Consider the following 144179-nt stretch of genomic DNA (forward strand, 5'->3'; position numbering starts at 1 on the left):
TTAATTGGTCTCTACATTGGCTCTTTATGGATTTAACCATACTGTAGATCGTCCATTTTAGGCTTATAGTTCCTAAGGAAGGAATCACACCTATTGTAGTAACACTGCTGTGCCTGAATGTTTATGCCCTCAAATATATATGTTGCAGCTCAATGCCCAGGTGGGTGATATAGCATGGTGGGCCATTGAGAGATGAGTCAGTCTTGGATGTGAAACCCTCACAAATGGGGTTGACATGCTTATAAGACAGGATGGGTGAGCTTTTTCTATCCTTCTCCCATGTACAGACACAGAAGATATCATCCATAAACCTGAAGAGAAATTTCTCAACAGTTATCCACCCTGTGAGCAATGTGACCTTGGACTTCTCATTCTTCAGAGCAGTAAGATATAAATTTGCTTTGTTAGACACTAGAGTCAGTATATTTTTATAGCAATCTAAGTAGTCAATGAAAGGTTTCTTATCCCTGTACTGGCTCTTTCTAGAACCCTGAGCATTGGTTTCCAATTTCCAATAGCTCAAATATTCCACTCATTGAATATTTTAACATGTCAAGACATGCTTTTGCAGCCCCACTACTTGGGTTGAGTACCATACAAATAATGTTACTCATTTCATTTAGTTCTCTTCATTTACAGCCAAGAAGAAATGGGCTTTAGAATTTCACAACCCTATGACTGAACCTCTTTTTTTTTTGTTTTGTTTTTTTATTAGAATTTTTTTTATTACGTATTTTCCTCAATTACATTTCCAATGCTATCCCTCTTGATAAGTTCACTTCCTATCCAACCTTAATGCTCCATTCCTAAAATGGAGAGAAACCTTCTAGTGGGTTGTGGCAGAAGAAATGAAGTAACAACTTCCGGTGGGGCTTAAGGAGTCTTGAAAACACCCCTTAGATGTTCCTGGAATGACCAGTCTCTTTCTCACACGTTTTTATCTTTCAAATTCAACACCAGATGAAACTTCTCTCTCTTTATTTTACTTGGAACGGATCACATCCCATGTCACATGACTAGAGTGGAGTACTTAAGAACAGAACAAAGCTCCTATTTAGGAGACTTAGGGTGCCTTTTGATGTCCACAAGGCCTTTCTGCTGTCCCCTCTCTTCCTAATGAAATCCACTTTTCTTCAAGCCCTGGCATTTGAGTTGAGTCAGCCATGGCGTCATTTTTTGTTTTAATTACGGGTATTGTAACAATATTTTCCCTGCTGATTTTCTTTGCAAATACATGTTATTTCAGTTACATTATACTTTGAATAGCCTTTCTGAATGGGAGCCAGAAAACCTAACCATCATTGTCAATATGGTTTCTATGGAAAAATGGAACCCTCTATTCCACACAGCCTTCTAAAGCATGAATGTAAAGAACACAGACTACTTGTGAGTTGAAAGTGGTCTCTTGGCTTTATTTATTGAAAACAAGTTCATATTAGTTGTAATTCTTTTGTGCTGGTGTATGAGATGGGCAAGGAGAGGCCCGGAGGAATTAGGCTTGCAGAACAGGGCATACAGCAGATCAGGGCTCAGGTGTCCTATCAACACATTTGCTACTATTCTTTCATTGACCGATAGCTTTGTGAATGAGTGCCCAGTGGAAAGGACCATGCACTTGGAATACAAGTACCAGCCTAGTTCCAACATAAAATGGCAAATCTGCCTGGCTCCTAAGAATGTCCCTTACTCCCCTCCCCCTTCAATTACTCCCTTTGCATCTCTGTTCTGGAGTAGTGTGCTTACAGGCAACTTCATAAGGAGGCCATAGAGGCTGCAAGGCTGTGGATGAGGGAAATGAATGATTAATACATCTCCCATCAGGCCACTTCACTGGATGTTTTAATGCAAAGCTAAGTCATTTTTCTGTTTTCAATAGATATTTTCCAAAGGCCTGCCACATGATTGTGCTAGGCACTGTATGACACAGCAGTGAATGAGCACAAAGCTCTCTGCTTTCGGGGCTGGAGGAAACATTTATGCAAATCAGCCCCCAAAATGTAATAAATGTTATCACAGGAGCAGATTGTACCCAAGGGAACTTGTTGACTGATGTGGCTTGGACTAGGGCACAGTCAGAATCTCTCCTTCTGATGTCAGAGTTTTCACGGAAATCTAGTCCTCTGTGCCCCACAGTATGAGATAGATCTTGTGTTCTGTAAATAAGATATAAACATGACCTTCAACATGATTGTGATTGAAGAGGAAGGGGTGGATATGTCAGCCAGGGCTTGCTGGAGATCACACCATCTCCCAGGTTTATTTCTGGTATTACATATATTTCTTTTGACCAGTTGTGGCTCTTCTTTGGGAGTAGCTAATCTGGCACTGGATGCTATAGGCTGACTTTACTCAGAAGTCAGGCCTTAGCAAACTGGCTGACTTAGAGGGGCTCATTTAAAGGGTATTCTTCTAAGTCATTTCATCTTTTTGTTGTCCAGGTGGTCAGAGTCTTTGTAAGGCTGTCTCTGGCTTCTAAACAAAACACTGAAAAGCACCAAGTGTGTGTGTGTGTGTGTGTGCATCTGTGTGGACAGCTACATGTGCAGTTGGATGTATATACATGTCCACATGCTTGTGAAGGCTGGACTCTTCTTTTATTCCTTTATACCTCATTCACGGAGGACATTTTTTCAACTGAATCCAAATCTGGCAATATGAGGTTAGTTTAGCTAGACAGCTTGCTCCACAGATCTTGTCTTTTCATTCCGAGTGCTAGAATTATAGATAGTCTACCACACCCGCCTAGCCTTTACAGAGGTCCGGGGATCCAAACTCTGGTCCTTACACTGATTTAGAGAGCACTTTCTTTGCTGAGCCATTGTCCTAGCACAGCACTGTTCAAATTGTTGCTTGCAGAGTATTTCTAGTCACACACTTTTCAAAGTGAGTCCTGGGGCCAAGCCTGGAGCTAGTGGTTGAGCTAACAAAAAGATTCAAATAAGGAATCTGTGAGCTATTGTGTACCATGATACCGTGAGCTTCCACAGGCATTACTACAGTATGAGAAATGTTTTTAAGGAGAGTCCCTTGATACCTAAGATGGGAGAAGAGCTAACATGGGGGAAATAGAAATGGCTTTTTATCAGAGACTCTTTTCTAACTGATACCAATGTCGGCTAAAACAGAGATGGGAACCGGGACTCTGGGCACGCTCGTGATGGGTCTCAGCGGTGTGAGACGGTGGGGTTTACAACAGACTGGCTGGGAAACTCAATTCTCACCTTGTGTTTTCCAACTATTTCCCAGAGAATGACTCCATGTTCTCCTGTTTCCATATGAACTGCACATTTTGAAACACTTGGCCCTTCTATGATTCGTTCTATTTCTTTTTTGTTCTATATGTGTGTGTGTGAATGCATGTACCATAATAGGTGGGAAGAAATCAGAAACGACTTATGGGAGTCAGACTTATCCTATGTGTGTCCAGAGATGGAACTCTGGCTATCCGGTTTAATACCAGGCACCATCACCCACTGGGTCATCCAGCCAGCTCTGATTTACAACATTTATGGATAGAAAACAGAAAAACTATGAAAAGGGCAGTTAGAATAAAATGCAAGCCTAACTCATGATAAAAGTGTTAGTTTGATAGAACAGGCAGATATTTCCTTAATTTGATAAAAAAAAAAAGCTACTTCTAGCTCTAAGCTAAGATTATGTGTAATGGTGTAAGATAGCAAAACATTCATATTAAAGTCAGTAACAAGATAAGAATGTCTACTCATAGAGATATTCCAAAAGGTAATTAAATAAGAAATAGAAATAAACACGATAAATATTGGGGTAAAGGTGGTGATGTTATTAGTAATTACAGGTTGTATGAATTTAATACCAGGACAAGCCAAGAGAACCAACTTCAAACTGTTACAGATTCTAAGAGAATTTAGTAAGCAGCCTCACAAAAAACAATGTTCAGGTAATGGAAGTCTTCATACACAAATAATCAGGCAGAGTTTAAAAATATAGCAGGAAAACATTGTTATAATGGCAACCAAAATAATGATAACATAAGAATTTAAAAGAAGAGAAAAGGTATGTTTGGAAGAGTCTATATAGATAGGTGATGAGAAGGATTAGCTCATTAGGATTGAAGATCCAGCAACAATAGTGCCTGGAAGATACTGTGTCAGTAACAATACAGGATACACAGGGAATTTCTATTCTAACCTGACATTTGAATCCCTGACATGAGATGTCAAAGTTCAGGACCCTACCTGATCTTCTGTGCTTCCCTTCTTTCTTGCTAGAGGTTCATTTAAAATAAAAGAATTAAAATAAAGTCTTTAGCAAATTTTAGAGGAACCATGCAGTTATTCAGAAAACAAGAAATACTAATTTCTAAATCATCTCTAATCTAAAATAAATTGCAAAAGAAACACATATGTACCAGAATGATATCCAAATAATTCATAGGAATTACCAATTTTTATAATTAATCACACCAGAGTAAGAAAAGTGTTTAATTGTGTGATACAAAACTCAGTAATTCAGCAAAGAGGAAGGGAGAGGAGGAATAGGAGGAAAATGAGGAAAGTCAAAAGAAAATGAATGATTGCAATTCAGACTATGTATAAAATTTCTTCATGGAAAACATTTAATGAATAAATTAGGAAATAGATGACTTAAGACAGAAGGTTTGCAACACATCATATATACTATGTCTGCCCAAACACCAATAAGGGAACAGATCTAGTAGTCCAAATGAAATATGAGAGAAAAATATGGAGACTAAAAGGGTATAAAAATGAACTCTAGTAAACTACATTGATTCTCATACATAAGAAAACTCAGTTACATCATAATAAGATACTTATATTGACTAAATTACAAAATTTGATGCAACTTGTTAGGCAGGTGTATTGTTTTTGTTGTTACTGTAACAAGACACCGGAGACAACCAAGTTGAAAAGAAGGAAGGCTTTATTTCACTCATGTTTCAGACGTTTCAGTCTGTCTGGGCTCTGCTGATTCAGGAGCCACATTGAAGCAGAGCATCACAGCTACAAGAACATGTGGCAGAGACTACTCAGTCATGGCAGACAAGATGGAGAGAGACGGAGAGAGGAGTCCAGGACAAGATACAGTACCTGAGAATATGCCCCTAGTCACCTGACCCACTTCTCAAGCTAGGCCTCAATGTCCTGAACCTCCCAAAATAATGCCACCAATCAGAACCGCAACTGTGAGCATGTGAGAGTCATCGCGTATTCAAATCACAACGGCAAGTTTTGAGTGACAGGGATTCCTAACACATTGTTAGTGGGAATATAAACCAGATATTCTTTATCCACAGTAAGTGCACATATCCTTTGGCTCATTAATTCTAGTTTTAGAATATGTTCTGCAGCTGCATTTGTGCTGATGCAGAACATTATTCGCATCCAGCTATTAAACATGTCGTTACATGTACTAAAAGAGATATCCATCAATCTGTGCTGGTAAATAACGGAGATCATGCTACAGTGGAATGATGAGTCTTCATTCAGAAAAGTATAGAGCATCCCAGGGACAGACTGAGGAGTATCTCTGTAACTTCGGGAATATGCAAGATAGAATATGCAGTATGGAATAAATAAATAAATATGCATTTGTGTGAGAAGAGGCTCATTTTCTAAATATACAGATCACCTATAGAAGAATTCACACACACACAGCTTATAGGAGATGCTTTGGGATAGGGGAAGCTAGGCTAGGGTATATTTTATATGTTTTGAAATAATAAATGGATCTAAAATTACAAGCGCATGCATGCGCACATGCATGCGCACATGCACGCGCGCGCACACACACACACACAAAGTATATGAGCACACTTCTTAATGACCGTGATACAAGATGGCTGCTTATTTTGCGAGAATCAGTATATTTGACCTTAAGAACCAGTTGGAGGTATTCTCCATGAAAAAAGAAGCAATGAAAGCAGGAAGATATAGGTGGTTGCTAAAATGCAAAGTTACCAGGATAAGAATTAAGCACTTGAGTAGGAGATAAAACAGCACAGAATGACCTTGCATGAAACAGAAATAACAACACAAGATGAAGGGCGGGATGTTCTGGTCTAAAAACAAGGAAACAGATGAGCTGCACCTTGTACTTTAGTGACTCTAAGGCCTATAATAAGCAAGGTTTACAGTAATGCTTCCTTTGGTGGGACTGTCCCACTGATTGCAGACCATCTATATCATGTCTGCCCTGTCCTCTAATTGTCAGTGGCCCAGTAACAGCCTTCAGTTATGATAGCTCAGTTCACCCATTAAAAGACCCTGATGAGAAGCAATGTGTTCTTTCCCAGCAAAAAGGCTCAGAGCAGCATACATATAACATGCATTGTGGTTTCTTACATGCCTAGGGCTTCTATTGTTTCAGAAGTGCTGCTTGATAGAGCTGGCTATGAAGAGAGATCCTTGGATAGCCTTCATATTCAGATCAATTCCTACCACATAAAGGTTCAAGGGCAGAGAAAAATGGAACAAGGCATGGATAAAAGGGAATGCAGGCATCAGGATGAGATTTGTTCTTGCCAAGAAGTGGGAAGAATATAGCAGGGGAAGTTTAGGAGCACATGTCATTGGAGGGCTGGCACATTTCCTGTGTAGCCTAGTGCTGAATCCACTAGACAGCTGGCCTACCTGACCACTGGGCAATGATTGCTGAACATGCAGAAGAGGCTTTTAGAGAAGACTAAGTTTGGTAGGGAGGGATTTCTGGTCAGAAGGCTGCCTGATTAGAAAGGTTGCCACCAGAAGTCAATAGAAGACAGAATGAATTTTTGCCCCTTAAATTGAACAGCTATCTTGTTGGCTAAGGGGTCCTGCTTCCTCTGCAGGATGAATATTCCCCCCTTCCTTTTTCTACCAGGGGAAAAAGTTTGAGCATCTTGGGATTCTCCTGAGCTCCTGCATGGAAAATCAGACATCCTACCCCACAAAATTATGATCAAGCAGTCAGTTTCATAGTGGGAATGCCATGACTCCCTCTGTTGTGCAACTTGCTTCTTGGGCTCAGTCAGGCTGGCTGCTGGCTGTAGTTGACCAGTAAGCTATGAATTATTCTGTCAGGTGTCTCTGCACTGATCTCTCTAATTTCTTGGTGATTTTGAGGGTCTCCTCTTGATTCTCCTTCAACTTCCTTGAGTTGAATTGACTCATGACCCCTGGCTCTTGAGTGCACTCATGTGGTAGGCACTCTATTGCAGAGGGGGTATGGTAAAGTGGCATCTCTCAGAGTATCACATGGTCAATAGAAACAGTTATTTGCTTGACATGCCCATGGATTGAGCCTTAGCTATCCCACTGCCTTCTTTCCTCCGCTCTTCTCCTGACTACGCACATATTCTTTTTTTTCTACTCAGCTAAGGATGGAAGAGTTTCCCAGGTACCTTGACGAATCAACATTCAGTAACAGACAAAGCAAGTGCTTACTCAGTTTTTACTAGAGGCAAAGCTCCACTCCAAGATGGAGTTGGGGTTTTGTGAAGTTTGGGCTGCCATAATAAAACTCCATAGACTGAGAATCTTTAAAACAGAGATTTTTTTTTCTCATCATTTTGTATTTTGGCAGTCTTGAGATCAGAGTGATAATATGGCGGTGTTCTGGTAAGGGTTGTCTTCTTGGTTTATAGATACAACTGGTGTATCTACTAATATCTCAGTTTTACTAATGACATAAAGAGCTATAGGAAGGTTGAGAACTATGGTTGTGTTTACACATCTGGGCAGCTGCAACACTCAAGTTTGAATATACATAGATTTGAGGCTTACTAAGTGCTTCAAATCCCATCTTATGCTCTTCAGATCCAGTCTCATCCAGTGTCCCCTGGTCCTCAGTTGTACTATGGAGAGCAATGTACCCCAGTAGCCCATGTGTTAAGGCTTGACCTCCAGTGAACTACTATTGGGAGGTGGTAAACACGTGAAGGGGTCTTACAGTCATTGGAGTTTTGTCCTTGAATTAGACAATGGGAATCATTTCTTCTTTTCCCCTTTCTCTTCTTTGTTCTCAACCATGAGGTGAATGAGCCTCCTCTAAACATTCCCACCATGATTTACTATCTCAGCCAAAGCAATAGGGTCTGGACTGAAGGCTCCAAAAGGCAGAGCCAAAATAACTGTTTTCCTTGAAAGTCAATTACCTCAGGGATTCTTTATAGAATTAGAAAGCTGACAGACTGTCATCACTCACTGGAAGGAAGAAAAGACTACTGCTTACTCCAGTAAGCTAATAACTCTGGATTCCATGGCCTCTTCTGAGCAGCCACAACTGTCTTACATGGGCCATAAGGGGAGGGGGTTGCTGGTGGCTGCAGAGTCTCTCAGCCTCCTCTCATGGACCCTGTCATGAGAATGTGGTACTTTCAGTGGCATTTTAATACTTTATGGGGGTCCTAGTTATTAATTCTGGAGCACCCTGGACATTCTCATCCACTGCACTGTTACTTCTGCACGGGGGAGAGAGAGGGTGGGGGGAGAGAGAGCACTTGCTAGAAGTTAAGCCCTGAGAACTGTCTCTATTTACTGAGGTAATGGAGACAGGAGAGCAAGTCAAGTTGACGAGATTCAGCAAATTCAATTACATGTCATCTCTCTGCTCAAAGCTCCTAAATATCCCATTACCTGCACTGTAAAGTCTGAACTGGTAATCTGGCTTCACCCTATTTTCCCAAAGTGCTTCCGGCTTTCGCCCAGAGTGTAGTTTTCAGACCAGCCTAGAAGCCCTCGCTGCACAGTCACCCCCAATTCACTGTTCCCTGTCTCTACCTAGGGCTTCACACACACAAGATCATAGGTCTAAGATGCTTCCCAGGCCACACATTACTACCCCAGAGGCACAAATCATCATCCTAGGTGGGCTATGAGTCAGTTTACCAAGCATCTCTATCATCCCTATTATGATTAGTTCCTAATTTGCAACTGAGCATGGTAAGGGCCCTGGTTATCAAGCGTGTGGGCTGTTAGTAGATGCAGAGCCTCTGACTCCAGACTCTGTGTTCCTTCTCTGGGTCTCTGGAGAGGAAAAATGAAGAAGAGAATGGGAAAGAATGGGAAGCAGGGAACAGGGGAGGGAGGATTATGGTAATCTCTGCTTTTTTTTTTTTTGGTGGGCTTGCAGAGCTTGAATTGAATTGGCAGAGCATGGGAGAGGTGAGCTAATCAGCCTCTGAATGCCCTTCATGAATGTAGGCGCCATGGCTCTTTGGGTCACTGGGTCATGCGATGACCAGAAAGCAGTGAATGGAATCTCTTAGGCTCACCATCCAATGAAGATAAATGCTTGTTGGACAATCATTATTATTAAACAGTTGCCAGCCATCTGCATCACTAGTTTGGGGTTTCCCAGGCCCAACAAGAACTATATTAGCAATAAGAAATATACACAGTGCTAATCACTTTCCATGAGTTACCTCAACTTTCCAACAGCCAACAAGGTTGTTGTTAACAGTACCATACTTTACCCAGAGAGACAGCTCCATTAATCTTCCTTGCCATCCATTCTTTAATGACCTAGCTAAAAAGCACAGCTGTTTGTGCAGATGTGTTCATAGTCTGTCTCTGGCATTGTAAATGGAAGGATGGCAACAGTGGACTAGTTATGGTAAGTGCTGCACAAAAGTACTTCTATTTAGTTTTGGAGTGTAACCCTTAGGCCTACCTTTTGAAACAGTGACAGATGACTAGGGAGACATTCTAGATTCAAACCATTTCTGAAGACATAATACAAATCCCTGGTGGTGGGGCGATCACTGATTCTCCTTCCTCAGCCTCCCATACTGAAGATGGTCCAAAATACTTCTCAGCATCAATACCCCCTCTCCCTGCCTCTCTCCTTTCCTCATTCTGTTTTAGGGTAGTTGGGTATATTATCCCCTTTTCATGTGTATTAAAAGTCATACTGAATATGTTTTAGGTTGCAAATAAGGCTTTACTTTACTGTTTTTAAGTTTTTATCTACAGGTTAAAATAATGCTGTCCTTATCCTTATATGTTCCAATATTATTAGTGCTTACAGCCTCTGCACTGGGTATTAGTAGCATGTGCTAAGCCTTCAGAGGTTTGGCCTTCATAAACATGCTCTGCAGGACTTGGGGTTGTGTGAGAAATGCCTCCTACCAGCTTGCAAAAGCTGACTGCTACAGTTTCAGAAATCCGGTGAGTAGGTTATTTTAAAGAAGGCTGTTACTAAAAATAAGATTATATAAATTTGCCATTAGATAAAATGCATTAAAAACAAAGGTAATAAACATAATAGAGCCATTAAATATTTACCAGAACACCACTAGAAATACTATTAGCTTTGTTTTTATAGATGAAGGAACTGGGGTTTTTCAATAAAGCACACACCAAGCAGCTGAACACGGACAAGTTGAGAGGCAGATGAGGGTCAGTTATCTCAAAGACGCTCCCATGAGGTAGCTGCTCTCTCCACTTGTTGCTGCGTATTATATTTTGTTTCCATATAGCTCCTGGGGGTGGGGGATTGACGCAGGTTTCTTAGTTATTCAGCATGGTTTGAGTCTGTCTGGTATGTTCCCCATAGGCTGGTACATGGAGTACTCGGTCTTAGTTGGTGATTCTATTTTGAAGGTTATGGAGCCTTGAGGAAGTGGGGTCTGGCAGGTGAAAGTATGTATTAGGAGAAGGATTCTTAGGTCCTTTTCACCCCTAGTTCTGGCTTTTCTACTCATCACAGTACAAAGAGTCTCTTTCACATAGCTGGCTACCATGACTGTATCATATCCTCTCACAAGGATGAATTGAAATATCTCTGAAGCAGGGAGTTAAAACAAACTGGCTCCCATCAACACTTTGCTGAGGGAAATGCATAATTAACCCCAACAGTCTCATTCTGGCCAGTGGGGAAAGCTGCACACCATCAGCCGCAGAGGAATTGTGGTTTAGTGGGTTACACAGCTTGTGATATGAAAAGTATGGCTAGAGGTCAGAGTTCACCAGCCACTATGTCAGGAGAGAGCACAATGGAATTATTTATTCCTGGTTGTAAGTGTCTATTCATTTCTCCTGACATCTCTGCCTCCTAGTGGACAAAAACATCCCAGAGAAGTTTGGAGTCGCAAAGCATCATTTTCACAGAGGATGCTCAGCACCGAGGACAAAGAGCAAACTCCAACTCTCTGGTAAAGAACAACAATAAATGAGTTCTATCTCCAGGGGCCGAGGAAATGCAGAGAAGGAGAAGAGGAGGTGCTTGACTTGTCTTCACTGAAAAGCTCCAGATCCATAAATATATCCACGGGGATGCAGGACAAAACATAATGTATAAAAGATTGAATAGAAGATATATTATGCTATTGCATAGCAATCCTGTCTGCAGGAATTTATAGCTTCGATATATTCCCCATTAAAAGTGGTTCAGCTAGCTGGTAGAGAAGCTCAATTCATCTTGCATCTGTTGCAAGCCATCAATATTATGGTTTGCCCATTTAAACTGGAAATGGGACCAAATATTTGGGCTATTTACAATAAAAAATATGAAAATCTTTGTATTGGTGTTCATCTCCTAAGTTCTCTGGTTTAATCAGGTGTCTGTTTACATAGGCTCAGAGAAAATTTCTCACCTGTGAAATTGCTAGGAGATGGGAGAAACTGGAATGAGGAGAAATACAGGGTTTCAGGTTTCTGTTCCCAAAGAGGTGGGTACATGTTCCTGCCACAGTGAATTCAGCTCTGCAGAAGGTCCTTTAGACACTACAGGCCAAGACAAGAAGGGTATTTGTATCTGCAAGGGTTTGTGTGCTTAGGATAATGAGAGATGGGCAGGCTAAGAGTCAGAGAAAGGAATGCATATAAACAAACAGCTATCTCCAAGTGTGGTCAGCTGGTGCTGACAGTCTCCAAACATTGGGGTTGTGTTCATAGGAAAACAGCAGTTCTGGGGAGCTCTACCTGCAGCAGTGTTGGTAGCAGCACTAGGTAATCATATTGCCAGAATTCCAATGTGTTCTATTTATTGATGCTCAATGGATTCACTGCTATTGTCTCAAAGCAAACTTAAAATTAATGTAGAAGATTGGTAATCATTGCACAGGGTGTCCCGTGCCTCCTGTGCCTTAACTGTGTTTCCCAGCTCAACTTTCTCCACCTGCACTCTCTCTGAATCTTCTAGTCTGAGAATTGCCCTAGATCACCTACTTAGTTTTCACTCCCCTTGATTGATTTCATTTGGCCATACTCTCGGGTCTAGGGTCCTGGCTTTGAGTTCTTGGATTCCAGTGCATGCCCAGCCTTTCCATAGAAAGCTTAGTTATGTATAGCCCACAGTAGCCATTTTAACACTTCATCAGGGTAGAGGTGGAGTGCACACTAAGATTTTCTTGCATTTGTGCCTTGGTATGATTTGTCCAATAATGCTTCCCTTTTTCATCCTGGGTTTGTCCCCATTTATAGTAGCGCTCTGTTCATATCAGTGGAACTTTCTTCATAAGCCTTCATCTTGTCATTTCAGATATTCCCTTTGAAACAACTCCCCTCCCCTGGTGCCACCACATCTGGGCAGATCTCAGTGCCAACAGCCTCCTGTCAGACGTCTTTAGGCAGAGACCCCTCTGTGGCCCAGGGTTCTGCACTGTAGCCTGTAGTTCTTACAGCCCCGAGCTGGCAGTGTGGGGAGAGGTCACTCAGTTCAGCATTGGTGGGGCTTGCATCCTCCTCCTTGAGACACTCAGAGTGTCAGTCTGCCCTTTCTGCATGCAGCAAGGTCTTTCAGGGCTATTTTTAAAAGCCTACCGCACTTACTATCTGTGCCACTTACTATCATTTGGGTGGTTAATCATTGCTGTCTGAAAGCGTCACTTCCTGACAGAGTGGTTGGTGTACAGAGGAGGGCTGTGGTCCAGTGGAAAGGCAGGACAGCCAGCCAGCCTGGGCAGGACTGACTTGGGCCGTTATGACCAGAGCTCTGGACAAAGGGAAAGAGCAAACTAAGCACATATTTCCTGTTGCAAGGCCCTGTGTGTGCAGAGAGTGTGTATGCCCAGGAGTTGGGTTTTATCACTGGTTTTGAAGCTTATGGTTTAAGACAGGTCCCTTGGCCTCTCTGTACCCTTCTCCACACTTACAGAGAGAGCCATGACATGAGAGGCAGACATGGAATGCTGGCTCATGTGTTTCTCCAGGAGGAAACAGGATTAAAAATATACCCTTATTTCTTATTATTCCTGTTCCTGTGTCACCAAGCTTTTCCTTTTAGTTCAAGTTTCTCAAATGAAAAGCTAAACTTTCTCTTTCCCTTGGACTCCAGCAACAGGGCACGTTTCCTTTTCCCCAGGGTCCGCCAGCTTTTGCAGGACTGAAAAGTTACTAAGATAGTCCTGTGAAGATCCCCCTCTCCAGGGTAGAGGACCAATAAGAGGCCTCATCTCCATCACAGGTCTAAGCCCAAATGTAGTGCAGATTCTGGCCTGCTGTGACTTGTTGCCTTAATTGGCCAAAACCTAGAATATGAGTCAATATTCCTCTAGACTCAATGCATATTAACCTGGCAGGATAGCTTCATGGGTTAAGTAAACAGTCTTAACCAATTTTATTAAATGGTGGCCATTATTTAACACAAGGACACACTGATTGTAGAGTCTGCTTCCTGAAAGAAATCTGGAGTACTCATGTTCTAAGTGTAAATAGCTACCCTTCTTTATTTTCTAGGGCTGGTTCCATTGCACGGTATGTAATTTATTATTTTATGCATAATAAATAGGTAGCATTTATTAAGTGATTCTATGTGCTAGGCATTTTCCAGAAGACAATACTGAAGCACAGAAAGGGCATGCCACTGCCTTCCCACGGCTAGTCTGCAGAGAAGTGGAGTTTTAATCAAGTCTGCATGGGTGGGCTCCGGGGGTGGGTCTCTTAATTATTCTGTTGTACCACATACCATGAATTAAAGACCTTAGTTTTCAAAAGAGCTTCTTGAAGCTGCCTAGAATCTTCAAGGTTTTGTGTGTGTGTGTGTGTGTGTGTGTGTGTGTGTGTGTGTGTGTGTGCGTGTGCTCGCAAGAGAAAGACAAAGAGAGACAGAGACAAAGACAGAGACACACAGAGATGGAGAGACAGACACACAGAGAGAGACAGAGAAGACAGAGAGAGACACACACAAAGGCAGAGAGAGAGAAAGAGAGAGAGAGAGAGAGAGAGAGAGAGAGAGAGAACACCAGAATTGGAATTCAGCTCTCAGAAACTCCAAAGCACCAGCCAGCCCCACCCCTCTCAGCCTGTAGTTGCCTTAGTAAATAGTAGGAATCACTTGATGTGGCCCCTCCATTTTCCTTGACTGACCAAGCAAGGGCTACCTACATCTTTTAACTCAGGGACTGCAAGAGTCTCCTTTCTAGATGACTGGACAAAGGCAAGTGGGATGAATTTTCATTTTTCAAATGAACCTCTCCCATCCTCTGACCATCTTCCTGTCCCCCCTCCCATGCCGATGGAAATGAACTAGAAACTTAGTTTTCAGAAACCACACATGGCATATTTTCTCCTCATAAACTGGTTATCAGCTGTTCCAGCCAGTCAGAGATTAAGTATTTACTGCATTTTTCTTCAGCAACTTCCCTCAAGAAAACCAGTACTAGAGTCCAATCCCCAAGCTTGGCCCATCTGGGGGTAGCCAAGCAACTGATGGAGGGGAAATGCAGAAAATGAAGATTAATCAGCTCACACAGCCCAGCAGTGCAGGGAGGGCTAATCCAGCAAAGAAAGTGGATGCCATTAGCTCCTCTGACAGCTTGTAGGGATCTTTAAGGTTGGTGTAGGCTTTAATAAATTGTTCCTTGCACAGCACAAATATGTCCATATATCTAGGTTCACAGGCATCTATACATTGAGAGGCAACATGAGCATGACTATAAAACCATAGGTCAAGTTGGTGATGGGACTAGACGATGTAGCTGCACCTATATGTACATATATACTGGGTATGATGATTTGAATATGCGTGGCTCAGGGAGTAGCACTATTAAGAGGTGTGTCCTTGTTGGAGGAAGTGTGTTGGGGCTGGGGGTTGGCATTGAGACCCTCCTCCTAGCCACATGGAATCCAGTCTTCTCTTGTTTGCCTTCAGCACAAGATGTAGCACTCTCAGCTCCTTTGACAGCCTTCATGGATACTGCCTTGCTTTCTGCCTTGATGATAATGAACTGAATCTCTGAACCTGTAAGCCAATCCCTAATAAATGTTGTCCCTTATAAGAGTTGTTTTGGTCATGGTGTCTCTTCACAGTAGTAAAACCCTAAGTAAGACAGAGGTTGTCACTGTCTTACTTATCCCAGTAGTGGGCTATTGCTGTGATAGGCCTGACCAGGCTTTTGTTTGGAAGAATGTAGATCTTGGGACTTTGTAAAGCAGTCGAATGCTTTAAGTGGGGCTTAATGGGCCATATTAGTAGAAGCATGAAAGACAGTCTTCCTAAGTATGTTTTGAACTCTGGGGACCTAGCTCAAGAGGTTTCAGAGAAGAAGACTTTTAGTATGTGGCCTTTAGACTGGTTTTGTGATATTTTGGTGAGGAATGTGGCTGCTTTATGCCATTGTCTAATCTGCCTGAGGATAAGGTGAAGAGATTTAGATTAATTGCTTTGACAAAGGAAGTCTCAAAACAGCCTGGTATAAATTCTGTTGTGTAGTTACTAAAGTTAACTCTTATAAAGAACATTTTAAAGAAAAGTAGTAAGCATAGAAATGAAAAACACAAAATGTATGGGTTCAAAGAGTAAAGAGGCACCAGGAAGTAGGGTGAAGCTAAATTTTGTATTCAAGGACATTAAATGGAATTAAGGGCATAGTGAACTTGGGGCAAGATCCTACCCAGCTAAACTTATGCTTTTGCAGCTGAAGAAGGGATAGTTATAGCTAAGAATTAATATGATCTTGTTGTTTTCATTTGGACTTTTAATCTGGAATGAAGTACAACCCAGAAATGAAGGACACACCTGTGATCCAGATCTTGGGTCTAGAAGACACAGGTTTTTGATCCAGATATTGAAGAATCATGGATATGAGAAGCTTTGAACCAGGAATGGTGGTACACACCTTTAATCCCAGAAGACAGAGGCATCACATTTCTGAGTTCAGGAGACAAAGGCATGCAGATCTCTGAGTTCAATTCTACAGAGCAACTTCCAGGACATCCAAGTTTAGGCAGTGAAGGAGTTGGGAAGCAGAAAGCTGGTGATAATGTAATCGAACAAGAGGGCATGTTCCAGCTGTAGCAAGCAGAAGAACTTGGCAGCTTTGGCCACATGGCTCTTGCTTTAGAGTTAGGAGGAGAAGGAGATTACTTAGGCAGTTGATGTTGGTTTAGTTGGAACTAAGAAATTAGTGGTGTCCAGCGTCACTGAGGCGAAGTCTTCTGGGAAGTGATTTTCTGAGAACACAAAGAAGCTGTTTCCAGAGATAGCCAAGTTGTACCTTATACTGCAACTGTAAAAGTTACTCATGTGGTACTAGTTTTGAAGGTATGAAGGGGTCAATGGGAGCAACTGAAGCTTGACACTGTGAGAGGCCAGGGAAGGCCATTGGTGAAGGAAGATGAAGCCTCAATTGTAGTTGTTGAAGGCCCAGAACTAAAAGGGTCATGGAAGGAAGTTGTAGCTTGGCATCACGAAGAGAGACTGAGAGAAGCTACTGGTGAAGCTTAGTTGCAGCAGAAGACTCCAGTGTATTGGAGATACCAGTACAATTGGATGACCACCAGGAACAGCAGCCCCAGTAGAGTGGAGTTAACCAGAGCTATTACAAACAGCAGAGCTGCAGAAGTGACCCAAGCTCTTTTGAGAAGCCAAGAAGATCATGTGTGAATCCCAGACACTGGAACAGGAAGCTGTAACACTGAAGTTGCCTTGGAGACTCCAAGATGTTTGAGATGTCAGAGCTGTGGGTTATCTGCTGAGGAAAGCTGCTAATAGGGATTGGAACCAGCCCAGGAGAAAGAAGTTTGCCTCAGTCAACAAAGATGAAGGAGTTGGAGATCTGAAGAGTGCCTTGACATCAGATATGGGAATGCTGAGTTTGGAGTCTGTCCAACTAGCTTTCGGTCTTGCTTTGGTCTATTATTTCCTCACCATGACATTTTTTGAATGTTAATGTATATCTTGCATTATGTTGGAGGTATGTGATTTGCTTTTAAAATTTGATTTCATAAAGGATTACAGTTTAGAGATTGCATGACTCTCAGAAGAGACTTTTAACTTTGGACTTTTAACATTTCTCAGACTGTTGTAGATTATGGGACTTTTGAAATTAAACTAAATGTATTTTGCATTGTGCTATGCCTAGGTATGGTACCCATAGACTCATGGGTTTGAACAAGCCTATGTGGGTCAGGGAGTAGAATGTAGTGGTTTGAATATGCTTGGTCTAGAAAGTGGAACTATTAGAAGATATGGCCCTGTTGGAAGAAGTGGGAAAAGTGTATCACTGGGGGTGGGGGGATGGCTTTGAGGTCCTACCCCCTAGTCACATGGAAGCCAGTCTTCTCCTGTTTGGCTTCAGAACAAGATATAGAACTCTCATCTCCTTCTCCAGCACTATGCCTGCCTGGATGCTGCCTTGCTTCCTGCCTTGACAATGAACTGAAATTATGAACCTATAAGCCAATCCCAATTAAATGTTGTCCCTTATAGGAGTTGCCTTGGTCATGGTATCTCTTTACAGCAGTAATACCCTATCTAAGACACTGGTGCATGTAACTCTGTATGCAATGATTGGATCTCACTTATCTTTGCTGCTGTGAAATTCCTGTGCTTTGATCCTCTTGCGGCTTTGCAAGAGGTAGAGATGGGCTGTTGACTTCATGTAGAATCATGACTGGGGGCATAAAGAAATCTTTGTTCTTCACTCTGAATCTGTTTTGACCTCTGATCCCTTATACAGTGACAAGATTCAAAGAGAAACTTTTAAAGAGGATTGTCTTATTTTTCTGAAGCACAATAAAACCACCCAGTCTTAGTCATTCCTGATGACTAGTCACACAGGAATGTAGTGCCAATCTAATACTGACTTAAGAAACTATAGTCTTCTTCCTGCCCCTTCCCTTCTGCTGATATTACTCAGACTTCAGACACTCTTCTTACTCCTTTCCTTCAGTTCATATATGAGTTACTTCCTCATGAATAACTCAGTTTAAGAATTTTGATGTCAGTGGCTAACCCCTCTAGCTCTACTGATATTTCTTTCTTGAATTTTTGGCCTCCATTGTCTCAAATTTCCAATGCATTGGCCAATAGAGTTTTGTTGTAGTTGCTGTAGTTGTTGTTTTTCTTACTGACAACCCAAAAGGAATAGTTATTGAGAGAAGGGAGAAAGAGTTACATAGGAGGAAAACCTACGGAAACTACTTAGCCAGATGGGCAAATTCAAGGTCAACAGTGGTAAAGTCATATGAGGAGTGAATCCATTAAGGAATGGAAGTGATCATCATGATTGCCCTTCCTCAAACTCATAACTACCTTTTGATCATGAGAGAAGCAGCAGACAAATCACAATTGAATGGTGTTATATAAATATCTGACCAGTATTCATGGACACTGTCAAGGTTATAAAAGGCAAAAACATTGCAGGGAATGGTAACAATCAAGAATCGCTTGAGGGAGCATGTAAGTACAATTTCATTTTCTACTTGAACTCTAAATCAGAAGATGTAGAGGGAGAGGAGGGTGAGGAGGAAGAGAAAGATGAGGAGAAGAAAGAGGGGAGTAGGAAGCAAAGAAAGAGGAGGAAGAGAAGAAGAAAGGATAAAGATGGGAAGGAAAAGGAGGAGGGGAGGAAGAGGAGAAGAAAGAGGAAAAAGAGGAGAAGGAGGAGAGGGAGAAGAAGTACAGGGAGAGGAGGAGAAGGAGGAAGAGGAGAAGAAAAAGGAGGGGGAGAAAGAGGTGAAGGAGAAGAAGGAGGGGAGGAGGAGAAAAAGAGGAGAAAGAAGAGGAGGAAGAGGAGAAGGAGGAAGAGAAAGAGAAAGGAGGAGGAGGAGAATGAGGAGGAGGAGGAAGAGGAGGAGAATGAGAAGGAGGAGGAGGAGAAGTAGGAGGAGGAGCAGGAGGAGAATTAGAAGAAGGAGGAAAATGAGGAGGAGAATTATGAGGAGGAGGAGGAGGAGGAGGAGGAGGAGGAAAATGAGGAGGAGAAGGAGGAGGAGGAGGAGGAGGAAAATGAGGAGGAGGAGGAGGAAGAAGAGAATGAGAAGGAGGAGGAAGAGGAGGAGGAGGAGGAGAATGAGGAGGAGGAGGAGGAGGAGAATGAGGAGGAGGAGGAGAATGAGGAGGAGGAGAGGAGGAAGAGGAGGAGGAGAGGAGGAAGAGGAGGAGAGGAGGAGGAGGAGAGGAGGAGGAGGAGAGGCATTTGTTACCAACTAATAGAATCTGAACCCAATAGGGACTTCATTAGTAATAGTAAATCAATGTTGGCTTGTTAATTAGGTCTAATGTACTGTAAGTCTTAATAATAGAACTGGATATGGGGATGAGAATTTTGTATTATCTTTCTAAAACTTAAAAATCTTATAAGTTCTATGAAAAGTGAAAAAACAGTGTACATAAAAATTTAGGTAGAAGAGAGAGAGAGAGAGACAGAGAGAGACAGAGAGTCAAAGATAGAGAGACAGATAGAGAAAGAGAGAGACAGAGACAGAGATTGTGATCCAGGTAATGTGTGCTGGGTCATTTTACTGATTGCTCAAACACTCTTGAAGATTTGTTTTCTTTTCATAGATGGACCAAAAGAAGCAAAGAAATTGTGATTTAGTCATGCTCTTAATGTGAGGTAAATGTCAGGATTTTATCTCAAATCTTTATGATTTTAAAACCAGGCTTTTAAGCTGGAGGAGTAGCACATGCCTGTAGTCCAAGCTTTCACAACAATGGAGGCAGGAAGAGAGCAAGTTTGAGGTCAAATCAGGCTACACAGAAAGTTCTGAGCCATTATGGAATACATTGTGGAAACTTGACAAAACAAAACAAAAAACAAACAACAAACAAACAGACAAACAAAGAACAACAACAAACTCCAAGGACTAGAATTATGTATATCTCAGTGGTAGAACACTTTACTAGCATTCCCAGGCTATTACTTTGACACCTACCAGTGAAGACCGATAGATGGATGGATGGATGGATGGATGGATGGATGGATGGATGGATGGATGGATGGATGGATGGACAGATGACAGATAATATAGGTGCAAATAGATACTATATGAATAGGTACTGATAGCATGATAGATTCTTCCCTAGTCTGTGCCCCATGTAGCATTTCTCTTGACAGCAGAAGTCAGGCCTCAGACTTTCCCCAACACTCTCATTACTCTTCCACATTATAAGACACTTAATCTGTGCTTAGTTAATACTGCTGATTAAATTAGCTGAAATACATAAAAGCCCTGATCTTTTCATCCTCAAGGGGATGATTGTTTGTGTATTTAAAACAATGGCAACCAGAGGCATCTTTTCATAGCAAAGCTCTTGATCGTGGATTCACTTCATACCTCCACATCCTGGGTGTCTGTGTCTCCTAATTTCATATGTTGATAGCTGATCTCCAGCACTACAGAAGCTGGGCCTTCAGGAAGGTACATTGGTCAGGACTTTTGTTGCTGGGACAAACATCTGAAGTGCTCTATAGTAGGAAGATGCATTTTCCCCCCAAATTTCTGAGGTTTACATCTGCACTTCCTTGGTTCCATGATTGTGGACCTATGTTTAAGCATCTTGGCAACAGATGCAGTGGGGCAAATCTGCTCACTTTTTAAAATTGGAAAGTAGAGAGAAAAAGAAAGGAATCCAGGGACTGCTATAAACCTTTTTAAAAAATATCCTCATTCTGCCACTTCTTCCAAGCAGGCTTTACTTCCTAGTTCTATCTTTTTCTAGCAATGTCAAATGCCAGATGGATAACAGTCAGAAATCAGTGCTGATGAGAAATGAGCCCTCATTGGATGTTGACTCTGTCTTACTCCAGTGTTGGCCTTCAGAACTGGGAGAAGCACATTCCTACTGTTTACAAGCTATCCAGATTACAATATTTTCAAAATCTCTGTTCAGATTCTACAGTTTAAAATTGTATTCATTGTTGCACTGCTCTTTGCCTTTGTCACGGTCTTAATTCTGTGAGAGATACCATGTTCACGCCAACTGTTATAAAATAAAACATTTAATTAGGGGCTTGTTTGCAGGTTTAGAGGTATAGTTCATTAGACTCATGGCAGGGAGCATGGTGGCACACAGACAGGCATTGGAGTAGTATCTGAGAACTTTATATTCTGATCCACTGGAAGAAAGGGAAACTGAGCCTGGGAAAAGCTTGCTTTTGAAACCTCAAAGTCCACCCTCAGTGACATACTTTCTTCAACAAGGCCATGTCCTTATATTCTTCTAATCCTGTTAAAGAGTGTCACTCCCTGGTGACTAAACGTTCAAATATATGAGCCTGTGGGCCCATTCTTATTCAAACCACTACCCTCTCAGATTGTTTTGTGAATTTGTGGCAGCCATTCCAGTGTATCTAGGGCTTTCTGAGGCAGACCCAGTGTTTCTTTTCTATTCTCTTCGAAGTCCTAGGGCAGATCACTGCACATAACATGAATTCTTTAATATGTTAGCTTCATGGTAATCCATGGAGAGAAAATGTATATCCAAAGATTATCCTGACAACACTTTATATATGGTGCAATGCAGACTCAAGGCAGTCAGAGCAGATATTAGTTTTTCCCTTTCCTTCCCTCCCCTTTTCTCTATTCTCTTCCCTTCCATTCCCTTCTTTGCTTAGTTAATGTTCTACAAATGGAGGTTTCTGGATGCCAAGCTGTGCTGTGATGGCATCGTCTCCTTGCCAGGCATCACTTAACAATCATTCTTTCCACTGAGCACTTGATAATAATTGTTGGGGAACTGGCAACTAGAGCATTAACTCCAGAAGAAAAGACTCTGGATGGAGAGTAGGGTAGGGTTGGACATATTGCAGAAGGAGTGTATGGGTGGCATGGCTGGGTTGGAAGCTGGACTTGGTCTGAGACTTGGGAATAGATGTGGAAGGTTATTCCCAATGCAGAGTGCAAGGGAAGCTGCAGAGAAGGGGGCTATTGGCAATAATGCTCAGGGGGAGAAATAACTGGAGAGAGAGGCATTGTAATTATGTAGAGAAGAAGGAAGCAGGATGAGATGAGTGTGTACTTGTGCAGATGGGGAGGAGAGAAGACAGAGGAGGAGCAAGTGGAAGAGAGCCAGTAGGTTACTTTGAAAGGCACACATTCTAGAAATGGCTTTGGCTATTTGGTCAAACTCATATAGTACCATCTTATCAAATCTGCACACATGCTGACTTCCATATTCAGAGCCATTGCAGTGGGTAGCTTATTCTCCTGGCTCTGTTACTTACCTCTGCCCCAGAGCCAGCCAAAGTACTCAATATGGGCCTCCTTATGAGAAAACATCTCTCTTGCTCCTCCCTACTCCCATATTCTCCCAGAGCATTGAACTTCAGTGAATGGCTGAGATGTGCTTTTCTTGTTCCAAGGACTGCCAGAGGCTCAGAAGCAGCAAGAGGCAGCGTGAATAAATGTAAGATGCAAAAAGTAGACTGGAAATATCTGGAGAGATCATGGGGGAGGAGCCATGCACACTAGGACTATTTACATGCGTAGCCATGGGGGCATGAGAAGAATAATGCTGATCACTGCTTTGCTGAATGCCTTCTTTCTATGGCTACTCAAGCTCACAAAGGGAAAGGCCTGGAGAATCACCCAATCTTTTACATTTAGAGTTCTTCAGTGCCACCACTGGGGAGGAGGAGACTTGGAACATAAGCCTATGGCTACCAACTCCAGTAGTTAACTAGACCTTAGTGCTCTAGCATAAAGTATTCAGAATTTCCCCTTCTTCCTATCTTTCGTTGATGGCACCCTGTTTTAACAACCTGAGACAGAGGTGATTGTATAGCCTTCATGGTGGGGAAGGTAATGATGATGATGAGAAAGTGGGCTGCCATTTCTTGAGGACTTGCCATGTGATAACTGTGTTGTGAATAGGAATTCAAAATCCTACACACCAAAAAGCCAGATCTCATGGTAAAATATGCATGGTATCCACATAGGAAGGCTGAAGTGGCAAATCTGTCTTTGCCCTTTTCTGTTTCATGAATGCCTTTCTCTGTTATATGTACCCCTCAAGCCTGGATGTTCTTGGCACCACAACAAAGAGACATGCTTTCCTAGGGACACCTGAGAATGACTTCCAGAACCATTGTCCTATTGGCTCTGCAAGGCAGCTTACCTCTCACCCTGGTTGGAGACCAGGTTCAACCTTCTTAGCTAGAAGAAAAATACCTTAACCTAGCCTATGCTTTTAGTCCAAGGCTGGAAGGATAAAGGAGAATAATCAAGAAACTTGCCGAATGCCCAAGTCTATCAACACCACTGGCCACAGAATCAGATTAAAGGACCAATTTCCCAGGTTCTAAGGAGGTGTTTCCCTCATCTTTGCTCCCTGATGGAAGGCTATGAAATACTTCCCTCTTGCCCACCTTCCCCAGAAGTCTAGATTATATTCAGGTACCCACTCATAGTCACCTGTCATACAATTTAGGTCAGCAGTCTCACCCTGTACTGAGTGGATGATAGGTTTTGGTGAGGCATCATTTCCGTACCTCATGTGTGTGTGTGTGTGTGTGTGTGTGTGTGTGTGTGTGTGTGTGTGTGTGTGTTTGTACATGTGCATGCACCTGTGTCTGTGTGAAGCATCTCCAGCTAGTGAAATGTATGGGGCTGGAAAGACATAGGGAATATTTATAGAAATTTAAAAGATGGAATTTCTGCATCTCTTAGTGATATTTGGAGACCTAGTGTCCTGTGAACCTAGTGGGAGTCAGCCTAGAGAAGATGCCCATTTCTTGAGCATTCAGAATGAGGAAGAACATAACACAATACACACACACACACACACACACACACACACACACACACACACAGAACCTGATCTTCATGAGTTTGTGAGGTCAATAGAGAGGGTTTCATGCTACATGAGACTGCAAAATGTGAACATGTGGAGTCACATCTTGCTTGATGTTGGCACACGGACATCCTAGCTGATCAATAGCTTTTGAATTGTGTTCATCACATTCCTGTCAAGTCCACCACCCTCTAGGGGAGAAGGCAGATGTGAAATGGAGGCATAGTGACACTTACCCAAACCTCTTCTCTGTAACGTTTACAAGCATCTCTGATTTGTGTTTTCAGGTCAAGGATTCTGTCTTCCCAAGCCAAGAGCTTGAGAAACATTGTGAACTGAAGAATTTAAATCACCCTGCTTCCTTTGGGAAGGCTAAAACGCAAAATATGTGGTGTTCTGCCTGTGTCCTCCTAAGACCACCTAGTATTTCCTTCTCCTTGCCCCAGTTTCAGAGCCTAGAATATCATATGTGAGACTTTATGGCACTGTTGATAGTTCTGTATATTATGGCTTCAAATCTAGATGCCTGACATCATGGATTAAGATAACTTGTCAGCAAAGAAGAACGAAATAGGGATCCATCTCCATTAGGGGACTGTGGTCTAAGAGGATTGTTGAGGTCTCCTGTAGCTGAGCATTGATTCTGCAAAAAGTAACAGTGTTGAAGTGAGAAAAAATACCTAGAGTAGAGCTCAGAGGTCACGTAGTCCAACTCTTACTCTTAGGTAAAAGTAGAAAACATCTGACAGACTCTACAGCTTAGAACCATGCCAAACTGACCTTACATTTACCACAAACCACCTTCCCTTTCTGCCTCCTTGCCTCTTTTCATGTTTTCTCCCTACTGTGGAATGGATGTTCAGATTTTTCCTTTTCAGATTTGGGAGGAAAATTGACAGAGATGCCCTTCTGGTTCTGACTTCTGTATAGGGCTGGGCACTTATTGCCTCTGCTCAATGAATGGTTCTTTTGCTTTTCTTACCTGAAAGGCTTTTCATTCATCCTGGAGGTATTGAGTACAGGCTTTAGAAGCCAGTACTCTCTGCTTGCTACTTCAGTAACCTTGGCATTTTTCTCTTCATGGTCTATGACTCTCAAGAGCTAGGGATGAGTCAGGAATCCTCATATCCTCATATCAACAGTCATGTTCCTGGATCAGAGAGTTCCCTGAGTCACAATAAAAACATTTTTAAACCCATTCTATAGAGAAAGAAAGAAGTTATAATGGTGTGGCTTTTATTTTGTCTTTTTAAAATAATATTTCATTAATTCCTTGATAACTACATACAATGTATTATGGCCATATTCACAGCTCCCAATTCACATTATACCATTTCTTCACCCTCAATTCCATATGCACCCACCTTTGTGTTTTCTGCCCCCCCCCCAATTGAGTTTAGTTTGTGTTTCCCAGGTACTCTTGGAATTTGGGCCTGCCCTGGAGAGTGGACCACATCATTAAAGAAAAATGACTCTCCCTTTTCTATCAGCTATCAAATATCAATAGTGGCTCAGCTAATGGTGGGATTTCATGGCCCTTTCGCCTACTCCATGCTGGGATTTTGAGCTTTCAAAAGTCTTCTGCATGTTGTCATGATCGCTGTGATTTCTTAAGGGCAACTGCCCTGTTGCATCTGGAAAATATTGTTTCCTTAAAGAAAGATTTGGCAGATTCAACAGGACATGAAGAAGAGAAAAACAAGAAAGAAAAAAGCTTGGGACAGGAAAGGCAAATCTCAGAATCCTGTTTCTAAAAGAGCCTATCACTTGGAAAAAACCACTGCGCATCCCTACAGCCACAACTTCCATTAAAGAGCAACTGTTGCATGTTTGTTCCAAGGCCGTGCTATGGGAATGGTCCAGCAATAGATTGAGAGAAACAAAGCAGGCATGAGAGGCAAGTGGACATCTAAGACAATATTGCTATATGAGGGTCAGGTGAAGGTGAGGTAGACCAATTGCAATCGGGACAGACAGAAAGATCTTTTATAGCTGGCCCCCAAATTCCTCTCTTGAGAGGAATACAATTTAAACCTCAACTCTAAGCCAAGTGTTCTTACTGCTCTAAGGTATTCTCACCCAGGAACAGAGCCAAGACTTAATCTTCTGAAGGGATGAAACCCAAAGAGCCAAGCTGTAGGCACTCAACCTCTAGTACCTCCACGAATTTGGGGTTGGGTGTGAGGTCCTAGTCACTTAGTAGGGATTCATACAATGATCGACAATGCCAAGACCTAGAAGCGTGCAAAGGCTTACTAGAGCCCCAAAGAAACTGATGGGGACAAAGAAGTAGAGGTTGACAATAATGTGACATGAGAATCCATGTAGAGTCCAGAGGCAGGATCTGCTGTGGAGATCTGGGTAGGAGATTGCTGATAGATTTGAGGGAGAGCCTATGTTGTGGCTTTGATCATGATCTGTTTCCAACAGTGACTATGAAGGAATGCCTCTCTTAGGGGCCTGCATCATGACTTGTTCTGGGATACTGGGTTAAGAATGAATTTGTATCAGAGATCCTGAGTAGAAGAGAAAAGCTGCAGAACCAGGAGCTCCAGAAGAACCCATGGAGGAGCAGCCTCTTCTCTCATAGAATCACGGCCAGGCCATCAGCAGAGGGGCAGCCCTAGAGACCAAGCATGTACTTTTCTTTTTGAACCCAGGTGTGCTTAAGCCTCCTGTGTAGAACTCTTTTGCATGTTTCCTTAGGATTTCCTGTTTAACTCCATGCCAGTCTCTCTTGTAAGAGAAGCTGGATCTAGCCCTGTGTCTTTTGTGGTCTCTATATCTGGCTGTTCTGTGTCTGTTCCCCTACTGCTCCCCACCCCCAGCACACACTGTCTTTTCTCCTGAGCTGAAGATGCAGCTTTTGAAACTGGTTCTAAGATTCTCCTGCTGCAAGGTTCACAAGCACAGACTCCAATGCTCTGAAAAACGAGCTTGCCATTCCTCTGCAAATCTGTGTCTCAGGCTGGATATTTTTACTCAGCAAATGTCACTATCATCCACCCAGGCACCAAAATGAGTAACCCAGGACTCTTCCATCCCATCCTTATTCCCTCTGTACCTCCCTTCTTCCTCTTAGCTTAGCCCTGTCATGGACTCACTTCAAAGACCCACTAATTCCACCCCTTAAACACAGCACTGTTTCCTACCCATTCCTTACCTTATTTCTGGCCACCTCAACTAGATAATGACTACAAGCCACTCCCAAAAGTCTTTTCTAGTTCTGTCTTGTACAGCTCCCCAGTCACAATTTTATCTCATCTCCTCCTGTGTTGAAAAAATAAAATAAAACCAAACCTAGCCATACTCTTAGGGCATCTACCATCAGCATCCCACCCTTAACATAATGTACCAGGTCCCAAGTTTTTCTTTAGTTATCTCTCCTTATTCTTTTATAATCAACCCCTTTTTAGCCATCTGGTAGGATACATGACTGGAAAAGTGCCTTACAGTCTAAGCTCCTTACCTATGCATATTTTACTCCCCTTTATGGTTATTACTCAGCTTTCAGAAGCTCCCTGGGGTGTGGCTGCATGGGTGAGCCTCCCCAGACTCTCTAGAAGAGTTGAATGCCTCCTGTTTTCTATGATCAGACAACTGGAAGCATGAATTTTACTGTTTCTTGTTCAATCTGTCTAATGACTGGCTTCCAGGCTGTGCCTAGTTAGCCCTGCATCTTGGGGTTTAGCAGTGTGCCTGGAATATGGGAGGTTACTTATCAAAAGCACAGGGATGAATAAATAAGTTCATTGGCATATTCTATTTGGTTGCTTTGGCTGTCTTGGGGAGCAGCTTAGAGGATTTCTAGAGGTCCCACAGGCTAAGCACATGTCTCTTCTCTTCTCTCTGCTGTGTCTGCCCCTGGGCCTCCTACAGCACCTCCTCAGCAGGTTAACACAGAGCTTCTCCCTCCATCTAGATGCGGCTCTGGGGACAAGGAAAAGCCCCAGAGTCCTGCATCTCAGCAAAAGAGGTTATAAAACTCCACCAAGAGAAAAGATTGGTTTGTTGCTTCCAGACAAGAATTAATAGGTGCAACTCATAATCCTGTCTAGAGGGAGATGAAGGGGGAAAGAGCAAGAGAAAACATAATGGCCAAATCCCCCCATCTTGCTGCCTGAGCGCCTCTCCGGTGTTTGAAGTTCAATGCATAGAAAATGAGCAACGAGACTCATAGGAGTCAGCACTTTTGGGGGAACCTGGCAGTAGGCAGCCTCCAAGAAAGCTCCAGCTGCCTCCTGCTAGAGGCAGAAGAAGAAGATAAAAAGAGGCAGATCCAAGCCATTTTAATTCCACTCACTGGGCAGGAAGCCAGGCAGGGTATTCTGTACCCTCTGGCATTTCAGACCACAGCAAGAAGGAAGACAGCTTCTTGGACATGCTGCAGAGGCCGTAGAATGTAGTGAGATTACTAGGTGATAAGCACTTTCATTATGCTGTGATGAACCAGAGCCTGAGATGGCAGATCATAGCTTCTCTGGGATCATACTAAGGCTAGTATGGACTTGAGATAGCACCCTCCCACCTTCTCTCAACAACTTGGAAGTGACCTCCTCCTGTAGGCCCATGAAAAAGTATTTGCCTACTGCTCTGGGGGCATTTCATAGAGCTTTATCTGGTTAGATAGAGAGTAACCATCCCAAAGACCAGAGGTCTCACTTGATCAAAGGCCCTACCTAGACTGCTGTTGGTATCTGTTTCAGTAATGGTCTTCTTTCTTCCCCAGCAACTGTGGTTCACTTATGCTTAGCACTGACCTGACTACCAGGGAATGGTCAGGACACGAGTGTGTCAATATCTCCAACATTCACTGAGTGTTGACTATGAGCATGCACTTTGCATGTGATATCTTACTTAATCTTCCTAGCAAGACACAGCAGACACTAGTTCTTACTGCACTAGGATTCCAGAGTCCCTTTCTCATCAAAATTATGGTAAAAAGCTACAGAGTTAGGTATTGTCTTCCCTCCTGTATGATCCCAGAGAAGGACCTGTATTGGGAAGAGACAGAGGAGAGAAGTCCTGAGGGCCAGAAGAGTGAATAGAAATAAGTAGCAATGGAGGCTGGGGAACTTGGGGGACCACTAGAAAGTCTCAGACACCAGGGATGTGAGAGGCTCTCAGGACCCAGTGGGATGACACTAGCCATTCAAACCCACTTAGAAGGGCAAACAAAAGCATCACAGGTCCTAAATTTAATTTTCAGTTTTCTAAATGTGAGATTCTTTTTAGATATCCAAGTAAAAAATGTTATATACACTTGATTGGTAGTCTACCTTACAGGAGGTGGGGGAGAGTTCTGTGCCAAAAATCTTAGCTTTGGAGTCATAAACCCCACATCAGAGCAGACATAACAGAATCCAAATAGCTAAGTAACATTGTGAGGGCTGCTGATAAGTGGGATTAGGTGAAACGTGAGTCTTCATCCTTTCTGCATTATTACCTAGAGAAACTCCTAGGAGAGTTGGACCCATAGCCTTTTTTATACATCAAGTTCTACACCAATCTGCTACAGCAGCTGGAAGCCCAGATGACAGCTACAGCCCCTAGGTGAAGAGGCCTGTCTCACATGAAAGTTCAGGTATCACCAAGAGCCACTGCTTAATAAACTGTCACTGCCTATTGTTGCCTCGTTTGAGTTTAGCCAGTTAAAGGCAGGCATTGCAAAGAAAGGAGGTAAGGCAGAGCCAGAATAGGAGTAGCAGGAGAGGTTGACCTGAATCACAAGCTTAAGAATGCAAGAAGCTGGAAGAAAAATTACGATATGGTACTTACATGTAAGAATGCAGAGGTTGGGAAAAATGATACCAGAAACCCCAGACAGCCAAAGCAACCAAATAGAATTTCCAAGTTATACCTGTGAAAATAGTCTTCTCCGGGTGAACATCCAAGATTAGTTTGCATGTATCTGTGTGATGGTGGATAGAGAATGTGTATGTGCAATATGCATGAGATATGTGAGTAGCTTGCCCTTACAGCGCTGTAGTTCTGGTCCTGGTGGCAGGGCATTGGAGAGCAGGTCCATGCATGTGTATGGGGGTGCTGACCCTCCCCCTTGCAGGCTGCTGCAGCATTGAGTGCAGGAGAGCTCACCCTGATAGTGCAGGTGCAGGCGAGCTGGCAGGCTGACCAACCCAGCTAGCACCCAGGCCCAGATTCAGGACTTCTGAGTTGGTCCACCCCAACATCTACCTCATCTATGAACTACTGGAGTGTGTGCAAAGGCTGGTCTCATAGATCCAACACTGCAGAATCTTCACAACACAGGGCATCTACAGGATATTCAAGAGGAGTCCCAGTGAGAATCCAGTATTGATGGTGTAGCAGAATCTAGGGGCCTCAAACCAGACCAATGACTCATCGCAATGAACATTTGCAAATAAAGATGTGTGGTCAAAGGTTATACTTTGGGTAACTCTGTGACATGCTATAGCTTCCAGGACAAGAATTTTTTTTGTATACTTTGTTTTGTTTATTTTTTGTTTTTCTATTTTCTTTGGGTCGGTGGAGGTTGTAAGGGCACAGGGTGAATACAGAGAGAAAAGGAGATGTGTGAGATTGGGGTGCATGGTGTGAAATACAATCAATAAAAAGTTTAAAAAGACATAAGTGCAGGTGTGTGTGTGCATGTGTGTGTGTGTGTGTGTGTGTGTTTGTATGTGTGTGCGCAGCTAAGTGATTGTGTCAGGTACTATGATGTATGCCTGTACATGACTATGTGTGTGAGCATATGGGTATGCCTATATATGACAGTATGATTGGTCTCAAGTTATGATTATGTAAGTCAGACAATGTAGACTATGTTTGTGGATATATGTGTATATCTCCCCCCCCCACACGTGTGAGTTTGTGGCAGTGCAAGTTTATTGGTGTGAATGTGGGATGTAAGAATATAAATAAGTGGATATATGTGTGTGTGCATGCGTGTGTGTGTGTGTGTGTGTTTGTGTAGTATGAGCATATGAGTATACAGAGAAGCAAAGGCATGAATGTGTATGATTGTGTGTGAGTGAACATGTGAGCACGTGTGTGTGACCATACATATATGTAAACATGTGAGATAGTGTGCATCTGACCACACATAAGACAGCACTGAGCACGAAGCTATCCACTGCCTCTCACCAACCTGATTTTAGATAATGCCCCCTGGAACTGGGTGAAAGATTGCTGGCTTCATTGTTGTTTCAAAGATGTATGCCTTGCCTTCCTTCTTAAGCACTTCACCTCCCTTGCAGGACTACTCCCCTCATCCCTGAGAGTGAAGCAGAGAAGTCACAGAGAGATATCAAAGCCTGCCCTGGGAGCCTGGATCCCTCCTTCTTTCCCTCCTCCTGTGCCTCTGCAGCCCCTCCCTCCCACTTTCTCTCTTTATTCTGATCACTAACCTTTTCTTCAAAGGCTGCTTTCTGGAAGAGGAATTGTGCACACTTTGTCTCAAACATGCTGTTTTTTCTGTTAACAACAGCCCTGCACCAAAAGAGATCAAAAGGGGGGCAGGGAGTAAAGGAAAAGGATTCCGCCCCCAGAGTTCATAATTTAACCCTCCCCCACCCAAGAAAGAGGGTTCTGGGAGAAATAGGGTATCACTCATCTTCTCTGGGGCTCAAGCTGCTGTGGTTTCTTATTGTTTTTTTTGTATATTTATTTATATTCCAATTGCTCCCCATTCTCCTCTCACAGGATCCCTCCCCCTATCCTTCTTCCCCTTATCCTCTGAGAGGGTGGAGCTATGAACTATGTTCATAGCTACTATGATTTTTATTTCCTATTCTAGCTGTCAACCTATGCTTGCCAGGACTTTTGGTGACCCTATCTGAGGTGAAGGAGGAGTGGGCTCTGCCATCCTGGGTTCTCAGCTCCCAGCCCTGCCAACTTTGTAGTCTCTGATACGCTCAGAGTTGTATTTTGTTTTTTAAACTCTGCTGTCAGGTCTGGTTATATTGCTGGAAGTGTTTATTTTCCCTTTTCCACTCCTGTTTTCCCACGGAATCCCCTTGCAGCTTGAAGGCCAAAAGCAGAATATACCTGGGTGAAAGAATAAATTTGACAATGTGATTCCCAACCCTGGGAGAGAGAGAGCCTGAGACACTGGAATGGTGGGAGTTGTGGATTCCTGGCTGGTAATGGCTGGTGATCATCAAGCCCTGGTGAAACATGCCCCTGGGAAGGTCTTTGGGGGTCTTAGTGCACAAAATTGGCCTTAGCCAGAAAGCCTTCTGTCAGTATGCAAGGGTAACTCTGTAGTTCCCTTTGAAGTCTTGACTTACATCAGATCCCCAAATGCTATTGGATATGTAAGCTGATCAATCAATAGAGCCAAAAGAAACAAATCATCAATTTTGATAACTCTACTACTTCTAAGGCACTGTGAAGTTTATGTATATATCTCCTGTGTCTTAGTCCATTCAGCCACTATAACAAAACACCCCAGATTGAGCAATTGACAAACAATCTACTATTCAGATCTCCAAAGCCTGCAAGTTCCAAGATCGCAACGCTAGGAGATTGGTTAGGAGATTGGTTAAGATAGGTTAACGCTAGGACATTGGTTAAGACTAAACCTTGTATGTGGGTTTACATGACATAAAGGGTATCCTTATGAAGACATGAGTCTAATTCATGAGCCTTCATAACCAAATTACCCCCCCCCCCAGAAAAGTTCACTTATTGATACTATCTCACTGTGCATTAAATTTCAGTACATGAGTTTTTGAGATTACAGTGAGCAGACATTACTGTCAAAGTATTATGCTCTAGCTAAGGAAGGGAAGTCAAAAGAGGAGATCATGGGGAAGGGGAAGAAAGCCCGGGATGGTGTGACTGCACCTGGTGTGAACATAGCTCCTGAGAGGGCATGCAGTCAAATGAACAGACAGAAGTTCAAAGCTGTTAGAACAACACACCCTGGACAGGTATGGGTTAAAGAGTAGACAAGGTGTGGGTAGAGAAATCCACTGGAGAGGCATCCTTGATCTGGGTACATGCAAAGTGTCACACAGATGAACAGAATTATCTAAGTCATAGGGAACTCTACATGCAAATGATACTTTAATGAAGTACACAGAGGTTGTATAATGGAGCACAGTATATAGGAAATTGTGAGTCTTATCTCATAAAACTTGGCTCCCAACTGGGCTGTTCCCCTCTGTGTTACACGTTTTGTGAATCTCAGAGAGTTCTGTTCATCCCAACACCCCATAAACACAGAGTGTGCTTTCTCTGCGCTAAATGAATGTGGAACACACTAAACACAATGCATGGCACCTTCCTTCACTGTTGGTTTTTAACTGGAGCTTAGGCTAATACAAGATGGGGCAGGAGGTATAGAACTCTCCACAGAGCTCCTGTCCCTGCTCACACACAGCCTCCCCATCATGAACACCACCCACCATAGTTTGATATTCATTGCACCTGATCAACCATGGTGACACCACTATCATTCAAAGTTCATGTTTTAACTTAGAATTTATGCTTTTTCTTCTATGAGCTAGAAAATATGTGTATTGACGTGTACCCACTCCTATGTCCCATGGAGTATTATAGTATATTATCAGACAGGTGTTTTTTCACTGCCCTAGGAAACCAACATTTCTCCCATTTATACAACTTCTGATTTTTCTTTCTCCCTGTCTCTATCCTACTCTCCCTTCCTACCTGATTCCCTCTTTTTTTCCATTATTTTCTGTTGTCAAAGTTCTTTCTCTTTTAAAGAATGGCATAGTTAGAATTATATAGTTTGTAGCCTTTTTAGATTGATGCCTTCTACTGTATAACATTCACTTAAAACTTCTCCCATGGCTTTTTGTGGCTTGACAGCATATATTTTTAACACTAAAATCATGGTTTATCAATTCAATCAAAGACACCGTGGTTGAGTCCATGTTTTGGCATCTAGAAATAATGCTGTAATTACTATCAACATCCATGTGCATATTTTGTGTGGACATATGCATTTAACCGCTTGGGGTAGAAGATGCATGCTTGTTGATGATTTAGTAAAGGTATATTTCATTTTATAAGGACTTTTATTTTTCAAAGTGGCTGTGCTGGATAGCTTTTGGCTATAATCATGCCACCTTTAACCAGATGGCTCTAGGGTGTATAGGAAAGTAAGCTGAGCCAGCTGAAAAAAAAAATTCCAGGAAGTGATGTTACTCAACAGTCCCTGCTTCCGTTGAGGCTTCCACATTCTTGCCTTCTTCCTGCTCTGGCTTCGCCAAGTTGGATTTGCTCATGGTGTTTTATCACAGCAACAGACAGTTGACAAGGGCAGTGGCTGTACCACATTACCTTCTCACAAGCAATAAATCAAAATGCCCATTGTTCTACAACCTTGTCATTTGATAGTGTTGGTGTTCTGGATGTTGGCCATTTTTTGAGGTACATTTTCCCAGGTTTTAACTCTCTTCTAGTTAGTAATGTGTGTACTTATCTCTTGTATTTTAAATTTCATGTCCCTGATGGCATAAGATGGGAAGATATTTTAATGTGCTTATTTGCTGACTGTATAGAACTTCTTTGGTAGGATGTAAGTTAATCTTTCTCTTGACAGTCTCACTATTGAGCTCTGGCTGACTTAGCTCTTGCTATGTAGACCAGGTAGGACTATTTGTCTCTTTGATCTCAATTTACAAATCAGTTCAAGTTTTTCTCTAGTAGTTTTATACTTCTGAATGTTACATTTAACTTTTAATTCATTTTGAGGTGGTTAGATATCCCTTTTCCCCAATAACATTTATTTTAAAAAGACTATGTGTTTTTCAATATGTATTCCTGACAACTTTGTTGACAATTAGTTCTAAGTGTTTGTATTTATTTCTGGGAAATCCATTTTGATATATTGGCTTTTGTGTCTGTTATAATATCTTTAATGCTATTTTGGTTATTATATCTTTATAGTATATTTTGAAGTCAAGCAATGCATTACTTTTTACTTTTGTACATAAATTTTATAATGGCAGTTTCTTGGTTAAATTAATTTTGGTGTATTTCTGGTTTGATTATTATAAATTGAGTTGTTTTCATGGTATCTATTTCAGAGTGATCACCATTAGGTTCTGGAAATGTGACTGGGGTTTGTGGATTGATTTGTATTCTGCAAATATACTGAATTTGTATATTAGTCCTAGTGGGTTTTAGTTCTATATTTTTCTAGATATAGAACACACTATCTTCAAAGAGGGACAATTTGACTCTCTTCTTGAATTTCGGTGACTTTATTTTTTCTTTTACCTCACTGATGATTATTTCAAACACTATCTTGAGTAGAAGTATTTTGATGGCATCTTTTCACTGTGATTTTTTTTTTTAACTTTATGTAGGGAAGTAAATTGTGAACCACAATTGTAGGTAAATCTTTTTAGTGATTCTGCAAATTGAAGTTATTTTAAACAGTTCTTGGGGTTTTTTCATACTATTTTATGTTTAAGGTGTTAATGAAACTTTTGTATGTGAAGCAGGTGTTTTAGGTTTGTTATTTTGTTTGAATATTTATTGAGTAATTGATCTTTCCACACTAATTTGCAAAGCAATTATTTTTCATAGTTAATATTTCACTTAAGTATATTTGACTACATTTCTTTATTCTGTTTTCTTTAATTAATATTTTGTAAAAATTTCAGACATGTGTAGAATGAATTTTAATCATATTCTCTCCCTCCAACAATTTCTTTTCAGTCTCTCCCCTAACATATCTCCCTCACAATTTCATATATTTTCCCCTGTAATTCATTGAGTCCTGTGCTCATGACCCAGTTGAGTGCTCACATTCATACACATATGAGCAATACCAATTTGGACTCCTTGTGGTAGAAGTATAAACGCCTATTCTTAACCGGGTGGCTGTAAAAGGCTGTAGCTTTGCAACAATGCATTTCAATTTCTGATAGGTCCCACTGTGGGATTTCTTTTTGTCTTTTTTTTACTGATGTTTCTTGCAAATTTGTTAAATTATCTGGTGTGCAAAAGTTTGCTTGTTATAAAGTAGATGTAGTTGGTAAGCTAATTTAAAAGTTATGGAGTAATTTAAAGGGAATTAAGATCTTTATCTTACTGAGTGTTCCCAACAGCAATTAGCCCCATTTGTCAAACATTTGCTCATCTTCCCTTTGGTTTCATATGAAGGTGAATAGTCTCTTAGGATACATCTTAGACATTGGTTAAAGTTCTTGTGAGATGAGTTGTCTTGTCAGCAATTGTTGGACATGAATATCTTTGTCTATTTGATCTCCCTTCCAAAATATGAGAAAAGTACAGAGCTTCTGTATTATTTAATTCTGTATTATTTAATTATTTCATAAATAAATTTTTAGTTGATTTTTCCATAAATTTTTGGTATGCAGTCATATAGTCCTTAAATGGCATAAATGTTTCTCAATGCTTTCTATTTATATGCATATCTTTTGTTATATTAAATAGTATTTTAACTAATATTAAATGACAGTACAAAGTTTCATACAATCATTTGTTCATTACATTAATAATGGAGGTTCTAATATTTTTCTATTACAAATGAAACTTTTGATTTGAGATATATAAAGTTAGTATCATGATGAGGAAGTGTGTGCTTAAAACATTTTAAGCCAAAAAAGCTGTTGAATATTTGAAAAAAATGCTTTAAAGATTATTAAAATTTTAGCCTAATCCAATTATATTAATAAACCAACCATCCTTGCATTGCTAGAGCAATTACCAATGAGTTGTGGTTAATTATTTCTTTAACTTCTTGCATGGTTCTTTATTCCATTCAGGAAGGATGCACTGACATTTATCAGTCAAACTGGTCTGCAGGTTTGTTTTGTGCTTAGTTTGTTAGGCATTATAATCAATGCTGCTCTCTAACTTTACAGAAGTCACTTAGTAATGTTCTGTTGCCAGGATCTGGAGCAGTTTAAAGTAGCACTGCCAACATATGTTACGCATTAAATAAAATTATTCTGTGAAATGCATTGGCTTTTAGTTTCCTCTTGCAGGAGCTTTTTGACATTGTTTTTCAAAAGTCAAGATTCTTCTTTGGTAATTACTCTGCTCAAGCTGTTTATTTTCTCTGTGGTCAATTTTGATACTTTTAATTTTTCTTGAAATTAGCCATTTCTTTCTGGTTTCTAAATTTTTTCCACTTGAGCAAAATTGAACAAAAGTGTATGATTGTTTTTATTATCTCTGCACAAGTGTGGTAGGTTTCCATAAAAATGATTTATTGAAATATTTAATATGATTCTTTGTTAAAAAAAGGATATAAGAAAATGTGAGCTATTTGAGAGGAGAAGGAATAAAACCTTTACAGTTACAAGATGAAGGTGGTAGGGTGGGCAGGAACCTATCTTGTACAGATTTCTTGGGTGCCAAAGCTTTAGAATCAAAGATCTAGGTCAATCGGGGGCTTGTTGCCACTTAAGAATAAGCCTTACTCTATTCTTTAGATGGCCTTGGGACTCACTGGACAGATCACTTCTCTCGTTCCGCATTATCTTTTCTTGAGAGATCTTATTCCTATGCTCAGTCTACAGATTTCTTAGCACTTTATGCTTTTAGACTGATTTTGTCTAGGTTTTTAAAAAAGTCCAAGGTTCAAGTATGAGGGATTCTATTCATCTGGGGTTTTGTGTGTGTGTGTGTGGGGGGGGTTGTTGTTATTTGAGAGAGGGTTTAATTTAGGCTAATTCATCCTCAAAATTCACTACATAGGTTACAATGATCTTGAACTTTTGATACTTCTACAATAACCTCTTGAACTCTGAAATTCCAGGTATATCCCACCATACCCAGTTCTGAGGTCCTGGGGATCAACCCCAGGTCTTTGAGTGTACTAGGGAAATACTTTACCAGCTAAGCCAATCCCATTTATCTAAGTTTCCATTTCCACAATCATTATCCAGTGGTTACATAATGACAAATATATCTGCCCTCACAAACTTCTGCATTTTCAATTCTCAGGGAGAGGGAGAATTCTCTCTTTCTTAGAATATACCAGGAACTTGTGAGAAATACAGTTGGATCTTGCTCTTAATTTGTTGGATGGATAAATATTTCTCTCTGCCCCTCCCCAGTACATTCATTTTTTCTTTCTTTTTTAATTTATTTTTTTATTAGGTATTTTCCTCGTTACATTTTCAATGCTATCCCAAAAGTCCCCCATACCCACCCCCCAAACCCCTACCCACCCCCTCCCCCTTTTTGGCCCTGGGGTTCCCCTGTACTGGGGCATATAAAGTTTGCAAGTCCAATGGGCCTCTCTTTGCAGTGATGGCCGACTAGGCCATCTTTCGATACATATGCAGCTAGAGACAAGAGCTCCGGGGTAGAGAAGCACCTGAAAAAATGTTCAACATCCTTAATCATCAGGGAAATGCAAATCAAAACAACCCTGAGATTCCACCTCACACCAGTCAGAATAGCTAAGATCAAAAATTCAGGTGACAGCAGATGCTGGCAAGGATGTGGAGAAAGAGGAACACTCCTCCATTGTTGGTGGGATTGCAAGCTTGTACAATCACTCTGGAAATCAGTCTGGCGGTTCCTCAGAAAACTGAACATGGTACTACCGGAGGATCCAGCAATACCTCTCCTGGGCATATATCCAGAAGATGTCCCAACCGGTAAGAAGGACACATGCTCCACTATGTTCATAGCAGCCTTATTTATAATAGCCAGAAGCTGGAAAGAACCCAGATGCCCCTCAACAGAGGAATGGATATAGAAAATGTGGTACATTTACACAATGGAGTACTACTCAGCTATTAAAAAATGAATTTATGAAATTCCTAGGCAAATGGATGGACCTGGAGGGCATCATCTTGAGTGAGGTAACACAATCACAAAGGAACTCACACAATATGTATTCACTGATATGTGGATATTAGCCCAAAACTTCGGATACCCAAGATATAAGATACAATTTGCTAAACGCATGAAACTCAAGAAGAATGAAGACCAAAGTGTGGACACTATGCCCCTTCTTAAAATTGGGAACAAAACACCCATGGAAGGAGTTACACAGACAAAGTTTGGAGCTGTGATGAAAGGATGGACCATCTAGAGACTGCCATATCCAGGGATCCATCCCATAATCAGCTTCCAAACGCTGACACCATTGCATACACTAGCAAGATTTTGCTGAAAGGACCCAAATATAGCTGTCTATTGTGAGACTATGCCGGGGCCTAGCAAACACAGAAGTGGATGCTCACAGTCAGCTATTGGATGGATCACAGGGCTCCCAATGGAGAAGCTAGAGAAAGTACCCAAGGAGCTAAAGGGATCTGCAACCCTATAGGGGGAACAACATGATGAACTAACCAGTACCCCGGAGCTCTTGTCTCTAGCTGCATATGTATCGAAAGATGGCCTAGTCAGCCATCACTGGAAAGAGAGGCCCATTGGACTTGCAAACTTTATATGCCCCAATACAGGGGAATGCCAGGGCCAAAAGAATGGGAATGGGTGGGTAGGGAAGTGGGGGGGGGTATGGGGGACTTTTGGGATAGCATTGGAAATGTAATTGAGGAAAATACGTAATAAAAAAAAAGAAAATCTTCATTCTCATCTACTCCTATTATCTGTAGGTTTGGTCTTCTCATTGTCTCCTGGATTTCCTGGATGTTTTGAGTTAGGATCTTTTTGCATTTTCCATTTTCTTCGATTGTTCCGTTGATATTCTCTATGGAATCTTCTGCACCTGAGATTCTCTCTTCCATTTCTTGTATTCTGTTGCTAATGCTCGCATCTATGTTTCCAGACTTCTTTCCTAGGGTTTCTATCTCCAGCATTGCCTCACTTTGGGTTTTCTTTATTGTGTCTACTTCCCCTTTTACGTCTTGAATGGTTTTATTCAATTCCATCACCTGTTTGGTTGTGTTTTCCTGCAATTATTTAAGGAATTTTTGTGCTTCCTCTTTAAGGTCTTCTACCTGTTTAGCAATGTTCTCCTGTATTTCTTTAAGAGAGTTGTTAAAGTCCTTCTTGATGTCCTCTACCATCATCATGAGATATGCTTTTAAATCCTGGTCTAGCTTTTCAGGTGTGTCTGGGTGCCCTGGACTAGGCAAATTGGGAGTGCTGGGTTCTGATGATGGTGAATGGTCTTGGTTTCTGTTAGTAAGATTCTTACATTTACCTTTCACCATCAGGTAATCTCTGGAGTTAGTTGTTATTGTTGTCTCTGGAATAGAGATTGTTTCTCTAGTGATTCTGTTAACCTCTCCCAGCAGACCTGGGAGACTAACTCTCTCCTCTGAGTTTCAGTGGTCAGAGCACTCTCTGCAGGCAAGCTCTCCTCTTACAGGGAAGGTGCACAGATATCTGGCATTCGGACCTCCCGCCTGGCCGAAGATGAAGGCCCAAAACAGGACCTGTCCCAGAAGCTGTGTTGCTTTGGCCTGTCACAGAAGCTGTTAGCTCCTGTAGTGCACACTCTCACCTGTGCAGACTACTTTCAGTGGAGTCTCAGAACCAAGATGGCTCCAGCCAATGCTGACGCAATGTCCTCCAGGGCCGGGCAGACACCTATCCTCTGGCCTGGAAGGTGGCCAGATGTCTGGAGCCTGAAAAGGGGGCTGCCTCAGAAGCTCTGTGGCTCCTGCCTGTCCCAGAAGCTGTTAGCTTCTGTAGTGCACACTCTCACCTGTGCAGACTACTTTCAGCGGAGTCTCAGAACCAAGATGGCTCCTGCAGATGCTGAGGCAAAGCCCTCCAGGACCCGGCAGACACCTGTCCTCCGGATTCTGTTCTCCGGAGTGTTCTGCTAAGGAGTCTTCTTTGGCATTTCACACATTCAAAGATTCTTTTTTTCTTTCTTTACTGGTATTTATTCATTTATTTACTTTTTTACAAAGCAAATTCTTTTATTATATATTTTCTTTATATGCATTTCAAATGCTATCTCAAAAGTTCCCTATACCCTCTCCCCACCCTGCTCCCTTACCAACCAACTCCTGATTCTTGGTCCTGGCATTCCCCTGTACTGGGGCATATAAAGTTTGCAATACCAAGGGGCCTCTCTTCCCAGTGATGGCCGACTAGGCCATCTTCTACTACATATGCAGCTAGAGATACGAGCTCTGGGGGTACTGGTTAGTTCATATTGTTCTTCTACCTATAGAGTTGCAGACCCCTTCAGCTCCTTGGGTGCTTTCTCTAGCTTCTTCATTGGGGGCCCTGTGTTCCATCTTATAGATGACTGTGAGCATCCACTTCTGTATTTGCCAGGCACTGGCATAGCCTCATACTATTGATGGTTCTGACTCTTTGCATCATTACAATGAAATAAGTTATGCCTAGTTGTCATCTAAAAGCTTTGTGGTCAACGACTTGTTCCACGACTTCTCTTTTTCTACATCCTCAGTACATCATCCAGTGGCTATTCACAAAAGGAATTGAATAACTTGATACTGAATTTTATATCTTAATCCAGCTCTAACACTAGTACTTTCTTCTGGGTGGTTTGGACCATGCCTTTTACACTGAGCCTTTTTGCAGAAAAAAAGATGGAGACATTTTGGGTCAAGGTTGCCTCTTTCTCTCCTGTCATCTTCAGATTTTCTAGAGCTCTATGAAAAAAACAGATGTGCTCAGGCAGCTGTGCCTCATGCTTTATTAGGGAGGCTGTTATGTGAATCAGCTTGCAGAACAGGGAGTTTTCTTGATGCATGTTTAGAAGTAGAAGTCAGTTGCCTAGAATTCTTAATAAGGCTGGAGGGGAGGGGTGAAATGAGCCAGGCACACCTAGAGCAGGTGATTCCAATTTGTAATTTGGAAGGGTAACAATGGATGTAATTGTCCCAACATTCTCTCTCAGACATTCTCCTTCACTCCAAGCTCTGAACACATCTCTTTGGCTTTGTTTTTACAGCTGATTAAAGGTGTTATTTAAAAGGAGATGATGCTACAGCTGTCAAACAGGAGGTAGAGATAGGGACAAAGGCATCAGAATTCATGGTTAACTCTACCTGTCACTGGACTCAAGAAGATAACCAAGTATATTTTTAATAGGTCTGATGGATTATTTTGACAAGGCTGTGTGTGTGTGTGTGTGTGTGTGTGTGTGTGTGTGTGTGTGTGTGCCTGCCCCCCACCCCGTGTGTGTGTGACCTTGAGTTCTATATGGCACCTTTAGGACCATGCCATAGTGAAAAGTTCTGTCTTCTACTGTCATTGCCATCTCTTTCTTTATAGGAAGAGTGGTGGAAGGCATTTCCATCATGATTTTCTCCAGTGCACTACCGACCAATGACAAAGGACCCTTAGGAAGATGGATGGAGCCGAGGTAACTGGATTCTGGCATGCATTGATTAGGAGAGCTATTCAGATGGAGGATTCGGAGGGTGGGTGCCTGTCGAAATCAACCCAGAGAGGCAGAGTGATGGGGACATTTAAAGAACAGCGGGTGTGATTCAGGGTACTCGTGCACACTGCATGCTGAGCAGGAGTATGCATGCATATGTTCAGGGATGTAAATAATTTCTAATTAGTAACTTAACTTTGGGAGGAGAGTTTTGTGCAGGAATGCAAACACGGGCATTCCTTTTAATGGATAGAGCAAGGAGAAGGTGGAAGCTGTAAAAAAGGAAGAACCAACTCTGCCCAAACAAAAAGAAGAACCCCTGAAAATGATCCTAGAATCTTTAAAATTGGAAAAGAAGATTAATCCATCTCTTGTGCACTCTTCTATCTCCAAGCAGTTGAAGGGCAATGGGCTAAAGCCTAACAGAAGTCATGGGAGATAAGCTTCAGCACTGGATGCTAATGAATTCCTTGTCAAGGCCATTGCTCAGCAGAGAGGAAGACTAAACCCCCATTCCTAGAACCCAGTCTGCTCTGAAACTAACTGTTGTCTTTAGCTGCACTTTCCTGGTAATTTTATTCACCCTATCAAGGTACAGACGCAGCCATGAAGCTGCATGGCAAATCCACAAACTCTCATGTTCTATTCTAGAGGTTCAGTTGAGGAAGGTGTAGGTGCAAGCCTATACACATTCACAAGGAAAGTGCATGGCTGATTGCTGAATGGTTGCTTTTCAGTTCTATGGTGATGTACTTCCTTAATTATCCAGATATAAGTTTGTAGCTAATACATGCATGCCTCCATCTAAAAGTCTATTCTTCCTTTCACACATTCATGGATGTGTATGTATGTATGTATACATGCATATATGAATAAACATGTGCATAGTTACTTACATAGGGAGATATTAACTGGATATATATATATATATATATATATATATATATATATATATAACATGATTATATATACACACACAACCAAAATTTAACAGTCTAACTTCTCTACCCAATAGTGATTTTTCAGTGGGTGCCACAGAGAGGAAAAATGTGAACTGGAATTTAGAGGAGGGCAGGAGGATTGGCCAATTTTGAGAGCAAGTGAGACATACTCCCTTCATCATGTCACAGTTGGGCTATTTTTGTTGAAAACATAGATTTCCCTTTCCTTGTCCCTGGTTGTTCCTTCTCCAGAGGACAGGCATGAAGACATGGAGCTGGTTTTCCTTGAGAAAACTTCTCCCCTCTGATTGTTTCTCCTCTGGATGAAGTGTTTTAATGACTGCTTTGAACACAAAGGCTTTCCTCCATTTGTGGGTCTCATCCAGAGAGAGTGGGAGGATTGTGGCTAAATCTTAGCCATTTGTGTACCATATAAGGAAACCAACTAACCAACCAACCAACCAACCAACCAACCCACCCTGGATCAGCTCTGTGCCACATTTGTCTTTATACAATGACTTGTGTGTCAAAGATGGTTGTCCTTCTTCTCTAAAGTCTTGTTTAATGATGTCTTCACACTGGTCCCCATCACTTCACCCTCTGCGTATTCATACCCTTTCTCCATCCTCCATTCATTACTCTGATAATCCTGCCTGTTTTTGACAATCAGCCTTCCCCCCACCCCCTTACTCTGAGATACAGTCCTAACTCCTAATCCCCTTCACTCTTGTTTTCCTTGCCTCTGTCCCCCTACAGTGGTGGGTACATAGGATTGAAGCCCTCCTTCTATTAGATCAGGAGTTCTTGAATGAGTCTTGTCTTCTCAGTGTTATCCCTCTCCTTGTTCTGTGTTTTACACCTAGTAGATACTGTTTCCATGGCTGGGGATACGTATTTCCTTTGGGATGTCCAGCCTACCTCCTTTTATGCATCTTCAGAGTATTTGTTTTTCAACAGCAACAGGGGAAGAGAACCATATATGATGCAGAAGTTGCCTTGATAAAAATTGCAATAATACCATTTTGAGAAGAGATGAGTAGTGTGAAGGAGGTTATTTAACAAGAAAGTTCTCGACAATGATTGATACATCTCTACACTGACAGAATCCAGCTCATTCTCTGGCCCTCCCTCCTTTCCTGAAAATGAAGATGTCTCTAAAATCCCTATCCCAGGTTATGCCAGACCTGTAGCTAGATAGGCAATTCTCAGAATTGTTCCCTTCCATGGAACTCTTCTCAGCCTGTCTGTCATTTCTGCCTGTCCCTTTAACCGTCCACTCCTACCTTGCTCCTTTGTAATTCCTTTCTCCTTCTCCTCCCCTGTCTTATGTATTTTTTCTACTTTTATCCTCAAAGTAGGTAACTTTGAACAAGGAAGGAGATACAAATCAGGTATGTGCCAGTGGAAGGTATCTCCTTGCTTGCCAGCTTGGCTTCTCTCACTGCCTCCAAACTGGCCTCACACCCTTCCATCCTTCAAGAGCTTTCTGCTCACCTGGGATAGAGCAGAGCTCTGGGATAGGGTACTGCCATAAGATGAGACAGGACGGTGCAGCCTTGCTCCACTGAGCCACTTCTGAAATCAGGTTTTCACTTAGTACAACTGCCTCATTAGGTGAAGTTAATGTTACTGTGGTTTTACATACCCTTCCACAATTGATTTTTTTTGGCAGAGAAGAATTCCACTCATGTGGAGTTCTAAGTGTTGTGCTTGCATACACATTACATTTTTAGTACATCGATTGCTGGCCAGGGATATATATATGAGAATGGCTGTCTTACCAAACCCACAGCTAGAACTGTGAGTTGGGACATTTTTGAGGATGAAGTTAGAGAAGACCCAGGTGGGGAATTTTTCTCTCAGTTTCTATCCCTGGAGCATAATGGAGGATTCCTCAATTTAGAAGCCCTCTTTTACAGAAGAGGCCAGAGAGCCACAGACTGTGTTCCTAAACTCTTAGATGCTACCTGCATCCATCATCAAGTGCTAGAGTGCTGTTTCTTCCAATATGCAATAGAGCTGACATTCCTAGATAGGTCTTTTGGTTGTTATGATTAGGATATTCCATGAAGGGAATCACCTACTCACAGAGCCTGCCACAGACTGGAGTTTTTAGGACTAAGGACTTTACATCTCCTGCAATTTCTTTGCTCTCACCATTAGACCCTCACTAGATTGCATGATGCTTGCTTCCCTTGAGGCAATCCATCTCAGTTTCTCAGTCAACCAATTCAGAAGTCAGTCTCTTCTGGAAGCAACTTCAATAGTGACACCTAGAAAAGTGCTTCTACCAGCTCTCTCGACATGCTTCATCCTTGTCAACTTGACATACAATAGTAACCATGAAAAAGAAAAAAAAAATCTTGACTTGCTTGGGTGAGATAACAGTCCATTCACCAAGGAAATTCAGTTGCTGAGATGGGCATCAAGAGATAAGGCACATAGATAAGGGCCAGCAAGATGGGTTCAGTGGCTAAAGTCATGGCTTCCCAAGCTGACAACTTGAGTTTGATTCCTGTAACCTGCATGAAGATGGGAGGAGAGACTATTCCGCAAAGTTGTGCTGTGTCTTCCACATGTACACACCTACATGCACATCTTACACAGGAATGCACACACTAATAAAAATAGGATTTTGAAAAGAGTTAGTGCATGTGACCCTTTGAGGCAAGTGCATAAGGCCAAATTCCAAGGTTCAGGGTATGGCTTATGGGAATAGAAATTATGGGGGCTATTAATGAAACCTACCTTTAGATTGCAACTGTGGTCTACTCAGTTATGGATGGCTGGAATGAAGCCTGTGTCTCTTGACCTCCCCCAGGCAGTCAGAGTAAGCATTGCAAGGAGTCCCCTTTCTTGATTCTCTCTGTGGGTTATGTCACACTCCAGGATATGGCTGTTTAAAGTTTTTGGCCAGGACCCAGTGCCATCTTGCTAATGGTCTTTCAACTGTGGCCAGACTGCCTCGTATTTTCCAGAGAGCTGGAGAAAGAAAGGCTGAGCAGATTCTCCCTCGCCCCCAACTAATAAAGCATTTGTAGACACACAGAGAGATATTAAGCCAGGAGGGGGTGAAAAGGGGGCCACTTTGAAAAGCCTTTAGAAAGCCTCCTCTTCCATCTGTTCAATTCGTAGGAAGGCTCTGTTTTCCGTACTTAAAGGTTTTGTAAATTCATTACCAACAAGTAAAATGTACAAAGCACACATAGAGACATCGAGGTCTGACTCACCATCTGCTGGGGAGTTGCATCCTTACAAACAGTGCAGTTCCAGTCTCTGTCAGTAAGAGGAGTGAGTATACACCATCCAGGACCCAGCATTACCAAGGAGGGGAGAGATCTCTCCTACCATTTTCTTATTGCATATGGATAGTATTCACGGATCTTGGGTCTTCAACCCTTTAACCCAGTATAGCTGAAGAATGCCTGTGGGTTACTATAAAGAACATTGTATTAGTTCTCACAGAGCCTGGGAGAAGAGTCAGAGTCAGAGATGGAGTCTAATTCACAAGCTACTCTGTGTGTGTGTGTGTGTGTGTGTGTGTGTGTGTGTGTGTGTATGTGTGTGTGTGTTGGGTATTCATCATTTTTTTTTCTTTCTGAAGAGCTCTTTTTCTGTCCCAACATCCCCTTCTGGCCTCTCTTTAATGAGCCCATAGGAGTCCATTCAAATCTGGTCCCTGGCAGAGGTATGAATGAGGTAAGTCTGAATCTTTCGTCAATTAAATGCCCTCTGGCTCGTGTTTTTTTCTGTATTTTTTTTCCTAGTAGTATCAATGTGGCCAGTTGGCTCCACTGTTGACTCCAAAGTCTCTGCTGTTCTCTGAGGGCTTCATGGGGGAGAAAGGGGGAAACTGTGTCCCTCTCTGTTCTTGTGTCTCAGCTCCTGTGCCCTGAAATAGGTTTATGGTGTTCATGCTAATCCTTCTGGAGAAGAGTTGTGACCCTATAGCTTGTGTTCAGCTATACCTGTCATTGTTCACAGGCCTGTGTTTCCTTCATAGGATCCTGTGTTGAACATGTAGTCCCAGCTCACCTCACTATTTTAGGAGTTTACAAAACCTCTAGGAGGCCAGGCCTACCTGGAGGAAGTAAGTCTCAGGGAAAAGGGAAGGGGAAGGGGAAGGGCTTGAATGCTATGGCCCATGCATGTTTCTAGTTCAAGCTCTTTGTTTTCCAATCAACTGAACTATGAGCAAATGTGTCTCTACAAATGTGGGCACAAGTTTCCTCCAGGTGGCATGTCTTCCATGTTGTGAAACTATGAGCCAAACTCAGTCCTTCTTCTCTTAAGTAGCTTTAGCCAGATCTAGTGACAAATATCAGCCAAGGGACATTCTATTCATTCAGCACTGAGTTGTTGAGTAGGATGCCAGGCATGTTTCTAGATGCTGGCATAATGAAGTAGGCAAGACCTCTATGAGAGAGAGGTCTTACTCTGCAAAGGAAAGGAGATAGACAAAACATCTAGATGCCAATAAATAATGTGAGGCAACCAAATAGCCATTTGGGTGAAGGTATATGTAGGTTGTGATGTGGAGCTTGAGATGGAGAATCTAGTGGGATCTCCATGAGGGATGCTTCTTAGCAGAGACATGCATAGGCAAAAGGAGCCAATGTCCTGGTAGCTCTGACTCTCTCCTGTTAAAGAGAGTCAGGCACAGGACAACAGAAAGCATAAAGGCCATGAGACAGGGATGACTTTCCATGCTCTGGACTGGAAAGAAGTTCAGGTGAAGGACAGGTAGAATGACATCTAGATGCTAGAGAGGCAGACATGGACCACACTACCAGGACATGAGGCATGGGTGAAAAGCTGTACTAAGGGTGTTGGTAAACATCTGTAAGGTTTTATGCAAGGCAGTAACATGACATTTAAATAGTATTTATAGTGTGTGTGTGTATGTGTGTGTGTGTGTGTGTGTGTGTGTGTGTGTGTGTGTTTGCTTGCTTGTGCTATGGAGCACATGCAGAGGCCAGAGGACAACTAGTGGGAGCCTCTTCATTCTCAAGAATCAGACAATAAACTCAAGTAGTCTAGCTTGCCTTGGTGACTGATCAGTACACTTACCTATAGATTTATCTCATTGGCAATGACTTATATTTTAAAGGAAACATTTTTGCTGTTGCAAAGAAGTCAATTAGAAGGGATATTTGTATTTCAAAGCCAGCAATAGCAATGGTAAGAGGTAGTATCCTGGGGGTATGCTTAGAAGCATTGGCAGCAGGACTTGCAGATCCATTAGATATAACTTAGAGGAAGAAAGGATCACTAATCATAACCAGTAAGACACAATGTCACATACCTGGGCCCATAATTCTAGCATTTGAGAGGTGGAGGCAGGGGGATAAGGAGTTCAAGGTCATCTCTGTTATATATTGAATTTAAGTAAGGCCAGTTTGTACTACCTGACTATCTGTGTACAAAACAGATTAGGAATAACCACGATAGGTGCCTTAACTGTGAACCTGAGTGTCCTTTCTATAAAATACGTACTTGGTGAGTATATACTAACATTAACAGTTATGCGATTAGATGTAAGCTGGCCCTGCTGATGGCAAATAAGCAAACAAACACAAGTCGACCAACCAACCAACCCACCAACAAAACCAAGACAGATACTTCTGAACACATGGGTCCCTAGGCTGCTCAGGAGAATGACATGGCATAAACCCTTGGAATATCTATACCCTGCTCTGCTAAGCTTTTGCATATGCAGAAGTAGGATTCTGCACAGCCTTTCCCACCTCCTCATCTAGAAAATTTTGAAGTCATGGCTGGGTATGAATGCTTAAGAACTTCCTCCCCCAATTGGCCTGCTATCATTTGGCCACTTGCCTCTTTTCCTACTTGTCTAAGAAATCTTAATGACTAAGGTTTGGCTTTAAATTCTCAATGCCTGATAGTTTCTATCTTGCAACAGATCCTCATGAATTTTTATTGGCTAGTCTGAGGAGGCCATTTTTCCCTGTTTACTACTCTCCCTTCGCTGTTCTTTGTTCTCTCACTGAGAATGAAGCATCATTATCCTATGCTCTGTTCTCTGTCCCTTCTGCCTGGCCTGATGCCATCGTACTCCATGACTCAGCTCAAGAGCCTCTGGTTTATTAAGCATCCTAGCTCTTACTCGTGCCTCTCTTTCCAAATCTGTTTACCTTTTGCTACTGCCATGGGAAGAGATCAATAGTGGGTTTGACACCACAAGTCTTACGGAGATCTGAGTGCAAGTATGCCCTTGTGTGATTATATCTGGGAACCTGAGTAGTAGATAGTCACATCGGCTCACCCATATTAATATATCCTCTCAGTGATAAGAGTGGCTCACTGTGACCAGACAGACTTTATGCTGGGAACCCAAATCTCTTCTGATAGTCCAGAGTTGTGACATATGCTAAGTAGAAAGTGCCTATCTGACCTACCCCAATGGAAACCTTGCCATGGTGTTCCTAACTGTTAAGCCAGACAGACACATCACACACATGTTGCTAAAGGAGGGAGAACATGTGAAAACCAGCCTATCAATTCCTTCAGACACTGCCTGTGTCTTTCCCCTATGATCCATTTGTGTGTCCTATATCATCAGAGTAAATATTAGCTATGGGCATGAATATACACTGAGTCCAGTGAATATTTGGAATGAATGTTCTAGCATATTTTTGGGATCCTTCAACATTTGCTATTGGCACCATTAGGATTATTGCATTCCATCCCTAGAAGCTGCCATTTACTATCCCATTAGACTAAGTTTTTCAGTGAGCCTTTTGCTCCTGTAAAATCTCAAAAGCAGAACTATGTCCTGTATTATATACACACATCCCCTATAGAACTTACTGCACAGATCTGGACAGCTAGAAGAAATTTGAGACATACCTGATAGGGTGATGCATGACTAAATGAAGGAAATGTGAAAGCCATTCGTGATTGTGGTGGTGGCCCCACACAAGACTGTGGGTAAGGAGCTGATACACTTTAATGCTATTAGTGATGTTTTGTCTTCTGAGACAAGAGGGCTAAATTGATTAAGCTGCATTTGAGTTTCCTACCCTCTTGAGGCAGACCAGAAACCTTTTCTAAAACCCCAGGAACTGGAGACCTTTGTGTATAACAGTAGGAGGAAATACTCCTAAGCCTTCAGAGCTCCTTGGAAGTTTGTGTCTGCAAGGCAGGGACTTTCACTGTTGGTGCTGTACTTTGTGCTAGGAGACAAGTGAGCAATCAGATCTAGATCTGGGCATGAAAAGTACAGGGGAGTGGCTTCCTGTACTTAGACACATCTCAGTATTCTAAAATGGCACAGCTGGGTATATATACTTTTATGTGCATGGGCAGCCATATTTCCCACGTACTTGTGTAGGCTCAGGTGAATTTGTGGGATTGCCAAGCATAATTCTGAGTTCATGCATTTGCAATGTGTAGGCATGTGTGTTTGCAATCACTCTTGCAAACTAAAGCAAGCCTGTGTACACATGTGAACATGCATACTGATCTCTGCTTATCTACTCCATACTGAGCCCAGACTCCTGCTTTAATCACATCTGCGGCTGAGCAACTGCAGTAACTGCTGTGGCCTCCTAACACTATCAGGATTGCTTTAGCCCTTTCAGGATTACCAGGGCTCAATGTAGTTTAAATATATCTCCAGTCCTAATCCCTAAACAAAGATGCAATGATTTCTGCTAAATATGGAGGATTATTTATTAAGATAAAGTCAAAGCTATGAGGAGCCACATCTGGTGAAACACTGTCACGGAAGAGGAAGCCTCCCTATCTCCATGGGGGAGGAGTCAGGCAGAAAGGCCACTCTGTGAGGTGACAGCAGTGCCTATAAACACACTCAGTCAGGAAGAGAATGTCTAGCTTTCCTCACCAGCTAGAATAAGGCACAGGGCTTGAAAGAGAGCAAGGCCCAATAACTAGACTTGAAGTGATGATGCTCTGGGAAGGTACCAAGTAAATGTAAGTCACTCCTACTTTTTTTAAATTTTATTTTAATTAGATATTTTCTTCATTTACATTTCCAATGCTATCCCAAAAGTGCCCCATACCCTCCCCCCACTCCTCTACCCACCCACTCCCACTTCCTGGCCCTGGCGTTCCCCTGTACTGAGGCATATAAAGTTTTCTAGGCCTCTCAATATGAACTAACCAGTACCCCTCTGGAGCTCGTGTCTCTAGCTGCATATGTATCAGAAGTCACTCTTACTTTTAAGGAACCACATTAAGGACTAAGAAGTAGGTGGGCTACTGCCAGCTCAGATAACACTGTGGGACACTGTTCAGTAGGACTGTGCCAGGATACATATCTAACATGCTAAATACAATTAACAGAACTTAAAGACCACCTAGAAATCTTCGCTAGTGCTGTTGGTGGGCCTCCATAACTAAGAGGTGAACCCCAAGAGCATGTGAGGACAGGCAAAGAATGCATATGAGCAAAGCCTTGGCCACACCACGACCACAGGCCAGATTAAGGAAACTCAGAGTAAGCATCCCTTCTCCTCATCAGATAGATCCCCTGCTGCTCACAATGGGGATGTTTTCCAACAGATACACACACACACACACACACACACACACACACACACACACACACACACAAAGGTCGAGTTTGAAATCTTGGAAAGGAGTTAGAGGCTACATAACTATGGCTTTGGGAGTAGCAAGCTCATTGTGCTTCACCCTCTTCCACATAATAAGGATAAAGCACTACTATTTTTAAAGCTCATTAAGTGGGATACATTTTAGTAATTATTCAGAAAGACTTTGTATGTAACCTGTGCTTGAAACCATAAGGGAGACACGGGAAGTCATAACCTCAATTTGAATGAACCTGACATTCATACTAGTATACATATATACATACATATATATGTGTGTATATATACATATATGCATACATATATGTATAAATAATTACACATATATATATATATACATACACACCTATATATTATACTGTATATACATTCTATATAAAATACACACACAACATCCACACAAAGAAAGAAAAACACGTATGTATTTACCAACACAGTTACCACTTTTAGTAGACTTCATTCTTTGATATTTTGAAATATGTTTGCTTGGTATAGAATGTCAGTTTTATTCTTTTAGTATTCAAAATATATTTTCTACTGTTTTCTTGCTTACATGTTTTTTAATATAAAAAATCTACTGTTATAGTTTTCTTTATTCTCTGTCCTTTTTCAAGTTTAATATTTATGTGTACTTTGGAGTTGTTTGATAAGAAAAAATATTCCACCCATTCTAGTATAACATTTGATGAAACCTTGCAAACTCACATCATATGCTTTCTCCCTAAATCAAGAGTATCTGCTCTACCTGTGTTTGTTTATTCTTATACTGGAGATTCTAGACAGTGAGACAATGCATAAAAATGATGGAAAAGAAAGAAAAATATGTATAGTTTTTTAATGTAGGCAACATGAGTGTGTCAAAATGAATGTTCATGTCAAAATTCCTTTTTAGTATAGAAAAATATACCTAATATACTATTAGAATTAGCCAGTGTGTCAAGTTATATTAAAAAAATATCTATTTAACATATAGTAGTACTTCTATTAGCAAATACTCAATAGAATGGAAACATTAAAAATACTACCTGTAATAATATCAAATATACAAAATCTTTCTTCCTCTCTCTTCTCTCTCTCACTCTCTTTCCTCACTCTTTGTATTCCTTCCTCCCTATGTCCCTCCCTCTCCTTCCTCCCTCCCTCCCTCCCTCCCTCCTTCCCTCTCTCCCTCCCTCCCTCCCTCCCTCCCTCCCTCCCTCCCTCCCTCCCTTCCTTCCTTCCTTCCTTCCTTCCTTCCTTCTTCCTTCCTTTCTATGTGAGGTATTTAGTCTTGATCTTTTCATAGATGAAATAAGTACAGTGTATCTGAACTACTTCCTTAAGTCACTGCTACTTTCATTTTGAGGTAATATTTTACAAAGTTGTCTAATTTAGCCTTGAACTTACTCTGTGCCAGGAAGGGCTTTGAATTTTCAGTCTTCCTGCTTCAGCCTCCTATGCAGCTAGGATAGCCTGGCTTGGAAAATTATTTTTTCTCATATTGAAATCTATAAACTATTGGACAGAAATTGAACATGTTCTAAAGAAATAGAGAGGTATACCATGTTCACAAATTGATGGATCAATATGTTCAGATGTTGTGTCTCCTCAAATTGATCTTTAGATGGATTACAATTCCATTAAGAAGCAAACAATATTCTGTATAGAAATTGACAAGTTTGTTTAAAGTTCAACAGAAATACAATAATTCAAACTTCAGTAGAAAAGTTAAAGGGCTAACATTTTCTGACTTCAAGACTTATCATGAAGGTACACTAAATAGAGATGGACAGAGAATTGACCTTAACAGAACACAGCATTTAACAATAGACTCACATGAGTGTATTTGGCCCAGAAATTCAGAATGCCTAAGATATAATTTACAAAACACATGAAACTCAAGAAGAATGAAGACCAAAGTGTGGATACTTTTATCCTTCTTAGAAATGGGAACAATATACCCATGGAAGGAGTTACAGAGACAAAGTTCAGAGCAGAGACTGAAGGAATGACCATCCAGAGACTGCCCCATCTGGGGATCCATCCCATAAACAACCACCAAATCCATACACTATTACAGATGCCAACAAGATTTTGTTGACAGGAGCCTGATATAGATGCCAGTGCCTGGCAAATACAGAAGTGGTTGCTCACAGTCATCCATTGGATGGAGAACAGTGTCCCCAATGAAAGAGCTAGAGAAAGTACCCAAGGAGCTGAAGGGGTTTGAAGCCTGATAGGAGGAACAATATGAACTAACCAGTACCCCCAGTGTTGCCAGGGACTAAACCACCAAACAAAGAAAACACATGGTGGGACTCATGTCTCTAGCTGCATATGTAACAGAGGATGGCCTAGTCAGTCATCAATGAGAGGAAAGGCCCTTGGTCCTGTGAAGGTTCTATGCCCCAGTATAGGGGAGTGCCAGGGCCAGGAAGGAGGAGTGGGTGTGTTGGAGAGCAGGGGATTGGGGAGAGGGGAGAGAGGATTTTTGGAGGGGAAACTAGGAACAGGGATAACATTTGAAATGTAAATTTAAAAAAATCTAGTAAGAAATAAAAAAATAAAAAAATAAAGCAAAAAAAACCCATAAACAAACAAAAAAAATTACAGAAATCACTGGAAAATTTGTAACATATACACATGATAAAGAATGTATTCGGAATATATAAAGAACTCGCTAAACTTAGTAGTAAGGAATAAGCAAATTTTAAAAATAAAAAGAGACTTGAACAGACACTGTATGAAAAGAATGTACAGACAACTATAAAAGCATATGAAAAGTTTCTGAGCCACAGTAATCACTGCTCATATGGAAATTAAAAACACAGAAATAGGCTACTACTTGAGCATCATACCAGCCATAAGTTAAAACATTAAAATGTAAAAGTTGGGGGCTGGTGAGATGGCTCAGTGGGTAAGAGCACCCGACTGCTTTTCCAAAGGTCCAGAGTTCAAATCCCAGCAACCACATGGTGGCTAACAACCATCCGTAATGAGATCTGGCGCCCTCTTCTGGAGTGTCTGAAGACAGCTACAGTGTACTTACATATAATAAATAAATAAATCTTTAAAAAAACATTAAAATGTTGCTGCATATACACTGTAACAGCTAAAACTATAAAGGCACCATATTACTACTTCTGGGGATAATGTGGAACAAAGAAGACTCTTGGCTTACTAGCTGGTGGAAATGCACTTGGTAGAATATATTTAGAAAACATGTAGAGAGGTTTTATAGACTAGACATAAACATGACATTTGATCCAACCATTTTATTTCTAGGTATTAATCCACAACAGGAACGCATAAGCCCGTACAAACACTAGTGTACAAGTGATTCCATCAACTTTATTTGTAATTGACCCCAAATTGGCAGCTGTCTAAACCTTCATCAGAAGACAGAGGTATAGTCCATCAATGGTCTACCCATGGAGTAGAATACTACTCACCTACAAAATAAATAAATTATATCAGTATATGTGAACTTCAAAATTACTGCATGAAAATCAGCCATGTTGAAAATATGATTGTAGCAATGGGAAATATGGAGCCTGAAGTGGCCACTTCCTGTAGCCAGAGAGGACTCAGTGGAGAGATAAGGAAACAAAGTTACCCAGAAAAATGTCAACCCATAATGTGTCCTGCCTAAAAGATGTACAGGGATGAAAATGAAGCAGAAACTAAGGGAATGGCCAACCAATGACTGGCCCAACTTGAGACCCATCCCATGGACAAGAACTAATTCTTGACACTATTAATGATACTCTGTTAGGCTTGCAGACAGAATCCTAGTACAAATGTCCTCAAAGAGGTTCCACCCAGTAGCTTATGGAAACAGATGCAGAGACCCATAGCAAAGCATTAGACAGATATCTGGAAGTCTTTTTTTAATTTAATTTAATTTAATTTCATTTCATTTCATTTCATTTCATTTTGGTTTTTCGAGACAGGATTTCTCTGTGTATCCCTGGCTGTCCTGGAAACTCACTCTTTAGACCAGGCTGGCCTCGGACTCAGAAATCCACCTGCCTCTGCCTCCCAAGTGCTGGGATTAAAGGCATGTACCACCACTGCCCAGCAATCTGGAAGTCTTATGAAAGAGTTGGGGGGAGGGTTGAGGGATCTAAAATAGATCTCCACAAGAAGAGTTATCTAACCTTGACACTTGGGGGCCCCCATAGACTGAACCATCAACCAAAGAGCAAGTATAGACTGTATAAGATCCCCTCCCACAAATGTAGCATATGTGTAGCTTGGTTTTCATGTAGGTCCCCTAACAACTAGAGCTAGGGCTGTTCCTGACTCTGTTGCCTGCCTATGGATCCCATTTCCCTAACTGGGGCACCTTGTCTGGATTCAGTGTGAAAGGATGCACTTAGTCCTGAAATGGCTTGATGTGCCAGGGTGGGTTGATACGTAGTGAAGGGGTACCTATCCCTTCTCAGAGGAGTAGGGGAGGAAACATATAGGAAAGGAGTGTGTAAAGGGGGATGACTGGGAGGAGAGGGAGTTTTGATTGGGATGTAAAGTAAATAAATAAATAAATAAATAAAAGATTAATTAGAATCCAAAAATATGACTGTAAAATAGAAATAGAAATGTGTGTCTATTTTGATAAAATAGAAATCTAAGAGGAGTAAAATTGTATAATTTGAAGAAAATTGATGAAACTGGAGCTCACCATGATAAGCAAATTAAGCTTTAAAAGATAGTTAAATTAAAAGGACTGGTTTTGCATGTTTCCATTCATTGGTGAAATCTGAGGGTTAGGAAATCATGAGAGTAAAAGGAATGCTATGAAAGAGAAATGGGTCCAGGAGGGACAAGAGATAAAATAAAGGGGACTAAATATGACCCAAGGATATACCATGCATGAAAAATTTACATCAAGATCTATTTTGTACATTAATGGACACCAACAAAATGATCAGAAAATAAAAAGCAAAGAATGCATTATTTTTGTGTGTGTGTACGGTGGGCTGGTTCAGAAAGAATAATGAGAAACAAGAAGAAAAAGGTGGCATATGGAACCTTGATGGAGTATGGTATTTATAATTGTGGTGACAGTTTTATTGGTGTAATGTACACAAATATTAATAGTTATCTTAAATATGTATAATTTATTGTTTCTCAGTTATACTCAATGAAACTGTCAAATAAATTAAGAATAAGAAAAAGGATAGATTTTGATTAATTAATAGCATAGGCAGGGGGCTAATTATAATGGACATCTAGAGAGATACTCTATGTGGGGAAATTCATGCTTGTTGATTCACTCCACATGATATTTATACAATAAGTGGATGCTAAAAATGTCATTAATCTGTATTGTAAAGAAGATGCATGTGTAGTACATAAATTGAACCTCTGAGTAATGGGAGAATGTATTCAACCAACAAGATTTAAGAAACCAGGATAATTGACAGCTCTGAGAGAGATTGGAAGAAAAAAAAAAGAGGATTCTGACGGAAAAAAAAAGTGAATTATCTTAATTGAAAAGATTTAATATTTGTCTGAAATAATCTCCTAGCTCTCTCCATCTTATTTGTTACTCTGAAGGTAGACACAGCAAAAGAACAACAACAACAAAAAGGCCATATAGTCTCAATGGAAGAACATCATCACATTTTGATGAGTTCTTTCCTGCTCCATGAGAAAGCCACATACCACTAGAAAACCATGACAATGGATGATGCTTCAGCAGCCCAAGAAAACCCCTGAAATGCCATGGGGGACCAGGGTCAGCAGAGGCTACTCGACATTCCCCAGTCCTGGATGCTGAGTTCAACTGGTCCATTGATCACTATTTTCTTTTTATAAACCAGAAAATGTTAAGAACTGAAGTATCTAACCATCAAACTAATTTCTAGTGTTTTGGGTTAGAGGGGTGTTTAAGCCAAACAAAGAAAACGCATGAATCTGAAGCTATCCAGACCTTTGATTAGTATCAAGTATTTACTGGGCTCCTTTTGTTCTTCCTTGGATCTTCTAGGATCTACTTCTGGTCATGCTTTTTTGACAGTCAATCTTAGCACAATAAGCATCCTATCAATTTGGCTCATTCTAAAACAAGATTTTCATTTTAAAAATAACTCCATTAAGGAACAAGAGACAAACACAGTCAAAGCAATGAAGGAATAACAGCAAGGCCTTTGCCTTTCTAAATTTAACTTACACTGGCTTCTGCCATTTAATAATCAACCTGGATCCAGCTTCCTTACCAAATGCATTCAACCTCAAAGTCAGCTCAAGCTTCTCAAACTCCAGGTCCAAAGCTAATTTGCAATGCTTGAGTTACTTCTAAGAGCAGGAACCCAGCAGAATTTGTGTGAGCCCTAACTAGTCCTTACTTTCTTCTTCTTCTTCTTCTTCTTCTTCTTCTTCTTCTTCTTCTTCTTCTTCTTCTTCTTCTTCTTCTTCTTCTTCTTCTTCTTCTTCTGAAAGTCACTCTGTAGCCAAGACTAGCCTGAAATTCTGGAATGCCCTTCTATCTTATTCTCCCATGTTCTAGAATGACAGGTCACCAGCTTCCGGGCTTTGTATTCCGTTTTGCCTCCCTCACTCAAAGACCACTTTGAGTCATAGTTCTTCGAACTCTAGTTCTGTAATGCTGAGTCATGTCAAGTTTTGTACTTGGTGTACAGCACGGCACTCTGGACACACTAGGTAGTTACTAAGTAGCTGTTGGGCTGGAAGATGATCCCTGAGCATCAGTTGTCTATACTTATTCAATTTGCAAGTCATTCACTGGCAGACATTGACAATTGCATGTAGGAGCATATTATCTGACACTCTAGTTATCTTTCTGGAACCTGATTTAGTTTTCAGTTCTATCATATACTTATTGGATGATGGCAGTCATGCCACCAAACAGTTGCCTCCTGTTTTCTACTGGTTAATTGGGTATATTAGAATCCCTTGGAAGACGGTGCACATGCTAGGCACTGAAGTCCACGAGTCTTGTTTCTCACTTGTCCTAACTCCAGTTGAGGGTCTCTCTAGCCATCACCTCTCTGACTTTTGTTGTTGTTGAATTTTGGAGGGAGTAGATCTGGTGCCAAATTTATATATACTCTAAGTGTTCTTGAGCCACTCTGCTACAGAAAGCTACTGTTTTCAGTGCTTGTTCTTAGTGAGCATTACATGTGTGAAGATGCTATGAATAAGAATGTTCCCATAGGCTCATACATGTCTTCATACTTGATCCCTAAGTCTTGCAACTGTTTGCAAATGGTTAGGTGGCTTTCTGGAGAAGGAATGTCACTGTGGGAGGGCTTGAGCTTTCAAAAGTCTAGTGTCATTCCCAGCATGTACTCTTTGTCTCCTACTTACAGATTAAGATATATGCTCTCAGCTTTCCCTGTCACCATTCTTTCTTGATTCCACCATCGATTCTAACCTTATGAAACTGTAAACCTAATTAAATACCAAGTCATAGTATTTTATCAAAAAATGTGACTAAGACAGTGAGCCTGATATCCAGAGCTTTTTGTGTTTGAGAAGATAATGAAAGATAAAAACAGAGTGATATGAAGTTGCTGAACTTACTTGCTTAAGCTATATACAATATGGGAGCTAGAGAAATGACTCATTGGTTAAGAATACTTATTTCCCCTTCTACCACCCAATACTTATTTTCCCTTTCCCTTCTTGCTGACTTCTCTGGAGCAAGCAGCTTGGTATCTCAGGGAGACCTCCATTCTCCCCCCACCTCTCTGCCCACCTGCATCAGACCTGTGGATTCTAAACCATGCAGGCTATTTTCCCTTTCCCCACCCATTTGCCCTGCTCATTGAGTCCTTTGAGCACTCCAAGATACTCTGAGCAGCCTGATAGCCCAGGCATACCTCCATTCTCCCACCATCTCTCTGCTCACCTTCCTCAAACCTGTGGTTTCTGAACCATACAGATCTGCAGATCCTGAGCCATACAGCCTAAGGATATCCATCAGAGGCCTGCCATACCAGGACCCTTGAGGTTAAGCCACCTCCCAATATTTACTACAACAGGAACCAAGGCCATCCGGATGTTTAAAGGGCCTCAAAAGAACACAATCAACAAAAGCCAGGGCAATATAAAACCTTCAAAGCACAGCTATCCTACTACAGCAAGTCCTGGATATCCTACCAAAACCAAAGCACAAGACAATGACCTTAAATCCAACCTTATAAAGATTATAGAGACCTTTAAAGAGGGAATTAATAAATCCCTTAAAGAAATACAGGAAAATACCATCAAACAGGTAGAGCAGTCTTTAAAGAAGTAGCAAATCAACCCCTTAAAGTCGTACAGAAAAATAAAACTAAACAGGTGAAGAAAAGAAATAAGACTACAAGACTTTAAATTAGAAATAAAAGCAATAAAGAACACACAAACTAGGGGAATCCTGAATATGGAAAACTTAAGGAGGAGGACAGAAACAACAGATACAAGCATTGCCAACAATACAGGAGATGGAAGAGAGAATCTGAGGCATAGAAGATACTATTGAAGAAATTGATACATCAGTCAAAGAAAATGTTAAATCTAAAAAAAAAAAATTCTTGACACAAAACATACAGGAAATCTGGGATTACACAAAGAGACCTAACCTAAGAGTAGTAGAAATAGAAGAAGATGAAGAGTCCCAGCTCCAAGGCTCAGAAAAATATTTCCAATAAAATCATAGAAGAAAACTTTCAACCTAAAGAAAGAGATGGCTATAAACATATAAGAAGCTTATAGAACACCAATTAAACTGGACCAGAAAAGAAAATTCTCCCACCACATAATGATCAAAACAAAAAATTTACAGAACAAAGAAAGAATATTAAAAGCAGCAATGGAAAAGAGCAGGTAACATACAAAGGCAGACCTGTCATTAATTACACCCTACTTCTCAGCAGAGACTCTAAAAGCTTGAAGGACCTGGGCAGATATGTAGCAATCTCTAACAAAACAAACAAACAAACAAACAAAAAAGAACAACAACAAAAAAACCCAAAAAACACACAGATGCAAATGTAGACTACTATACCTGGCAAAATTCTAAATCTTCATAGATGGAGAAAACAAGATATTTCAAGACAAATCCAAATTCAAACAATATCTATCAACAAATTCAGCCCTATAGAAAATACTAGAAGGAAAACTCCAATTCAAGGAGGAGAAGTACATCCAAGAAAACACAGGAAATAAGTAACTCCATATTAGCACAATCAGGAGAAGGAAATAAGTAACTCCATATTAGCACAATCAGGAGAAACACACACACACACACACACACACACTAATACTACCAACACCAAAATAACAGGAAATAACACTCACCTGTAATTGATATCTCTAAACATCAATAGACTCAATTTCCCCAGTGAAAAGACACAGGCTAATAGAATGGAGTGAAAACAGGGCCCATCATTCTGCTATGTACAAGAAACATACCCTGACAATAAAGACAGATATGACCTCAGAGTAAAAGACTGGAAAAAAAGTTTTCCAAGCAAACAGACCCAAGAAGCAAGCTGGAGTAGCCATTCTAATATCTAATAAAATAGACTTTCAAGAAAAATTAATCAAATGAGAGAGAAGGTAGAAAGTTGGTAGAAAAATCTACTAAAATGATATCTCAATTCTGAACATATATGCCCCAAACATAAGGGAACCCACATTTGTAAAATGAAACATAGTGAGGACAGTGATCTGCCCTGCAGGGAGCGCCATCTTGGCTCTGGGACTCCGCCGAACTTAGTCTGTACAGGTTAGAGTGAGGACCACAGAGGCAGACAGCTTCTGGGACAGGCGGGAGCCACAGAGCCGCTGAGGCAGCACCCTTTTGGGGCCACAGACATCCTGCACCCTCCCAGCCGGAGGACAGTGAGCTGCCCTGCAGGGAGCGCCATCTTGGATCCGGGACTCCGCCGAACTTAGTCTGTACAGGTGAGAGTGAGGACCACAGAGGCAGACAGTTCTGGGACAGGCGGGAGCCACAGAGCCGCTGAGGCAGCACCCTTTTGGGGCCGCAGACATCCGGCACCCTCCCAGCTGGAAGACAGTGATCTGCCCTGCACAGGAGCCCTCTGCCTCAGGAGCAGGGAGCACACCTTGGATCCAGGACTCCACTGAACTTAGGAAGTTAGTCTGCACAGCTGAGAGTGTGCACCACAGAAGCCTACAGCTTCTGTGACCTGCCAAAGCAACACAGCATCTGGGAAAGGTCCTGTTTTCCGCCTTCTTCTTCGACCAGGAGGAGGTCCAAACACCAGATATCTGTACACCTTCCCTTTAAGAGGAAAGATTGTCAGCAGGGAGTGCTCTAACCACTGAAACTCAGAGGAGAGAGCCTGTCTCCCAGGTCTGCTGACAGACTATACTCAGAATCACCAGAAGAACAACCTCTGAACAGAGACAACTATAACAACTCCAGAGATTACCAGATGGCGAGAGGTAAACGTAAGAATCCTACTAACAGAAACCAAGACCACTCACCATCATCAGGACCCAGCACTCCCACTTCCCCCAGTCCAGGGCACCCCAACACACCTGAAAAGCTAGACCTGGATTTAAAAGCATATCTCATGATGATGATAGAGGACATCAAGAAGGACTTTAAAGAACTACAGGAGAACATGGCTAAAGAGTTACAAGTCCTTAAAGAAAAACAGGAAAACACAACCAAACTGGTAGAAGTCCTTAAAGAGAAACAGGAAAACACATCCAATCAGATGATGGAAATGAACAAAACCATACTAGACTTAAAAAGGGAAGTAGACACAATAAAGAAAACCCAAAATGAGGCAACACTGGAGATAGAAACCCTAGGAAAGAAATCTGGAACCATAGATGCAAGCATCAGCAACAGAATACAAGAGATGGAAGAGAGAATCTCAGGTGCAGAAGATTCCATACAGAACATCGGCACAACAATCAAGGAAAATGGAAAATGCAAAAAGATCCTAACTCAAAACATCCAGGAAATACAGGACACAATGAGAAGACCAAACCTACGGATAATAGGAGTGGATGAGAATGAAGATTTTCAACTCAAAGGACCAGCAAACATCTTCAACAAAATTATAGAAGAAAACTTCCCAAATCTAAAGAAAGAGATGCCCATGAACATACAAGAAGCCTACAGAACTCCAAATAGGCTGGACCAGAAAAGAAATACCTCCCGACACATAATAATCAGAACAACAAATGCACTAAATAAAGATAGAATACTAAAAGCAGTAAGAGAAAAAGGCCAAGTAACATATAAAGGCAAGCCTATCAGAATTACACCAGATTTTTCACCAGAGACTATGAAAGCCAGAAGATCCTGGACAGATGTTATACAGACACTAAAAGATCACAAATTCCAGCCCAGGCTACTATACCCAGCCAAACTCTCAATTAACATAGATGGAGAAACCAAAGTATTCCACAACAAAACCAAATTCACACATTATCTCTCCACGAATCCAGCCCTTCAAAGGATAATAACAGAAAAAAACCAATACAAGGACAGGAACCACGCCCTAGAAACAACAAGAAGGTAATCCCTCAACAAACCTAAAAGAAGACAGCCACAAGAACAGAATGCCAACTTTAACAACAAAAATAACAGGAAACAACAATTACTTTTCCTTAATATCTCTTAATATCAATGGACTCAACTCCCCGATAAAAAGACATAGACTAACAAACTGGCTACACAAACAAGACCCAACATTTTGCTGCTTGCAGGAAACTCATCTCAGAGAAAAAGATAGACACTACCTCAGAATGAAAGGCTGGAAAACAATTTTCCAAGCAAATGGTATGAAGAAACAAGCTGGAGTAGCCATTCTAATATCTGATAAGATTGACTTCCAACCCAAAGTCATCAAAAAAGACAGGGAGGGGCACTTCATACTCATCAAAGGTAAAATCCTCCAAGAGGAACTATCAATCCTGAATATCTATGCTCCAAATACAAAGGCAACCTCATTCATTAAAGAAACTTTAGTAAATCTCAAAGCACACATTGCACCTCATACAAAAATAGTGGGAGACGTCAACACACCACTTTCACCAATGGACAGATCATGGAAACAGAAACTAAACAGAGACACAGTGAAACTAACAGAAGTTATGGATCAAATGGATCTGGCAGATATCTACAGAACATTTTACCCTAAAACAAAAGGATACACTTTCTTCTCAGCACCTCATGGTACCTTCTCCAAAATTGACCACGTAATTGGGCACAAAACAGGACTCAACAGATACAAAAATATTGAAATTGTCCAATGCATCCTATCAGATCACCATGGACTAAGGCTGATCTTCAATAACAAAATAAATAATAGAAAGCCAACCTTCACATGGAAACTGAACAACACTCTTCTCAATGATACCTTGGTCAAGGAAGGAATAAAGAAAGAAATTAAGGACTTTTTAGAGTTCAATGAAAATGAAGCCACAACATACCCAAACTTATGGGACACAATGAAAGCATTTCTAAGAGGAAAACTCATAGCTCTGAGTGCCTCCAAAAAGAAACTAGAAAGAACACACATTAGCAGCTTGACAACATACCTAAAAGCACTAGAACAAAAGGAAGCAAATTCACCCAAGAGGAGTAGATGGCAGGAAATAATCAAACTCAGGGGCGAAAACAATCAAGTGGAAACAAAAAGAACTATTCAAAGAATCAACCAATTAAGGAGCTGGTTCTTTGAGAAAATCAACAAGATAGATAAACCCTTAGCCAGACTCACTAGAGGGCACAGTGAAAGCATTCTAATTAACAAAATCAGAAATGAAAAAGGAGACATAACAACAGATCCTGAAGACATCCAAAACACCATCAGATCCTTCTACCAAAGGCTATACTCAACAAAACTGGAGAACCTGGATGAAATGGAGAAGTTCCTAGACAGATACCAGGTACCAAAGTTGAACCAAGATCAGGTTAATGATCTAAACAGCCCTATATCCCCCAAAGAAATAGAAGCAGTCATTAATAGTCTCCCAGCCAAAAAAAGCCCAGGACCAGATCGGTTTAGTGCAGAGTTCTATCAGACCTTCAAAGAAGATCTAATCCCAGTTCTTCAAAAACTATTCCACAAAATAGAAACAGAAGGTACTCTACCCAACTCATTCTATGAAGCCACAATTACTCTGATACCTAAACCACAAAAAGACCCAACAAAGATAGAAAACTTCAGACCAATATCCCTTATGAATATTGATGCAAAAATCCTCAATAAAGTTCTTGCTAACCGAATCCAAGAACACATCAAAACAATCATCCATCCTGACCAAGTAGGTTTCATCCCAGGGATGCAGGGATGGTTCAATATACGGAAATCCATCAACGTAATCCAGTATATAAACAAACTCAAAGACAAAAACCACATGGTCATCTCCTTAGATGCAGAAAAAGCATTTGACAAAATCCAACAGCCATTCATGATAAAAGTCTTGGAAAGATCAGGAATTCAAGGCCCATACCTAAACATGATAAAAGCAATATACAGCAAACCAGTAGCCAACATCAAAGTAAATGGTCAGAAGCTTGAAGCAATCCCTCTAAAATCACGGACTAGACAAGGCTGTCCACTTTCTCCATATCTATTCAACATAGTACTTGAAATCCTAGCCAGAGCAATTCGACAACAAAAGGAGATCAAAGGGATACAAATTGGAAAAGATGAAGTCAAAATATCACTTTTTGCAGATGATATGATAGTATATATAAGTGACCCTAAAAATTCCACCAGAGAACTCCTAAACCTGATAAACAGCTTCGGTGAAGTAGCTGGATATAAAATTAACTCAAACAAATCAATGGCCTTTCTCTACACAAAGAATAAACAGGCTGAGAAAGAAATTAGGGAAACAACACCCTTCTCAATAGTCACCAATAATATAAAATATCTTGGCGTGCCTCTAACTAAGGAAGTGAAAGATCTGTATAATAAGAACTTCAAGTCTCTGAAGAAAGAAATTCTAGAAGATCTCAGAAGATGGAAAGATCTTCCATGCTCATGGATTGGCAGGATCAACATTTTAAAAATGGCTATCTTGCCAAAAGCAATCTACAGATTCAATGCAATCCCCATCAAAATTCCAACTCAATTCTTCAAAGAATTAGAAAGTGCAATCTGCAAATTCATCTGGAATAACAAAAAACCTAGGATAGCAAAAACTCTTCTCAAGGATAAAAGAACCTCTGGTGGAATCACCATGCCAGACCTAAAGCTTTACTACAGAGCAATTGTGATAAAAACTGCATGGCACTGGTATAGTGACAGACAAATAGACCAATGGAATAGAATTGAAGACCCAGAAATGAACCCACACACCTACGGTCACTTGATCTTCGACAAGGGAGCTACAACCATCCAGTGGAAGAAAGACAGCATTTTCAACAAATGGTTGTTATCATGTAGAAGAATGCGAATCGATCCATTCCTATCTCCTTGTACTAAGGTCAAGTCTAAGTGGATCAAGGAACTTCACATAAAACCAGAGACACTGAAACTTATAGAGGAGAAAGTGGGGAAAAGCCTTGAAGATATGGGCACAGGGGGAAAATTCTTGAATAGAACAGCAATGGCTTGTGCTGTAAGATCGAGAATTGACAAGTGGGACCTCATGAAACTGCAAAGCTTCTGCAAGGCAAAAGACACCATCAATAAGACAAAAAAACCACCAACAGATTGGGAAAGGATCTTTACCTATCCTAAATCAGATAAGGGTCTAATATCCAATATATATAAGGAACTCAAGAAGGTGGACTCCAGAAAGTCAAATAACCCCATTAAAAAATGGGGCTCAGAATTGAACAAAGAATTCTCACCTGAAGAATACCAAATGGCAGAGAAGCACCTGAAAAAATGTTCAACATCCTTAATCATCAGGGAAATGCAAATCAAAACAACCCTGAGATTCCACCTCACACCAGTCAGAATGGCTAAGATCAAAAATTCAGGTGACAGCAGATGCTGGCGGGGATGTGGAGAAAGAGGAACACTCCTCCATTGTTGGTGGGATTGCAAGCTTGTACAACCACTCTGGAAATCAGTCTGGCGGTTCCTCAGAAAATTGGACATAGTACTACCAGAGGATCCAGCAATACCTCTTCTGGGCATATATCCAGAAGATGTCCCAACCGGTAAGAAGGACACATGCTCCACTATGTTCATAGCAGCCCTATTTATAATAGCCAGAAGCTGGAAAGAACCCAGATGTCCCTCAACAGAGGAATGGATACAGAAATTATGGTACATTTACACAATGGAGTACTACTCAGCTATTAAAAAGAATGAATTTATGAAATTCCTAGCCAAATGGATGGACCTGGAGGGCATCATCTTGAGTGAGGTAACACAATCACAAAGGAACTCACACAATATGTATTCACTGATATGTGGATATTAGCCCAAAACTTAGGATACCCAAGATATAAGATACAATTTGCTAAACGCATGAAACTCAAGAAGAATGAAGACCAAAATGTGGACACTGTGCCCCTTCTTAGAATTGGGAACAAAACACCCATGGAAGGAGTTACAGAGACAACGTTTGGAGCTGTGATGAAAGGATGGACCATCTAGAGACTGCCGTATCCAGGGATCCATCCCATAATCAGCTTCTAAACGCTGACACCATTGCATATACTAGCAAGATTTTACTGAAAGGACCCAAAGATAGCTGTCTCTTGTGAGACTATGCAGGGGCCTAGCAAACACAGGAATGGATGCTCACAGTCAGCTATTGGATGTATCACAGGGCTCCCAATGGAGAAGCTAGAGAAAGTACCCAAGGAGCTAAAGGGATCTGCAACCCTATAGTTGGAACAACATGATGAACTAACCAGTACCCCGGAGCTCTTGTCTCTAGCTGCATATGTATCGAAAGATGGCCTAGTCGGCCATCACTGGAAAGAGAGGCCCATTGGACTTGCAAACTTTATATGCCCCAATATAGGGGAATGCCAGGGCCAAAAGAATGGGAATGGGAGGGTAGGGAAGTGGGGGGCGGTATGGGGGACTTTTGGGATAGCATTGGAAATGTAATTGAGGAAAATATGTAATAAAAAAAATAAAGGGATGTTTGCAATTTAAAAAAAAATGAAACATAGTTTAAGCTTAAATTGCATGTCAAGCTCCATACATTAATAGTGGGAGGCTTTACCACTCCACTCTTACCACTTAACAGGTAATCCAGGCAAAAATTAAATAGAGAAATAACAAAACTAACAAAATTATGAATAAAATGGAACTAATAGACATCTACAGAATATTTCACCCAAACACAAAATGTCTCAACACCTCATGGATCCTTCTCCAAACTGGCCATATAGTCACAAAGCAAGCCTCAAAATATAAGAAACTTGAAATAACACCTTGTATCTTATCAGACCATCATCAATTAAAGCTGGACTTCAACAACAACAGAAACACATAAAGCCTATACACTCATAGAAATTGAACAACTTTCTACTCAATGATCTCTGGGTCAGGTAAGAAATAAAGAAAGAAATTAAAAACTTTATAGAATACAATGAAAATGAAGGCACAACATACCCAAATTTATGGGAAACAATGAAAGCAGTGCTAAAGAGGAAAACTGATAGCACAAAATGTCTCCATAAAATAATTAGAAAGCTCTCATACCAGCAAAATAAAAGTACACCTTAAAACTCTAGAAAAAAGGAGGAAGCATACCTGAGAGGAGTAGAAATTAGGAAATAATCAAAATCAGGGCTGGAATTAATACAAAGAAAACAATACAAAGAATCAAGTAAACCAAGAGCTGGTTCTTTGAGAAAATAAAGAAAAGAGACAAACACTTAGCCAAAGTAACCAAAAGATAGAAAGACAATATCCAAATAAACAAAATCAGAGATGAAGAGAGTGACATAACAGAAACTGTGGAACTCAAAGAATCATTATGTCTTACTTCAAAGCACTGTAATCCACAAAATTGGAAAATCACAATGCAATGGTTGATTTTCTAGACAGATACCATTTACCAAAGTTAAATCAAGATCAGGTAAATTATTTAAACAGTCCTATAACCCCCTAATAAGTCTCCCAGGCACAAAAAAGCCTAGGGCCTGATGGGCTTAATGCAGAACTCTTCAAGACTTTCAAAGAAGAGCTAATACCAATAGTCCTCAAATGATTCCACAAAATAGAAACAGAAGGGATACAGCCAAACTCATTCTATGAAGCCACAGTTGACCTGAAGCCATGCAAACACTCAACAAAGAAAGAGAACTTTAGACCGATTTATCTTATGAATATTAATGCAAAAAATAGTAAATAAAATACATGCGAAACTAAATCCAGGAACTGAATTAAAAAAACTAAATCCAACAAGGACATCATCGATCATGATCAAGTAAGCTTCATCCCAGGGATACAGAGGTGGTTCAATATTCAAAATTCCATCAATATAATCTACCATATAAACAAACTGAAAGAATAAAATCACAGGATCATTCACATTAAATGCTCAAAAAACCTTTGACAAAATCAAACATCACTTCATGTTAAAAGTATCAGAGAGGTCAGGGATATAAGGCACATACTTAAATATAATCAAAACAACATACAACAAGCCAGTAGTGACCATCAAGCAAAATGGAGAGACACTTAAAGGAATTCCACTAAAATCAGGGACAAGACAGAGCTGCTTACCCTCTTTCTCCAAGAAATGTAGGGATGGAGGATGGAGCAGAGACTGCAGGGGAATGGCCAACCAATAACCAGCCCAACTTGAGATCCATGACACTATTTACGATACTCTGTTACTCTTGTAGACAATAAGTTTAGCATGGCTGTCCTCTGAGAGGCTACATCCAGCAGCTAACTCAGACAGATGCAGTCACGCACAGTCAAACAATAGATGAAGCTTGGAGGCTCTTATGGAAAAATAGGAGGAAGGATTGCCACTCCTAAGGAGGTAAGAACTCTACAGGAAGACCCACAGAGTCAACTAACCTGGACCCTTGGGTCTCTTAGAGACTGAACTACCAACTAAAGAGTAGGCTGGACCTAGGCCCACTGCACAAATGTAGCAGAAATACAGCTTGGTCTTCATGTGGGTCAAAAACAACTGGAGCTGGTACTATTCCAAAAGCTGTTGCCTGTAAGTGTTATATGTACTAGCTGGGCTACCTTGTCTGGCCTCGGTGGGAAAGGAGGTACTGAGCTTCACAGCAACTTGATATACAAGAGTTGGGGGACACCCAGGGATACCCCTACCCACTCAGAGGAGAAGAGTGGAGGGGATGGAGGAAAGATTGGAGGAGGGAGTTATGGGTAGTGAGCAGGATATAAAGTGAACAAGTTACCCCCCCACACACACACATAAAACTTGTGACTCTGGTGAAGTACTCAGGTTTTATCAAAGTCTCTCTCTCTCTCTCTCTCTCTCTCTCTCTCTCTCTCTCTCTCTCTCTCTCTCTCACACACACACACACACACACACACACTAGTTGCGCTAATAAAATAAATTATATATATAATTTATATATATATAAATAATTACACACACACACATATATATAATTATACACACACACACACACACACACACACATATATATATATATATATATATATATATATATATATATATATATTACATAAGATACCATGCTCTAGTAAATCACCTCTCATCATCCATGCTGATACAGTAAACTCAACTCTAACATACACACTAACACACAGAGACACATGAGAGAGAAGCAACTTGTTAGAAAGAAGTGCTGCAGAAGGAGAGCGAGAGAAAACAAGAGAGTAATGAGAGGAAAAATAATTAAAGTGCATTATGTTGACCTATGAAGAGTCCAAAGAATAAAAAAATTACAAAATAAGTAAATAAAGAAAGGGTATACATATAGGTATACAGTCACACATCACATTTACAGGGAACTGTGACACTCTTTTGCTGGGTCTTCATTTGACAAGCTCCAAGACTTACCCCACAGTTCTAAACTCAGGTGAGGGAAAGGATATTATTAGTTGAGTCCCTTCAGTGCCAACTTTTGTCAAATTTGTTCTCTCTTGTTGGGAGCCACACTAGAATTCTTTGCCTTTGGAACCTCTTGGTGTGGGACTATGTAGTTTCTACCCCTGAATAGCAGGACTTGAGTTACAACTGTCAAGAAATGCAAGGCCAAGGGCAGACAGCCACTTAGTATAGCTAGAAAAGTACATAGTAGGTTCTTTATGGTCTTTCTCATTTCCAGCTCTGTCCACCTTCCCCTGACTGAGTCTACCTGTCTCAGAGTTCACCTGCCATCCTTTCTGGAATTTAGTGTGCCCCTCATCATTCCTGCACTAAACATGCTTGACCTTGAAGCTAAGTCTCTCTTTAAATCTCCCTCAAGGAGACATTCAAAACTCTTGGCATCTGGTGATTGACTCTAGGAGAAGTGAGCAGTGCTGCTATGTATGAAGGGCATGCGAGAGAAATAAATCTTATGGAGGATGAGTGAGGGCTTGAGAAGAAACGCTGTCTCTGGCAAAAGACATAAGAGCCCTGGAGGCTGCACCCACCCTTATATGAGTGATGGACCTGCTTACTCTGAGTTACTGCCTCACACTGAATTACCATTTTGAATAGTTCCACATAGATGTAGGAAGAGTAGGTTGGAGTTCTCAGCAGCCATTCTAACTTCTTGCTCAGTGCTGGATTTGGCACGAGGGGTGTACTGGTTTGTACATACAAGGAAATCATTTAGTTAAAGTGTTAGTAAGATTGCTCAAATCTTGACTATGTCTGGTAAACGAAGGAATCATCCCTGATGCAGATTCCCATGTCTTTAGGTCCCCAGAGTTTCCATTGTGATAAAAAATATAAAAAGGCAGTGGTCTGCTGTGTTTATAAAGATGTAAATCAGATTTATAGAAGCTTGCTACTAAAATGACTCTCTGGAGTAGGGGTAGTTTGGTACTAAGATCATTCAAACAGAGATCAAAAGACTGGCTTGAAATGTTAGATTACTCCTTGACTAGCTGTTTGATTATAAATAAGACAGAAGACCACAGAAAGACTCAGTTTCCCCATTTATGAAGTGAAGGGAAACAATAGTTGGCTATGTAACTTATAGTGCCCCGGTAGAAATCAAAAGGATCAGAATTCATTTTGTCAGCTATGAAAGCATTTTATAATAATCAGATGCTATCTGTGTCCATGGAAATCTCTTACAGTACTCAAGCAAGTGCACGAGTGTCTTCATTTTAGGGATCCTTTCTAAGTATTGAATTCAGGTTTGGTCTGACATTGAATCTGCTAGTAATTCCTCATATCTTTGATGGCAAAATGAAACCTCAGGGCACAATGATGAAGTAAAATGTATAGCTACTTATACATGTCCCTTGCCAAAGTATACAAAGTACACACACACACACACACACACATACACACACACACACACACACACACACACACACACACACACACACACAAACTAACTAGTTCAATTCTCTATCTAAATGCTGCATCATTCATACTTCAGTAGATGCTTTGTAGATGTATATTGATTAGAATAGACAGGTTCTGGGGAAGCCCAGTCTCTGTGGGATACAGGAGAGTACTACAGAGATAACTGAGAACTTTACCTTCCTTTATTTCTTCACTCATTGATGGGGTAGACTCTAGGAGAAGTGAGCAGTGCTGCTATGTATAATACTTCACTAAAGTATTATATGGTTTACTTTGTTCTAGCTAATCCCACCTTGACTGATCCAGCATGATTCTAGGAGAAAGGTGAGATGGTTGTATAGAGTCTTGAAACAAAATAACAATCTAGGTAGAAAAGGAGAAAAAGAGTGATGGAGGACACATTGGAGCTGAAGTGGCACAATTAGAAAAGTCTATGAGAGTCAATGATGTGTGACATTAGTGTTTAATAAGGAAAACAGAGGGATGGAGGGACAGGTAAGCCTGAGACTGTGGATACAGCCAGTGTTCAGAGAATGGGTTGGAATGAACTAAGAAATTTAGACATCTTGGTACAGGAGGTGGCGATGCATAGTCTTTCAGAGCTGGGGCTTGGTGTGATCTGGCTGGTGGCATTAAATTTGGCTCTAGGCACAGTAACAAGGAAGCCAAAAATATGGCATTGTGAAAGCAGTGAGAATGGAAGACCAAGCCAGAGATACAGCCAGGGTACATAACTGGGTAGCAGAAACAGGAAGACAAGAGGTTGTGATAAAATCAGTCGGTTCTGTGAAGGAGAAACTGCCTTGACCTGGTAGCTCCTAAGCAATCAGAGAAGAATGACATAGAGCCTTTAAAGCAGGACTGCAGAAGCACGCATGGGAGCAAGAATGGGTGAGAAAGTTGTGGGCTTTGGGAGCTACACTGGGGTTTTCATTTCATTCTCCGAGACATTGAAAGAGCTCCTATAGAAGGAGCTCACTCCTTGGAAGCTCCAAGCTCCTCAGTGGAGTAGGGAACTGCTGCTTTTGTCTCTCTTCCTTTTTATATGACCTTTGCCTTCTTGGTCTCCAGAATTTCTTTTCATGGAGCAGGCATCCCTTTACCTTTGTAGAATAATAGAAGATGAGAGATAAGGGACTGAAACAGAGAGTGTGAGATAGGAAGACTCCCTACAGTGAGAGGATGGGGTGGGGAGGAAGCATCCTGTGTGTAAAGCTATCTGTATCTGACTATGAATGTGACTTTATCAATTAGTACTTATTTTCAAATGCTAACATTTTAAGAACATGGACTATAAATGGCTCTGTATCTCAAACCACAACTTCCTCTTATTTACCCTATTTAGCATTTTTGCCTTCCATCTTTGAGGTGGTTTCCATCAACCCTGAATCCATGGATTCAGAATCAAACAGGTCTGTATCTAACTCTAACTTGTACATTGTTAGTAGATTAAGCCCTGTCTATCTATGTATCTATGTATCTATCTATGTATCTATCTATGTATCTATGTATCTCTGTATCTATGTATCTCTGTATCTATCTCTGTATCTATCTGTATCTATCTCTGTATCTATGTATGTATCTATCTATGTATCTATGTATCTATCTATGTATCTATGTATCTATGTATCTATGTATCTATCTATCTATCTATCTATCTATCTATCTATCTATCTGTCTGTCTGTCTGTCTGTCTGTCTGTCTGTCTGTCTGTCTGTCTGCTGTCTGTCTATCAGCCATGACCTTCTTTTCCCCCTCATGTAAGTAAATCTTGCCACAAACGTCTGCACCTTCTCCAGGATGTTTTTCCCTATTATTCCAGACCACTCAGTTGATTGTGGTGAGCAAACATCACACTCATTCAAACACTTAACTATTTATCTCCTGAATTATTCTTAATGAGTTCAAGAAGTCACCATATCCTTGTGGGGAGAGGATAGTCCTTACCACCTGAGTTGGAGAGTTCTTGCAGGCCCTTGATGTTTAAACACATGCATTTCCTGCCTGTTCTTTTTCCTGCAATACCAGGCTGTCCTGTTGTGTTGATCTAGGTCATTTGATAGAAAGTATAATTTTAAGTCCCATGAAGCACATATTGTTTCATTGGGGAAAATGGAACCTAAGGGCAGGACTTAGTGTGTTAAGGCACTTGATGTCAAGGTTTATCATCTGAGATTAATCCCTAGGTCCCACGTGATGGAAAAAGAAAGCCAACTCTCAGAAGTGACCTCCAAATATGTGTGTGTGCTGCAGCATAACTCTTATGAATAAATATAATTCATAATATAATATAATAATATAGATAAAGTGACAGGGCTATGGTCTTAAGAATTAGAAAGTTTGTTTGGGACTGTTGCCCTGGGCAGTAGACTATGACAGAGTGCATTTAAATATAATACTTTGTCATAAGTGTGAAAGGCTTGGGGCATCCTTAAACTACCTAAATTGCCTTTTCTTTTGTTGTTATTATAGAGGAGTTAGCTGTTCTTCTATTGCAATTAATAAGTTAGAGAATAAATTACAAGTAACTTTGTGTCAACAATGTTTTAAACTCTTACTATTGTGGAGTGTGAACAGTCCCTGAGACATTTTAGAAAACAAAAATCAATATTATTTTTAATGAACATGGATTATGTGCCTTGCTTATGCTAGGTACTGTGAGCAATTTAATAAAAATAAAACTACCAGCAAATCAATAAAAATATATTTAAAGTTTTGTTTAAGAGACATTCAAAAATAAAGGAAGGAATGGGCCTTTACTTGTACACAACCACCTTAATAGAACATCTCATTGTGTTTTCATTGACTCTCAATTAAAAAAAACAAAACAGAACAGAACAAAAAAAAACCTCAACATTTTCAACAATATGTGAAAACACAATAATAATAATAGTAGTAATAATAATAGTAATAATAGTAATAATAATAATTCACCCCCAAATATTACCACTCAGAAATAATACTCATAACCAAGTATCATTCTAAGTGTCTTTGAAAATCTATACCTGTGCAGGATAAGCTGCATTCTATTTTAGGAAAATGGAGTTACAAATGTAAAGTGCTGCTTCAAAATTAATTTCATTTTGATTTAACAGAAGAAAAGCACCCTGACATTAAACTATGGGGATCTCTGAACTTCCAATAGCTGTGTTGTCACAGAGGGGAGAAGGTAGAGGCGCTTTGCCCGAAATGTCCTCCTCTGCTTAAAAAATGGAAGATTAAAACACATTAAAGGCAGGAGCTATTATTGGTAAATGGTATTTGTTCTTTCAATTTCTTTTCAAAACTTCATTTGGGTGTTTGGTCATTTACATACACAATGATTAGGAGGGCACAAGATTTGTAACTTGATTATCTAGGCTACTTTTATGGGAGTAATTTGGTTTCTAGAGACATTTGCTAAATTCTTGCTTTTCAGAATTATTTACTGTTGGCAAATGCTCAAACAACTGGTCCTCAGTTTGTTCCTTTTCCTTGGGGCGTCAACCTCACTGTCTGTATGGGTTTGTCATTTTCTTATCTATCAATTGCTTCAATGGAAGGATTCTCATTAAGTCCTTTTGTATCAGAGGCTGATGAACTTTTAATAAAAGTGACCATACATAAATACTTTAGGTTTAAACACTAGAGGGTAGAAGTTTAGAGTTTAAACACAAAGCAATTCTGTTGTTATAAGAAGCAAACAGCTGGACTGGGGAAATTTCCCAGTGTGCAAAAATGCCTGTCACCTAAAAGGACATGAATTTGAGTCTCTGCTGGAGTGACCAGCACTAAGGGTAGAGGTGGGAGAGAAGACAGGAGGATCATTTGGGTTTGTTGATAATTCAGCCTCAAAAAACCCAACAAGTTCTTCTGAAAGACTCTGCTTCTAAAGAGATATATTTCTATATTTCTTAGATTCCTTCTTTTTCAGATATACATGCATACATACATAAATACACACATATATGTATAGAGATGTAGATGTAGATGATGAGATAGAAATAGAGAAAAAGAGGGAGATGAGAAAACATAAGAGAGGGAATAAGAAAGACACCACATGGTGTCCCCTGCTCTTTGTCAAAGCATGCACACCCTCACATACATGTGCAAAGACACAACACAAACACACAACACACACACACACACACACACACACACACACATGGGGGGCACTTGAAGAGACTAAGTTAATAAGTTGGTATATCTCTATTTCCATAAAACTTTATTTACAAGAGTGGAAGGATGCTGAAGGTATAGCTGAGCTGGCAGAGTGCATGCTTAGCATGTTTGAAGCCCTGGATTTATATGTAATACCACATAAAATGAGTGTGACCACATGACCCCATAATCCCAGCACTGGGGAGGTAGAAACAAAATGATCAAAAGTCCAAGATTTTACTCAGATAGTGAGTTTGAGATCAACTTGGGGTACAGGAGGCTACGCCTTTGAATATGAAAGTATGTGAAAGATGATTTATATATCTCTTATTGTTTAGTGTCTTAGTTTGCATTCTATTGCTATGATAAACAACTCCCAGGACATATGGCACCAAAGGAAGTCAGGCAGGAACTCGGAGCAGGAGCCTATTGACAGGAACAGAAGCAAGAGACCTTAAAGCTGGTAAGCTTGCTCTCAGTCTCATGCTCAGCTCCCTTTCCTATACCTCGGATCAGAGGTGGCTCTGCCTACTGTGAGCTGTGTCCACATTAATCAACAATTTAAAAATGCCCTTTAGAGGTTCCTACAGACCAACTTGATGGAGACATTTCCTCAATTGGGAAATTGTGTCATCTGACAAAAACTAACCAGCACAGAGTCAGCTGGTGGTTTTGTGTGTAAGAGATGAGGGAAGATACTTTTGGGAATATCATCATGACTTTGTCATTGTGTAGATAAAAGACAAACAAACAGAAAACAAACATAAAAATAAAACAAAATTTAGCCCAGGAAAAAAAAGCAGTGTTCTTTGAAACATATGAATGATGAGCCTCACTGCTGAGTCAAACACATAAATATTTCCTGGAAAAATGTTTTATTAAGGTTAAATTCACAAAGCCTAAAATCAGCATTTTAAAGTCAACATTCAGTGAAAGTTTGTATACTCACAATTTTGTTCAATCACTAGTTGTATGCCAAAATGAAGCTTTGTGGCCATTGACAACCACTTCCAATTCTCTCTTCACTCCAAACTTTGTCCCTATATGTTTATCTATTATCTATTATCTATTATGTCCCTATATGTTTATCTATTATATATATATAATATACATGGCATTGCACATTGCATAATCTTTTATGTCTGATGTTTTTCCCTTTACACAATATGTTTGAGGTGTATTCATGAAACACATACCAATATTTTTTTCTCTAGTTTAAATATATCAGGATTATACACACACACACACACACACACACACACACACACACACACACACACACACACACACACGTTAAACTGTTATCTGGTTGTGAACAGTTTTGATTGGAAAGGGTGTGCAGGTATATTTTTCTCAGTCTTTTACTATTCTATATAGAATTATTGAACCATGTGGTAACTGTTAACTACTACTTGAGCTCCTACCAAGCTTTACCCCCATTCTGATCTACTTTTGGCACAACACGCAAAGGATCCAGCATCTACACACCCTGGCTAAGACTTGTCATCTGAATTTTGATGAACATAGACTTGTACTTCAGTATTCTTTTTTCAAGTAATTAGTCATTGTCATACATTTTTGCCCATTTGATTTCTTGTAATTACCGTACATGCTGCATTTCAAGACATACCCTACATGCCATTAAATATTTTATTAATATATTTCTCCCTAAAAGATGAATTCCCATGGAGTGTTTCAAGATCTTGAAAACACAATTTAAAAATACTGCTTATGTAGAATTAGTTGTAATATATGTTCAAGTTTAACAGCATGTTTGAAATAGAGCTGTATCTCTTTATAGTCCTTGTTCTAGGGGAAATGGGATGGCCCAAGTGCCTGTCTGTGAGGGTGGATGTGGGGGTGTTTACTTCCTTTGGTAGGATGTTGGACATGATGCTTGCTAACATCCTTTCCAACTACATTTTAAAATTAGAATTTGAATATTTATGGAGGCCTTTCTGAAAATGTTCAAAACCCTGAATACTGCAACGCCTAACTCTGAACAGTGAAGTGTGTTATTCTGTCGTATTATAGAAGAATGAAAGCTGGGGTCTATCTCAGTCCAATCTGACTGAGAAGGGTAGCACAAATCCGCATGTGAAGGAGCATGTTTCTGTGGATGAGAGGGAGGAATTCCAGGTTCAGGTGAAGTAAGGCAGAGCTGGAAGCCACATACTTTCAAGTCTTTTGGGGGAAGAAAATAACCAATTCTTCACCGTCTTCTTTGCCTTTGGAAAATAGGCTTTTCTTGTGACCCCAATGAGAACATTTTAGAAGGAGCCTTATTCAAGGCTGACCTTACTGCAAAGAAGGGAGGGCTCTCCTGTAAGGGGCCAACCATAGAAAAGCTCCCTTGTAATCTGGGACTGGCATCTGCTTCTACCAATGAGCAGAGCTGCAAATCAAGGAGGACTTTTTTCAGAATATCCATATGGAATGAGGTTTATTTATGAGTGGGAAGAAACCCATAAAGAAGAGTTATTAAGTCCAGGAGGATCTGATTTACATCATGGTAAGATGCAGGCTATCCTTCAGCCAGAGGAATGACAGCCTCTGACAGGTGGCCATGAATAAATCCCTCTTCCTCTAAAACGTTGTTCTCTTTGCTAGTTTGCTAGCCACTGGCCATATTCTTAAGCTGGCTCAGAATTAGTCACATCTTGCTTCCCTCTTCTTCGGGGGCTGGAGAAGAGCCATGTACCAGCCTGCTTTGAGGAAGCTCTGGGTTTTCATCACAGGGTGCAGTTTTTGCCTTGAAACTGAGCTGTTTTGCTTCCAGCTTGTGGAGAGTGGCTAGGAAATCTGAGGAAGTCAGGGTAGGTGTCTGCAGAGATACCTGGCTTATGTCAATAAACATGTAGAATCACAGCATCCCCCTGGGCTTGAAGCCAAGAAATTCTGCTATTTAAGACTATTGGTAGGGAATGTTTAATGATATTTTGTCCTGTAGCAGTCATTGCCTCGGAGAAAATCAACAAACTCAGATCTTTCACCCAAAGCTCTGCACCCAAGGATTCAGCAGTGTCTGGCTGTCCTCTGTGCTCTACAGCCTTATCTGTATTCAGGTGGGACACAGCATCCTCCTGGCATCCACTGCAGTAGTTTGTGTCTGGATGTATAATTGCTCAGAAAGCAAAGACTGGCTTCTATTAAGTGTGTTGGGATGCAGAATGAATAAATAAGAATAGAAGTAATTCATCTTCCTTTCACTTTACCTAATATCTATCTATCTATCTATCTATCTATCTATCTATCTATCTATCTATCTATCTATCATCTATCTACCTATCTGTCTATCATCTATCAAACAATAAATCAATCTTCTATGTATCTATAACCTGTCATCTTTATTCCAATATTTATTGTCTAACTCTGCATTTGTATATTAACATCCATAGAAATACAAAACTCCATGACGAAAATCTCATTATAAAACTTGATCAGATGGAAACTTATGATTAACTACATTCCTTACTTCCTTAAGACAACTTGATATAAAACTGTTATTGCTAAAAGGAAGGGTGAACATCACACATATAGACAGCCCTTGAGAGGTTTCGGCTTTCCATTTTAGTCTACTAAATCCTTGCATCAGCATACTCACAGTAAAGGATTCACTCTTTTCCTTCCCTATCCTTACTGACTTTGTACCTGAAAGTCTATGGTGACTTGGGGCTAAGAACTGTTTCTAACCACCTTTCATTCCGTAGAGGTATTCCAGAGAGTTAGATATCCAACATCCAATAACACATTATTAGGCACTTCTCCTGAACCAGCACTGTATCCAACTCTGTACAATGTTAGCCATCAACCCAGTCAACATATCACCAAATGATAACCAACAGAGCCCCTCTATCATTGCCTGGGAGTGACTGATGTGGTCTAATCCATCAGACCTGACATATCAGGTGACCTGCTATGAGAAATAGAAGAGTCACTGTACACCAATTTGAGCAATTTTGGTCAGAATGGAATCAAGTATGTCAAGGTCACAGTTATGACCTTGAAAAGGAGAGTATAGGCCCAGTCCCTTAACTAGGGTACTTCAGCACAAAGGGCTGAGCTTCTAAAATTAACCTGGGTATTTCACTTGGGGAAATGCAAAGTCATAACTATATACATGACTAGTCAGTTTGCACTTGCTAGGGCCCATTTCCAAGGGGCCCTCTAGTAAGGAAGGGGGCTCATCATTTGGTCAGAAAAATCATCAAAACCAAGACAAAATCCTGAGCCTACTAGAGGTCATAATAGTTGCCGAAAGAAGTGGTAGCCACTGTCCATTGCAAAGAACACAAAATGAGGGAATCCATCAACGCACAAGTTAACAGAGAAGCAGACTTGGCTATCCAGAAGGTGTCCTAGAACTAGCGGGGCCTCACTAGATCTTAGTTATCCTTCCCAAGCCCATGCTTTCAGTGCCTAAACTAAACACAGGAATAAACTGAATGGGCAACAGGGGATGATTCTAAATAGGAGGCAAATGGATGATGGTTCCTGCCAGATGGGAGACTCATACTCCCCGCTGTTATCAGAAGAAAAATGGTCACCAAACTCTACCAGGTCACCCCTCTGAAGGCATCCAAAATGGCTGAAATATTAGAGTCTAGGTTTATATACTTCAGCTAAATAGTCTTGTGAAAGACATTGTGTTCAGATGTATTGCTGGTGTACAACTGACTCCCAAAGGAGCATGAAAGCCTCAAAAGGACCTGTGCCTGAGGAAGTACCCATGGGGAACATTAAGAATTGAACTTTACAGATATCAAAGCCATGGTTTTGGGTATGCATACTCATTAGTTTTCATAGATACCTTGACTCAGGTTGGAAGCCTATTCCACCCAGAAATGGCTTCAGTGGCCACCAAGAAACTCCTCCAAGAGTTGATTCCTAGGATTGGATTGCCCTTGTCCCTGGAGTCTGTCTTTGTGGCTAAATTTTCCTCAAATCTGGCCAGGATCCTAAATTTTGATTGGAAATTACATATGCCACAAAACTCAGAACAGGTAGAAAGGATGAATAGAATCTTGAAGGAAACTTTAACTAAGACATTCCTGAGATTTATGAAAATTGAACCAATTCCTACTTTTGCCCTCTTAAGGGGCAGATACACCCAAATAGAAAAGGTTTCACTCCATTTGAAATCATGTTTTAGGGGGTCCCCCTCTCTCTATCTAGACAAGTTCATAAGGTAGACATTACTAGCCATCTCCCTACTCAAGTCCTAAGAGGCTCTGCAGTAAGCCTTGAGGACTAGTCCTCAGAATGTTCAAGAGGCTGTACATTTGCCTATGTTTGAGCCTACCCACAGCCTTCAGTCTGGTGGCTTTGTGTAGATAAATAGAATCCTAACTCAGTGCCTCAACCTAACATAGAAATGTCCATACCATTTGGTCTCCACTACCCCTAAAGCAGTGAGAGTCACTGGTGTCACCCCATAAGTCCACTACACCCAGCTGAAGGAGGCTACAGAGGACAATAGATGGCTCATCATCAGGTTCTCTGGCCCACTAAAGATATGACTGACATAATAAGCCTATGACTATTGTCCTATTTTGTCTTCTTTGTCTCCACGTGTAAAACACCCCTAATTCCCATATTTCAAGACACTTGGTACAGGAATTAAGGAATTAAGAAAGACTGAAATCAGGGAGCTTATAGCTATTTTATCCACTGAGACCCAACCCAACTTCCAGGTGAATTCCTATAAAATACTAGATCCAGAGGCAGCTCTTTGGCACTGTGGGTCTACTACTTTAAAAAATGAAGGTGGCATGGGGTTGGGGGTGGAGGCTCTAGTCTACCTAGATCTAGGTCTGCCCTAAGATCTGGGCAAATAACACTGTTCTTAGTGTTACTGTGAAACTGAGTCCTCCCGGGTATGCAGTATCTCATTCATAGAAAGGAAACCATCACAATCTACCTGTGGTCTTGGACAATCCATCCCATATCTATAAAGGTTAGTTTCTGACAGGAAACTGAAGGTTATAATTAGGAAATCAATAGAACCCGCGAGTCAGGTTATATGTAAATAGTTGAGACCAAGGCAGCAAATTTACTATCCGAAAGAACCACCGACCTAAGGATAATCTAGCCCATTGGCCCAAATAGGCCCATATTTTTACCTCTGGAAGATGATCCCCAAACTCCAATTTTTCCAGGAATTCCTTTGGTGATCATGGGGCTAAATATCCAGGAAGCAGCAGAGACCAGCCCCTTGGGGTTTGGGATGCTAGAAAATGTTCCTTTACCATTCTCACCCAGACATACACAAAGACAGCTGACTATTCCTGGACCCCAAACCCTCTGTCCTACTATGTTGGTATTGGAATTAATCAGTCAATAAGATCCCCCTCCAATCTTGACATCTGTATATTGAACCAACTTAAACTCATCCTGGAGGACCTCCAAGGAAAGAATGCCTGCTTAATATCAACAAGATAACCACTAGAGCAGTAGTTCTCCACTTTCCTAATGCTGAGTTCCTTTAATACAGTTCTTCATGTTGTAGTGACTCCCAATCACAAAATTATTTTGTTGCTATACAGTTATAGTGATAATTGTAATTTTACTACTGTCACAAATCATAATGTAAATATCTAATAGGCAGGATATGCAATATGTGACCCCTGGGGGTGTTATAAGCCATAAAGATGAGAACCATTGTCATAGATAGTTACTCTCTGCAGATTCCTGTAGCACAGCAGGCTGGCCTTGGGAATGGTGGCCAGTGTATTTCGAGGTTCCTGAGAAGACATGGCTTGCTTGTCCCAATGGCTTAACCAAAGATGCATCTTCTGAATTATTTGTACTACAGGAGACTCCACTTCATTGCATCCTTAGGTATGTCATACCACAGGTATTTATCTATAATGGAGAAGAGGACAGGTTCTACCTAAATCTAGATTTGGACTTCCCCATGTACAGCAAGCCCTCTCTATTCTCATTCCCCTCTCTGTGTGGGCAGGTATCGTGGGCTTTCTATAGTTGGAAGTTCAGATCTAATTATCAGGGATAAAAACTTTAAGAGCACTTAACCATTTGGTGCTTATGTAGATATATAGAGTTAGGCCATCTGCGAAGTTCCATTTCCTATCTGGAAACTCAGGTGGACTCCTTAGTGGAGGTTGTTCTTCAGAATGGCCAACTAGTCAGGGGATTAGAGAAAGTTTAGCTATGGTGAGAAATATCATTTAAAAAAGGAAAAAGAGACACCATGAATCTGACAACAGGAATCAACCCTTGTTCTCCTGTCCTACTGGCTAATTACTCTACTTACAGATATTGCTGGGGTATTGATCCCTTTGCTCCCATCCCTTACCATATGCCTGCTTAACTATGTAACCGAGAGTAACTTCTGTTAAGATGTTAGTTCTGGGGGGATGATTTAACACCCCACACACACACTTCAAGATGAGTTCATCATTTGACTCATGTCCCTAGAACCAGTTGGGAATGTAGTGCCACATTAGAGGTACAATTCCGAACTTAAATCCCAGCACATAAGCCCTAACACCTGCCAGAACAAGAACAAAGCCTTAGCCCACAGTTCCAAGGAAGTCTCATAGTAAAAAGTCCCTAGATGTACTAATTGCCCTTCTTGGCTTTTGTAGTACTGCTTCTTGCAAACTGAAATGTGACAACCAGTATGCAGGTTTTGTATATAAATGACAAAAAGTTATAATGCTCAAGGGCCATGATTGGGGCAAGTTCTTTGTGCAGCCACTGGCTGGCAATAACATCTTTCCTTTCATCTTTTTTTTTCTGTGTAATTTTTTTATTAGATATTTTCTTTATTTACATTTCAAATGCTATCCGTAAAGTTCCCTATACCCTTCCCCCACCCAGCTCCCCTACTCTCAGCCACCAAATACTTTCATCTTTAAATATAGCCATATATTTGTCTCTGGAGGGCTCACTTCACAACAACTTCAGGATCCTGCCTCAGACAGAGCATGTAGTCTCTTAGCATCATTCAATGTATCATTCTTCCCAATTCAAAGAAGCCAGGAAATCACTGACATCCCTGTAGTTGTCACCCAGCAGAGATACCAGTGCAGATCAGAAGTTTATTCTATTTTCAACTACAAGCTTGGTACCAGAGCAGGGCATGTGCATTGTTCTCAAGTGTGAGAGGTTCTTCTCTAGGTGCAGATTGAGAACCACATGTCTCACAGTAAAAAAAAAAAAAAAAAAAAAATGGACAAAACCTTATGGATGCAGCATTCTTCCCATCTGTGAAATTGAGAAAGACCAAACAAAATTGTTTATTTCATAAGAATCATATAGATACCTCTTTGTCCATATGAGCTCTAGTAATTCCCATTATTTCCTCCATGATCCCACAGGCAGAGCCAATTCTGTTCCTCTTACATAGCTACCTTACTCATTATCTGTTCAAATTACATTTTTGTTTTTCTCTTAAAAACTTTTCTAATTGAGAAAGATTGTGATTTTTTTTCTTCTTTTGTCATACATTGCATCCTGACTTCAGTTTCTGCTCCCTCCGCTCCTCTAAATCCCCTCCCCGTGTTCTCTTTCTCCATGATCTACTCTTCCTGTCTTTCCCTCCAACCACATCAACCACAACGACAACAACAACAACAACACAGCAGACCTCCAAAGGGTATCCAGCAGAGATGGTATAACAAATTACAATAAGGTACAAATCTCATATTATGGCTGGATGAAGAAAAGGATTCCAAGTGCAAGCAAAAGAGTTAGAGATATCCCTCCTCTCATCAATGGGAGTCCCACAAAAACACAAGGCTACACAACCATAGCATATATACGGAGGAAATAGCTCAGACTCATACAGTATCTGTGTTTGTTGCTACAGTCTCTGTGAGCTCCTACAGCCCTTGCTTGGTTTACCCTGTAGGCTTTGTGCTCGTGGTGTATTCATTTTTTAATTGTTTATTTTATTTATTTACATTTCAAATGTTATCCCTCTTCCCAGTTTCCTCTTTGCAACCCCCCTACCCGATCCTCCTTCCCCCTTGCTTCTATGAGGATGATCCCCCTCTACCCACCCACTCCGGTCTCACTACCCTAGCATTCCACTATACTGGGCATGGAGCCTTCACAGGTACAGGGGCCTCCCCTCCCAATGATGGTGTCTTCTCACCCTCTAGATCTTATAATACTTTCTTCCCATTTTCTGTAAGGTTGTCCTGGCTCCATCTGGTGTTTGACTGTGGGTCTCTGCATCTGTTCCCATCAGTTGCTGGATGAATTCCCTCTGATGACAATTGAGACTAGTTTGATTTATGAGTATAGCTGAATATTAGTAGGAATCATTTCATTGACTATTTTTCTTTCAATTGTATTTGGTTCTATCCTGGGTCTCTGAGCTGTCCTGCCTCTGGCTCCTGGCCATTCAGGCAGAGTGAGGCATAAAATATGGGAGAGACAACTGGAATTGGGGGTATTTGGGGAGCACGTAGAAAACTAGTATGGTGAAAACTCCCTTAAATCTACCAAATTAACCTAGAGAAGTCACCTAGTAACAGGGGATACAGAACCTGAACTGGCCACCTTCTATAACCATCCAAGGCTTTTAGCAGTGGGACTGGGACATCAACCCAGCTGCAAAACCCTGTAATCTGTCCTATCTGCAAGATGTGCTAGGTAATGGTGGCAAAGAACTTATAGGAGTGGCCAGCTTATCACTGACCCAACTTAAAAACACAACTTAGAATACCCAAGATATAAGTTACAATTTGCAAAACACATGAAACTCAAGAAGAACGAAGACCAAAGTGTTTTGTTCCCTTCTTAGACTTGGGAACAAAACACTCATAGAAGGAGTTATAGAGACAAAGTTTGGAGCTGAGACAAAAGGATGGACCATATAGAAACTGCCGTATCCAGAGATCCATCCCATAATCAGCCTCCAAACGCTGACACCATTGCATACACTAGCAAGATTGTGCTGATAGGACCCTGATATAGCTGTCTCTAGTGAGACTACGCCGGGGCCTAGCAAACACATAAGTGGATGCTCACAGTCAGCTATTAGATGGACCACAGGGCCTCCAATGGAGGAGCTAGAGAAAATACCCAAGGAACTAAAGGGATCTACAACCCTATAGGTGGAACAACATTATGAACTAACCAGTACCTTGGAGTTCTTGACTCTAGTTGCATATGTATCAAAAGATGGCCTAGTCGGCCATCACTGGAAAGAGAGGCCCACTGGACTTGCAAACTTTATATGCCCCAGTACAGGGGAACGCCAGGGCCAAAAAGTGGGAGTCAGTGGGTGAGGGGGGTTGGGGGGAGGTTATGGGGGACTTTTGGGATAGCATTGGAAATGTAAATGAGGAAAATACCTAATTTTAAAAAAAGAAAGGAAAAAAAAAAACACTTCATGTTTCCAATATGAGATCCACTTCATGGGAGAAAGCCAACCTCCGATACTACCAATGATACTTTTCTATGCTTGTAGACAGGAGTCTAGCATAGCTGTTTTCTGAGAGGCTTTATCCAGCATCTGCTAGAAACAGATCCAGAAACCTACAGTAAAACATTAGCCAGACATTGGGGAGTCTTGTGGAAGAGTGAAAGGAACGATTTAGGTGGTTGGAAGGGTCAAGGACATTACAAGAAGACTTACAGAGGAAACTAACCTAGGCCCATGGGGCTCACAGAGACTGAACCATCAACCAAATAGCATGCATAGGCTGGAACTAGGCCCCCTTCATATATATAGCAGATGTGCAGCCTGTTCCTTATGTGTGTCCTCTAACATTGGTGTGGTATCTGTCTCTGACTCTGCTGTGTGCCTTTGGGTCCCTTTCTCATACTTAGACTATCTTATCTGGCTTCAGTGGGTGAGAAAGTGCTGCTGAACTTAATGTGCCAGGGTAGGTACCCAAGGGAGGCCTCCACTCCTCTGAGGAGAAGAGGAGTGGAAATAAGGGAAGGGGGCATGAGGGGAGGTCTGGGAGAAGAAAGGGTTTGTGATTAAATAAATTAAATAATAAAAAAAGACCTCAATATTCTTAATCAAAAAATTTGAGAACACAATCTTTGCTCTCTTTTCTCTCTCTGTCTCTCTGTCTCTGTGTGTGGGTGTGTCCCACAGAATTCTATATTAAATGGAGGGCATGAGATGGAGAACCAATCTAGAAAAGCCTGGTTCTGATACTGTGCTGGAATTGCTATATTTATCTCAAATTATCTCCATAGCACGATTGTCTTCATGACAGCTGTGTTACTGGTGTTATGAGTTCTTCATGTACAGAAGTCTTTGTTAATGGTAGGCTTGGCATTCGTGTATTTTCCTTCAGAAAGATAACATGTCCTGGCTACATCCCTGAGATAGCGTCTTTCATAAAAAGCCCCAATAATATCAGAAACCAGTTCGGCTGGTGAACAGTGAGTGAGTGGAGATAATGATAGATGATAAAGTCAGGGAGTTACCAAAAGCCAGATCACAGAGAACACTGGATTGAACTGTAAGTAGGAGAAACCTCTGAAAGATTTTGAACACAGGAGTCCTATGACCAGCTTTGGATTGTGGGAATGGCCATGCCTTTCCCCTTGTTCTTCCTCAGCCCCCTGGCTCTCATTGCTCTCATTGCCTGATGAGGAGGGTTGCTCTCATTTTTCTCTCAACAGTGGCAAAGACCAGTGATCAAGGCTAGTCCTACCAAACCGTGATGTTAATGCAGTGGATTTGCTGCCTCATCTTTGGATTCTATACAGTAGTTTGCCATTAGCATTCACCTACCCAACATTCACATATGCAGAGTTCTTGGCTGGTTTTGGAAATTTCCTATAGAATGGAAGCTTTTGGTAGATCCATCTGCGTTGAGTTACTAGAATTAAATATACAATCAGCTAGGTAAGTAGAGGCTAAAATCAGGTATTTGGATTTAGCAGAGGAATACACCTCCTCAAAGAAAGGTATGTGAGGGGAAGAAATGCCAAACCCCAGTGAGGCATCATAGTTACACTTGATCCATTTGCATGAGGATAGGATACATGACCTCTGCAGAGAAGCCAACTCAGCTCCAAGAAGATGATTTGTAGACAGACCCATCCATCAAGGCCATCAGAGTACTTCTGCCCTCCTCTCTCATCACTCGGTAGCCCAGTGGCCTGGCAATCTCTCCCCTGCAGAACTTTCAGGGACAACATTCTTTAGAGGTGAAAGTACAGTTTAATTTCTAGGTTCACCCAGGCGTGCACTGGGCTGCATAGGACTTGATAATGAAATATTGGTGGTGCATATTTGACAGTACACTGAGTGTGTCTGGGCACAGCATGGAATGGAGCTGATGTATTCCCATAGAAGTCTCTACCTCTGTCTGGGGCAGGGGGTAGGGGTGTCTCAGGAATCTGTTTGCAGAGCTCTTCATATCTACTTGGCAATTCTTCATCTAAGTGGGAGAATATTCCTCCCCACACCCCACTGAAGCATTCTCCTCTGTGTAAATGCAGAGGCGGAAAAGAGAATAGAGCAGAAAAATGAGAGAGGGAGAGAGAGAGCTGCGCCCCACACTTGTTCTGCTCTGAACTGAGATCCCACAGAGCATGGTATTTCTCTCACTGCGGTTTCTCAGTGACAATGGGGTCAAAGAAAGCATTTTTCAAAAAAGAGCTGCTTTTCTCAATTTATAGCTGGGCATCCAGTAGCAAGCAGCAAAATGAAATAGTTCTCTGTTATCTCTCCCCCAAAAAAGAGACAGCCCATACAAGGGAAGGAGATAATTCCCATCTGGCTTTTATATGCCTCATAAAACGCATTGTGCGGGCATGTAAAATATATGGTACTGGGCAAACATATGGGCTGCAGGAAGGTGTCATGCCAGACTCCTCATGCTTTTAGGTAGCCAGACAACAAAGTAGAGGGTTTCTTTTCTCATTTTTTTCCCTTGGAGAACAAGCTATTGACAGCTGAGGATATGTCAAATGTTGCCCTTGTATTGATTTTCTATGGCAGATGAAACCAGGGAATAAAGAGCAATAATAATAAACACTATAGAACGGGAACAACAGGCAAGATGGTTCAGGAAACTTTCCCCATCCGTGACTTAGCCTTTTACTTTCTAGGATACAGGGTAAGGTGTTTTGTATGTACCTGTGTGAATGCCCTGCATGGATGTGCTCACATGTATAGACATGCAGGCAGGAAAGCTAGAGGAAGACATACAGTGTTCTGCCCCACCAGTCTTTCTTACTCCTATGAGACAGGGCCTCTCCCTTTCCCTGAAGCTCAGCTGGTGACTAGTAACACAGTAATCCTGTTTTTCCAATGTGCTGGGTCCACAAGCCAATATGTGGCCACACCCAGCTTTTAAAGTAGGCAGTGGGATCCAAACTCTTGTAATGATGTGTGCACAGCTAGTGTTGTTACCTACTTGAGCCTTCTCTCTAGTCCCAACTTCGAGCTTGAGGTCACTCCTCCTTTAGAGATGTATAGTGTTTCGCTTTTCTGGATGATTTTGTATTTTTGGTATTTCGCTTAGTTCACATATGACAACTGTCAATGCACACCCCGGTGTATCATGTCTTTCTTGGCCTAATCATCAGGAACTAGCTGCTGCTGCTGCTCTTATTGGAAGTCACCTTGTGGATACTGACGCTAAATTTACAGCCATCTTCTGACAGGAAGAACGTGAGGCATGCAGACTAGCTGCCAGGTTAGATTGCCTATCTTTAGAACACCTCCATTCATGTCATCTAGTGGTCAAAATAAGTTAAAGTGGTTTCAGTAGTTATTGCTGTTATTAAGTTTGGATCTTCAGTTCCCTACCCCACTCAAGACCTGTGATATTAGCTAGTTTTCTCGACGGCACTCTTCTATTGCAGTATGCTCACTCTTCACAGGTCCAAAGCAAATGAGGCTAGTCATCTGGTGTTCCACACCTTCATCTGAAACCTCTAAAACCGTGAGTTGAAATAAATGTATCTCTATGTGTAATTATCTCAGGCATACAGTAACAGAGAGCTGATTGACACAGTGACCTTCATCCCCAAAAAGTAGCTGAGGGCAGCTATTAAGGCAAGAACTGTGTGTGGAATAGTGTCTATTCCATGAGGACAAAGCCAGATCTGAGACTTGGATATAGACTTTTGAGAACTAAATCTCACACATGAGGTCATCGGCATTTTCCAGTCAACTGAATCAAGTGAAGAAGAGAATGTATGTGGATTTTCATCTCCTGCTTTTTCTCCTCTTCCTCTAAGCTTTATTCTCTCCCCTTTTCAAGTAATTCAGAGAAATGCATGTGCCCAATATTCAAATGTACCATAGAGTCATCTAGAAACAAGTATGTATATATTCTTTAGCTCTATAAAATAGTGACTCTTCAAAGAGAAGTCATGGTTTTAGCAAGACAAACTTAGAGTAATTATCTGTCATTATGTATGTGTTTCTTATACTCCAAGTATTGGAAACAACTCATAAGACTGCATTGTAATTTTGAGGTGGGGGTCTTTGGAAAGTGATGGGTATTAGAGGAAGTCTCAAATATGGGGGTACCCAGGGAGGCCTAATTGACAGATGTGAGCTGTTTCCACTGCTTTAGCCTGTACATGGTACTCTCTACCATAATGTGAGATGGAAGGCACTCCTTACCAGAGGCTAAGCACATGCCAAAGCTGTTCTCTTGAACTTTCCAGCCTCCAGGACCATGAGCCAAATAAAATTATATTTCTTGTAAATTACCAGGTTTTTAGTGTTTTGCTTTATTTCATTTTTCCCCCAAAAGATAACAGACCTGTTTGGGCCATCTTAGGCTAAGAGCAACAGTATGGAAAAGTAGAGTCTTGTACTTTGTACTTTTAGAAATTGCACAAAAATAAAGACATCCACAAGCATCATCATTTCTCCACCTCACTGTCCCCTAGTGGTGTCATCCATTCTGCAAGTAAAAGGCACAAGATTAGCCATTGAGCTTGCTAGAACTTTGAATGCCTCGTGTGGACCTTACACTTCCAATCCTCTTTCAAGTAGAAATAATGACAGTAACCACTTGATGTACTTGGTTGGTGTACAGGGTGGAGGTAGAAATGCAGATGTTAACATATGCAAACACACCCTAAGTGACAGAGGGCTGGGAACACTGTCCTTCCCCTCTCTAGTTCAATATCTTTCTCCATAGTTCTAAATGTTTCTCTCTAAGTTCTAGTGAGGGGCTGTCCTCCACATGCTGAGCACGTACCATGAGCAGTACTTCTCTTACCCTCCACATTCAGCACCCTTTCTGCCTCTTCCCTCAGACCATTCATGATTGAAGGCTCTTTCCTTGAAACAGTCCTTCTCTTCAACTAACAGCTTATCTTCTCCTTTCCTTTACCAACAGATGTAAAACCCACAGGATCTCTTTACTGGATCACTTTCTTCTTTATGCTCCTCCATCTCCTTGATGGATACAATGTGGTGACTATATCCTGCACAGAAGTTAACCAAAGGCCTCCAACTATTGACCTTGCAACTGTTCTGCCCCTGTAGTAACATTCTTCATAGCATGCTGGCTGTATTACCACTTTCTCTGTTCATGGTTTTCAAAGTGCAGATCCATACAAATGCTGTCAGTTCTGGGCCTTTCTGGAGCTACAAGTCTTCACTAACAGCTCACGATGGGGATGTATCTCTTTGCCCTGAGGGATCCTCAGACTCAATACTTCGGGCTACAGATAGTACAGCCTTGTTCTCCTCTGGCATATTAGCTTGGGGTGCTTTTGGCTGAAGCTGATGGATAGATATACAAAAAGTAACTTTAATGATAGTGACAATTTATTATCTTGAAAACCAATAATGGTAGGCAGAGGGGTAGAGGTAGGGTTTGGGATTTACTGGTACTAAAGTTCGAGTACTTTTCAAATGTTAATTTTCTACTTTGAGAATATTTATGTGACTTTTTTTTTTAGACTGATTCCCTTTTTTGGTTCCTGGGACACCTAAAACATTTCCAGACTAGATGTGTGAAGATGTCACACTAGAAGGCAGGGAGGCGACTGTTTATCTTAGAATAGCTCATTTAAACAGCCAGGAAAATCCATTGCAATTGGCTTTGGTGATAACTCACAGGTTTGGGATGTTACTCACATTTCATGCCCTGTCTATACCACTCATTGGGGAGAGAATGGGAAGACCTTGTTACATTCAGCTTCAACCCAAGCACTTGACAACTCTGATGTTAGTGACAAAGAAATGGAGGATCAAGGTGAAGACTAGAGAGTCAACCCAGAAGGCTGCCCATCAGTTCCATCCCAGACATAAACAGACAGCTCTACCATTTTCTCATCCCTATTATTACTGATTCTGCCTACCGCTGTTTTTCCTCTTTATCTCCAGTCACATGATCACTTCCAGTTCTTGATCTTTTAATGCATAGTATCATCCCTTGATAGTTCTTGCCAAACAACTGTACTATGGTTTGTCCAGATTTCAAGCATCAATGTGTAGATACACCTTGCAAGCACACACAAGCTTCCATGTACAACTGTTGACTTGCCAGTTTTATAGATGTTCCATCTTATATTATAACACCTGCATCAAATAGGAGTGCCATTTCTTGTATGTCCATAAATATTGGAAAAGAAATTGAGGTTTCAAGGGACCAAGTGATTTGTGTTAGTCTCAGGAGCAGTGAAGCCAAGAGTCCTACAATTCTACCCCTTGACATTTAAAGTGTAGATGAAAATGAGTGCTTTGGCCAGAAGAAGACACATTTGATAACAATGTCACCACCCAAGGAGGTTCTTGAAATAGCAGTAGGCATGTGGTCTCACCCTTCTCCATAGCAGCCTAGGATTTCACAAATGATGTCTAGATACTGCTAGCTGCAGTAACTTCATGTCTATGCTGGCCAGTTCTCTTACAAACCCATCCATTAGAACAAAAGGATTTTCCTTGCCCCCTCTCAGCTTTGATTTCTTTACAGTTCTATGTCTCCACTTGCTTCCAATTCAAAGCCCTTTGGACTGTCTTTGTCCTTATTGTGCAGACGTCTAAGAATCTAAGAGAGGAAGGAGCTTGGGTAGGGGCATCTTCCATTATCATCCCAATCATCATTATTGGATGAGTTGTTTATATTCAGACACTGCTGGAGACTAACTGCGGAAGGCAAAGAAAATGTCCTTTTGGAGACAGAAATGACCTGACAAATATTGTGCTCTGTGAAACAGATAAGCAGAGAGTTGTTTATTCCCTTGGTAGGTGAGGCTGGGCTCTGAGGCAGATAAATCTCTGCTGGTAATACAGTACTTATACCACCACAGACACCTTTTTATATCAACACAGAGAATTGCTTTTGTGAAGCTCTGATACAAAGGCAGCCAAAGCTCTTTCTTGCATATCAATGGCTCTGCAGCCTGTTGCTGATCTAATTCTGTGTTTCAGGCAGCTGCCCTAGCACCCATGAGGCCTCAGAATCAAAAGACTTGGAAGGAAGGAACAATAGTCTCCAAATTCAAGGGGCCACTAGTAGAAGCAGAAAGGCCTAGGATGCTGATGGGGTATTGGCCCATTCCAGGGATCTTCCTTTGCTTTCCACCTACAGTTGCCATGCAAGAATACTTGGAACCAACTGTCAGGGTTAAACAGATGGGTCTAAATGAAACCATTGTGCACAGAGTTTTTGCTAAGTGCCAGGGACAGGAGAGGCAAATTGGCTAAAATCGTTTTCAACTTAGTTCTTTAGGCAACCACTAAAATAAGCTCACAGGATTGTGGTATCCAAAGAGAAACTGTCCAAAATATCTTATCATTTATCTTAAAAAGACAACTGTATTTTTTAAAAATAAGGATAAAATCATATTGCTATGGATTAAATGCTTATGTGTCACACCCGGCCCTGGCCTTGTTAAATCCCCATGTTATAGCTCTAGCCTTCAGGGTGACTACTTGGAGATACAGCCTGAAGAGAGGTAATAGAAATTGAGTGAGGTCCACAGGATTGCTATCTATAAGAAAGGATGTCACAAACTTATCACAGATATTTGTACATCAATGTTCATTGCAGCACTGTTCACAATAGCCGAGTTATGGAAATAACCTGGGTGTCCAACAACAGAGAAGTAGATAAGGAAAATGTGTATATGCTCCGTGGAGGGTTTTTGGTAGTTATAGAGAAATAGAAGTTCTGCCATTTACAAGAAAATAGATGCAGCTAGAGATAATTGTAGCAAGTGAATTAAGACAATCTCAAAAAAAGACAAATACCATATGGTTTCTCTTACATGGGTGACAGATTTTACATAGAATCACGTAGGAATATATGATTTGAAAGTCAAAGTGAAATTCTCTACTGGTGTAATGTGTCTCATAAGGGGGATTAGGGTCAAGAAGCCAAGGAAGGGAATTGCAGTGGGAATAGATATGCTCAACATGTAATACATACCTATCTGAAAATGTAAAACCACTCAACAAGGTTTCTTCTCCAAAGACCTGAGAAGTATATGTGTGTGCCAGTGTGTGTGTGTGTGTGTGTGTGTGTGTGTGTGTGTGTGTGTGTGTGAGTCTGTATATGTATAACCATGTGCCTGTGTTTTCGTGCTTTTCTCTGTGTGTGAGAGAGTGTGAGTGTATATGTGAGCATGTGTGAGAGTGTGTATGTCAGTGTGTCTGCCCATGTGCCCATGTGCCTGTGTGTATGTGCTTCTTTTTCTCTATCATATGAATGAGGACTCAGTGAGAAAGTGACCATATTCAAACCAGGAAGAGATTCCACACCAGTAGCTTACTGGGGCTGGAACTTCCCAGCTGCCATAATTCCAAGCAATAAACATCTGATGTAACCAAGCTGACTGATATGCGCAATCTATATAGAACTTTGTCTTCTGTCTCTTACTTTCTGTTGAGTGGACCACCCCATTTCCCTAGCATACTGCCCCCTTAGACCATGACAAGTGCTAGCATCAACACAGTGCCCCCTGGGTCACAGAGATCAGATCATTTCCTGTTTTTATCTTTCCCTCTCAGCCTCTCTTGACTTTGCACTTGGGGTTACATGGAATCTTATGTCACAGTTTAGGCATGGTCCATTACTATGTATATGGCTTTTGCCAAACTAATTGCTGCTCTCTTCAGATTCTCTGTCCAGAGAAGTATAACCTGAGTGTTGGATTAATAATTTGGTATCATAATAAATATTATGAATGAACCATGGCTTACAATTTTTATCACACAGTGGCTGATAAATAATAGATGTCAAAAATAATAATAAACCTGCTTTGTGCCTTCTGGAATATTTTCTTCATATTAGTATCTTTGGTCTTCTGTACACACAACAAGTGTCCCCTGGTCACCATGCTAGAAACTTGAAAACTCCAGCTGACTTCTCTTCCTGGTTTGTGTCTGTAGTATGTCACATCTTTGTCATATCAACTTCTCCCTCCCTAAAGGGGGAAGGATTCTTCAATCTCTAAGACTGTGTAACAGAGAAAGGCTGTCTGTCCTTGCAAGACTTTTCTAGTTCTCTAAGCAAATCTACAGTTCCTTTTTATATACTGGCTCATGTTTGATGGCAGCTGGTAATAATAGTGTCATACTCAAGGCGACAACTTTTCCTTGGGAGACATGATTCTGATTGTAACCTTGTCTAGAGTGAGGTCTTTCTTAGACCCTAATTACTAATGGTCTCTAGGAAATCTGCCTTGGACACTGTGCTGGGAGTCAAGGTTGGTTTTTCCTAGACCACATCAGGGTACACTATCTCATCCTTTGCCTCTGTTCCCTTCCAAAGCACAAGCTTATACTGGGATGACACACAATATGTAGCACAGTACCTGTGGCTGTGGATTCTTGTCCAATCTGGAAACCCACATCCCTTGCCAATCTATAGCCCCTTTTCCTAACAGCTGTGACTATACAATAGAATTAACATAAAGCAAAACTTGGCAGAGGCACATTTAATTTACAGTGATTATACTATCTATTATGTAACACTGTTTTAAAGTACTACAAGCTCCCTGGAGAAGAGGAGAAAAAAATATGTAAAGAGGACCCAACCCTCTCCAAAATCACATAATGACAAAAGAATCTCAGAAACCAAATACAATCCATAGCATAATAAATAGAGCATTTAAAAGTACTTAACATTCTTAAATTCCCCCTTTCATCTCCATCAGGAGCTAAGTTTATTTCTAGTAGAGTATAAAAAGCATATATATATATATATATATATATATATATATATATATATATATATATACATATTAAATTCTGAGAGACATTTAGAACTGAATGGGACTCTTAACAGGAGAGTGTTTTAAGATGAATGTTTGGTGGTTTCCAACTGGATTGGAGGAGTCTTCGGTTGTTTTCAGTTCAATGATCAGCTGTGAGTCTGGGTATAATGTCTTTTTCCAGGGCGAGTCTAAGCCTCACAGACACACACTCTCTGAGCTCTTGGCTCTGGTTTTTAGATATGGGAAGCTGGGTAGTGTTGCTGATTCCCCAGTCACACTCTCAGGTCTCTCCCATGTGGGAAGGCCGATACAAATACCTTTCAGGAATAGGAACTCTGAAGTTCTTTAGACCTGCTTGTTCTCGTCCTTGCTCATGATATCACCGTGTGTCTTGATTTTGTCATCTATAGAATGGGGAGATTTAGGCACTGCAGGTATATCAAGAGGATTTAATGAGATCTATAAGTTACTCAAGTACTTAATACATAACAGTGGCTCTAATGTCACTTTATGAGTTTCCTGCTAGCTTTCTGCTTTCTAGGCTTCATGGAGAAGTAATGATTTTCTCAATGGAAGCTTGTGCAAAGGTGGCTGCTGGGTCGCTCCAGGAGACTTCAGAGTTGAGAGGATCTTTTGGGAGCTTTGAAAATGTCCCTTAAGGCAGATATCAGCTTGGGGTATATGACTATCTGAAATTCAGAGGAAAGAGAGGATCTGATCGTGTGGCTCTGGGATTTTGGAGAAGTTCCTCTACACTCTGTCATCACTTCTGTGTCCACTTCAATGAGAATGTTAGCCAGGTGTGCTACATCATGAACCTACGCTGAGGGCAGAACACCCTACAGAACTACTACTGCGGAAGATGTCCCCAATACTCTGGCTTCCTGATGGTGGTAGCGTGTGGGCTGTGGAAAGACATTATGTACAATTACACTTGAACTTGTCACTCTCAGGCATAGTCCACATTGCATGTCTAAATGTCCTTGGCAATCTCAAGGAAAGGAGGGGAATCTTTACTTCCTATTAGTAGCTTGCTTAGCAAACTTTGCTTCCAAATGGCCTTTAATGAGCTCATTGTGACACTTATGAACTGGTCTCCAAGGTTGTGGAGACACACCCCAGGGCACATACAAGAGAAAAGTAGCCAAGACTTTTTCCTGCTTCATAGTCTGTGGATTTTTTCTTTTCTTTCTTTCTTTTTTTAACCCCCCCCCCTTGCCCCCTGCTTTGGATGTCATGCTAGAGGTTTAACACTGCATGGGAAGGGAAAGACTCACCTTCAGAATGCCAGAGATAGACATTCATACAGGGCTTTAACAGCTGGTCCACCTCTGTGGACAGGGAGGAGAAACTCCAGCTAAATGAGATGTGCCATGTGTGACTTGCTACAACTGAAAGCATTCCTTCCCTCAATCCTGGTTTTGTATTTTATGTCACCTTCATGGTGCTCTTTAGGGCTTCAAGGAACATAAAGAGCTTTGCATCATTCTCTATGTGATGTGACTTTCACACTGCAGACTTAGTCACTTATTCATAATCATTCCTTTCTATATTAGACCAGACACAGATACTTATCAGTCCATATCTATTATATGATATTACATATATATCCTGCTTCTGGAGATAACATGAAAACCAGCTTGTATAGTATAGGATTATGGAACATTTTAGCACATATTTTATTTTGAAACATTTACAGTAAATACATAACATTACAGTAAATGCGTAGCAGATTCACATTAATAATACAAATAATATTACATATTCTTTTAAAATTTGTTTATTGCAATCTGTTTTGCAGAGGGAGTCTATGAGCGACATTACATAGTAATGCATTGGGACCAAGTCTTTCGGTTCTAAATCCTGGATTCTTCATAATTCCATTTTGCTTCCTACAAATATATGCAAGCAGAGGTATGGTGTTTAAAGATTATTGCTGAAATATCCAGGGCTGTATGTAATGTGAATTCCAAGAAATCCTTGCTGACCCCTGGGTTGCATATATAAGTGAGAGGGGAAATAAATCCCCCTTTCTGACAGGAAAGCTCTGAACTCCAAACCTTTACTCATCTTAATAAAGCACCAGCATGCACATAGGTTAACCCTTGCAGGGCAGCTCCGCAAATGCTGTCTTGTTCTTCCTTTCCCCTGTTGCATTAGAGTTGACATCCTTTACATTAAAGTGCTACCTGGCTTCTTGTCTCTGGTTTTTCTTTTGTTTTGTTACAGCTTTCCAGGCAGTCTAGCTATGTAGAATAAGCTAGTTTGAAACTCACCACCTTGGTGGGCTTAAAAATGTGGTAATTCTCCTGCCTCAGCCTCTAACGTGATGGGATTACTGACTTTCTGATTTTTTAAAATTTCTCCTTCCTCCTTTCTGCTCAGCAACTGTTAGTCTTATATTCATTTTCAGGTCCTCAGGGCTGGTCTAGGGAAGTCCATGGGTAGGGCCAGGCTGCACACCATACTGTCTTGTTGTACTAAACATATATCATCTTGCTTTGTAGAGCTATAGGCACAGCATGGAGATGAGAATCAATAGCATCATTGAGATCATCTGTCTTGGACACAAGGGAAGCTTTACTCTGTTAGATTCTCACAATTCAGCCCTCAGCTCTGATTACCAGGTCAAGGCTGAGTCTGGCTTCTTGGCCTCCAGGATCTTTCTGGTCAAATATAGATCTGAAATGGATGGGGTAGGCTTGCATTATAAAAATAAGATTGAACCTCATATCTGATTGGTATGGCTAGAGAAAGAGCTGCTGTGGAAAGTGGTGGAAGCCCTGCGGCAGAGACCTGCTTTACCCCCATAGCCGCCATTTTCACCCATTGTCTGACTGGGTGGGACATTTTGAGGAGTCAGTCAATACTAAAAGTTAAAAGAGAAGGAGAAAATGTAAAAAACAAGTAGGGGCAGGTAGGGAAAAAGGGAATGGGGAGGAGAAAAAAAGTATGCAATCTTTGGGATGTCTTGTGCCAGTAAAACACTGAATTCTCGTCTGTAGATAGAAAGAAGAAAGGCATAGAAATTCCACAGATGATAGGACTCTGTTTTTCTTTTGCACAAACACCAAATGTGTGGAGAAAATGAGATCCTATGGGTGAAATAAAAAGAATGAAGAAGCACAGTGTTTACAAAATAATCACAAAACAGAGGGTAATTAGGAGACAGAGGGAGGAGAAACTAAAAAAGGAGAAGAGAGAAGGAAGGGGGTAAAGGATAGAGCAGGTAAAGAGGAGGAGGTGGGAGCGAGGGGTGGGGGGGGTGGGAAGAGAAATGAGAGCAATAAAGAGAAGGATCCAAAACTGAGTATGGACTTGGAGAGACCATGACAGACAGAAACCATGGTTCCATTCTGAGATCATCTTCACTGTGGGTGTGTGGGTGTTATTAGACAAGAGGAGGTGGCCCTGGCCATTGTGAAACTATTATTATATAATTATGTCTAATAACAGTAATTCTCTGGGCGAGGTCACTGCCTGCATTGAAGATGGACTCTGATTTGATGAGTCTGTCTCTCCTTGTATTCATGCTGCCTGACAAAGGGCCAGGGTGGCAGGGGAACCCAGGGAGGAAGAATGAAAGGAAGGGAGAACGAAGCTACACATTCCCACTCCAGTTTTCCTGAATAGCTGCTGCTTCAGACTCAAACACATTTGATTTTGCCCATTTATAATTCTCTCAGTCATTGCCTTGTCTCTCCATTAATTATGCCGATTAGCTTGAACTATTGTTGATGTTAATTAGACTTTGAGAAATGTGTTTGGGCTGCCCACTGGTTGGTGTTCGGAAGGGGGAGAAAGGGTAGAAGGGAAATGAGGGAAATACAAGGGCTTTGTCTATGTGATATGAGCCAGCAGTATGGCTAGAGATGCCTGATCTTAATGATAGAAGGGCAAAAAACCAATGGGCCACCACCAGCCCTCTCTAGGCAACTCTTTGCTATTCCTATGGCTTTCTTTCTTTTCATTTCCCCCTGCATATCTAGAGCACATTTCCTTCTCTAAGCATGTGTTTACTTTGTCCCTAGCTCCTGAGACATTCTCTCTCTATTTTCCTCCTCAATCCAATCACAAAGATCTTCAAGGTCTACTTGATGACCCCATCTTTGCTATGTTAGTTGCCTTTCTATCCCTGTAACAAAATATCCTGTCAATCAAATTATTAAGAGGAAGGTTAGCTTTGGGTTTTGTATTTGAGGTTTATGTCCATGGCAGGGTTTACTCTTGTTTCTGAGGCCAAGGCAAAACAGAGCATCAGGGTAGGAATACACAGAGGAAAGAGGGCAGGAATACACAGAAGAGGGAGAAGAGTAAGAACAGGCAGTCGATATCTCTTTGAGACCACACCTTCAAAGTTAGTCATTGTCTAATTTTCTTTCACTAATCCTCACTTCCTAAAAGGTTCTACTACCCTCCAACATTGCTGTAGGCTAGTGACCGCATCTGGCACACTGGCCTTCGTATGACATTTAAGACCTAATATATAGCAACCTCCAAGTACCCTTCTCTACTCTAGTTCCAGCAAACAGCTCTCACTTTGAATTCCGCTGTTATTGCAGGAGAGTAGCTTCCTTAAGAACACAGATTTAGAGCTGTAAAAACCTGCCTTGGATCTTGATTCTGATACTGATGGCTGCTTGATGTTTGACAAGTTACTTAACTGTGCAAGCCTGTATTCTCATCTTTCTAGTGTTGAAACAGCAATATTTTCTCTTAGTGAATTTGAGAGCTGGACTCATGTCTCAAGAAATTCCTCTCTGACTTTGCTCTAGGCTGAGAACATATAGCATAAAACCTAAAAATTGGAGATACACTATACTAGATTTGACTTTCCCCATGTATACCGGAAAGCCACTAAAGGGATCTAGATATGAGAGGAAAGCCACTAAAGGGATCTAGATATGAGAATGTGGAGTTCATGATTATGATTTGGAACAATTGTTATGGAAAGCTTTGTTGGAAACTAGAAAAATAAGAAAATCCCTAGCATCTTAGAATATGGCAGGGAAGAAAAAGCTGTGAACTAGCTTGTGGCTAGGGTAGGGCAGGTGTGACAGACTAAAGGGGAGGTGAAGATAGAAAATGAAGGTAACAGGAAAGTGAATGAAGATCGCACTGAGTTGGTTGATATATTCTGCCAATTACTCAGAAGCACTGGGAGAAAAAGTAGAATATCTAACACAACATTAGAACTGTTCTAGACAAATTAGGTAGAAATGACCTCAAGGCCTAATATCAAGCAGAGAGTAACATAGACACTCAGTCCAGAACTACTCACACTAGTCTCATTTATGTACACTGGATGGTTTGAAAGCCAAAACATTACAGAGGTAGTCAACTCCACAATGCAGGTGGAATTGCAAAGGAAGCATGAGGAGTTTTATCTGAATGGGCTAGGAGAAGAACCCTCAGGAGCAGAGAAGGGGATAAAATCCGAGAAACCCAGATGGAGACGAGTTCAGACAGAGCCAAATTTCAGGAGCTGTCAGAGAACGAGTTGGTAACAAGAAGTTTGTGATCAGTGGCACTAAATGCTACACAAATTGCTTAACAGGATAACTGAGAAACCTGACCATTGGCTTGGTACTGAGCTACAGAAAAATGCAGGTAATTCTGGCAGATTTTCCTCAGCTAGAGAGTGGGGCAACAGCAGATAATTTGGTGATATTTGACAAAAATAAGCTAGGGACACAGAGGTTATAACTTTTGTCCCTCCAATGACTGTCCCAGGCCTCTGAGATTTTCCTCCACTTTTCTCTGGAAAATGCTTGGGCAATACAAATAACTAAATTCTTGATTTGGGCTGAGTAGGACACTTGTTTAATTTGTGTAACAAACTAGCAGGCTTTATGAGCAGTGTGAGTATCAAGTTGGTACTGAAGAACTATGGGACCTCTCTCATTGGGGTTGCATGGGAAAAAAAGGCTTGGTAAACAAAGAGCCACTCACCTCCTATTGTTACTCTAATGATGTTGCTGAAATTAGTTGAGTCAAGGCAGTCTACAAAACAGCAGAAGTCCAAGACTCCCAAGAAAACAGATCTCTTCTTCCTCTGGACCCATTGCAATAAATGATGCTGCTACTCCTGTTTAATGGCCATTTGTATCAAATCATGGTGAAAGGCACGAGAGTTATGGAGACCACACCTTGAATATAGATAGAGGGGAGAGCAGTCAAAGTGAATTGCAATGCAAGTGTTTTACCTGTCTGCAATGAGCCCAGCTGCTGAGCAAATCCAATATACCAGGCAGTCTTCATACAACATCTTTCTTATTAATAATGTAAGCATGATGGAGGTTGCTATTGATCTTCGATATCTAAATCTTACTTCTCTATGAATAAAAAATGTAATCAGATCTCAGAAATAAGCTAAAGACCACTGCCTGCGTCTAAATGACAGGGATAAATTAGAGTACACGGCAGAAAACCGAAAAAAATGTTAATGGACAGCAGTTCCAGTTTGCTTCCCAGCTGGCTTAGGAGAACTCAAGACTGGAGTGATTGGAGAGCCAACAGAGAAACTCCCTGACCTGGGGCTCTTTGTAGCCAGCAGGACAGCACCAGATCCATCACTGTCGAGGTCCCTGTAATGATAACAGTGAAGCTGTTTGGGTTTGACATACGTCCTGTCTTCTACTTTTATGAGTCAGAGTATATCGCAGGGGAGGGGACAGTTACAGCTTTTCTATTTTTACTAGGATTTAAGGTATTGGATAAAATCAAGTGTGATATAAAATCAGGAAATTAAACAGTAAAATATCAATGAGAATGGTTGAAGCAGGCATTGCCAAGAACCTAAGCTATGGTATCTACTCTCGCTGGATGTGCATTTAGTACCGTGATTCATTACATCTAAGAAATGCGAGTGTAGTAAGCTACAACCTCTGAGCCTGCCGGTGTTTTCTCTGTGACTCTTAATGTTCTGTGTAGTGAGAATTTTGGTTTCTTTAGAAATCCAGTTATGTTATATGACTATGTTTTTGTTTCAATCCCAGGTTTTGGATATGAGGCTGCTTCAGATTATCCATACTGCTATTTATGTTAGTCTCATGTTCTAGGAGGGGTGAGATTTTGGCCAGCTGCAGATAGTTTATGTTTGGGATTCTGAGGGCTTTTGAGGGGATGTAAATGGGAGAGCCTGAGAAGGCCTGTGGGGGCTGCTGCTGCCCCTGCCTCTCGTTCCCTACTATTGCTGCCCCTTGCTGATCCTGGTGGCTGTTGCTGTGATTTGTCAAATGGACATGAGCAAAGAGATGAGAAGAAGAATTTGGAGATATCCTGACAATGAACATTGGACTTGCCCCAAGGAACTCTGTGCCCCTAAGCAGAAGGAAGTCATGTAAAAAGGTCTATGCCCCTTTTCCCCTCTAACCTTCTTTCTCTGCTGTCTGGGTTGAGGGTTTGGAAACGATGGAGGTGGTGAAGGCTTGTAGATATAAGAACCCAATAAAGTAGACCAAAAATTATACCTACCTCCCTTCTCCTCCATGCATCTAAGTCTACAGTTGCTGTCCTTGGCTTGGTTTTGATGGCTCCCTGTCACTTGTGATAGAGAAATGTAAAGAATATGAAACAATTAGCTTAGCCATCACTACTTCCAGAGGTAAAGTAGAAATGTAAAGTGTTATTGGATTTGCTGAATTCCAGGCCAATTCTTAGTTTCCATGGTGACCTTGAAAGAATGGGGTCCTTTCAGAAGGAACATGATCTCAAGACACTTTTCTTGTTTTTTTTCCCTCTAAATTAAAAATTCCAGGTACAACTAACATTTTCCTGCCTTTCTACCATTCTACGCCTGGCATTTTGCTTCATTCATTCCTATAAGGTTCACCCTTTCAACTGCTCCTTGCCACTGACTCTTCTCATCTGAATAGACAAATGTGCCTTTCTCCCCACTTCTGCTCCTGTCCCAGACAGAGCAGCCAAGAGAGCATGCAGAGCTGCTTTGCATCCTTGGTATTTTGTACAACATTAACTGTTAACCTTGGAGGAGTCACTTCTCCACAGCCCGGAGAGGAGGCTCGATACTTCTTAGGATGCTATCTCTGAGTCTCAGTCCACATCTAAGAACTAGGCTTTTGTTTCACAATCTCTTTGCAATCATTCTTTCAAAAGTCATAATTACTTTCTAATTACAAATCCTATAACTTTTTTTCCTCAGTAATTATCCTCCTTGACCTTTGGGACAACATTTAATTCTTGATTTAGTTTTCTTTTTCAGCTCTCAGCCTTTTCTGGTTTGAGAAATCAAAGCTGATACTGGTTCTGTACCCTGCCTTCTTTCCATATTGTCAAATTTTTTAAAAAGTAAAAGTATTTACAGCATAATAAAATAAGAAATAGAGTCCTTCCTTCTTTCTGAGGCAGATTATTCATCTATCTGTCTGTCTGTCTGTCTATCTGTCTATCTATCTACATTTCTATATATGTATTTATAATCTATTCCTGTATTTATTTGTTGCCTTGATCTCACTGTGTTGCTGAGGATACCTTGATTCCCTGTCTTTCCAAATGCTGAGATAACAGACATGTGCTACCATGCCTACAAGACTATAATTATCTCAAAAGGTTGGTGTTCCCAGATAACCATCATGAGTTATGTTCAGACTCACTTCCTAAATTTTATCATTCATTTATATATTATAAATTTAAATGATTCAAGCAATTATAGAAATGATGAATAATAACCAGTAGAATAATGAAATTATTGAAAATAACCATAGTTGTTTCAAAATAGAATTGAAGTGAGGGATAAAATTAAATAAATATAGCTCTTGAATTAATTGTTGCTATAATTAGAAAAATGCAAATGACAAAAAGTCTATTCAAAATATTCATCTTTATAGTACAGAGGAAAACCAAGAAGAGGTTAAATCTTATTACGACAAAATCAATAGAATTGTTTCATTTAAATATGGTTAATTAGGAAATCTCATTCATTTATTTTAAACTTTATAATTATACAACTCAAATCACAAAATCATTGGAGAGTAGACATATGAAAGAAGAAGACATGCATACTTTCATTTCTGTTGGTGTGATGGAATTTTCAGGCAAAAACATCTTTGGAAAGAAAGAGGCTAATTTAGTTTGCAATTCCAGGTTCCTTTATAGTAGAGAAGTCATAGTCACAGTGGCAGTAGAGTGATGCAGCTACTTAGGTATATTCACAGTCATGAGTAGGGGGAAATGATTGCATGCACACTCAGTTTCCTGCTTTTTCTCACCTTGATTTCTCTACCCTTATACATGACTCCCTACATAGAGAATGGTGCTGCCAACAGTAGGCTAGGTCTTCTGACAGCAATTAACTTAAGGTAACCCTCCACAAACATGCTCAGTGGCCAGCCCAATATATATACTCTCTTATTGAAACTGTTTCCCAGTTGATTTTAATTTGTGTCAAGGTGGCAAATCTAGCGATCACAAACCATAAAGAAGTAAAAATAAAGTGTAAGACTAGATAAGGGAAGATAGGCAAAATACACTTAAATTAATTGTAGACAGTCATGGATTTATACAAAAAACAAAACCATAAAGCTATTAGAATAAAACAGGAGAAAATCTTCTGGATTTAGAAGTTCATAGATATGAAAATCTGTTAGATGTAATAATAAAATTTTATCTGTGAAAATATTGCCGAATTGCTCTTAGATTAAAAACCTCTGTTCTGAGAAAAAAAGGAATACAAGACGGAGGCTGGGAGAAAGCTATTCCCAAACTTCTCAGTTTATCAGTGACTTACACCTAGGTCTCTTCATTTCTTTGCCTGTTGCTGTGATAAATACTCTGACAAAAACAACTCAAGGACAAAATGGTTTGTTCTGGCTCACAGTAGGTGCATTTCATCATGGAGAGGAAGTATGGGTGGCAGGAGCTTGAAGCAGCTGGCTGAATTGCATCCTCAGCAGGAAAGAGGATGAACATGCTGTTGCTCACTGCCCCTTTTCTATTTCTACTGTCCAGGATCCCACCAAGGGAATGGTGCCACCCACAGTGGATGGATCTTACCACCCAAGCTAATGTAATCACATTCACAATGAACTCTATTCACACTAGAATATACAAAGGAGCCTCACAGGTCACCAATAAAACAAGAAGTGTTCTGGAGGAGTTATGAAAGTAAATGGCCAAATGTTAAATGTGTTCAATATCATTACATGCTAGAAAATTTAAATTAAAACCATATATATCTCACCACATACAGTTATGCCTTCGTGAACTCCAAAATGACCACAAAGGAGCTGAATCTGTTGTAATTACATTAGGGTCTCTTTATTTAAGCTAGAACTTGGGCCACACCACCATCTCTAATGCAAGAGGATGGGAGGGAGTGCCAAGCCCAGTTTTAGGCAAATATTTAGAGATGCAAGAACAGGGTATTTAGCCTGGTACAAACATCATATTGGGAGTCATTATGGCCTTTAACATAATTTGCTGGTTCTGGGAGCCAAACCATAAACTTCTGTTTTCCTTCTGATTGGTGATTGTTAGGAACTGAAGTGTCAGGGGCAGGCTTGTAACCCGGAGGTGAAGATTTGCTGGAGAATAACCTGGAAACTGATGTTAGATGCAGGTCTTGTTGGGAGGTAACCTGGAACCTGGTATTGGCACAGACATTGTTAGGGGTTGGAGGTAGTCTGGAATTTGGTGCTAGGTAGTGACCTGTTAGTTAACTTAAGTTTAACCTTAGGTCAGGTTTTCTAAGATAGAGTCCAAACCCAGAAGATTTGGTCTCTCAATACCTATCATATGTGTAATATTTTAAAGGAAGAAAAGATGAAATAAGTCAAAGGCTTGAAAAGGTACGAAGGAAGCAGATCTGAAGAGAATTGCTGATGGCAATGGAATGTGGTAGAGCCACTCTGAAATATGGCTTAGCAGTTCCATATAAAATTAACCATTTAGTTGCAGTACCAAAGTTATACTCTTGGGAGCCAGTCTTAAGAAAATGAAAATGTATTCTCACGTAAAACTGCATAGCAGCTTTATTTGCAGTACTCCCAAACTAGATGCAAACCAAAAGTCTTTCCACAGTTGTAGTTTTGCCACTTTGAAGATGGTACATAAAGAGATTCATACACTATATAGAATTTAGAGAATAGCTTTTGGACCAGGAGTAAGGCATTTAAAACCGATTTATGTTGTTTTATGCTCCAATAGCTTGGTCCTTTTATTGACTGATAACAGTCCATGGTATAAATATAAATCAGTACTTTTCTAGTTGGCACAGTATAACCAGTCATACCGCAGGCAATCCAAGTTAATAACAGTGGTAAAAATTCATACTGACGAGAGATACCCATATATGTGTAGGGCATATTTGTGTGTGTGAGTGTATATGTGTATTTGTGTGTGAGTATGTGGAGGCCCAAGTATGTATATTTAATATCTATGGTCACTTTGTCTGAAACTCATAACATAAGTTTAAAAAAAAGCATAAAAGCAATTTTCATTTAAAGTACATCTTGTAAGATACTTGATTGAGATATGTCAAGAATGCTATTCAAAAACAATGAAAAATTGAGACACTCTCCCAGACAAGAAGAGATTAACACAACAACATCAAGTAACGTGGGTTTCTGGCTTGGATCCTGTAAAAAAGGATCATTCAGTAAAATCCAAGGAAGCCTGAAAGCAATCCCAACTTTAGTTGGTAATTATACATCAATATTGGTTCTTTAGCTATGACAAGTTCATTTTACTAACACAAGTGTACATAATAGGTGGAACTGGGTATTCAGGAAGTGGAATCTGCACTATCTTCATGTTTTGTTCCTAAATCTAAAACAAACTTAAAATTTTACATTTATTTTTCATTTATTTATTTATTTATTTTGTTTGTTTGTATGTATGGGGTAGTGCCTGTGTCACAGTGCACAGGTAGAGTTCACGGGACAATGTGTGGGACTCTATTCTCTCTACCTTGTAGGTTCTGGGTATACAACTCAGGTGGGAGGTTAAATTTAGGCTGTCAGGACTGACATTGAGCGCCTTTGCCCATGAAGCCATGTTGGCAGCCCTGAAACTAACTTAAAATAAATGTCTGTGTTCAAAAAAAATATGACAAGGTAAATATTTATATTAAAGCACAATGTATCTTAAACTCTTAGAACCCCAGCAAGCATAAACCAAAAGAAATCTCCCCATGGACCATTTGTAAGATGTAACTACAACCAATTCACTCACAACATTTTAAAATGAAATCGGATGTTCTGATACATCAAGGCAATGCAGTGAGGAATGGTCATTAATAGCAGAACAGGAGATTTCAAAACAAGCTTTTAGCAGGGTTAATAGGGTCAGTCTTCAGGATAAAGATATAATGGTCATTAAAGTTTCTCTTTTAAATATCAAAAAAATGAGTTCAGAATGCATGAATAATTGCATCATCACCCAAAGAATGAAGCTTTAAAATACCACTTTATAGATCAAATGGACGCAAATAAATAGTGAAAGTGATGACTGAATATTAACAAGAGTGATTAATTTTACATATGTATGTCAAAATGTGTAGTCTAAGGTAATATATTTCTCTTCAAAATGCCATGATATATACATAAAAAATTGATCATGGCCAAGGTCAAAAATGAAAGCTTTGATGAATTCCCTGAAGTACATTTTTTTTATGAACAATTTATTTTCAACTCCTGGGGAGTAATGGTAAACATGTACTTCATAATCTCTTCATAAGATAAAATGAGTTAAAAACTAACAATTTAAGAATGAAGACGAATGAAAAGTCATAAAAATTGGGATTTAGAAACAATAATCGCAGAACAGGAATCAGTGACTGAGAAAGTAAAAATTAATAGAAATGAAAAGGAGAGGGCCACTTGAAACAGCTAGGCATAATAAATAGTAAGTGGTTGGGGTTAAATATAAACATGTTCGTGAGATTTCAACCATTGTTCTTAAAATTCAAAAAGATATATTTTTCAAATGTATGTTATACATTTAAAATCTTCAGGAATTGGATGACTCGCTGGCAAACCCACTGACCAAAATGAGCCCCGAAAGAAAACCCAGCCTTCACATTCTGATTACAACAAATGAGTGGAATTTAAATTACCTTCCCCAAATTACAGTATCATTACATACGAACTAGATCTCATTCTGCTTCTTGTTTATCTTATTTTCAACTGCAGAGAATTCAGCCATGCTGAGCCCATTTTTCTAGCAGTTGACTTCATGCCTCTCTTCCGCTGAAAGATGGCTGTTTTCTAAAAGCTGGATTATTCTAGAACAAAGTCTGAATGGATGCTACGTACCCAAGATATAGACTCATTGTAACATGATATTACATTTCCATAATATATTAAAGAGGCAGAGGAGAAGGATTTTTTTCTACTGTATCCCAAACCTGGAATTTATCACATCCAAGTTTAGAGAATGCGATTTATCTGGGGTTAAGTCTGCTTAGTCCTTGGGTGGGAGGCAAACACACTCTACGCCTTCTGCAGGTAGGTTATGAACAACTGGGAAGAGAAGCCACAAGCAAAAGGTTAACAAAGGTGGAGAGGGGAGGAAACCACTCAAGCAGGATGTAAGATAATAAGAGGGTAATAAGAAAAACCAATGTGAATCCAGAGGGAAACGCCTCTAAATTACGCATGGCAGACATTCATCTTGACTCTGTTATGCAAGACACAGACTGAGAAGCTTCTGAAACGAGCAAATAGAATCTGATAAAAATATTTACATGTACATTCTCAGAGTAGTTTGAGGCACTAAGAAGAAGGCTGCAAAAACACACGCGGAGAAGTTAGCGAAATGCTTTTCTGGAGGAGATATTGTCTCTCAGGTACATATTGATATTTTTTTATTATTCCTCGGAGGTAAATAATATACAGTCTTTATTAGAACATCTTTAGCGTCATAATTTATAGAACTCTTCTGTAGGATATGTTTGGTTCACTTGATGTCATTTTGTTAGATTAGATGGTAGGATAATATATGTGTAGCTCTTACAAAAGAACATGGATTTAATCTTCTCCAATCATCATTTTATTAACTTTTGAAGATCCAGGGCATAAAACAAGTCATCCAGATATTGTTATTGATTATGACCTTGACCGAGTTTACCCCTTCATTTCTGAGAATTGCTGTCATAATGCAGATTCATTTCAGAATGGGATCTAAATCAAGGTTAACCTGCCCAGCAATGTCACAAACTCAAATGCTGTCTGGCTTGTTTTCTTCTGTGTCAAAGGCAATGCTAACTCACTAAGTCCCTTTCCTTTGCCTGAGATGACAGGAAATTGGGGTTTTTCAATGTTCCTGTGGTTAGACCAAGGTGTGTGGTTACTTGGGTTAATGAGCTGTAGCATAAGTGTGCAAATCAATCTGCGCCAAAGGATAAAAGAACAGCGAGGCTTGCGTCCATTCATTTGCTTATCATAAAAACACAAAACAAGATGACAGAGCTAGGTATTGGAAATGGCTCAGACCCTTGAGATATCATTTGAAGGGTTTTGTCCTGGGGAGATACAGTTCTCCTTTGTATGGAGAAAAAAAAATCTTATGAATCAAGTGACAGGGATTTCTGGGTTTCTTAATGCAGCATTACCTAAACCTCAGATTTTGAAGATCTTTCCTTTCTAAGCTGGGCATACTAAAATTATACATGTTTTATATTTTAAAGATACAAGTCAACATACAAGGTTAAGGGTTTCATTATAGCATTTTCATATATATATACATATATATATATACATATATATGTGTGTGTGTATAAAATATATACATATACATATACATGTACACATCATATTCATATACATATGTGTATATATCATACACATAATATTCATCATATATATCATATGCATATATGTATGCATATGCATCATATACTTACACATATACACCATATATATCATATACATCATATACATATATACATACATATATATAATATACACATATATTCTTGCCAGACCCTTTCATTCTCCCAAATAAGTCATTCATTTCACTCATCTTGCCTTCATTTCACATGCATGCTGTCATTCTCTTATTATTTTCCTCTCCTTTATGATCTCTCCTTTCCCTTTCATGGTTCCTTTTAGTTATATGACTTACACACAACCACACACATGTTCAGATGTACATGCAAACACACTAACCTAGATTCTTCATATTAGAGAAAAATATATCTGTCTTGTGTTGTTTTGATTTCATATAACACAGTGATACCTGTTTGGAGCAGATAAAAGGAACTTGTCTTAAGTACTGCCATTCTAACTTCAAACTCCAGTTTACCTAAGCTGACCAACTTCCTTTCTAACCAAGAAAAATTCCTGCAAACCACCTGTTACCAACCCCCTCACTAAGGAAAAATAGTTATCTCAAACACAATGCCTATTCCTAACAGAAGAAAGAGTAAATGAATTTGATTGGTTGGGCAAAAACACTTAACAATTTTCAATATCAGTTGACAATGATGAAACTCTTGGTAAGTCCCTAATCTCTGAGTACTGACTGGTAAAAATTATAACTGTATCTTGGCTCAGATGCTTGCAGGTTTCATGTGTTTATAAACCCTGGTAAAGCCCCTACTTGGGTCTGCCAGAACAAACAAGGCTCCCTGAGTCCTTGTCTGGGGACGCTGATGGGTCAGTGGCTCAGCTTTTGTGGTGGGAATAATAAAAGATTTCGCAGTTCATGAGCCCACTGGTGCTTCTTTTTTTCCTTTTTCCTCATGTTGTACAGTGGAAATGGTGTAACAGTTTCCAGTTGCATCCATTTTCCCACCAGTCACAATTTCGGGTTTTTTCATGGAATGAAACACCATTGTGTAAATGTTGACCTGTCGATAAATCTCTAAGCTGGTCCTACTTCTTATCAATCAGGAGTATTTCAATAAACAAAGATGTGTGAGTATCCCTGTGGCATGTTGACTCCATATGCATCCATAGGGCAGAATAGCTGTGTCAAGTGGTAATTCGGGTTTTAGATGCATATACCTAGTGATGTTATGATGTTTATGTTTATATATAGTAGCTGCAGCAGTTTCAATTCCTATCAGCAGTATACTGGTTTCTTGTTCCTCAGCACTTCATATTGCTGCTTCCTGGGCAATAGTCATTGTGACTTATGTAAGATGGACTCTCAAAGCACTTTGTTATGCACTCCCTTGCTAGCTAAGGGTGTTGAAATCTTTTCCCCTCAAATATGGTTTGGACATTTGAATTTCTTCTTTCGAGAATCATCTATTTAATTTACTAACCCATTTATTGATTGGATGATTTGTTCGGAGGTGTTTAATTTTTGCATTTCTTTTGTTTGAGGTATAGAGCCTAATTCATAGTTGGAAAGTATTTTTCTCATTCTTTAGGCTATCTTTTTACTTTCTGAAAATTGTACCTTTTTTGTGAAAAAATTTTAAAGTATTTTACCTGTTTTCTAACAATTTCTAAAGTTCAGTTCTTAATTTTTGGATCCACTTTGAATTTATTTTTTGTGCTGGCCAGTTTTCCTATCACCATTTGTTTTTTCAATGTATATTTCTTAGCACAAGTTTTCATAGCATCTTTCCCCCGTCAAAGTATGTTTTTGATTCCGTTGTCAAAAGTTAGGAGGCTCTAGCTGTGAGAGTTTATTGCTGGGCCCTCAGACCGATTCTACTTGGTTGATCTAAATACCTTTCTGTGCCAGTGCAGGATCATTATTGTTACTGTGGGGTGGTTTTATGGTTTTAGATCAGATCTGATGATTCCTCCAGAACTGTTATATTTGCTTAGGACGATTTTGGTGAGTCTTGGTGTTTTTTCACATGCATAAAAATATTAAGATGATTTTTTTCCTGAACATTGTAAAAAGTGCAATTGGAATTTTGATAAAATGGGAATCAAATCTGTAGATTACTTATGACAATGTAGCCACTTCTTCAATACTTTTTCCTGCCAATCCATAAGCATGGAAAGATTTTTCATCTTCTAATGTCTTCTTCAATTTCTTATTCTTTATGATGAAGCTTTCATTGCAACGATCCCTCAAGTCCTTGATTAGGTCTAGTCATGGGCATTACAATTTCTTTGAAGCTATTGTGAATGGGATTTTTTTCTTATTTCTTTCCCAGTAAGTGGATAGAAAAATATTTATGTAGAGCAAAACCTGGTGCTAGGCACCATAAGAGATATATGAAGGTCTCTTCAATTTTGTAGTTGACTTTGATGAACATAAAAGTCTAGCAAGAAAATTAACTAAAGATCAAACATTACTTCAGCGGTAAGTATACGGTTTAATAATTTTCAGTCCTATGTAAAAACTAAAATGAGTGATGTCTTTTGTGCCAACATGGCTGGGACCGAAGGTCATCAAGTTAAGTGAAATAACCTGGACATAGAAAATCAAATTCTATATGCTCTTGTTTATATGTAGAAACCAGAAATAGATGAACCCGTGGCAGCAGATGATAAAATATGGGAAGTTTGAATGATAGAGAAATGATACTTTAATGGTCCAAGGGTGAAGCTGTATCCCTGGAAAAACTTTTAGTATTCTGTAGATTAGACGGATAACATGATTGACAACCATTAACAGTGTATTTCAAAATATCTTATAGATAATATTTATCAGAAAGGCCCCAACAAACAAGAAAGTGAGAAACGCTTGAGGTGATCTGATCATTACACATGATATACAGATATTGAGATGATCATACTGACTCTATGAATATATACAGCAATTGTGCATCAGTAAAAAGGTGAAAAGTAAAAGAAAAATAGTATATACAGGAGATAGTAAAATTATTTTCACTCTGGTAGTATGTGTGTGTATGTGTGTGCATGTGTGTGTGGGGTGTGTGTGTGTGTGTGTGCATGTGTGTGGGGTGTGTGTGTGTGCATCTGTGTGTGTTTGACAGAGAGAGAGAGAGAGAGAGAGAGAGAGAGAGAGAGAGAGAGAGAGAGAGAGAGATGAAAATGTCATTTATATATTATGAAGTTCTAACAGAAACTGTTCCTTTCTTAAATTTGTCCCATTTCCTTTTATCTTGTTAAATGTTTATCATTAACACTTAAGATCCCTGAGAAGGAATAGCACCAGGCAGCGGGAAGAATGGATGGAACAAACAGTCATACCAAGCTCCCAGTTGAGTGTGCACTGAGAATGCCTTGAGGATGATGCTCATTACATTGCAGCCTGCCTGCTGGATGAGGACTCTAGGGATGGATATATTCAAGGCTTAAGTATCCAGATTAGTTTTGTGTCTGCTGAGCAATTGGTCTGTTTTGTCAAAGGGACAATATGAAGTGCATAATTAATCAGGTTTTTCTACTCAGATTTTCCACTAAAGCTTAGAGCCAAATCCATGATTCGTCTGTTACCAAGGCATGAGAGTTTATAGGCTGTGCATTGCCATTCTATTTCCTCATCCCTAGTTCTGCTTTTTGTATCTACACCTTTCTTCCACACATATATTTAAAGCATGTTTATTTATTTTATATCCCTATAAGTTTCTTCAAATCCATTTTGAAAGTAGTTAAGGGAAGCATAAAGGCAATGTTATATATCCATGATGAGGCAGCACTGTACTTGGGTACATGAGAGGAAAGATAAAAGGAGGAAAAAAAAGCAAGAAAAACAGAAAGAAGAAAAAACACCCAAATGTTATATAGCCCCTGCCCTCAAGAAACTTGAGGAGTGATGACCCAGAGCTCCATACAAAGCCCTGGTGCCATTGGTTTCTCCCATCTCTGAATTCTGGCCACACTTAGAGTCAATAACACTCAATTTAACACTTGATGATATACTGCCTGGCACTGTCTGCTTATTGTTTTATGTGGCTAAATGTTGCCCTCAGGGAAGGACCTTGTGTTAACTTCTTCCATCTTCTCATTCTAAAGAGTAGAGGGATTCTGAGATTGATTGATTGATTGATTGACTGATTAATTGAAAATCCAACCATTCCACCCAAAAGAATTACCTGGACCCTTTAAAATATAATCTGTGGTGCATATAACTCTTTGATCTGCTTGACACACAGTGTTGTCTACTGCTCAATTTATCCTTGCAGCGTGCCAAGGTCTAATGAATTCTTGCATTTTTCAGACTTTTGCTTATTGTTCTCTGTATTCTAGAGAACATACAGTATTGTATGTTTTTGTGTGAATAAACAAATAAGACCATTGCCCTGATAGTGTATACAAGCAGGTAGTTATGTTTGTGAAGTCTGGGAAGTATATATAGAGTGTGAAATACAATGATAAGTAGGTAGGGTAGTGTGTTAGAAACAAGTAAATGCTATAGAAAACTTAACACAAGAATAAGGGGATTTTAAGTGGTTTCCAAGAACAGGGTGGTATGGTTATTTGTACAATGGTAGAGGCAGAATCATCCAGATGAGACATTTAATTGAAAACCAAAAGGCACTGAGGGAGTGAAACACACTCACTTTTGTTTAAGGAGAGATTCTGCACAGATCTTGAAGCAGAAGTATGCCTGGAAGACTCAAAGCAAAATAAAAAGTTCAGTGTGATTGGAGCAGTGACACAGGAGAGACAGTAATAATGAAACTGGAGTTACACAAGGGATTCGGATTGGGAGTGTCTGTGTGCTTCTGGGTTTCAGGTTTCCTCCTCATAGGGTGAGAAGCCACTGGTAGAAAAAAATGCTATGTTGAAATCAGACAGGATTGGAGAACTGGTAGAAGTTAGGAAACCATCTTAGAGCCTATGACAATCACCCAGATAAGCAGCCATGGTGACTCATACCAAGAGTGAGTGTTCCAAAGTGGTGGAAATGGCCAGATTCTATAATTTTCAAAGGTAGAACAGACAATGTGTGTTCATGATTTGGATACAGAATGTGGACAAATGAAGTTATGGCTGACTCTAGAGATTTTGGCTGGAATAAACAAAATAAAGGAGTTGCCTTTTGCTTATCTGGACAGAACTCTGAAATGCACAAATTGCAGAAAGGAGATAAAAGGCTTGGTTTGGGGCACAATATTAACATGTCAGTGATTTATACATATAGGGACTGGATGTACTAATCTGTTGGTGAACTTGAGAGAGAGAGAGACAGAGAGAGAGAGAGAGAGAGAGGGAGAGAGGGGGAGAGAGAGAAAGAGAGAGAGAGAGAGAGGGAGAGAGAGAGAGAGGGAGAGGGAGAGAGAGAGAGGGAGAGAGAGAGAGAGAGAGGGAGAGAGAGAGAGAGAGAGAGAGAGAGAGAGAGAGAGAGAGAGAGAGAGAGAGAGAGAGAGAGAGAGAGAGAAGGAATGCAAACATCAGAACATCAGTTTGGCAATCTTGGAATATAGCCACCATGTAAAATGTGTAAGACTGTAGGCTATGAAGGATTAGCTCAAAGAGACAAAGAACCAAAAGATGTTCCTGTGACACTTCATCATTAGAAGGGTACAGATGAAGAGAAGTGACCTCCCCATCCCCATAAGGTAGCTGAAAGGTATGGTCAGTGAGGCTGGAAACAGAACATCAGGGGACAACCAGATAGCTTGCCCACTGTGGAAAGCACTGATATTCAAGTGGAGGGTACTTCCTTCAGGCTGCCATAGATGAGGACAGAAAATTGATTTAGCAATGCAAAGGTCACAGGTGACCTTGAAAAGAGCAGTTTCAGTGGACTGATGCATCCAAGGGATTGATCAGAATGACTTCAGTAAAATGGTAAAAGGAGAACTGGAAGGTAGAGAGTAGAGGTAACTTTTTCAAGGATTCAGCTGCAAAGGGGAGAGAAAAAGTAGATTAGGGACTGGCCAGAAAGTGAAAAAGTAAGTTTTGTTTTGTTTTGTTTGTATAAATGAGAGAAATAGCAACAGAATTGTTGCATATTGATAGAACTGTTTCAGGAGAAAATGAAAAAAAAATCAATGATGCGGGGACAGGGGTGCATAACAGTGGAAATGATGCCCTTGAATATTTAGGAGAGAACTGGAAGCAGTGTAGATGTGAGCTTTGGAAGGGCAGAGACCTTGAGATTAGGATTAGGCAGGACCATAGAGCATGAGAAGACAGTCAATTGCTGCAAAGGAAAAGTTACACATTTAGTGTAAAGTGTGTGTGCCCCTCCCACCAATGTTCAAGTTAGAACCTTAGTTCATGGATGTTAGTGTAGAAAGGTGCAATAGGCTGTTTTGTGTGGGATTGGACTGGCTATTGCAAGAATAGGCTGTAAACCATCAACATGGTCCTTGTGGTTTCTCTCTTGTTCACTGCTCTTCTGCTTTCTGGCATGTTATAACACAGCCTGAGATCCTTACCAGAGGTCAGTATCTGGCTTTTGTACTTATAGTCTCCAAAATTATATAACAAATGAACCTCTTTGATTTGCAAATTACCTGATCTCCACTATTTTATTACAGCATGGAAAAATATATTGACAGCACACAATATATATGAGAGGTAGTTAGGGCATCCACAGCCCTTTTACTGATAAGGAAACTGAAGTTTAAAGAATGGAAATGACTTGTTCAGATCATACCTAGACTGGTACCTGTGAAGAGTTGATACCAACATCCAGGCCTGCATCTTTCTGCATCTAAGTCATAGTAGCATCATTGATTTTTGCATATGCGGAGGATGGCTCATTTCCCCTCAGACTTGGGTTCAGAAAGAACAGCCAAATTTCTCTTCAAAGAGACAGCAGCTGAGCCAGAAATGAAAAGGGAACTGGAGGTAAAAGTTGTAACAACTACATATCTCTGCTCTCTTCCTACGTAGGTGCTGATTCTGTGTAATCACAAAAGAGTGGGGCAAGATAAAGCTTCCAAATATCTCTCCATAGGAAGAGAAGTAAAAACTTCTGAGTTTTCACCACTAGAATAGTTTTTTATAGTGTAGAATAACATGATCACACAAGGAGATATAGATGAAAGAATATTGAACCCATGTCATCTGATATCAAACATCTTACATGACCCGGAGTATAGGAAATAAGTATAATCAATTCACATTCCACACCCACCTTGTTTACTAGTCTTTTATAACTCCCTATTACTAACTTATAAATGAACATATTACTTAAATTATCTCTCTACCCATAGTACAGAGCCCATTAATTTTCTCTGTGAAGTAGATGATGATTAATGTAGAAAATGACAGCTGGTCCAAGTGTAGAGAGTGACTGCGAAGTGCTTAGTCACAAGTGAGACATTTGTATTGTATACTTTCTCCCCAGGTCTCAAGGACTGTTGAGAAAGAAGGGGCAGAATCACCAGAGTAGCTGTGGTTGCCTGTACAAGTCCTATGTGAGACTAAGCCAGTCGTCATTCCTTCATGGAGTCCTAAGTAACTTCTCTGGAAGGAAAGAAAAGAACATGGATTTGCCCCAAAGCTTCTAATTCCCTGTGTGACCCTAAGAGAAGAGCAGTGATGACTAATAGCCAAGAAATCTCTGTTTTACAAATTACTGTCCAGCAATGCTTTCTGACTTTCTGGAGAGATAGGGAGACACAGGGCTTGCTATGAGCTCTAATTACACCAAAATTCTAAAACTGGAGAAGATGGGTTTTGCTCTATCATGTACTGCCATGATTCTCTTGGAAGTGCTTGTCTGGAATTTAGGGGATAAAGGTAGGAACCGGTTCTCACCCTTTCTTTTCCTGTCACATGGCTCTCGTTTATCTTGAGCAATCAGCCCATCCTTGCTTGTAATGCACACCCAGAGGGGAGGCCTGACTTTATCACCCATCACAGCTATTGCATAGCTTGAGAAAGAAGCTGTCAATTCTGAAATGCCATCTCTCTTGGAGAATGAAGGAAATCTGTGAGGTGCCAGAGGCAAGGACAATGAATGGTCTAGAAGTGCCTTGTGTTGTCCCTGCTCTTGTGTCCTGCACATATCTGGGGAAGAAATGCCTATATACTTTACAAAGCTCCCAGGAAGTAGGTTAACAAACTGAGCATCCCCAAAAGGTCCTTTGATGACTTGAGTTTAAAATAACCATGTATAGGTGCTGGAGAAATGGCTCAGTGTTTAGATGCATGAACTATTTTTGCAGAAGATGAAAATTTGGTTCCCAGCACATGACTGGGCAGCTCAAAGTAATCTGTAGCATCAACTCCAGGGGAAATCTGACTCCTCTGGCACTCACTCTCACATGCACAATCTCTGCCCCCACCCCTAGCTCATGAAATTAAAATAAGTAAATAAATAAATGAACAAACAAATAAACAAAATTCATACATAAAATTAACACTTTTCCTCTCTTAATTTCTTCCCTATTTTCTAAATTTTTCCCATAGGGATAGCTCTATGGATAAGCCACAGATCAATGGGACATTCTATTTAAAATCTGTTCCATGTGAACCTAGAGTCCTGCCTTCAAAGAGCTTAGAGAAGGAGACAAAAATGCAAATGCTTTCCCCACTGGCTGCCTGTGCTCCTTCCAGCTCCTGAAACCCTAACCCAGATTTTATAGCAGTGAAGCAAGTGGTGATGGGAAGAGTAACAGTAGCTGGGCTTTGTCAGTGTCTGAGTCGTTCTGGAGAAGATGAGCTGTGTGAGCAAAGAGAGAAGCATAGAGAACAATGTCTGCTACTTTCCAACTGGCACATTCTCCCCTCTCTTTGAAAGGATCTTAATACTTATTCTTTTTCTTGGCTCTATAGTAAAATACAGAATAGCCACCAGTTGAGGGTGCATATTCTGTTTCTACCCTCCGGGTATTCAGGTATCATCACACACTTTGGCTTGAATGGAAGGAGCAAAGCTTATTGGGGAGGGGGAGTGGGTTCACAGGATCTCAGCAGCATCAGTGCCTGGAGAAAAAGGTCTTCTCCAAGAAGATTTTTAGTGAAACAGCTTTCCTTTGTTGGGAGCCACAAAGACTATGTAAACCTTGGGAAATGGGTAAGGGTTTTCAGGGTAAATGTTTATTATTGGCTGGTACTGAGGTACTGGGAATGCTTAATTTGCATGAAGAGAAATTATGGGCGCTTGCTGAATATGTCTCTATAGGAAGAACCTGTATGAGGTTGAACCTGTAATTTGGCCACCAGGCTACATGACTACCTCAGGGGTAACAGAGGTGGTGATCGCGCAGGCTACATTTCCTGGGACATGCAGGTACAGAGCAAGGAGGCCATAGTCCTAACTCCTTCCAGTCTCAGGATAAGAGTTTGGGGGTTTGGACTTGTTTCAACCTCACTCTTGCTTGAGACTGGCTTCCCAAGTTACATGGCTTTCCAGCCCCACATGCACTGATCCATTTGGTTGGTACTGTTTGAAACTAAACATTTAACAAACTTTTGGTATTCAACAAATATCATGCTCATGAAAACATTCAATCTTCCCTTCTGTTAAAAGCAAGATAATCAGACTTCATATAGACCAAGAAACATAATCTCAGGAATTCTGTGTGACTTAATACAAACCTGTACCTTGACATATTTAATCTTGGGACATGTTTATCTAGACTAAATTGTGTCATCTTTCCCCATATGTATCACATTTTAGATGATAGATTTTAGAGAATTACCTTGAATCTCTGGACTTTTTATTTTATGAAACACTTTAGAATGATAACTGGTATTTGAGTCACTTAAGGCTAATGGGGACTTGACACAAACATTTGCTTTCAGAAGGTATATGATGTTTGGGGGACAATTATAGCTACCTTCAAAAGGGACTTGAGTATGTGTCAGACAATAAATGTTATCCAGAGTCACAGTGGATGTAGTAGACTTTGCTTATATGCCCTGAATGTGAATAATTGACACAATGGGGATTTAGTCCTCTATTATGGGAGGCAAGAGTGTACATAGAACTTCTTTCTGTAAGCTATATATAAGTTGCATGAAAAGACACAACAGTCAGTAAGAGGCACATACAGCAATGTAGGTAAGTTATTCAAAGGCTCAGAGGGAACTGAAGGAGGTCAGAATTTAGACAATGGAATGAGCATGAAATTCATAAATTGTCATGTGCTGTTTAAGCTTATTGAGAAGCTAACTCTATAAGCAGGGTTGAGTCTGCCCCCTCCTCAAGTCCCACCCAAGCATATTTGTATGCAGTATTGTCTATGATCTCCTGTTCTGGGCCAGACTGATCTCCTGGCTTTGTAACAGAGAGGAAACAAAAACTCAGCAAGCAGCAAGTGTTTTTTAAAAACACCTTGTATTTGAGATCAGCTAGATGGTAAACAGTAAGAGCCATTTGTAATTGTTTGGCCAACAATACAGAAATGTCTCTAGTGAAAACAGCAAGTCAGAGGTTAGCCATGGGAAGCTTTTTCATGGAGAGCTCCCGATGACTGTCTCAACTTTCCCCTGTCAATTTTTGATGGGTTTGCTAGCCCCCAATGGGATGAAATTACCTTTGTGTGCCCTCCCAATCATACTGGATGCTCTAAGGACCCAATATGATGATATTCTTCTTTCTGCCTACTGCTCTCTATTAGCTATTACTTCTTTTGCCTTCTATGAAACTCATAAACTCACTTATTTAAGTCTGAGGAAAAAAAAGAGAATGGTTATCATAGGTCATTCTCTGTCCAGAAAAGTGGAGGGGTGAGAAGCTGCCATATTCAGTTACCACATAAGTTTGAAAGCATGTTGTTTGTTCTTTGAACGAAGAAGAGAAGAGCTCCTAAGTGGGAAGCAGACACATTAAGCACAGAAGAATGATGCTAATGTGTTTAGAGATGATGGAGAGCCCCTTTTGATGGAAACTCTAAAAGAACCTGTTTGAAATATAGTAAAAGAGACAGTAGAGTCTTGAATGCTTAAGTGAGCAAATCAATGTACATGAAGAGTACGCATGGAGAACCATGGAGGTTCTTCAGTAGAAAGAAAAAAAAATTGAGAAACAAGATGTATGCATCTCATACAAAGGAAACGGTAGGCTCAATCCTAGGAGGGTAAGAAAGGTCATTTGGGAGGCTGAAGCCATAATAAGGAAATAAGACATGTGTGGCCCATGAAGTGAACTTGGTAAGAGTCCCAGATACAGGAAGCCCATCCCTGAGCATCCAGAACAAAGAATTAAGAGCAGCATCGTGGGTTAAGTCTGAGGAGAATAGAAGTCTAAATCTCTTTTGGAAATAGGTTCTGTGTGGAAGACTTTTTTGTTGTTCTGTGTTTTGAGATACTCTCCAATGCCTCCATCCAGTGCTCAGTGTTGAAGAAGGCCCCTATGTCTGATGTAGCTTCATCTCCAGAACCTTAGAGGCACCAGGGACCTTCTTTCCATGTGTAAGGACCACTGTGCTTCATCCTATATCACCACAGGCTGGCCAGCTTTTGTGCTTATGGACAATGATATTAACTAAGAATCAGAGAGGGGGAGGGGAGAGGAGAGAGAGAGGAAGAGAGAGCAGACTGTGCCAAGCCTCATTAGCTATGAGGTTGGGTTATGGTGCCTGCCCATGAGGATGTTAAGTGGCAGAACTGTCAAAATGAGACAATGTAACTGTCTCACTGTATTAACAACCCATCAATCCCTACAGCCCATCTCCCCCTGCTGCAGGCTCTTTCAAAGCTGGTATATGCAGCCTGTATCTGACTGTCCAAGACAGATGCTTAGATGCCCATCTCCTGCTTCTGCTGACCCAAGGATGGCTCAGATTTCGGGATGCTGAAGTCTTGCTCCTTATCCCAAGATCTTGTACATAGATGCCATGTCATGACAATAAATAAAGATAAAACAAAGGTGACCCCAGAAGGACCCCAGTTTCTGCAGCCTGAGCAGTCTTTTTTGTCATCCTAAGGAGCAGCATGACTGCTGTGATGCAGGGCAGGTCTGAAGTGTAGATGGAGATGCTGATATTTCAAGGCCACAGTCAGTATCTGATTGCAGAAGCAAAAATCCTTAGCTTGCTTAAGCAGAGGCTAACAGTCTTGCTGCCACACATGCATTATGTGGAGAAATTGCATTTTTGATGGCCTGAAAACAGGTGACTTCTTTACACATGTTTCAGGGTGAGCCAACACAGTATGTCATAAGGTCTTTGTATGTAGTGGTTTAGATTGTAGCTGGTTTATATGCACAGAAGAATGGAAGAGTAAAGTAATACTCAGAGACATCAACTGTAATCTCACATTTTGCTTAAAAAATGAAGATCAAATACAAAACACCATAGTATATTTTCTCATATAAGACCTAGTTTGGATCTGTTAATGATTCATATATAAAATGTGTTTCATATATAAATTGCTGCATGATATACTTTCTTGACATCTTTAATAAAATGACTATTAAAGAAATACTCAAGGAACTGAAGACATACATTGTTAGCAAGCGGGTCTTCCTGTGAGGCTCTATTGGAAAAAAATTCTCAAGGTATGTTGTGTTATGGAGACCTGGTGCTTTGTACTTGGGACCAATGAAGGGAAACTAGATAAGCAATCTGAAGGCTCCTAGTCACTGGAGAGTAGAGATGAAGAAGTAGAAAGGAATCACTGAAACTCACAACAGTGAATGCACAAATCTTCTCAAGTTTGGAGCCTCTAAATACATGATTATTTTGTAGAGTTTTAGCTACCTGCTCTGTGATACTTGAGTATCCTCCAACTACAGAGAAGTATTGGTTTGAGATTCTGTGACCCAATAACTTATATCAACCTCTGTCAAGCTTATCTGACCACAGTGCACTTCCAAAGTATATTTAATTGTTAGAGCATCAACAGCAGCTCAATAGAAGAAGCAAAATTTGTTTAAATTCTGCTTCTGTGACAAGCCTGCTGGGATTGATTCTGTCTACTCTGTGGTCAATTTGCTGGCATTTAAGTCTTGACTCTGTTGCTTACAGCATGATCAGCTCTGGACATACAATACAGTCCATGAATTTGGAGTGTATCTTTGCTCTAACCAAAACTGTCTTTGCATTTATCAAAGTACCACTGCCTTTGCCTACCCTTTCCATTTGTTACTTTGGAGCTATGGACACACTTTCTTCCCCTCATTTTGTAATGTTTATCTATTTTTGGTAAAATTTTGCAGACTTAGTGATCAACCAAATGTCCATAGTATGATAGCCCCTTTCTCCTAATCCTTCTGTGAGGAGCTCCTTGACATCAGTTCTTATTCAGCCTCAATTCTCCATCTTCTATTTTACATTTCCTACTCTCATCTTAGACCGTCAGTATCCATATGGACCAGTCATTAGATATCTGCCACCTTGGTTCCTTAAATCTCTCATTACCTTTCCCATTTCGCTGAGTCATTCTCCCTTCAATATGGGATGTTAGACCATCCACCCACCTCCAGACACTCCTGTGTCTCCAGCATCATGATTTAGAACATCTACTTTAGGAATTAGATCTGTTACCTACTCTTCATGGACCAAATCCTTCCACTGCTTGAGGATGCCAACCTGCATCTTTCCATCCAAGAAGCCTATTTCTATCATCAGTCACCTTCCACCTCGATCTTAATTCTCAATTAATTCAGCTTCACTTTTTATTATGAAACCTGGGTCCATCTGCTTTGACACCTTTAAATCAGTTATTACATGCTTTTTTTTTTTTCACTTCACTTATCTTGAAGAACTTTAATCCTAGTAGAAACAAGCTCCTTTCTCTGTGATCACATAAAACCAGATGAACATAGTGGGGAAAAATAATCACACAAGTGGGTAAATTGATACAACTGCAGAACCTAACCACAGACCTTCATTCAATTTCCTGAGAATTGATTCTGAGATGGAGATATCTGAGTAAGAGAATTGCTGGAGTGAAAATTGACTTTATAACACCTGTATGAGAGAAAGGGGACATCATGAATGTAGAGACATGGAATTAGAACCCAGATGTGGTCATCACAATGGCCTTAGCTGAGCTCACACAATGCTGTGAGGTTGAGATTGTCCTTCAAAGTTGTCCCAGATGGATAAGATGGTGAGACTAGTGTGCTTCGATGTATACCTAGGCAGGGAGAGTAGCAACCCTGAATTCCCTGAATTCCTATCCAAGGACAATTCCTGAGAAGTTGTTCATCATTGATCTATCGGCAGCTAACACTGCTGTTCATGGGATAAAGAGCCTGGGTCCTGAGAGAAGATCTTGGTGTGTACCACAATATCTACTACAGTACACACTTAGGCCACTTAACCCCTTTCCACTTGTCCATATATAGCCCTTCCAAGACTCTGGTTATTCTCTTTTTTTAAGACCTTCACCCACACATACCTCTTGTATGATCTAATCTGGCCACCAAAATTTTAAATTGTGGTTGTTCTATATTTTCTTTTGCTGTCATAATCATGTAAAATGTCACTGAGGACTATGTGGGAAGGATGCTTACTGGAACAACAAGTCCACTTTCTCTACCCACGTGTGTAAAGGGTTTACCTTCTGGTAATCATTAGGGTTAATTAAACTGCCAGCATGATGACTGCTTTCTTTGCCTGCTGCTTTATGGTACAATGAGCCCAAAGTGACCATGAAGCAGCAAAAGCTCATTTTGATGACATCCTTCCTTTGACTTCAGTGGAAATTTTCACTCTGGGAAGCACAAAGGAGCACTGGACAAGGAAGGACCACTCTCACTGCCATTCTTTCTTTTTTACTCCTCTGTCCCTGCCCCTCTTTCTCTCTCCTGTCCCTTTCTGTCTCCATCCCCCTCCCTCTCCTTTCCCCTCTCCCCTTTCTCATCTATCTATGTAATTGTCATTGATTTAGACAGCATAGTAATATGTCATATCGTGGAAGAAAGGTTTTCCATTATTTCAGTAGATTCTATCTAGGTTGTCACTTCATCTATGTCCTTGAAGGGCCATCTATCGTCTTTTCTTGAAAGTGTAGGAATGGAACAAATGAATCTTCTAATGATGTGCCTTTCTTCTCTCTAAGGTGAATCCCTTGTTCTGATGCAATGTTGTGTGAGATCACATGGTGTTGCATTAAACACTGACTAACTCTTAACACAGTGTACCATAAAGGCAAAACTTGTGGCTGAAATATTTGTAATACCATCTAGATTAACCTTTGTTCCCTCCCGGATGAAGAAGTTAAAATAATCATGCAATATCAGGTGTGTCTCCTCTGAGAAGGACTCTATACTGTAAATAGAACATTTGTCGGATGATAACAGGTTGGCAGCTTAGTAAGTAGAGTTCAAACTGATGAGTCTATGTATGCCTTCAATGCCAGCTGCTAGGGGTCATTGTGCTTGTGACCCCATTGTTAGTGACAAGTCAATGTCTTGACAAGGCAAGATCTTGTCAGTGGAGTCTGGCTGATGTCTAAATAAATACAGCTGGCCTGTATATTGGTAGGTTATGAATCCATTCAACCAGATCAAAAGTGGTTGAAAAAATTGCAACTGTAACTGAGCATCTAGGTACATTTTTATAGTCACTATTCCTTAAACAATATAGTAAAACAGCTGTTCACATAACATTTTAAGATAATCTAGTGATAGCTTTAAGAAAATGCAGACAGGACCTATACAAGTGTTAAGCCCTTTTGTATGGATAGATTGAGCACCAATGGATTTATGGGAGATATGGAGGGTTTATGAAATTAATCCCTCATGGATATCAAAGGTTGATTCTACTTTAGTGTCTCTTAGATTGTTCTCTGGAGGGCGTTAACATCTGCAATGAGGATATTCATACTATGGGCCATTTCCAGAGGTCTATTAGTCTCCCCTTCATTCTCTGTTCCAATATTCAAAACTATTTTCTTATAGGCTCTGACAACTGACCGTACCTTAGTCACTGCTCTTGAAGTCATGTATTTATACTCTTTGTCATGCCACTTTTATTTCTAGACTTTCTCTTCTTTTTTTTAAAATTTATTTTCTATTTATTTTATATTATTAGATATTTTCTTTATTTACATTTCAAAAGCTATCCCGAAATTTCCCTATACCCTCCCCCTGCCCTGCTCCCTTACCCACCACTCCCACTTCTTGGCCCTCGAGTTCCCCTGTACTGGGGCATATAAAGTTTGCAAGACCTAGCAGCCTTTCTTCCCAATGATGTCCAACTAAGCCATCTTCTGCTACATATGCAGCTAGAGACAAGAGCTCCAGGGGTGTGTGTGTGGGTACTGGTTAGTTCATATTGTTGTTCTACCTATAGGGTTGCAGACCCCTTCAGCTCCTTGGGTTCTTTCTCTAGCTCCTCCATTGGGAGCCCTGTGTTCCATCCTATAGATGACTGTGAGCATCCACTTCTGTATTTGCCAGGCAATGGCATAGCCTCACATGAGACAGCTATATCATGGTCCCTTCAGCAAAATCTTGCTGGCATATGCAAGAGTGTCTGGGTTTGGTGGCTGATTATGGGATGGAACCCTGGGTGGGGTAGTCTCTGGATGGTCCATCCTTTAGTCTTAGCTCCAAGTGTTGTCTCTGTAACTCCTTCTATGGGTATTTTGTTCCCTATTCTAAGGAGTAATGAAGAATCCACACTTTGGTCTTTCTTCTTCTTGATTTTCTTGTGTTTTGCAAATTGTATCTTGGGTAGTCTAAGTTTATGGGCTAATATCCACTTATCAGTGAGTGCATACCTAGTGATTTTGTGATTGGGTTACCTCACTAATGACGATATCCTCCAGGTACATCCATTTGCCCAAGAATTTCATAAATTCATTGTTTTTAATAGTTGAGTAGTACTCCATTGTGTAAATGTACCACATTTTCTGTATCCATTTTTCTGTTGAGGGACATCTGGGTTCTTTCCAGCTTCTGGCTATTATAAATAAGGCTGCTATGAACATAGTGGAGCATGTGTCCTTCTTACCGGTTGGAACATCTTCTGGCTATATGCCCAGGAGAGGTATTGATGGATCTTCTGGTAGTACTTTGTCCAATTTTCTGAGGAACCTCCAGACTGACTTCCAGAGTGGTTGTACAAGCTTGCAATCCCACCAACAATGGAGGAGTGCTCCTCTTTCTCCACATTCTCGCCAGCATCTGCACTTGAATTTTTGATCTTAGCCATTCTGACTGGTGTGAGGTGGAATCTCAAGGTTGTTTTGATTTGCATTTCCCTGATGATTAAGGATGTTGAACATTTTTTCAGGTTCTTCTGAGCCATTCGGATTCCTCCGTTGAAAATTCTTTGTTTATCTCTCTACCCCACTTTTTAATGGAGATATTTGAATTTCTGGAGTCCAGCCTCTTGAGTTCTTTGTATATATTGGATATTAGTCCCCTATCAGATTTAGAATTGGTAAAAATCCCTTCCCAATCTGTTGGTGACCTTTTTGTCTTATTGACAGTGTATTTTACCTTACAGAAGCTTTGCAATTTTATGAGGTCCCATTTGTCAATTCTTGATCTTACAGCACAAGCCATTGCTGTTCTGTTTAGGAATTTTCCCCCATATTTTCATGACTTTTCCCCACTTTTTCCTCTATAAATTTCAGTGTCTCTGGCTTTATGTGGAGGTCTTTGATCCCCTTAGACTTGAGCTTTGTACAAGGAGATGAGAATAGATCAATTCCCATTCTTCTTCATGATAATCAACGGTTGTGCCAGCACCATTTGTTGAAAATGCTGTCTTTTTTCCACTGGATGGTTTTAGCTCCCTTGTCAAAGATCAAGTGACCATAGATGTGTGGGTTCATTTCTGGGTCTTCAATTGTATTCCATTGATCTACGTGTTGATGGATTTCCATATATTAAACCATCTTTGCATCCCTGGGATAGAAGTCTACTTGGTCACGATGGATGATCATTTTGATGTGTTCTTAGATTTGGTTTGCAAGGATTTTAGTGAGTATTTTTTGCGTTGATATTCATAAGGGAAATTGGTCTGAAGTTCTCTTTCTTTGTTGGGTCTTTGTGTGGTTTAGGTATCAGAGTAATTGTGGCTTCATAGAATTGGGTAGAGTACCTCCTATTTCTATTTTGTGGAATAGTTTGAGGAGAGTTGGAATTAGGTCTTATTTGAAGGTCTGATAGAACTCTGCACTAACCCCATCTGGTTTTGGGCTTTTTGTAGTTGGGAGATTATTGATGACTGCTTCTATTTCTTTAGGGGAAATGGGACTGTTTAGATCATTAATTTGATTCTGATTTAACTTAAGTATCTGGTATCTGTCTAGGAAGTTGTCCATTTTATCTAGGTTATCCAGTTTTGTTGAGTATAGCCTTTTGTAGTAGGATCTGATGATGTTTTGGATTTCCTCAGGTTCTGTTGTTATGTCTCCTTTTTCATTTCTGATTTTGTTAATTAGAATACTGTCCCTGTGCCCTCTATTTAGTCTGGCTAAGAGTTTATCTATCTTGTTGATTTTCTCAAAGAAGCAGCTGCTGGTTTGGTTGATTATTTGAATAGTTCTTTTTGTTTCTACTTGGTTGATTTCAGCCCCGATTTTGATTATTTCCTGCCATCTACTCCTCTTGGGTGAATTTGCTTTCTTTAGTTAGACTTTGTCTTCAAATGCTCATTGTATTACTTTATCAGCCTGAGAATTCCTGAAGCTATAATAACATGACAAATAAATCTCAGGGTTCTGTGCCTTCCTTTACTATAAAGTGGGTTTCTTATGCTCACATGATATAAAGGTAGACAAGCATGTGTAGTCTTTAAGCCTTGTCTGCAGATAGAGTGTCTCCTCATTGCTTTTTCAGTTCCAACTGACATAGTACTAGAATGCAATAAAAGTCTACTTTCCATTTACACTCACACACCAAACCGACCCATCTCAGACCATGTTGATTCTTTCATCTCCTATACCAAGTAGGTATTTACTAGATGGGATGTGATCAAATCAGGAGCTTGAAGACAGAACCAGTGTGATGTGAACAGAGGACAGAGGAATTGGGTGAACTTCTTATGTGGCTCATTTAAGTCCTGTAGCTGTGCTTGGGGTCTGCTCTAACCTTGAGTTATTTCTGCCTTACAGTGGAGTTGTGGTCATGTTGCCTAAACTAATTAGTGGATCTGTCAGATCTTAGCTTGTGAAGGGTAGCTTTGGCTTCAGTGACTTTTTTATGCTTTATAATCAGATATTGAATTTCTCCTAGTGCCTTTTGCCCTGTTAGGATTGCTGTTTGTGTGGTATATTAGCCTGCTGTACATGTCGTGAACTTGTTATGGAATCCCGGACACCTGCTCTGATTTTCCTACACAGATTTGTGATAAACTCCACCAGTTACCTTTTTCCTGTACAGATACCTCTATTACCATCAGATCTTCCAGGCCATATATAGAATAGGCTTTAGGGCTTCTTCTTTACCTGAGCTTCTAGCCTGACCTGATACTTAGCAGTTTCCTGCTCAAAGTTTCACTCAAAAATTCCTACTTCCGCCATGGGCAGATTGACATCTTATTTCCAAGTGTGGCATATCCTTCACTCTCTACTAGAAGAGGCTCACGAAGCACTCTTGCTCCTTTTTAATTGACGGATAAGGAACAAACAATAACTTGTGTAATTTCCCCTTTCCTGTGGAAATAGTGTCCTGCCACTGCCCAGCCATAGGACCCCTTAACATTTCAGTAATGTGAGTATTTTTTATCTCTGCAGGGCACGCTTCCATGTGACTGCCACGGTGACCTTGTCAATCATTATGAAACTTTGTCCACTTTGCTTTAGAAGGCTAATGCCACCATCTGTCCCTGTATTATCTCAAGACTCTGCCTTCCCTGTTATTAGTGAAAAATCAGTTCTATAGCAGCCACTGTTCTTATGAACTTCAGATTGTCACAGAAAGCCACAGTAGAATCTTTCAAAGAATTTCCAAAGCCCTTTGTATTAGTCAGCTCTGAGCTTCAATAACAAAAAGAATATAGACCATGTGGCCTAAATAATAGACATCTATTTTGTCCTCATTTTGGATAATGGAATTCTAAGTTCAAGATTCTAGTCAATTTCATTTTGATGAAAGGCTCTCCTTCCCTGACTTGGAGACAGCTGCATTTCGTCAATAAGGTCTTTTCTTAAAAGGGCATCACTTGAGGCTGGGAGACAGCTCAGCCATTAAAAGGCTTGTTCCACCAGCGGTGGTGGCACATGCCTTTAATCCCAGCACTTGGGAGGCAGAGGCAGGCAGAGTTCTGAGTTAAAGGCCAGCCTAGTCTCTAAAGTGAGTTCCAGGACAGCCAGGTCTATACAGAGAAACCCCGTCAAAAAAAAAAAAAAAAAGGCTTGTTCTGCAAGCATGAGAACCTGAATACAGTTCCCAGAATCCATAGAGTGGGTAAATGAAATGCCATGTGTAGTGATGAATCCAGAACTGGGAAGATAGAGACAGCCAAATCCTTGGAGCTCTCTGATCAGCTGGTCCAGGCAACTGGGTGAGTTCCCGGCCAGTGAGAGAGCTTGTCTCACAAAACAGGATAGACACCATCTGAAAAGTGTACCTGATCATGCTCAGGGCTCTACAGGTATGAGAATACATACTGTTCATGTACACATGTACACCTAAACCCATGATGTAGACAAACACAGAGTCACACATACACTGATATAACAACACACAAACACAACACACACACACACACACAAGGAAATTACTCTTCTGCTGCTATGATTCTAACTCTATGACCTCAGTGAACCTCTGCCTCTACCCAAAGGCCCTCTCAGCCTCCAAGCACATTTGAACTGGAGGTTAGAACATCCACAGGTGAGCTTTGGAAAGACACAGGTCTATCATCACCACTCCACTACACATTTTTCATGTGCCCATCCCTGCCTCCACACTACATGAAGCCTCCTTTGAGTCTCCCTAAGCAGCATAATCAGCTGATGGATGTTTCTGGCTTCACACAATGTATCTGCTGTGATCTAGCTGCTTCTATGAGGTTGTATATTCTTCTTTAATCTTTGGTCACTACAGTTAGTCATTTTTAAATTTCATTTAGTGAGGACCACCTTCCTTCTTTCAAGCTTCTATGTCTTTTTAAAACTATCAGCACTATCTTCCTCCATACTCAGCATGAAACATCCTGTAAGAGTACTTCTGTATCAGTGGATTTTTTTATCCAATTTTTTTTTGTTTTGTTTTTGTTTTTGTTTTGTTTTTTTGAGACAGGGTTTCTCTGTGTAGCCCTGGCTGTCCTGTGATTCACTTTGTAGACCAGGCTGGTCTTGAACTCAGAAATCCACCTGCTCTGCTTCCCAAGTGCTGGGATTAAAGGCGTGCACCACCACCACCCAGCGATTTTTTATCTAATTTTATTCTTTCACCTTGACCTCACAACTTTCAGGACCTAGTGCTGCCTATTCTCCCAGCTCTTCCTGCTGTAGTGGGCTTGTGACCAACAAGTGTCATTCTTCCTTGGTAGACCCTAAACTTTTCCATTTGAACTGTGCTGAGATGTCCATACCCATGGGTATTGTACCTGAAAGGATGTGGTCCTAACCAGAAATAAGCTGTGATTTTCAAATGACAGCCTATGCAGCACTTTTAGGTTAGAAGACAGGAAATCTGAGCCTCTGGTAAGGAAGAGTAGAACAGGTATGTAGAGAGTGAAGGGGGGCCTGAGGTTTGGATGCAGATGTCTCCTCTGATTCTGCTACTTGCTTCCAGTCACATTTTGTGGAAGAGCAGATTGGCACTGTGTCTTCAAACTCATCTGACATTTGTTGGCAATGCTTCTAAAGTTTCAGGGTGGCCCCAAGCCTTTCCTGCCTTTTGCTGCAGGAAGAGGGATTCCGTTTAAATGCTGATTTTAGTACTGTGCCTCAACCTTGCTCTTTATTGGTTTTTGCTTTTCCTGTTACATCAGCAGCACCCAACAACATCCATCCTGCCCATCCAGTTCCATAGCTTTGAAGCTTGTTCCCTGCCCCCCCCCATGTTTCTTCTTCCACTGGCAACTAATTTCAACTAACTGTAAATAAAGATGTTAATGATGACACTAGCACATCATGTCAATGACCCTCTGGACTCCAGTAAACACCAGTGGTGGGCTTTGTGTATTTGTGTATGGCTGAGTCTCTGGAGAGTGGTTCAATCATAAAATTTTGCTTTAAAATCTGCTTCTTGATGCTAACTGTCTTAGACCACCATTTTCTAAAGAACAAAAAACTCCAGACTTTGAGATGGAAATTTGTATACATGATGTATATTAGACTATGTCCCTAGAAACTCTGCCATAGGTCTATTAGGGACGCAGGCCTGGGCTAAGGAAATGGTTAAACTATGACACAGTTAAGGGTGATACCTCAGCCAACCCCAAGGAGCTTAAAAAGCCAAGGTAGCCTCTCAGAGATGTCCCAATTAGTTTTACCAGTCAACCTTCACCTTCTGTATTCTGTGCCTTTGGGGATGAAGTCCAAGAAATGATCCCAAACTGAAGGTAGCATTTGTTTCCCAATGCTTTTTTCATTCATATGTTTACTTCCCTAGACCTTTACAGGTAGGTTCATTATAAATAAATGATGGCCCCAGCTCCAGTTTATCTAAAGATAATGAAGTCTCTTGGACCCAGACATTGCTCCTCTTTCTTTCTCAGCTTGCATTCCTCGGGTGTTTTTTTGTAATGTTTGAAGAATTTGGGAGCATGAAAAACTGCCAGGAAAATAGAGAGCCAGTGTTAAGCCAATTATTTAAAAAAGGAGAGTAAGAAATAACATGCAAACATCCAAATGGATTATGAAAATAGGTAGTTTAAAAATGTGTTTCTGAACCTGTGAGGTGGCTCACTGGGTAAGAGTGCTTGCTACCAAATCTAACAACCTGAGTTTAGTCCCTTAGAACCTGCATGGTTAAAGGAGAGAATTGACTCCTATCCATTGTCCTGTCATCTCTACAGCATGTCTTCCAGACATTAATTATATAATAAAACAATAAATCAATCAATAAATGTTAACAAGAAAGTGAAATTAAGAAAATCTTTTTCTGGATTTCAACTAAGGAATTCTGAAACAAACACAAACCAAAACAAAAACAGCATATAATGACATTTGCCAGATCACACCACACTCTAAGATTTAATAAGAAAAACTAAAAAATAAAACAAAATTCCTGAGCATATAGAACTCAGTGAATGAAGTGAAGATTTTGATGGATGGTGAAAGGGAAGGAACTTGCTAAACTTCTCAGTGAATTTAAGTTCACAGCTAACCAATATTTTATTAAATCATTTCTATGAAAGAATGCAAAACCATTAAATATGTGGATGACATAAATTGGGAATAGTTAGCATATATTCTGAATGATAGAATCAGGCCCCTAAAAGTTCTCAACAATCTGAAACAAAAGAATGAATCGAAATGATAAAATTTAACCAAAGAGAATGTAATATGCTACAGTAGGTTCAGGAAAACAATCTCACATCTATAGACAATGTAATGGGCTACAGTGGGTTCAGAAGAACAATATCATATCCATAGAGAATGTAATGTGCTACAGTGGCTTCAGAAGAACAATTTCACATCTATAGATGAGATCATTATGCTGTACAAATAGTACTTGTGAAGGAAATACATGCGTGAATAGTCTAAGACCTCATGGAGAACAGATTGATGGCAGTCATTCAGAAGCAAGTGGTCTATTGACTATATGAGTGGAAGTGCAGTGTCTAAGGTAGCAGAAGCAATCATCTTATTATACCAATTAGCCTAAATAAGTTTCTCCGATATTGTGCCCAGTGCAGTAGGTCAACCATGCTGGGCAAGACCCATTTCAAGAAAAGAAACTAAGATAATGAAAATCAATAAAACATTACACATAAGGAACTGTTTTAGAAGTTTTGACATATAGCCTGAGAAGATGCACCAATCTGAAATTTTGATATTTGAAAGCCCACCAGGAGGAAAACTGTTTAGGCTTCATGTTCACTCTAAGGGTTAAAAGTGAGACCGTAATACATTGAGATCTACAGAAATTGCTGTTTAGATTAAATACAAGGAACAGCTAAGCTGCAGAGTTAACTTGGAGTGTCATCATTGGTATGGGTTGCCCTAGGAAAGAAGAGTACCCAGTAACTGGAGATAACCAAGTATAGCCCAGAGGACTACATAGCATCCATATTGAAGTTGATTCAAACATCCATCACTTTGCAAATTGGAGTGTGAAGTGGTTGTTACTTATTCAAGGAGCAAAGTAAAGGGATTTCTTCTTTTCATTGGAAATTTTACCATCACTATTGGAACCTGTTCCTCATGCTCTGGGTTCACAGGAACCATCACTGAGGGTGATGGCATGGGTGACCTTTTAAAGAAATTCCATTCAAAGAAACTTAAGCTGCTCAGGCAATGTGACTGTGTCTGTCAATATGTTCTTGATAGAAGGAACAGAACAACATACCCCAGAACCAGAACAATCCCATCTCAGTCCTCTGGAAGCTTTTGAAACCTTTTATAATTTCTTTATTAAAATCATGTTGACAATGTTAGTTCTTTAAGGACTAAAGTTGTTGGGGATTAAAAAAAAAAAACAAACAACATCCATTTGATAGATGCTTACCAAAGCAGTGTTCTAAGCACTTGATTCTCTTTAGCCACTTAGTCATCTAAATCATAGGCTAAGCAGATATTGCCATTATTTTCAGTTTCAAGGTAGGAAATCAAGGCTCAGAAAGTCAATAGTTACAGTAAATGGCAGAGATGAAACTCCAGCCTAAGTTATCATTCCAGGAACCAAATAATCCACAGTTAACCAGAGCATTGTACTTTCCAAGGCAAAGTAAAGATCCCAGTTACATCTGGCCTTTTGGCCATTTGGGCAGCCCTACATGTGCTCAGGTCAGACTGCAAATGACAATGCCTGTTTCTTTTCCTCTATCTGGGTTGATCATTTTTATTTTTATTTTTTTGGACCACCAAGAGCCACAGTCTGCTCACACAAATTGAGTCTTATTTCAGTTGGCTCATTTGCTGAGAATAACAACGGCATATGCCAGCGTGGATAAACACAGAAAGGCCACAGCAGGAGTATGGGCCAGAGGTTGTGCAAAAGACATTTGGCTGATAGCTCAAGGTAAAAAATAAAAATGTTCATGATTGTTTCTTTTCCTTGTTACAAAAGTAATGTTTCCTCATTGTAAATCAAATTCAAAATCACTGAAAAGCACAAACAAGAATGTCTCATTTGCAATTACCTTACTGCCCAGAAGCTAGATGACCACTGTGAACATATAGGTACACATGGTCTCAATGGTGTTTGCTTTGATTACACATATCTTTTCCTATAAAAAAGTGAACATTTTTCATAAAATGAGAGCCTTGCCTACACACAATTTTGTCACCCCTCTCCCCAAAATGCATTGTTGTGAACACTTTTCCACCTCATTAAGTTTGCTTCTACCCCATTATTTTAAATTGCTACATAGACATTCCATTGTATGGATATGTTGTAATTGGAACCTCATTTTCCACAAATAAATAAATAAATCGCAGGGAAGCATTTTAGCAGGTCAAGTGTGGGTGATCTGGGAGGCAACAGATTGATCTAAGGCCAAGGAGAAAGAGAGAAAAAGATGATTTGTGGAATGTTGGTTGGATTTAAGATCTGCTATGACTTTACAAATAGGGAGGTGGTAATGGATTTTCAAAGAAAAGTGCCTAAAGGGGAGATAGGAGATGAGAGCCTAAAGAGAGCCAAAGATGGGAACACAATTGGTTCTTGGAGATTTAGGGGCAAGATCAAGATGGGGGAACCAGAATCCTGGTCTGTAAAGAGAGCAGATTAGGGTGTAGTTGCATCTGATCCAAATGAGAAGGCTGAACTTCCAGTCTAGAATCTGAGAGTCTAACCCATGCATGAAATCCCATTTTCTTCTGTGGTTATAGACCATTTCAGACATGGCCTCAGCAAAGCCAAGGGTATAGTCCCAAGTGGCTAACTATCTAGAAGTAAAGGTCTAGAAATTGTAGGGCATTGTGGCATATTGTCATGATTTTATCTCTCTGCCTGGTCTTCCTGTGGGAATTCCTCAGTTGTGACTGTGGAAAGTCTTCCAGAAAAGATAAACACAAATCCAGCCCTCAGATCATCTTTAAATACCTGGAAGCCAGTGGTTGCTCCCTCCTCCTGAAAATTCTCTGTCATGGCTGAGGGACCTGGCTCTGCTCTCATCTCTACCTACGGAACTCAAGGCCAGCAGGTGACAGTAAGTGCTGTTTGACTAGATATCACTTCAGAGAAAGCCGACAAAGTCCCTGTGGCCATTTCTTCCAATCTTAGCAAGAGTACCCTAAAGCCAAGGGAGTGAACCTGAGGGCCTAGCAGTAGAAATACCCAACAGAAGGCAGCACGGTTACTTCAAAAGTATCTTTAAGTTTTTATTTGTGAGACAAGACCTCCTTTCATATATATTAACAACATACAAATAGCTGAGAGGTCCCTTTTCAGGTTCCTCTAGTCAGTACACTTTAATGGAATGAAGGCAAAGCCTTTGCCTCGGTCCTTGGGAACCACCTGTAACTCTTAGGTATGTGCAAGTATTTGATGTTGTGACACGAAATTTTCCTCTATACTTTCCATGCTCCTGGACTCGACTACAACAATATAAACATCCATATAAGGTGAGGACACGTCAGCTCCTAAGTACTGAGGAGAAGGCTTTTATTGTAGATGTGAGGAAGACCATCTAGAAGAGTCCAGAAAAGGGAAAGGAGTAGTCTAAGCATGTCCAGCAGACTGAACCAGGCCATAATAGGGAGGTCAGGATGGGGCATAGAGGGAGAGGAGTGGAAAGAGAAGGCTACAAGAGGCCAAGAGAGTGCGTGGCCAAAATAGCAAAGTTACAGAAGAATGAGAAGTTGGGGAAAGAGAGATCCATGAACCTGAGGAAATTTAGGACTAGAGGAAAGGTGAGAAGAGCCAAAAGGAGCCCCAGGTACTGCTAGCCTGGAGGCTAGAAGTCATTATTTTTTAAATCTTCTCTCATACATTATATTCCTCTCCAGATTCCACCCCCCAAACACACACACACACACACACACACACACACACACACACACACACACTCACCCTCCTTTCACTCCTCTGGGTCCTCTCCCAATCTACTCTCTACCAGATCCACTGTTCCTCCTTTTCCCTTCAAAGCTATGACAGGGCTCCCAGGGATATCAGCCAAATATGGCATAACAAATTACAATAAGACTTGATGCAAGCCCTCATATCAAGGTAATGCAGGAGAAGGAAAAGGGTGGCAGGGGCAGGCAAAAGAGTCAGAGAAAGTCCTGACTTCCACTGTTGGAAGTCCCTCAAGAACACTGAGTTACAGAACCATAATGTATATGCAGAGGACCTAGCTCAGACCATGCAGGGTCTGTAATTATTGCTTAAGCCTGTGAGAGTCTCTATGAGCATGTTTGCTGGCATTTTAATATGCTAATAAGTACCGCAGTTAGCCATGTATCCTGAACCTGATAAAAACAGCAAAAGAAAACTACACACATATAAAACCCACAATGTTATGACTTTGTGTTGGACTACATTTATGTTGTCCTGGGGCACACATAGCTCATAGGCTACAGGGTACACATGTCTGGAATAGATCTGTCTGTAGCAAGAGAGCTTTAGGGTTGATTGGATAAAGCCAGAATGTTACATGCTATGTGACTTTAAGCTTGAAGGAAGGTGATAATATAACCAGCCAATGTCAAACATATGGCGATTATATGCTTGAATGCCTCTTCCATGAAAGAAGAGATGACTTCAACATGTGGCTTTCATTGGGAGTATGGTCTGTGAAACGCTGGCCTCAGGGTCTGGTTACCATTTTTCCAACACATTCTGGCTTTTCTAAGGCCCAGACTACAAAACTATCTGTTCATCAGCTCTTCTCTGTTAACTAAACCTGGGCAACGGTCTCACATTTATGAGAGCCTCCAGGGGCAAATGGAGAAATGACTTTAGTACAAAATGGACTCAAGTTGTTCCAGCTGTTCTGGCCCATTCTTTTTCTGTGAGCAAGGTGCATGGGAAAATGAACCTAACTAACTAACTAACTAACTAACTAACTAACTAACTAAAATTCAACCACAGCTTTCCTGAATGAATGATGTCTGAGGGTGACAGAAGCAGAACCAGAGAAAATAATTTAATGGCTCAAATGTTTATTAGCATTTATAGCCCAAGTGCATCTCTGATCACATACAGGTTCTGCCCATCAGACAGATGGACATTTACTCCAGCCCAACAGGGTAGACATTGGTGTGGTCTGTCTCTTAGCAAGGCACAATATGATTGATTAAGTATCCTCTTAACAAACTATGATTTCACTTTGATTTTTTTTTCTTCCTGAGATCACTTGTAGATCACCCTGACTGGAGTTTTGGGTGTTCCTAAACACTTCAGTCACACAATTACAGATAATCTCTGTATTTACTCTCATGCTTGTCTAATCATTTCCATTGTGTATGCATTTGACTAAGTTTAATTCTCAGGGAATAAGTGTATTCCCTCATCAACCCACTCTTTGAGGCTCTAAGAATCTCACTGTCATACCTTTGAAGACAGCAAATGTAGATACAAAGGTTGTCTACACTCCCAAGGGTTGCTCCGATATTGAGATGGGCCCTTAGGAGCTGTGGCTAATAACAAAGGCTCAGCTTCTGCATCCAAGCCATCCCTACTAGAAAAGCACCTTTTCCCTACATTCAAGGATAATAAGTTAATTGGGGATATAAAAAGACACCTACTTGACTATCAGTGTCCAATAGTGTCTGTCTCACACAGGACTCTGACAGAGCTGATCTGTTGATATCTATTAACTGGTAGTTGCTCCCAATATTATTATAGTGGATAATAAATTACAAAAAGTAAATAAGCAGCTGCCTTTTCAGTTGCCATGAACATTACTCAGTGAATTGTATAAATATTTATTTGATGTTTACTCATTAGCCAGATGAACACAGAAGGCCACAAACCTAAAGCCATGGCAATTAGAAATAAAACACGTGAGTGTCTGTTCTGTAGAAATTATTAATGACTATAGTATGCCCCATATACTTGGGGAGGATGCTGTGGAATAAGTTTATTGCTTTGCTGCATCTCTCTACATAGGATGCTTCTTGCATATGATCAAAGGTCATCATTGACAAGAATCCAAAGTCAACTCTCTTTAAGGGGATACTTGAGGTTTAGAGGAAGTTGAGGCTGGATACTAAAGAAAAGGTCCAGTTCAGTTATCTCCAGTTGTCACCTTGTGCGTCCATGAAAGTTTTTTTTCCCAAGCTGGTAGCATTGTAGAATTCCAGACTATCTTACCCCCAAATCCATAAGGGCTGGTATCTGTCTTCTCCTTGGTCTTTCCTTGGTGTTCCATGTTGCATAACTCGGCGTTTTCTCTGAGTAAGAGAATATCAGTCAGGCTCAGTGGGCCTGGAGAATAATCCCTGATCTAATACTGGACTCTCCATTAACACTTCTAACTTAATGCTTTTGCTGGAACCTTTAACAAGAAGTGGGTATTGTTTTCCACTGAATAGTATACATGTGGAGCACAGGGAGAAGAATTTCCTTGGTATTTGTTTCCATCACACATTAAAATCAATGATGTTTGCTCATCTGGTGGAATGACAACTTATTCCTCTGGACAAGCTGGCTTCACAATTGCTCATCCAAGGGGAAATCTGTTAAAGAAACAATAGTCTGGTCTTCAGGAGTATTAAACCATTATATTCTAATTTAAACGTCAGGCACTCGAATAATCTGGTTAGTCTTTTCCTTCAGTGTGTTCAGGGTGGTTTTTTTTTTTCTCTTAACATTAATTCTTGATTCTTTCTTTCCTGAAAAAGAATAAGATTGTCAAAAGCAAGAGCCAGATGAGAAAATGGAGTAAGGTTATTGTAGAAGGTATGAAAAGGTGAGGCCAGTGCGCATAGCCAGGGCAGTGTTCAGATGCTGAGAAATGGAATCCCCAAGAATTTACAAGGCCCTTGTGATGGGGTAGAGGTCAAATTGAGTACAGGGGGGCATTGCAGTACTGCAGTAGTAGCCTTATAAGCTGGTTGGAGCAAGGATAGTCTCTGAGCCGTGGAATAAAGATTATACAATCCAGCCAAGAATCACAGTTCAGAATAACCATATGAAATAATTAGTAATGAGCAACACAATCTTTATGTTGGCTAAATTGCTCCCCTTTCTCTGCTAATTCAATGCATATATATATATATATATATATATATATATATATATATGTATATAGATATATATGTGTGTGTGTGCACGCGCAAGTGCATGTGTGTGTATGTGTATATACATACATATATATGTATATATATATGTATGTGTGTTATTTTTCCAACTATAAGTATGCTTTAAACTCTATACACTCTACCATCCCTTCCTGCCCTATATAATATCAATATACTATAATATGTATTATAATATACTATATATTATAGATATCAGAGAATTATATAATATGTTTATTCTATATATAATATAGAATATATATGGTATCTAATCTATATTATAGAATACAATTGCTATATAATACTCTATATAATATAGATTTTTATATTACATATATAATATAGATTTATATTATAGAGTATGTGTTCTATAATTATGTAATTATATATAATATATTATAGATTTTTATATAGGGCAGGAAGGGATGGTGAGAGTATACAGTTTGAAGTGTACTCCTTATAGTTGAAAACACTAGAGCCCAGAAGCATTAAATGGCTTGTTGACAAATGCAGTTTCACTCCCCATAACAGTCTGGGGCAGGTGCAGGGTAGGCAGCTGCATTTGTCACTTTTCCATACTGACTGTGTGCCAGCCATTATGCCAGTCTCTGAGCACACCATGATAAATAAGACCAGTTTGATCTTGTCCGTCAGACAGACCTAGTTGACAGGACAATGCTTGAGGAAATATGCTGTGTAACCTTTTAAGGAGGGCAGTAAAACAGGGAGTGAGAAGCGTTTTAGAGTCAAAACGGCATCTATAACAGGACCAGAATATGAAGATGTGAGGGATGGTATAGTATATGGTAAAATATATGAAGACTTTTGAAGTGTTCATTTGAGTTTTTTCCTTGAAGGAGAGAAAAGAGCCTGGCTATGATTGTGGCTCAGCATAGTGACCACACAAAACAAAGATGGTGTGACTCACTGTATGACATCCTTAATGTCATTGTTACGTCTCTGGCCAAATCCTAGGCCCGAGTCCTCAAGAAAAAAAAACAACAATCAGAAAGACAGTTCAATGGCATGAGACATTTGGAATATCGCTAAGTTAAAGAGGGACTTGCTTTCTCTTTGGGGACACTTGATGGAGAGGTACAAATGACCCCTACATATGGGATGTGAGGAAAATGTTCACAGAGGACAAAAAAAAGATCAAATTCTGGCCATTTGGTTCATGAAATGATTGTGGTTTGAGGCCCCTTTGCCTCTCACAAAGTTCACAGAGAAGTTGGAGTTGGATAAGCACTGTATTGGAATTGAAATGAACAAATTGTATGATCTCCAAGAAGTCCTACATACGTTTAATGAAGAATCCTGACTGTTTTTTTTTTAAATATACATGGAGGCTGCTGTTATCCTAAGAGGCATTGTGAAAACTTTAAAATAAAAGAAAATTTAAATAGAATCAATTTAAATCAATTTTACTTTAAAAAATTCATGTGCAGTACGCTTAGGAAATGGGAAGAATGAAGAAATGAGCAGGCTGCAGCCTCCCAGAGAGGTTATGAATCTTGGCTGCTCCGTATGCAGCATAGGGCTTAGTGGAATTGCAGACCTGCAGGTAAGAGAAGGCTTTTGCTAGGCTGTGAAGAATATAGGGTGCTCTTCCCTTCCTTCTCTTATGTTGTCTCTACCCTGGAATGGTAGAAGAATAGAACTGAAGAATGTATTAGGGCATCTACTCTACCTCTAGATTCCTGCCCCTTTGTTGTTTGATGTTACCTTGTTTTGTAAAAGGTGTTTAAAGCTTCCTTGCCTGTGCTCTCTTACTTGGCACCACGGAGAAGTGGAGAATATCAAGGTTTGCTTTCCAGCTCTGGCACTGATTTGCTGCGTAATTGAGCAGACTGAGTACTCCAGTCATGGATCTCGTGGCTGTTTAAGTAGGCAAAATACCTACTTCATAGTGGTGCTTCAAAAGTTGAAGAACTAGAGGAATAGATACAAAGTAGCTAACATACCCTGTGGCAAGTATTCAGGGCTTGGTACTCAGTGAACATCATTTGCACTCTGTCTCCATATTCTGTGGTTATAGAAATTAGGATGACTGTCTTTTCATATATGAAGAAACCAAGCCCCTGGTGCCTGTTATGCTGTCAGGCTGCTAACGTTTCTAGATATGGTCTCTCATATACTTATGCTTTCTGTATTGAACCATCTTTCTACTCCAAGAATCCTTGCTGATTTCTCAGAGCAGCCACCATTTAGGTATTTAGTCTGTATTTTGTTTCCAAAATAATTTTCCAGATATCATCAAGAACTTATTTCTGTATTCTGGGGAGAAAGGTCATTTTCAAGATAATCCTTCCAAGCAAACAGAGCTGCAGCCCTTGCAGAAGGCCTGCAGTGTGCACAACTAGAAGACCTCAAACAGTCTTAGCTGGGGTTAATGAGAAGGAAGGAGAGTAAGACAAGTTTTTGGCTCTGAGTTCTGTCCTAACACAGTCCAGGGTGATTGGATGCCTAGGCCTGGAAAGGCAGGAGAAGAGATTGGCCAGGCAGGAAGCCTTCCAGTGGGAATGATAAACTGTATGGTTTGGTTTGGTTTGTTTGAAAGATGACCTGGATTCCTTCAGAAGTCCCTCACTACTATGTTATTAGAGGAAGCAGCTGAGTCACTATTAGAAACCGTCATTAAAGTGACATTGAACAGCCAGGTTACTTATTAGGAAGCCTATGCTCTGTGCTTGTCAAACTGGGGCAAACAACTCCACCTCTGTGGTATGAAATGGACACATTCTTACCAGCTCTTGGAAACCTCAGATCTGAAGGAAAGGAATGA

This window comes from Mus caroli, unplaced genomic scaffold (genome assembly GCF_978045245.1).
Source record: "Mus caroli unplaced genomic scaffold, Mus_caroli_1 scaffold_12, whole genome shotgun sequence".
NCBI classification, from domain to species: domain Eukaryota; kingdom Metazoa; phylum Chordata; class Mammalia; order Rodentia; family Muridae; genus Mus; species Mus caroli.